This window comes from Agelaius phoeniceus, chromosome 9, assembly GCF_051311805.1.
Source record: "Agelaius phoeniceus isolate bAgePho1 chromosome 9, bAgePho1.hap1, whole genome shotgun sequence".
In the NCBI taxonomy this organism is placed as follows: domain Eukaryota; kingdom Metazoa; phylum Chordata; class Aves; order Passeriformes; family Icteridae; genus Agelaius; species Agelaius phoeniceus.
In genome coordinates, this window is record NC_135273.1 from 5,974,481 (window position 1) to 6,118,659 (window position 144,179).

Genomic DNA, 144,179 nt, shown 5'->3' on the forward strand with positions numbered 1-144,179 from the left:
AAATCTGTACTCTGGAAGTAAAATCTGTACATTGGCCATTGCATCTGCTGTCCCCTGATTTGCAGAAGCAAGCCCTCAGCTTAGGGCAAGAGTAATTTTACTGCTCTCTCACCACTGTTTCAAATTCTGCCCCATTTCCTAAATTCCTAATTCCCCCATTCCACTTGCAAGCAGTAAGCTGGATGAAAATCCCTCCTAAACAGAATGGGCAATGTTGCAGGTGCTGGAATTTGCCTAGTAGTCTGTTGTATAATTTGACTTTCTTCCTGGTATTTTATTCATGGCTGCATTTCTTCCTTTTAGGCAAGCTGCAGATGAGAGGAAGAATGAACAAGATGGTTGAGTTAAATATAGCACTGGGGCTGGAGCATAACAGACTGTCCAGGGCTCCAGTCATAAAAGAAGAAAGAAATTACTTCAGAGAGCATTAAGCACTCACTTGCTATAGAAGTTGTACATGATGTCAAAGAGTGGAGAGTACTGAACAGCATGCTAGGAAAAGGAAAATCCTGGGATGCTGACCCAGAACATTAACACGCTGCTCAGTGGTTAGCTCAAAATGGAAGAGGAGTTTCACTGCTCTTTTCCCTGAACTGGTGACAGCTGTGACAAAGCCATGCCATGGAGCTACAGCTCCAGCCTCATCCTCAGTGTGTACGTGTGTGTCTGTGGGTAAGGAAAAGTCAGAGTGGTTTTGTACAGCTGCAGTGGTGCCCTGGAGTGAGCGAGCTGCAGGCTGGGCACACTGAGGACTGCACCACAGCAAGAAACTTGGCCAGGTCCCCTCCCACCCTGTGAATCTCTGCTCACACTTCCAGGATTAACCCTCTCATGCCAGCTCTGTATCTCCTGATGTTAGGAGGCATGAGAAAATGAATACTGGAAGTACAGGATTCAACATGACCCCCATGGCAGGGAGAAATGACGAGGAGGACTCCATGGATATCAGAAGGCTAATTAATTACTTTATTATGCTATATTATTCTATACTATATTACACTACATCTAAAATGAAACTGCACAAGCACCCAGCTCAACTCAAGTGCCCAGAATCTGGTGGCTGTCAGCCAATAGTCCTGACACACACCTGGATTCAATTGGTCAGTGAATCAAAACACTCACTCCAGAATCCAATCACCAATTCCCTTCAGGTAAACCATCTTCCATGATGCATTCCACTTGTGAACAGCACAGGAGCAGTAAATGAGATAAGAATTGGTTTTCTTTTTCTGAGGTTCAGAGAATGTGAATCCCAGAGATATTCATGGGAAGCTGTGCCTTGCTTTTCTCTGTGGAGAGAAATGTGGCTACACTGGAAGTACAAATGTAACCCTGAACTGGAGGGAATGTGTCTGGATGCTGTCCCTGAGCCTCTCTGGAGGCAGAGGTGTGCAGACAGCCTGGACACAGTCTGTCCATTGGCTATGGACAATCTGTGTGCCCACCTCAGCTTGTGCTGCTCAAAGAGCTGGCTCACCACTCCCTAGCCATGGTGGCAATATTCCACCTTCCAAACACAAAAACAACAGCAGGACTGCCCCAGAGCTCCTTCCAGGGCAAAGGAGGCAGGGCTGGGTTTGGAGCTGGCACTGGGAGGTGCAGTGGCTGTGTGTGGGAGGTGCCACATCTCTGTCCCCTGAGCATCCCCTCCCTTGCCTCAGCAGCACTGAGGCTGCCTTCAGGACTTTGGTGTGGGATGTGGGACCCTGCAGCTTTGCAAAAACCTGCTGTTGAGCAAGTGCTTTGTCTCCTGAAACTGTGGGTAGAAAAAGACACAAACCAGGGGTGTCATTGCTTCTGCTGGGAGTTGTGCAGCCACGAGGGACGGGATGTGATGGGGGCAGGAGGTGCTCAGGATTCCTGGGTTAGTGCTGGAGATCTTCCTCAGTGGCCAACTGTGAGAAAAGAGTGGAAATAGTTTCCAAACCCTTGCAAATGAAACAACCCTGGGTTTTGGAGAGGTGACAGGAACTCAGTCACCTTTTTTTGGTTGAACAAAGGGTGTGAGCTGAAGCAGGAGAGGAGTGAGTTCTCTTTTCCTACATAGTGGGAAGCTTTGCCTTGTTTTTAGTATCACAGTTAAATTGTGCTCTGATGGATGCAAGAGGGCCCCTGTGGTGAAAATCAAACTGTCCCCTCCCCACCATGCTGACAGGTGCTGTGTAAAGGCTTAGAATTTTATATTGCAGAGACATTCTGGGAATTGGGTAGCTGCAGAGAAGAAAATGTTAGATCAGCAAGGAATCTGCTCACTCTGCTGCCTCCCCCTCTCTCGACATGAATACAAGAGCCCCTTCTGTGAAGAGAGGATTTAAAGAAAACTGGGCATCCAAAGCAGAACAATTCACCTGCTATCACTTGTTTATTAAACAACCTCATAATAGTGATGATTAGGAAAATATTTCATTGAAATTCATTCAATACCTTTATCTGTAAAGAAATTGCTATAGTAAAATGCTACTTATGCTGAACAAATAACAAAATCATCACAGGACCTATTGAACAATTTACCCCACACATCCACTAACTCCTAGAAAAAAATTCCCATTCAATATCTGCCTTTTATAAGGAGAAAAAAATGCTGGACACTGGTTTAATTTCAGTTTGTATATCTCCAGATCTACACAAAAGGCATTTGCCCAACGAGTTTTGTGCCTTTTATTAGGAATGACTTACTGAAAAAGAATGTGTTTCACTTTTAGTCGCCCTGAGCACCTGGAATGGATGAAGAATTGATTTTTTGGTTTGCTGAGTGAACTAGGAATTTGTGAGGAAAATGCTTGTGGGTTGATCCCCCCAACTTTTTTCATCTTCCCACAGAAGTGTAAAATAAAAAAGCAAAAAAGGATTGCGTTGGCCCAAGCATTTCTTTGACATAGAACACAATATTTTGTTCAGAAAATGTAAAAATGAAAGGCCTGGAATGCTTTTAGCAATAAAATAAAAACATGTCAGCTTCTGCTGCTGGGAATGAGTAAGGTCAGATCCCCTACTCACATCATCCTGAACCTCTTGTGTTGAAGCAAACCAGCAGTACCTTCAAACAAAACAAGAAACTACTTTATAGTGCAATAAAGAGAGTTGCTTGTGCTTGTCTGTAGTGATTCACCTGAATTTTACAAAGGAGCAGTAGTGTCAGCAACAACAAAACCCCTTTGCCAGAATTTGGCAATGGCAAAAGCTTTGACAAAAATGGAAATTGCACCAATAATACCTTTTTTTTTCAGATTGCTTCAGTATTTATTTGAGAAAAAAAACAACATGGAAAAAGTGTTTTGCAGCTACTAAACCCTAGGCTTTTGTGTTTTAAATTAAGGGAAAAAAATCAATCTTTGAGTTTTTCAGTGCAACTTCAAAAATGCTCAAACATTTTTAAACAGAGAAGGGAAAAAGGTTTGACTTGTTCTCAAGATCTTCTCTAAACCAAGTCACATCTCTGCAGCTTCTTAAATGCACTGTGGTCACAGACCCCAGCTTCTTGTGGGCTTGTACTCACAGAATTAATCACAAGGCTTTTATTTGCTTTCAGCTTAGAGAGGGTGATATAACTGCACATGAAGCTTTTGTACCCACTCTCAGACAAGCTGGAACATTTTATAACACATTCTGGTCTATTTTCCAGCCCTGTAACAAATAAATAAACTCTTTGATGTTACCAGCTGAAAGCCTATTTGTTCCTATAATGATTCTTTGTTAAGTTACCTCTTTGCTCCTTGCCTGTGAAGGTGTTTTCCACTGCCTGGGTTCAGGATGTTCTCTGAAAGGCCATTACGTGATCCAATTATGTGACACATTACAGGAGATTTTTCATAAAAGACTTTGGAAATTTTGAATCTTGGTTATTAAAAGATGAGGTGTTGCAAAGGAATATCTTGAAAGCCAAGCAAGATAGATTTGGGAGTGTCACTGGAATGAAGCTGCTCTATTTTAAGAGCTGTCCATTCTGGTAATTCTGGGGAGGGGGATGCTGTTAATTGGTGAGGTATGAATAGAGAATGGCTTCCTTTAAAGAGCAAACCACCCAAAAGGGGAAGCCTTGTTTGATCTTTTACATAATCCAGGATGTTTCTGGCTGGGCCCTACCCAGCTCCTGAACCTTGGTCCTTCTCCTACAGAATCAGACAACCCTAAAAGCTCTGGCTTGCTTGGCATCAAGACATGACCTCCTCATGTTCATTTTCCCTCTGCAGAGCACAGGAGGTGTAACTTCCCACCTCTAATTCACAGGGATTATTCACTGAGTTCTGCCATGTTATTCCAACAACAAAAAAAAATTGCCACCTTGGCTCTTTCCAACAATTTAATTTCTTTTTCTCAAGTCTTCCTTCTTCCCCAAAGCTGGTTCTCCAGCTGCGTTTGTTTAGCCCAATAAATACAGCTTTGAAACAGAAGTGGCCATTGTATGATATTGTTAATGCTGTTCCATTTGCAGGGAGATTCGTTTCATACTCATAGGTCAAATTTTCTAGTTCCTCTTTATTTATTTATTACATGGAAAGCTGCAATATTCAGCTCTGGGCTATTCTCTACCTTTTGCCCCACCCTTTCATAATTGATTAAAGCTATATGATTCTTCCTATTGCTCCTTGATGCGTTCTCCTGTGTTAATGTTGGAGCATGAAGGAACACAATGAAACACTAAATAATATGAGGTCAATGGAATTGTAAGAAGGTAAGCAGAGAAAATGAGCATAAACCAGCTGCAAAAGGACCAGAGCCTGGGAACTGACAGAGCTTTCAGGCATTGGGGGAGTGTGGCCTTGCAACAGATGCAACAGGCTTAATTAGTTTAAGGAGAGAGTTTGATCAGTTTATGTGCCATTTTTCACAGAAGAGCTGTATGTGATGGCAGGAGTGAGTCTTAGCAAGCTGGAAGGCCTCTTCCAACCCCAACAGTTTTTCCAGTTCCCTGTCTGCTCTACTCCTGCTTGCTTCCCTTGCCTCAGTGGATTAGAAAATTCTCTTTCCATGCTGGGGGAGCAGGGGTCAGCAGCATAGGTGGCCATGTCCCTCTTTGAGGAGGCATTTTTGGGCCAGGGAGAGGTGACAGCTTGGCAGGATGGTCTGCAGAGCTGCTCGAAGTACCAAGAGGTTCCTGTTCTGGGGGAAAGTGCCAGAGAATGCTGGCTGTTCTGGAAAAAAGTCTCTCAAATAGGAATCAGAGTGGGCAGGTTGAGTTACAACCTTTTCAGGTTTAGGATCTGTGCTGAACAATAGACCAGGCTGCTAATGAAAACGAGCCATTCCCTCCAGGTTAGGCTTTGCAAGCAAACATTCAGCTTGATTTGTTAACAGCTCACAGTGCCTAAGGGAGTGCAGAGCAGCTCAGTTCTCTGAAGGCAAGGAAGAGCAGGATGGAGTACAGGACATATATCATCCAGCTTAGATGTAGAGTACCATGAGTGAGAAGGGAGTAAATGCCAAGGGGTTAGTAAATTCTGGGGAGGCAATCTCCAGGCTGTTCAGCTGCCTGAGGTGCATCAAGTAAAGGTCTGATAGCACTTGCTCCTCCTGCACACAACAGCTCCTCTGGCTGCTGGGAGAGCTGAGCCAATTCCAGAGTGTCTCCAGAGGGGCTGTGCCTCTTGCCCCCTTCTGGCATCCCCACTCATGTTCTTGTTCCTTGGCTTTGTGCTGGCTGTGCCATTGGAAGCTTCTCTTGGTTTTGCCCCCCAGATTTGATATCTGCCTGCTTAGAGCATGGAATCAGCTGGAGGGAGGTTGGGGGTTAATCTAAGGGCCAGCCCCAAGAAAAAGGGGCAGAAGGTACAGATCTAAACTGGGGAGGAGGGGTGGAAGGAGGAGCAGGGCAGCCTGGATTTGCAGGCAGGCAACTGCTGGATCAGCTCAGCTGACTGTGCCCTCAGCCCATGTGCAGCAATTGCACCTCAGGTTTGTGGGGGTCATGCTGGGGAGGGAGCCCCTGGCACTGGGTGCCAGATGCCCCTGGCACTGCCCAGCTGTGCCCTTTGTTAGGATGCTAAAAGCATTTCAGCTGAAGAAGAAAGTGGTGAGGCAAGACAAAGATGTAATCCATCGTGAAGGAGAGACCCTGCCATCTCATAGAGCACCCGTGGCATCACATGCTCTGGCAGACACCTCAGGCTGGCCTAATTTAATCAAATATTCATGTTGTGGTTCTCCCAGCTCCGACTGTGAGAGCAGCTGACATCGATCACCAAAAGCCTTTGACAGAGATAATTGCCCTTGTTGAGCTTTGCTTCTCTTTCAACATCCCCTTGGCAGCATCTTTTCACACCTTCAAGGATGTGCACATTCACTGCCATTATTTGGTTCCAGGAGCTGCTGAATTCAGGTGTCTCTCAAGAAGCCTGTGCAGGCAGATGTGGATCTGGAAACAGAGCACATCCCCACAGAGCCAGCATCCTTTGACAATTTGGATATGACATGCATTAACATGTCATGGCATCTTTTGCACCACTGACAAGTGTGGCACTTTTTAAGAGCTAAAAAAGGCATTCATGAAATCCTGCATCATATTGCTGGCTCTCTGCTATCTTGTCAGTATTGTCCTCCCTTGTTATGCAGAATCAAATTGTGTGCCTGCAAAATTTGATAAACTCTAGCACTTCACACATCTGCAACAGGCTAACTTGATTACAATAGTTTAATTCTTCTTGATATCAATGAACTCCATACGGAGTAAGATTAATTATTGCTGTCACTTTGTCAGCTCTGTAATAAGAAAACACAGCTTCTGAATGACAGATGCAAATCTGTTGGGAAGAGTCAGTTTGCCTCACCTGCTCCCCAGGGAGGGAAAAATCTGCAAAAGGTGAGCTGGCCTGGCAAGGGATGTGCAGGCTGGAGCTGGGATTATCACCTGCTCTTAGATGTGCCATGGCTGTGCATGTTAGTACCTAAACCATCCCCACCAGAGCATCCCACAATTACATTTGCCCAGACAGCCTAATTTTATTTTCAAGTGTGTGGTGGTGAGGATGGAGACTAGGTGCTGCCAAATGTTTGTCTTCAGGAGACTGTGCTATGTATTTGTCTCTCCTTATAGTGATCTTCTCTGGTCAGAGTGGGTGTAAAATGCCACCAGATAGAGCAGCAATGATTCCCACCTGCTCTGTGCTGCTATAAATGAGTACCCAGGAAAGCTGGACTGAAAAGCTGCCTGCTGCTGCAGAGGTGACAGACATAGCTGTTATTTTTGCTTTGTTTTTGTGCACTGGCAGTCTTCTGCAGAAGCTATGTTGAGTTATAGATTGGTATTTAATACTTCACACTCACACTGCTGTGGAGGCCTTCATTTCTCTTACTGGAAAGGTAATGCTGGATGCTGGAGCATCCAAAAGCTGCTCCAACCAGTCCAGGGTATGGAAGGCTCTGAATCAGGGAGCAGTGGCCACCTCTTTACTCTCCCAGCTTCATCCTTGGAAAAGGGAATGGAGCAGAGCTTGGAGCAGGGAGGAAATGTGCTTGTTTTGGGGGGTGAGTTTGGTAAAGTGAATCTTCTGGGAGCACAGCTGGGAAAGGCACATGCTGGTATTAAATCATATGAAGTGTGCTTTTCTGAATGGATCTGGTCTCTCTAGGTTAGGGTCTCCTCATTTCCTGGGTCTGCTGCACCTGCACAAACTTGGCCCAGATGATCATTGCAGGTCCCTTCCAACTGAAATGTTCTATTCCATACCAATGAAGCACTAAGGATCCTTTTTTATCTTGAAGCAACAGGGTGCTGCAGTCTTCCTGCCCAATGACAGCAGCAGGAGAAATGATGCATTGTGCATAATTCCTGTTTCATTTCCTCAATACACAGTGCATACATCACTGTGGTGGCAGCTGGGCCATTAAGAACTACCCAAGAGCTGCCTCCAATATATCACATACATGAAAGGATGATATTATGAGGACTTTAATGTCATCTGATGATCCCCTGGAATTGTTTGTCAGATTCCTGTTTTGGATTGGTCTGAGGTTAAAACCTGGCTGCCACACAATGTAATTCACACTGTCTTTCTCTTCAGTTTACTACCTGAAGTCATGCATTTAGGGAAAGTGAATGATGATAAAGTACAGGAATATATTTAACCTTAACTGTTATTAAATGATAGCTCTTCTCACTGCTTCAGCTGTCAGTGATCAAATAGATACTTGCTAATGACTTCTGCTTTTAAATTATGTGTTGAAACTTCTGAAATTCATCAGAGGCAGTCATGCTAACATTTTTATAGCAGTAAAAAAGGACAGCTAGGGCTGGAGGAGGGGAACAGGCACTTGCAAATAATTTAGCAGAACAAGTCACTAAAAACCCAACATTCCTGCCCAAGGACTGTGCTTTGGGCCATGGACCCCAGAGCTCAAGGAGGGGGTTTTAGTGAGTTGTGCCATTAGAACGAGCAGGAAGGACTGTCCTGCCACAAGATCAGTGCCAGCCAGGGTAACCTGAGCTCAGCACAAGCAGTTCCTCAGGTTTACAAGGGCTTTTTCCTCCTCCTGTACCTATGCAGCCTTTGAGCAGCGCACTCAGGGCACACGGACTGGGTCTCAGCAATGTCTCCCTGCTGCCTCCTCTTTAAAGACAAATGATCTTGTGTGGGGGACAGGCAAGACTTGAACTGGCAGCACTGCCCTGCTTGAGACATCAGGGCATTAGGTATGCTGAAGGACAGGGGTTAAATCTTTCTTGGTATTCCTCAATTGTTTCATTTTATTCTGGCATTGATGACTCTCCTATAATCCTGTTTGTCTGCAAGCCCCAGAGCAAGTTGTCCTTCCCTGGAGCTGGCACAGGAGAGCAGGAGATGGCACTTCTGCTGGTGGCTGACAATCCTGTGCAGCTGAGACTCTCACCATGGGGTTTTTTGGAAGCTCACAGCTCTCAGACATTGCCTGAGCTTTGGCCTTGCTCCTATTCATTCATAAACCAGGAGCTAACAAACACCATTTGCACTTCTTTTTTTTCTGTGTTTTTTTGGTGAGGTGGAAAAAAAAGTTCTTCTGGTGGTGGTGTTTATTCAAAAATTAGCCTAATATTTTTGTTTCAAATAATTGGAATTACCAAACCTACAAGCTTGCCCTGTCCTTTGCTAAAATTGACAGCAGCTGATTTTGCAATGGGGCTGTCTTTCAAATGAAAACCCAGTAGAGAGACCCCTCATCTCATTTCTCCAAAGCTACAGAAGACTCATTTTCACTTTTGATTCAACCTGTACTTGAATAGGTGACCTGTCTGAATGGGAAGGACTTTTCCAGTTGCTTCAATTGCTCACTTTACAGTAATTTTGATCTTGCTTCCTTTGATGTATTTCTACTGCTAACCTTTTTTTTTTAATGACACACAATTCAGTGTTTTTCTCAAATGTCTTGCCTTTACTGAGAAGCTCCTTGATACAAATCAGCCATTGTTGTATTAGGGAGAGGTTCAAAGCTATGTTTGATACTGCAGGGCAAGCTAATGGCTCAAAACCAGAATCACTACAAAGTGTAGGTGTCTTTTTCTTTTTTCATCCTTTTATTTTTTTCCTCTCTGCTCAAAAAAAAGGCACAAAATGTATTCTCAGTAGTCAAGCATGCAGCAGGGGGAGGAGGTATTTATCACAGCAGCCTGAGTGCTGGAAAGGGACCATTTCAAAAGGACAGAGGATAAAAAGCCATGAATCAATATTGCTATGTGCCTTCTGCTGCTGTTTATTTGAATCCATTTGTTTTGCTGACATATTTCCCATGTGGCTGGCAATGCTATTTCCTTTGATAGCATCAGCAATTGATGTGTTGCGTTTGCTGTACAGCGAGGTGCATCACAGGCAGAGGGATGTCACTCTGCCTCTGCTCTCAGCAAAAAAGGCATGTTTCACCTTTATCTCCCAGCCCTGCATGGTGGGCACGGGGTCCTTGCAGGGAAGGAGCTGACAGACAGAGAACAAATTGCTGCTGACCAAGGGCACGCCGTTATTTTTGTCGCACAAGAGCGCCGGGGTTCCCTGCGATACAAGCTCTCCTGGGATGAACCCACTGAGGTCTGGCAGGTCTGCTGGTGACACTGGGCACCAGGCAGTGGTGGGGAGGTGATCCCTGGAGGGAACTTCTGCGAGGTTTTAAAGCTGGGAAGGACAACTGCATGAGAAGCCAGGCTGCTTCACTGGGTGGTGATGCTCCCTTCGCTGGCCACGTCTCCTTCCTGTTGAAACAAATCCCTTAAACCTAACACAGCTTTCCATTTGCTGATGGAAGTGCTGTAACAAATGGTGTGTGTTTATTCAAAAGTTGTCTAAATCCACAAACTTAGAATGCAAAGTGTCACAGACATATTTTATGAAAAATCCCTTTGCCAGGATTTTTTTCTCCTGAGAAGCTGAGAAGCCTCAGAGGAAAAGAAAAACAATAATTATCTGCTGCTGTGGAATGCAACAGGTGCATCTGGGATTGGTCTCATGTGGTTGTTTTTAATTATGGCCAATCTCAGTCCAGCTGTCTCAGACTCTCTGAGTCACGAGCTTTTGTTATCATTCCATTCCTTTCCTTTCAAGCCTTCTGATGAAATCCTTTCTTCTATTCTTTTAGTATAGTTTTAATATAATATATATATATATCATAAAATAATAAATCAGCCTTTTGAAACATGGAGTCAGGATTCTCGTCTCTTCTCTCGTCCTGGGACCCCTGTGAATTCCACCACAGCAAAGAACTATAAAAGATGAAATATTTCACTAGGAACAGATTTGGTCACACTTTGAATAACAGAATTATTTTTTTAACATCAGCTTTGGCCTGGTGTTTTAACAAACCCACAGCTCCTATGAGAACATGCAGACAGGTTTTGCTAAGCTGCAAACTAGGCTGATGTGTTGTGCAAAAGTAAGAAGAGAAAACTTCTATTTGTCTGATTTCCTTTCAATGCATGTTCTGAGAAGATGACATTTCTGCTGAAAACTTCCCACTCAGGCATTAGTAATTTTAATGAATGACATACCATTTTATGTCAAAAAGGCATCTTGCTCCCTGTCATCATTACTGGTGTATGGAAAAAGCAATTATAGTCTCTTTCAGATTCAGCAAGGGAAGAACAGCTTTGCAATGAATCACAGAACTATTTATGTTTGTGGGGAGCACAGGGGAGAGTGGAGTGGCAATAGAAAACACTTTCTGTGTTTTGCCTGCTTTCAGTGACCTAGAAAAATGTTGGGTTTTTTTTGGCCTCTCCATAGTTACCAGAATATCCATTTTTCTTTTTTTTGTTTTGTTTTGTTCTCAAAGCCTGGCACCTGCAGGAGGTGTTTTCTGAGCTCTTTGAGCATTGGATCAGTAAATGGAGAAGAGCACATCCTCTCTTTGTAAAAATGTGCAGTCTCCTATAGTTTTTCCTATTCAGGGGCTGCTCAAAGGGACATACCTTTCAAACATAATTCTTGCTATTCAGTGAACAAAGCTGAGGTTGGATACTGACCTCTTAAAGGGAATTCTTCCCTTTTCAACACAAAGCTGGTTGCATTCCAGCTCAGAATGGCTGCTGCTTCTGCATTTTGAAAGATGAAGAAGCAGGCACCAACATAAAGGGACTTGAACTGCCACATGCTATTTGCCATTTACTTGAGTCTTGCTGTGCACACTCATACAGGAATTGTGGACCTCTGTTTTCAGAGCAGTGAGGGTGTGGAAACACATAAATAAACTGGCACGGTGAGGTTCAGCTTCAGGACACTCCTCCTGTTGTCTGGATTGTTCTTTCTATTCTGTCCAACATCTGCTCAGTAAATTGTGCAGAGCAGAGATTTGTGCAGAGCAGAGCTGCCAGATTGCTCTCTTCTCTGGTGCTTGGTACAGCAGAGCCCTGGGACTGGGCATGTGTTTCCAATAGACTCCTGCAAGAGATGACAAATGGCCTGAGTGCTGTGGTCCCTTCTACCAGTGCTGTTCCTACTGGATCAGGCTAAATTCCATCAGGGCAATGTGGAAAGCCAGAGAGACTTTCTGGCAAGTTGCAGAGAAGGAAGAGCTTGTGCACAGCAGCCTGGGCACACTGGGATCTTGTACCCAGCTTTCCTGAAAGGAAGGATGTGCTGAATGGCAAACACAAGCTGTGGTACATCCCTCTCCTGACTGCCCAGAACTGCCACCTGCCCAAAGTGCCCTTGCTTTCCACCTGTGCAGCCAAGTTTTACTTCTGGTAAAAGCAGAGCATCAAGGGCAAGAAGGAGAGGGAAAAGGGCTTGTCATGCCTGAGCCTTATCTCCACAGAGCCAGCACGTGCAGGGGTTTCACAGCCTGACCTGTGAACCACGAAAAGTTCCAGGAGCTCCTGACTTATCTGAGGTAAGTGTCCCAGACTGTTGACAATGCAAAGTGTTTGGGAAGAGAATACAGAAGCTTTCAGCATTTATTTAGGTGGAAATTTTGAACGTTTGAGTCCAAGGCAGCTTCCAGTTTTATAAATTTAAAAATCACCAGCCAATTTGTCTCTGGCATCCAGCCCACGAGTTAGCAGCTTTAGTTCATTGCAATGAGTTGAAGTTCCTAAGCTTTTCAAGAGTTCACAAACACTGAATTCTGAGCTCTGAGTCTTGTGGATGTAGCATTTCTTAGCAGGATCTGAAGCGTGTTCTCCTAAACCACATTTGACAGGTGAATGCAAGAGAGAAAATGTGGTTCCAGTGTGTATATTGAAAGCAGATGCAGCAAACTGAGTTCAGTGGCTCAGAAGGGGGTAGATGCTGCAAAGCTTGACACAGAAGATAAATTATGAGGTGCTATTTCTGGCCTCTAGCAAAAAGAAAGGTGGGTGATAGAAGATTGACTTGAAAACAATCGCTTTAAATGATTTTGGAATTGTATGAGCTGGAGATGTGCTGCATTTCACTGATGGATGAGTTCAGAAGCTGACCTAATTCCCCTTATTATTGTCATATGGGCTTTTCTTTACCTGTTTCACTTACAGAAGAAACATTTAAAGAGAACTTAAAGTAATTTCTGTCTGTGAAAGTAACACATATGACAGGCTATTTGCAACCTCTTTTATTTAAGCTAGTTATTTAAGATTTCTAAGCATTTAATTTACTTTGTCTGATTCTGTTAGTTCCTCTACAGTGATTTATTTATTTAGGTTTTTGTGGGTTTTCTTTGCTTATTTTTTTTTTCACGTAGATTTTAACTTCTTCCATAAAGCAGCAGATAAATGTTCACCTATAATGTGTTAATTCTCATTGTACCTCATCAGAGAATGCACGAAGGAAAAGTCTATGAAAGGTGGTTAGATTCAGCTGAGACTTTTGCTGTAACTGTAGAGTAGCCCCTTCTCTGCTTTCATTAATGATGCACTGCAGCAGTGAGTTTTGCAGTGAAATTTCCACATGCCTTAAACCACACTAATGAATACACAGAAAAATAAGTGATATTATTGTTCTCCCTCCCTTTTATTTACTGTAAATAAAGCTGATTTTGTTTCTATTTCCTCCTGCATTGCTTTCCATTCACTGTGTTGTTTTGTAGCACCTCCACAATGATTTTGATCCTGCGTGACATTTTCAGCTGATATTTATTAAAGAAATTGCAGCAATGAATTAAGCTATTTAAAAGCTTAGTCCCTCTGTTCTAGACTTAAGCATATGTCAAACTGGTGGTGTTTGGAATTAGGAATGCTATGCTGGCTCTGCTGCCACTATAATTCTGCCAGCAAAAGTTCTCCTGGTAAAGATTTATGGCTTAAAAATTGTTGTCTAACAGCAAAACAGAATGGTTTTGACCACATGAATATAAAAGAGTATTTTCTTTGAATTCTGCTTTCACTTCAAGGAGACATGGATGAAGCCAAGTGGATATGTCTTTGATTTAGGGATAAAATCTGTCCTGGTGAATCAGGCTTGAAGCAGGGAAGGAGCAGCTTGCAAGAGGGCGTGGCAAGAGCAGAGAAACTGATTGACCTGAGGCATAATCTGTTAATGCTACTTATTACCGTGGAAAAACCAAAAAAACAGGATTGGATTAGATATTTGTAACATCAGAAGATGGCAATTAAAAGGTGCTTTAGTCCCAGACTCCTTTAAAAGCCCTCTTCTTGTATTCTTATCTCCTGATAAGTTCTACCAGTTCTACAAATAGTTGATAGAAGAAAAGGTGTGAATTTAAAGCATGGCACATATAAAAAACCTCCGAGGAATGCTTCTGCCTTTTCTTATCTTTTCTGCTGATATGCTGCCAGGAACTCCACGTTTATTTTTTCTTTCATTCTGGCATGAAGTCAGAATTAGTTTTCAATAATGCTCATCTATGTTCTTGCTAGTTCATTGCTTTCTTTTATTACGTAGTGTTATATGTGTCATTTGCATCTAAATTCCTCCAGTCCGTGGTGAATTTGGGACAAATCTGCTTCTAGAAATAAAATTTTTAAAAAAATGAAGCATAATTTTGATAGGAAAAGGCTGTGGATTGATTAATTCCCTTACTGTTGTAATACAGCAGCTGGTCAGGGATCAGGACCTCACTGAGGTGGGGGCTGTGGAAGAGAAAGGAGAAAGGAGATGTCTGTCCTTCTCAGACCTCACTATCGGACAATTAATGAATGGATACAGACAGGGAGGCAGGCAGAAGGACACATGAGCCACTCTGAGTCAGAGGGCTGCAGCAAACCCACAGCCGAGCACTTCAGGATGTTATTGACGTAATGCCACTGGAGAATTAGGAGGATAATGAGGATAGTTTCACAGACACTTAAGGCTGCCTGGGAAAAAGCACAAAGGTGCCTAAGTGAGTGTTTTAACAAGTGGGAGATAAGGGCTTTTATCCTGCATGGATTAGAGGACGGAGTTGGTTTCCTGACACTTAATGAAAGACAAGAACTGCATCATAAAGAACCTTGAAAGTGAAGCTTCTGTTTGATGCAATGGAGAAGAGGGTCCAGAAACCCAAGAGGGGTCTGAGATGGTTTAGGTTTGATGGATAAGGGTGGAACATAACCATGTCTTTTAGGGGAAGTGAAAAAAACCAGGCCACTGTAAGAGAGGGAAGAACCTGCTTGGGAGAGCTGCACCTTTGGGGGATGAAGAGAGGGTGGATGCCAAAATGTTTCCTGAAGCACTTCTCAAGAAGGGCCAGGCCAGGGCAGCAGCCAGGGGGGGTGATGGGACTGTGCCCAAGGAAGAGGAGGGAAGGAGATAAGGTTGTGGGTCCAGAGGGAGAGTTAAAGATGTCTTTGAGGTTTTTGATCTGCTGAGGTTGTATTGCTGCCAGAAAGGAAGGGAGGAGAGAAAGTTAAGCCAGGGACACAAACACAACATGGGTGGGGAAGGAGAGGCTGAAGGGAAGAAATAACTGAAGAAGTAGGGAGAAAATTAGAGAGTACTGAGCAAAGAAGCCAGACAAGACAAGATTGTGGGTGGTGGATGATGCCAGAGCTCTGGGCAGACTGAAGGGGATGAGGCTGAAGCGCTGATAGAGAAGTTTGATTAAGATAAGGCCACTTGCTGTGCTAGGAAGAGCAGTAATCATGAGGGCTAGAGGCTGGCATTTGTCTGCCTTTGATCCTTGAATAACAACACATGAAAATCCCTTGCATTTTTTAATTCTGTGTTTAACCTTGCCTCTAAAACTTCTTGCATTTGTGTAATTTCTTTCACTCTGAAGAATTTTACAGAGGGGACATTAGTTTGGCCAGCCGAGATTTTGGAGTGAACCAGAGCAGGTGTCAAATCTGGACAATGCAGAATAGAAAGTGGGAAGCAGCATCAGGTCCCACAGAATACATGGGTGAACCTTCCTTTGAGAGTATTTAATTGAAAGCAGATGACTAAACTGCTTAAAAAAATTAAAAATGAAAAATAATTCTGTTTAAAGCCTTCCCCACCGTGACAACTTAAGGGAAAAAAGTTTTAATGGACCAGTGTCTCCTCTCTTACAGCCCTGGAAAAAAACCAGTCAGGTTTAAAACTGAAGGCATGATGAATTCATGCATTATCTCCCAGCAGGAGGAACTATGGATGCTATTTTTCCATTTCCTGAGAAAATACAAATAATGAGGAAGTCGATATCCAGTATCTGATAAAAAACAAAGACTGGGCACTGACTCTTTTGTTGCTGCACAATGGTAGCTTATGCCAGCCCAGATAAGTCCTGTGCAAATTATTTTCCAGAATGCCTTAGATGTGAAAGCCAGTGAAAGATGTGAGGAAGAAAGCTTCCCTACTATCTGATTAAACAGTCCTAGAAAGGCCTGTTCTTGAAATAGCAAGAGAATTGCTGCTTGACACCTAAAAATTGTGCAAGACAGTAATCAGCAGCACGGCTCTGCATGGTAGGGCAGCAAAACATTGCTCTGTGAGGAAGGTGCTGCTTGTTCTCTTCTCCTTTATGTATGGTTTTCATTTGTGCAGAGATTCTTTCTCCCCCCCCAGGCTCCCTTCCCACATTTTCCCCTGAGAAATTCCATTGTGGCTATCACAGCTACATTCTAAACCTTCCAGTAATCTGCTGCTCACTATTGGTGAGGATGTATCACACCCACAGAGCCATTATTGAAGCAAATCCCTGCCTTACATTATTACTATTTCTGTTTTCCCGTGTTATTGCTCAGAGAACGTCTGCTGCTCTGTGTTGAGCCCTGCAGATGACTGGCTCCACCTCTAGGCCAATTACAGCTGGCTCTGCAGGGTGAGAGCTGTCCATGCTCAGGTTTTTATTTTCATTTAGGACAATTCAGAATTTAGGGAAACATGGGTGTAAGATTAAAGCTCAAAAACTTTGTGAGATTCTCTGAAAATGTCACTTAATGACTTAATGCATACACTAATGCACCTTATTTTACTGGACCCAAAGTTTTCATAGACTCTCACATACTCTCTGAATACATTCTGAGAAAGAAATTAAATACTTAATGTCAAAATAAACAAAATCTGCACTGGGAAGTCTAGAGTTTGTTTTTTGCTTTTGATAAATAGGTCGCTTTTAGAGATCTTACAAGAGATTGCACACCCGAGTGGAGGCAGAGGCTCAGCAGAAGATTATTGGGAGATAATGGAGCAAGTCAGATGAGAAAACATGATGAAACAGCAGAAAATTTACATGCTGTTTTGCTTCTTTCTTTTGCATTAATAAAACTGGAGCTTTTGTGTTTATTTCCAAATGCTGCCTGTTGCTGGATGTACCCACATGCTGGATGACCTTCCCATTCCTGTGGTGCCAGCTGTGGGGAGCTAATGCCAGCCTGGGCAGCTCCAGGTGCCTGGTTCTGTAAGGGACTGAGCACATTTTCAGAGAGTCCTTTCTGTTGCTTGCACTGGCCCAGTGTCATCCAGATTCACAGAATTCACAAAATTTCTGGGTTGGAAGAGACCTTCAAGATCATGGAGTCCAGCCCAGCCCCAACAGCTCAACTCAACCCTGGCACCCAGTGCCACATCCAGGCTTTGTTAAACACACCCAGGGATGGGGACTCCAGCACCTCCCTGGGCAGCCATTCCAGAGCTTTATCACCCTTTCTGTGAAAAACTTTTTCCTGATACCCAACCTGTATTTCCCTTGAGGCTGAGTGCTCTGGTTGTGTCAGTGCTGCTGGAGAAAGAGCCCAGCCCCAGCTGAGCACAGGCACCTTTCAGGAGCTGTGAGAGCGATGAGGGCAGCCCTGAGTCTCCTTTCCTCCAGGCTGAGCACCCCCAGCTCCCTCAGGGCTCCTCACAGGGTTTGTGTTCCCAGCCCCTCACCAGTCTTGCTGCCCTCATTGATAAATGAGACTGGCTGACCAAAGGCCCAGAAAACAGCCAAAATAAGGTTACTAATGAAGAGCAGGCAATAAATTTTATTATTTAACATGAAAGCCCTTTGATATTGACTAATGGGATAGAATAGTCTGGTCATGCCTGTAGTTAGAAGGATTGACACAAAGGTGCCACAAATGTGCGTGTAGTGCAATTGCACTAAAAGAATTGTGCTTTGTCTTGGTGCAAGAGCAAATATAGTCCTGTTTTACAGGGTACACACACCTCCCACCCTGCAGCCCTCAGGGCTGGGCTCAGGACACTGCTTTATGTGCCTGACTGACGTGACAGAGCATCCAGAGCTGCTCAGGGTGGCTGTGCCCCAGGGGACGTGGCTGGGCAGGGCTCTCGTCCTCTGCTCCCATGGGCCAAACACTGAGGTATTCCCAAATGCAGGAACTCGGTGACAGAGACCTTGAGATAATCCTGTTAAATAATTTATGAGGCAGGAACGTGTCTGGACTTGGCAGAAAAAGGTGACAGGGCATACACAGCATAGGGCAGGTATGGAGTGAGCCTTAAACTCTGAGCTTAAACAGGGCACTGGTTTTATGGGAATCTAAGTGAGGCTGGTCTTGTTAATTATGGCAAATTAGTGAGCCCTCACACCAGGGCTTAGTTACACCTCACACCACACCATAGTTAGTATGGCAAATTACTCAGAGCCCTCACACCAGGCACAGACGACGCAGGGAATGGGACCGCTAGTGGGGAAACTGGAAAAATTTCAGTGCACATTCTCCTGTAGTCATTGTGCTGGAGAGAGCATTCAGACAGAGAGAGGGGAACTGGTTTGAATACACATTTTCATTTTAAACATTTTCACACAGTTCTGGGTCCTATCCTCTTTGTTAGGCTGAGAAGTAGGAATACAGCCTTGCTGAAGGACAGAAGCAGGAACACATTGAGCTTTATTTAAAACTATCTCACATAGCCCAAGTGCAAATCATCAAGCTGAGTTTTTGCATATGCACCCAGGGTACCAGAAACAGACTATGGAGTGATTCTTTACCTTATTTCAGGGGAATATGATCTGATTTGGCTCTGCATTTTTTTCTGCCCTGCAAGGCAGCTGTGTGGGACAGTACAGGGAAAGGACAGACATCCCTGGAGTACCCATGTTAGCTTTGATCAGAGCTCACATCTACCCTGCTGTTCCCTGGCTGCTCCCTGGCTGTGTGCTTCTCTTCTCCACCAAAGGCACTCTGCTGGCACCTGGCATGAGCACACTCCTGCTGTCTTGGGGATTAGCTGGAATTTCCTTTGTTCACAATAGAACTTCTGCTTGTGGAAGATGGCAAGGATTATTCCTCTTCAGGCAGGTGATTTCTGCTGGTGTTCTGACACTTTGCATCGAGATCAGAAATCGATAGTGCTGGTCAAACATGTTACCAACCTTTATTTCCCAAGGATTTATCACATAAACTGTGTTTTTCCAATTATTCCCTGTTTAGGCAGAGACCAACTGAGACATCATGAAACTAGAGACTGTATATAGTCAGTGTTCACAAATTACATATAGTCAAGAAACACTAAGGATGATCTCTCCATCCCATAACTGGCACATTTTCAGGAAAACTTTGTACAGATCAGCTTGCCCAAAGTGGGAGTTGCTGTTGAAAGAGGTATGCCACAAATTGCCAGTCTCAATGGGACTTTCAGTCCCCTGTGCCTGAGAAAATCATCAATTGTCAAAATATGTCTCAAAAATAACGAGCACCTAAACTTCCTTGTAGGTTTATCTGCTCTCTGCCAGCACTCAGCAAGGGGCTCTCTTTTTAAGCATTGAAAGAGCTGTGTTGTATGCTCCTCCTGACACACTGCTATTTAAGGCTCTGCCTAGCACTATTTTTTCTTTCTGGTTGGAATTATTTTCTTTTTTTAATTTGGTTTTTAGAGCCAGAGCTATAAATCTGAAAAGCATTTTACACGCTGTGTTAGGGCTTGATTGAAATCCCATTGAAATCAATGAAAGCTTTCCTACTGACTGCAGTGGGATTGGTGCTTGGGAAATCAGGAAGAAATGTCTTTTAAAATAAGAATTGTATCCATGTCATAATGTTTATTACCAGTGGCAGGAAATAAACCAAAACACACACATCTTTTCCCAACATGCCTCATATATCATTTAACTGTTACCTATATATCATTTAACTGCTGCCTATATATACCCAGCTGGGACACAGAGTGCAGAAACAGCTCTTCTGGGCTACCTAATAATTCTGTTTTATAAACACAAATAGATGCGAAAGAAAATTCCCTTATCTGATTGATACAAATGTTCATAAAATTACACAAGAGGAAACATCCAGCAAGTGTCCCAGTCTGCTTCTGAGAACCTGGAAGGAAAAGCTTCCTTGTGGTCTCATTTCTGTGAAGTTCTGTGTAGATAATATTTCTTTAATGCCTCACACTTTCCATGGACAGGTACTGTTAGGAAATTTAAATTTGTAGCAAAGCTTGTGGCTGTGACCTGGTTATCAGAAGTTGTGAGCCAAAAAGAAAAAAAAAAAAAAAAAAGAAAAAAAAAGAGAAAAAAGATATGATGAAGATGTAAAAACCACTTGTGATACTTGTCTGGGTAATTACATGCAGATCCTGGAGACTGAAATGAAAGTGTGACATCTGCATGTTACTTTGTCATCAAAATTGCTGCAGTCTACTGACGAGCCAGTTACAATAGAGACAAGCCTGAGTCTCCGGGGATGTTACAGAGACGTGAGGATCCTCAGGTCTTGTCAGAACTGAATTTTTATGTGGTATTCTCAGCTAACAGAGAAAATAATTATAGTTATGGTATTTCAAAACCCAACTTTGCCAAGGCAGTATTTAAAGCCTGAGTCGAATTTTCACATGCTGACGAGGAAAAAAGGAAGCTGTGCAGAGAAGTCTCTGTGCAAAAACAAGTGCTGCTGCAGTAATGAGCCCTTTGATAGTGCCTTTATCAGCGTGCAGGCGTGTTTGGAATAGTGTGTGAGCCATGGATGGCTGCTGCTGCTTGTTCTTTGCCTTATGGGAGGCAAGAAAGGGCTTCTTGTTTGATTGGTAAGATGAGCTGCCTGGTTGCACAAGGCTGTGAAGTATTTCCTAAGCTTTCCTGGATTCCTGCCACAAGGAAGTGCAGTGAGTGTAGTCACAGTGAATGGAACGTTGTGAGAAGGAATTAGAAGGGCAAGGTGCCTTCAAAGTTTGTGGCAAAAACCCCCAACCAAACCAACCCAAACCAAACCAAACCAAACCAAACCAAACCAAACCAAACCAACCAAACCAAACCAAACCAACCCAAACCAAACCAAACCAAACCACCCCAACCCAACCCAACCCAACCCAAACCAAACCAAACCAAACCAAACCAAACCAAACCAAACCAACCCAAACCAACCCAACCCAAACCAAACCAAACCAAACCAAACCAAACCAAACCAAACCAAACCAAACCAAACCAAACCAAACCAACCCAAACCAAACCAACCCAAACCAACCCAACCCAACCCAACCCAAACCAAACCAACGCAACCCAACCCAACCCAAACCAACCAATCCAACCCAACCCAAACCCCAGCTGTTCAATAAATTACAGAGATGGCAGCAGAAATAGGCGTGGGCAGCAAGAGAGCATGAAAGAAAAAAGACATTTTAGAACTGAAAATGAAAAGCAGTAATTCTAGAACTGAAAAATGCTGTGTTTGTCCACTGCTCTTAGATGTTAGTATAAGCACTTTTGAAATTGGTAAAACAAAGATAAAACTCTGCTGATAAGAGTAAGTTTCTGATTCCTCCTCAGTTTGTGATGTTTTTAAACACTGGCAAACAATCAAAGCCCCACTCCTGAGATCAGCAAGAGCAAATGAGTGGGAGGCTACAGTGGAGTTGCTCTGAGGGCTGAGAACACAAACATGCCTTCCTCGAAGCAGTGAAGATATGCAAACTCCATGTACTTTTCTGTGTGGTTATCAGAGTTGTGGTTATGAACACTTAGCTAAGCTGGAAATGATTTGCTGCTTTAGCTTTCCAAGTTTAACATCCAGTATAAATAACTCTACTGATACCTGCATTACACTGCACATCCAAGTCACTAAACACAAATTGCAGCAGAGTGAACAGAAATGTCCTGTCTGTTCTCTTTCCAGGTGTGGGAAAGGTGTGGATAGAAACAAACCAGCAGCCAGAGAAGGCCTGTGAATTTGCTGAAGCTGTAATCTGAGATCTATGCATGATGTGCCAAGTCAGCTTTTGGACTCTGAGACCAAATTGTGACTGGTTGGGGTTTACCAAAATGGAAAATGGAGAGAAATGTCTGCTGGTTTGAGCAGAGCATTGATGTTCAAGGTGTGATTTTATATCTAAGGAAAACACTCTCAGTTCAAAAATGTACAAATGTACACCCCATGCAATAGGGACAAACTGTTTTCAGCACTTGCCTTTATCAAAGCAACTTGAGTTGGTTCCACACTGCTGTGAAATCAGCAGCATCTTCTGCTTTTATAAAACAAAACAATTTTGTTTCATGCTAAAATAGAACCTGCTGTTTCTACTAGGAAGAAAGATGACACGCTTTTCACTTTTTATGAGACATTTTGGAAAGAAGGCCCACCTTTGATTTTATCTACATTTTTCACTTTTTCTTGTTTTTGTTTTGTTTGCTAAGCAAGATCAAAAACCCACACAGTGGAAATCTATTTTCAGTAAAAACCCACTGCTCATTTCCATTCTTCCATCACAGTGCCCAGGTCAAAATAAAAATAAAACATAAAGTAAGTGTACTTGAAGGCAACTAGGCAATATTATCACAGGATCATGGAATGTGAAGGGGTTGGGAGGGACCTTAAGGACTATCTTAGTCCCAACCCTGCTGCCATGGACAGGGACATCTTCCACTAGACCAGGCTGCTCAAGGCTCTTCCAAAGTGTCCCTGGACACTGCCAGGGATGGGGAATCCATGACTTCTGTGGGCAACCTGTTCCAGTGTCTCACAGTTATGAATTTCTTCCTAATATCTGACCTAAATTTCCCCTCTTTCAATTTGTATCCATTACTCCTTGTCTTATAAGTACAGTTCTTGGCAAAGAGCATATTAAAAAATACTTTTGAATTGTTACATTGTTTATTGCAAGACAAACGGGTTTATACATTATTTGTGCAAGTCATTTCCCCTATTAACAGGAGAATGGAAGGGAGCAGCACTTCACAGAACAGGTTGGGCTGGAAGGGATTTTTAAGGATGGTTTGTTTCCAAGCCCCCCATGGGCAGGGACACCTCGCAGGGTGGCGGTGGTGCCGAGGAGCGGGGACAGGGTGTGACAAGCGACATCCCGATCGCGCTCGGCCCTTTTTCCTGAGAGCGGGCCCCTCACGGCCGCCACGCTCCCGCCAGGGGGCGCTGTGGGCACGGGGCCCGCTCTCCGCGCGGGCCCTGCCGGAGCCTCCCCGCTCCAGACAAACCCTCCCTGCCCTCGGGGAACCGGGAAGAGCGAACCCCGGGCGCGGCCGGCGACGGAGCCCGCGCCGGCCGCGCCTCTTTCCGCGCCCCGCCAGTCGCTCCGCCCCGCAGGACTACATCCCCCAGCATGCCCTACGGCGGTGCCGCCCGGCGCGGCTGCCGCCTTCCGCCCGGCGCGAAGTGTCGCGCGGCGCGGCCGGAGCTGGGCTGGGGCCCGGGCCGAGCCCGCCGAGCCCCGCCGGGCCTGAGGCGGCGGCGATGGGCGGCGGGCGCTGATCCCGCCCCGCTCCCGCAGCCAGGCGCCCGCCATGGAGGAGGAGAGCATGGAAGAGGAAGGCGGCGGCGAGGCTATGATGGACGACCAGAACCACAACAATTGGGGCGCGGGCGGTTACGGGCGGCACCTGCTCGGCGAGCGGCTGCTGCCGCCGGCCGGGCCGCCGCGCCCCGCGGGGCCCGAGCACAACGGAGCGGGGCTGCGGGGCTGCGAGCCGGGGGCTGCCGCCGGCAGAGTGGGGGCGGCCGGGGCCATCGCCGCCATCAACATCAGCGCCTCGACCTCCAAGTTCCGTGAGTGAGCCGGGCCTGGGCACGGGGGGGCCCGCCTGCTGCTGCTGCCGCTGTGCTGAACCCGCTGCCCCGCTCCCCTCTGGGGCTCCGCTCGTTCCTGCCCAGACCTGGGGCTCGCCTCGAGAGATTCTCGGAGCGAAGTCAGATGGGTTAAGGCGCCTTGGAAGGCGAAAATAGCCTTTGCTCGCATAGCGCCCCAACTTCTGCTTTGCTGTCACGGTGGCTGTGGCTGTAGAGCTGGGAGAGTGAGCGTGGGCAGGGCTCTGTGCCACTGCTGGTTCTGAAACCTTTTAGCTCAGACCTTTCCTATACACTTTATCCGTCAGCCTAGGAAAACCTAGAGATGAATTGGTGGAAGCCTGTTTGGGATTGCTGCAGGCAGCTGTGAGCAGAGCCCCTGCAAGGGTCATGCTGTCCCGGAAGGGACGAGTGTCTGCAAAGGTGGGATGAGAACGACAGAGGGTAAATTTACCCAAGGTAGCCCCAAAAATAGAATTATAACATCAGAAAACGGTTTGGGTTGGAATGGACCTTAAAGACCATATTGTTCAAAGCCCCCTGCTTAAGCAGGGACACCTTTCTCTAGACCAGGTTGTTCAGAGCTTAATCCATCCTGGCTTTGGGGGTTCCAAAATGGCTTTTGCATGTAGCTTCTAACAAAAATGGCATTTTCTCCCTATTTTTTTTCTGTGTTAAGATCGAGGGAGTGGAAGATTTTTTGCTGTACATTTCAGTTCTACTTTTTTTCCAAAAGTCACCTTTCTGGGCAAAATAGACCATTTTTTTCTCATGGACTGTTGGAAAACTTGGATTTGGATAGTTAAAGCATTCCTGGAAGTGCAGCTGTGATTGCCACAATAAAATTTAGATGGGAAATGCACTTCGTGTGTCCTCCCTGCTTTCCCCAGTGCTCTCTCACCTGTCCATGTCCAGAGGTGGTCAAAAGCTCAAAGTTCAGGCTTCTGGATTCCTGCTTCTCGGGTAAGCCTGGCTTTTGTGGCACATGGCCAAGGCTGGCTGCTTTGAAGTTAAGACTCCCAGGCTCTGTGAGCTCCCTGGCACTTTGCCTGCCTTGCTTGTCAGGTCTCCAGGTACCTTGGGGTGGCTTCTAAACCCTGGAGACAGCTGAGATGAGATGTCGTTCAACCTTGCTAAACTAGGCTCTTGAAGTCTTAGTCCAGACATTCAGAATCTCAGTTTTTCCTTCTGTTTCAGAATGAAAATGGTTTTCAAGCTGGACCTCCAGCAAGTGGGAAGGTGATTTTCCAGCTAATCCACAATTTATGTCTGAGGGGGAGAAGCAGCAGCATGATTTTGCTTAGGGTGTGGTTTTGGAGTTCTTGTTTTCACTTCTCCAGCACTGGTATCCCAATGTAATATTTTACTGATTTATTTTTTTTAAATTATTTTCCTGGTAAACAGGAAATTCCCTAAGTGAAGTTCATTAGAACTTTTCCACACCCTTGTGTAGTGGACAGCTGTGATGGTACATGTAAGTGAACAGAACAAGTCAGTGAAGTGGTATTGACTGAGAACCTCAAGGAGCTGAGGTGAGCTCCTGCCTCTTCTTATCCTGGCTCTCACAGAGGATCCCTCAATCACCTTTGTTTAATTTGCACCCATAGAAAAAGGGAGAAGGGTCTCTTTGGATATAAGTGTTCCCTAAGAGGGAATCAGTGTGTGCTGGATCCCTCCTGCCTGCTCTGTCCCACTAATGGCAGAACATGCCTGGAGAAGTTTGCCAGCCCTAAGCTTGATGGAAAAGTTGTCTGTTCTCTGCTGCATAAGGCATTTCTGCAGCTGGATCAGCAACAACTTGAAGCCTTGCTGTCCTGGACAGAGTATCCTTTCTGTCTTTCAAAGAGGCTAAATCCAGTTCTCCTTGCTTGAGATTTTGGTAAAAGCTAAAATTAGAATAATGCATAGTTCATTTAATAGTTTTTCTTTAATAGTTTACCTTCTACTTAAAGCAACTTAAGAAACACTTCTATGTTGTAGTAAACTTAAAACTAAATATTTACAGTTGATCAGCTTCAGTCATAGCTGTGGATTGATAAAGCAGTAGTGTTGGGAAAAGTATTTTTCAAAGTTCAGGAGGGAGAAAAGAAGGTGAAGAACTTTTAATACTTTAAGAAGAACTCTTCTGTAATAGTAATTGCAGCATAACCCGATTGAGGTGAACAATGAAGAGTTTCCATTTTGTTTCTTTTCTCCTTTTCAAGAAGGGGTGGTTATAAGTGTTGTTGATGCCAGTGCCACTTGGGACAGGCACATGTGGCTGTGTGCACTGGCATATCCACAAATCTGCTGCCTTCCCTGTTGCATAACATTGCTCGGTGCAGTGTGTGTGCATTGCCGCGTGGGCACATGGTCTGGTGAAGAAAAAGTTACTTTTACTAACCAGCCTTCATGCAGGCTGAGAAACAGGTTACAAAAATAGAATAGAATTGGAAGCCAACCACGGGGCAAACTCATAAACTTGCTAATGTATGCTGGGACGTGTCAGGCAGGGGGGCAGAGCAAAATCTATTGTGAAAACATGCACATGGGGGCTGAGAAACAGGAAAGCACAGGGCCACAGTCTGTACGTGACTCTTGGACAGCTGCCTGAAGAGTTTGTACACTTTAGCAAAATACTGAGGATTGTAGGGTGCAGTGCTATGTGAGCAGTAAAGTTTCATGTACCTCACTTGGTGAGATGAAATACAGCTTCTGGAAGATGCTTAGTTGCTTGCTTTTATTTTTATTGCCAGAATAAATGACAGATAGTTGTCAGACTGCTGTCTGCATACTTGGCAGTAGGTTGGATCAGCCATCCTGCTCTGTCTCTTGCTTTTTAGCTACAGATTTGAAAAAGTGAGTGTGTGTAAGGTTTTATTACCAGTTTCATGGGAGATGTATACCTACTCTTGATGGGCTATATTTTTTGTGGTTTTTTTTTTAGTCTTAATGGGTTTTGCCATTCTTTTCATTGAAGTTGATATCAAAGAATTTGGTGGGTTGAAGCAGGCTGTGTTTCCATTATGACTGTAATACTGATATATCTAGGTTATGATAGCTCATGCATATTCTGTTTTACTGAAATGGTTTCACTGCTGCATTTCACCTAAAGTTTTCTTTTTGAACTTTTTTTTTTTTGTATGGAAAAGCAGCAGTTGTTGCTCAAGATTTACTTGTGAAGTCTTTAATAATTTTCTAGAAAATGCTGAATTCTCTGGAAAATACTGACTTCTTTCGATTCTATTGGACTGACTTCTCTCCCAGCCCCACCTCCCCATCCTTGCTGGGGTTGGATAAAGTCCAGCATTCTAGCATGCTTTCTTACAAAATATCAGTGTCACTTCCCAGAAACCAACTAAATTGCAGTTTGGGAGTGGAAGCTATTGGGCAAATCCTTTTAAATCTTGAACACCTATTGTAGGGATAAGCATTTAAGCATGACATCCTATAAAGAGAGAAAAATAAAAAAATTAAAGGGCAATCTGTCTTTCCTTGCTAAAGATCTGATTCCTTCCTTGCTGGTCTTGACCTTGTTCTTGCAGAGTTTGTAGTTGGAGGGTCTTCAGCCACCCTTCACTTCTGTGTGTGTAAGAGCTGCCAGGAGAAGAAGGCCATTACTAACTTGTGATAATTATTAAAATTTTCAAGTACTTTGTTTTCTGGATTAGAGGAATAAAAATAGTGATTGTTCAGTTTGTAGTCTTGGACTTTTAGCTATGTAAATATTGTGGTTGGCTTAGTTTCAGAACTGAAGTGTGGAAATCAAATTACATAGTACTTGTAAGAGACTTTTGAATGAGAATGAAGCTTTTCTGGAATGTTACTGTGAAATTATCAGTAAATTTTCTATGCAGACTTTTCTGGGCAAGTCTCATGGGGCTTTTTGTAAAAGCGTTTTGTCCTTTACCTGTGCAGCGTGTCTAATGGGCAGACCTTCCTCTCTGCTGCTGCTTGCTTTTTCCATATTGTAAAAAAATGTAAAAAATTAACATCTCAACAGCCTGTTAAAATTATTTTGCAGTGTTCCCAAATTTTACTTGACTAGTTTCTTTCAAATTAATAGGGCTCATTTAATATATTAAACCAGATGTGGGTGTGATTATACGTTGAAATCTTAAAAGCAAGACTTGGTCTAATGTTTATGCTGACTTCACCTTAATATTTTCTGTGGAACAGAGTGGTTCTGTGGAGGCCCATCTTTTTTAGCAAAGTAAAAAAAGCTCAGATTTTGCTGCAGAGTGTAAGCAGGAATAGTAAAGCTGCTGTGTGGAGCTGCTACTGAGAACATCTGCTTGGAGTGTGGGTTCTGTAAGGGATGAGAGCTCAAACAAGGCATTGCAAGGCAAGGAACAGGGGCTGAGTGTACTGCCAGGGAGGTGCTCTGCTGTTGCTGACTGCATGGGTGATCTTTGATGGGGAAGCTGACTTGTTGGACTTGTCAACTGAAATCCTGCTGGTTGTGTAGCCAGCCCTGTGACCTTGACTCTCTCGTTGGCAAACAGTGATGTCCTTTCAGATTGCAGCCTGGGCTCCTGGGGCAGTGTCCTGCAGCCCAGGTGGTGGGGACCTGGTCGCTGCTCAGACACTTTCAGGTTAACTAGATCTGATTCTGTAGCAGCTGTGAAGCAAGAGGGCACCAATGGCTGCAGCTGGATGAAGAGGAGCCAGGGGTGCTGCACTAACATCCTCCTCTAAGCCAAATTTCAGGCTGAAATACCCTAACACGGCACACAGATCTGTAATACTTGCTCCTACAGATAGAGTTCCAACACCTCCTTGTCTCACACCTCTCTCCATTCCATGTTCTCTTTACAATCTTTTATTTTCCTCATGATACTCATAACTGTTTTGCCAATTTCCTTACAATTGTTCCTTATAATGGTGCCAAAAGTGACTCATTCACTCAGCTCCTTTCAACCCCTTTGAAAATACCTTTCAAAAATACTGCTTCTCAAACCCATCAGTGAATCTACATTTAAATGTATATTTAAAATTCATTGCTAACCAAAATATTTCTTTCCAGTATTGTCTAAAATGTTCTGTGTGGGGTGAGAAGTATCTTTATTCTCTATTCCATTTACTCCAGACCCGCATGTGGAGTTCAAATGAAGAAATTATTCTAGATTTCCTAGGCTGGATAGTTTTCATACGTTTTTGTTTTGATAGATTTGCTTTGATTTCATTGCTTGGATTCAAATCACAGATTTGACTGAGGTGCTGTTGGTTGCTGAGGGCTTTTTTGAGTGGGTGCTGTGAAGCTGTGGTGGTGTGACAAGGCAGCGAGGAAGTGCTGCGAGTAAGGCCCTGAAGGGAGGGTGTGAACATGCTGGAACTGAGCCACGAGTGGTTGGTTCAGAAATCCTCCCTGAAAAGAGAGAGATCCAAACCCTCCTGTGGCTGGGAAGGTGCCCTGAGTCACTGGGGCAGGAGGGTGCAGTTGGGAAGCTCAGGAGGAAGGCCAGGGAGCAGTGGGGAGCCCTAATTTAAACACCTCCTGTTCTTCCCTCTGGTGATCTTTATCTGCAGAAGGAGTGTAATTGTCCCTGCTAGAGGGAAACTGGAATGCAGATTCAGAAAAGTTGCCTGGAAGCCTAACTGCAGTTGAAGGCAGAGGGAACTGCATCATCTTTTAGACCAAGGAAGCTGCTGGTCCCACCTGAGACTTGTGAAATGAATACATCTGCTGGGAAGGAATATTCAAAACCTACCAGTTTTGGCCAGAGCTTGTCCTCCTGAACGTGAAGATGCTGTGTTAATAGTTGGTTCTGAACTGCTACAAAGTTACATAATTTATTAGTCTGAACTAATCTTTTTATAAATTTGTATCATTATATTTTCATGTTAGAACTTCCAGGGGTTTGCTTTTCCACGTTACTTAGGCCCCAGAGAAATACCAATGCACTGATTTGGTAGTTTTTCTGGTTTTATTTTTGTAAATACAGAGGTACAAATTCAAGTCTGGGCTTTAGTTTTAGATTAGGTTATTTTGGTGGAAGTGAGCTGTTCCCAGTTATTTGGCCTTGTTATTGGTGTGATCTGAAATCACAGAGTGTTCACTTGTTTCTAGTCTTTTAGGTGAAGTTACTAAATCTGTTCTTGTCTTTTTCTTGCAGTAATGAATGTTATAACAATTGAAGACTATAAGAGCACATATTGGCCAAAGTTGGACAGTGCCATAGATCAGCTTTTAACTCAGAGTCCTGGTGACTACATCCCTATCTCCTATGAACAAATATACAGGTAAGGAAATACTTTAAATGCTCCATAAATTATTTTCTCTTTAAAAGGAAATGTTTATTTGATTTTGTTGTTTAAATATATGTCATATTTTGTACCTTTGTGGAGACAGATGGGAAAGTCATGTGAAATACAGTATTGTTTAAATGGTTAGAGTGAATAATAGATACATATCTTGACATACCATGTTAAGAGGAATAAATGCTAAAGAATTAAAATGAAGAAGTGCTGAAAACGCTAACATTAAAATAAACCCCATCACAGTTGCTTAGTGTAATGTCCTAGGAAATGTATTAAAGACTCAACATCCTTTTCTCCAAAGAAATTGGCATGGTAAGCAGTGACTTAATGTATCAAAAGGGTTCTTTGTGGTAGCTAAAGGGACCAATTTGGTGTGGTTGATGTGCAGAAGGAAATTGAAGCACCTGGTGCCAAGGTGCTTTGATGTAGATTGTCATTTGTGTGTTTTGCCTGAGGTGTTTTGGTGTGTTCTCCCCTTGCCAAGTGCCAGGCAGTTTGAAGGACACTCCTTTGCATCTCCATTCTTGTCTGGAGGAGCTTGGGCTGTAGCTGTCTTGGAGCTGCAGTTTGGTTTGAAAGGGATCTAATCACACAGCAGAACTGCCTTCAGGCCAAACCAGTGCTCAGTACTGGGGATGGGGGGGGTTTGCTTTCCCATCACACTGCTGCTCCAAACCAAAATGCTAAATGCTCTAGAGACCTGGCAGTTTCTTATGAGATGAGCTAAAATGGAGATGTTTGTTCTGTAGGTGGCAGGTATTCAGGGTGTTGGTGAACAGGATGGAAAGTGGGTGACTGCTCTGGATTTACTGCCCAAGATGCTGTTAAAACCCCTGGCCCTTGCACAACTGTGGCACTGCTGTCTTGATTTTCTTCACCATAGTGTTGCCCTCTGTGGAATAATGCTGCCAGCTCCAGTCACTGATGGCTGGTTTTAAAGACTTTCAGCTCTGTCACCTCATGGCCACTTCCTTTTAGCCACTTTGTCTCTGCAGTTTAAAACTTTGGATTAAGAAAGGCAGGTGTTCAGTTTTGCCCCTTAGTTCCCATTGAAAACTTCAAGAAACTTCCTCTTTCCTCTGCAAACTTTTGGAACTACTTTTATCAGGTCTCAGAGATCAATCATCATGAATATAAGTAATTGAGATGGCTGTTTGAATTAAGAGAGCCAGCTTTAGTGTAAGTAATCAGAATCCTTTCCCAGCTTGAAACCCCCAATGTGCAAACAGTCTGCAGTAAGAGATCTCTCAGAAGTGATCTCTGATAATGAGTAGGTGTGCAAAGTTAATGGTTTAATTAAATCTAGTTATGGTTTGCAGATAACTGGACTTCATCCTTGTCATCTTTCTACTCCTCAAAAGTTTTATTTACTGAAGGAATACTGGATTTTGAGTCTCTCCTGGATAACCCCTGTACATCTGGGGCACTTGGTGCAGGACTGTAACGATGCATGGATATCTGTTGGATATATTTTACTATTTACAAAGCTAAAGATTTTCCATAGTTTAGTGTTACTGGTAAAGCTGGTGTGTCAGTTTTCCTTTAAAAATTATGTCTGGGGCTGTAATTACTCTGCCACAGCCTCTTCCAACCAGGAGATTGATTTTGGTTTTTTAAATATTTTTAGACTGTTCCTTTGACTGACAATCTTGACAAGATAGATTGACAAGGGAAGGATAATTGATATTTTAAAAAAATTGAATTTAATAAGGATGTTTGCTTGGAGTATTTTTGAGAATCTGTAGCAGACTTGGAGTTTAGATCTCTGCTTCTAAGCCAATTCTTTAGTCTGAAAAGTGGAATGTTTCTTGAAGTGATTCAAACAGCTACCTATATATTTTTTTCTTTATAATGAAACTGACATGAAAATCCAGTAGTATTCTTGGTCATCTTTGTGCTGACTAAAGAATTGAGTTTTCCATAATGCAAAATCAAATACATTTTTAGATACCCAAATATTTGGGTATTTGCTATATTTGACATGGTCAGTGATAGCTGTAGGTGTTTACTCCCCAGCAGGGAGAGCTGGGAGATAACTTCCAAGGTGTGTATGCAGATATTTACCATGGAGCAGTTTATCTGTAAAGTATCAGAGTGTCAATAGTGTCTGTTTCAGCTGAGTCCAAAGCCTGCCTGTGCATAGTCACTTCCAGTTATAAAAGGGTTGGATAAATTGGCAGAGAGGTGTGAAGGAAGGTTTGAGATGAGGAAAACATGAGCAGCTAGGTTGTATTTCTGGAAGCCTCCACTGCCTCCCAGGTGCAGTGCAGCTTTCTGTTCCTGAGGAGAGCTTGGATATTCATCCACTGCTTGCCCTCTTCATGTCCTTTTTGGGATTTCCTTTTCCTAAGGTGTTTGGTTATGTTAAAGAACTAACAAGCTTGTGACTTCTTTTGGGTAATATCAGGGCAAGGATGATTCACAGAATTAGCCCACAATCAGGAACTGAAAACAGGATCTCAGAATGGAGAAGGAACCTCTAAGTAGAAGTGTTCAAATCAAATGTAAACACACCCTGTGTGTACATGAGAACACTGGTGTTTGACTACAGAGCATGTTGCAGAAATAGAGGCAGCAATAGTGTGTGTAACACTAAGGAGAAGTGTTCTTTAAATATCAGTTTAGTTGCATACAAATAAAGCAGTCAGCTTGTGGAAGTGGCTGTGTACTGGTTAGCTGTGCAGCAAACAAATGTGTGGCCATCTGCTGGGGTTACCCAGCTGGCTGATTTTGTAAGAGATCACAAAAATCAGTCTCACTTTTCTGATCAGTGTTTCTCTCTTTATCCAAACCAAACTGATATTTTTGCTCTTAGCAAAAAGCATTATATACCAAAATATCTTTTGCAGTTGCATGTTTCAATATAGGATCTGCTGTTGGTAGACTTGATATGAAAGAAAAACAATGACCTTGACTGATAATATATAAATAATAGCAAACCAGAGATACTCAGTATTTTTAAAATATAATAATATGAGAGGTGGTAGGGTGTCTTCTGGTTTTTAACAAATAACATAGTTCACCAAATAAGCAGACTTTTGCCATCTTCTCAGTGGAGAATTGGAGAGTCATAGTTCCCCTACAGAAATACAGTGTTGCTGTCCCATAGCCCCATTTGGGCTTTTGGGGCCGTTTAAAGCCTGCAGAATTCAAGGCTGGGGTCTGGATCTCCCTGGAAATCAGTTGTCCTAAGAGTAGTCTCTGGCCTAAATTGCTTGCTTGGTACAGTTCTTGGTACAGAGGAGAGGAGAAGGGAGCAGAACAGAGATGTGACTTGCCCAGGACACCAGGTGAAGTCTCCCTGGGCCTCTTGGATTTCACAGCTACATTTTGAAATGCTGACTGAGGAGTAAAAGCTGCTTGGTACAGATGAATGTTGGTGTTAATCCTGACAGTGATGACTACTCCAATAACTTCTTGCTGAAAATAATAAATGTATTTGTTTTACAACTTCTGTAAATATGTCTTCAATGAATAGCCTTGTTTTGCATATGTTATATTGCAATATGAAAGCAATAAAGTATTGTTAAGAATCAAAGGTGGCACTGAAGACCAGACATAACACAGCAAAGCCATAGAATGCAGAATTAGTTTTATGGTCCTTTTTCTGCATCTTTCTTTATTATGAAATTGTAGAATTTTCTTAGAATTTAAGAAAGAAATGAAGAAAGAATGGAGAAGCATGGTTGGGTCTGTAATTGTAGAACTTTTGCCATTTCTTTTTAACACTTCCGTGGTTTTCATGCTACTTCTATGATACTTGTCAGCATTCCCCTTCTTTTAGTGAGGGTTTTGCCCTAGAATATTCACAGAATTGTTAAACCTGCTTATTTTAATGGGGACTTCATTCACAAAGGAGAGACAAAAGCAGGAGTGTGCTGTTGACAGAATTGTCCTGGCTGTTTGCAAGTGCACTGTAAGAGAACTCATTGTAAGTTAAAATGAAATTGGGGAGGGGGAGTGGGATGGACACCCTGGAGCCTCCAGGGAGCCCTGAGAGCCTGCTGGAACTCATTCCAACCTTAGAACTGTATTTCAAAGTTCAACAATCATTCTATTAACTCTACAATCCTCTAAAACTTGAACAAAATGTTTTGAAGTGTGTTACCCTTCACTGCAAACTGTTGTAAGTTCATTGTTTGTTCCTGTATTTGTTTCTGCAGTTGTGTGTATAAGTGTGTATGCCAGCAGCATTCGGAACAGATGTATAGTGACCTAATAAAAAAGATAACTAACCACTTAGAGAGAGTCTCAAAGGAGCTGCAGGTAAGAAGCTGCACAATCTCATTCTCTCTTTGCTGGGATCTGTGGTTATATCAGAACAGTATGTAGGTGGCCTGTGGAGGGGATTGCTATTATGACTAACTTACAAAATTGTCACCTACTTCACTCACTACTGGGCTGTCAGACTGCAAACCAACTACTAGATGCAAAGGTTTGGCTCTGCCAGACCTTGGAGATCTCAACCACGTGGAGAGCACTGGCTAAACCTAAATATATGATATAGAATGAAAGAATGGAGAAAGGGAAATCTTAAGTATCATCTGGGATGTAAATACCTCAGTCAAAGTGATCTGAGCACATGAGATAAATGTCTGCCATTCCTGTGTAAATGTGTATAAACTGTTTATGGTTCTTGTGCAACAAAAAGCAGCACAAGTGAAAATCTAAATGAAAAAATTTAAGTGAATTAAATATAGATTGTGAAGTATGAGTTAGGAATTAATGCATGTGGAGTTCCATTACAGCTTATTCTGCATTTTTCTTGCCTATCTGTAGATGTCAGTGGTTTACAGCAGTCCTAATATATATAGCTTGTAAATCCCTATGCTTCTCTGCATCTTACCTGTGCATCCATGGTTGTTTTCACATGTGTACCTTGTTGAATATTCCTTTTAGACTAGAATCTCCAAGATATGTAGTTGAAATTGTCATTGTTGTAGCAGCAACACTGCTTGATTTTTTTCCCTGAAGCTTTTTTCACTTCCATAGCTGATGTTTGAGTTCTCTACTGATTTGCAGTGCATGAAGTAGAGAAGCCAGATACCAAGAAGCCTTAAACTACAGCAGATTTTCAGTGCTTCTAACACATTGATAACTAATTTAGATCAGCCCAAAACAGTCTTAATGCTTTAAATGCATCAGATATTTCTGGGTAAATGTGCATTCCCAAAATATATAGCACTGTGATCTCTCTGATGTCCTTTTTGCATGTTGCACTGTTTTCCTCTTGTGGCTTTCCTTATAAAGAAATTTAATAGGCATGGTATTTGCTAGGTTCTTTCTTCTTTTCTCTTTTATGGTCTCTTTATTCCTCATGGAGTGACAGCCTCAGTGTTCTGTAAAAATTGCTTGGAGCTGGTGAATGTAGTATTTAAAATAAAGCCTTCCCTTGGTTCTGCTGAGCTGGTACAGCCTTTTTTCTTCTGTTTGTGAGAACTATGAATCATTTCAGCTATACAGGTTTGGCCAGTTCTTCTGATATATCTCATAGTAATGCATGGCTTTAGTTTGATTTGAATTTGGGAATACCCCAAATTCTTCACTTGCTAATGCCTGACTATTTTCTCTTAAGTCCCAAAACTGAGGCAGCTGATTTTAAAATTTGTTTTAGCACATATGAGCCTAAATACTTCTGTGTAAAAACAAGGCTGCCTTCTGAAAATCAGCTTGTTTAAAGAATAATTGAGACAACTGTTTAATGCAATCTGAGCCTTGCAAAAGCTTCCTTATGTGGGTTAGACACACCTGTAATATAACACAATACCATCCTTGAGTGCATCATGTGGGTTTTGTCTGACGTGTGAGCATGACTTGGCTTTTGGATGACAAATGGATCTTTTTGAGCTGCTGGAGGTAAAACTCTCACATGCCTCAAAAAATTATTCTATAAAGAAGCTGTTTTAGCTGTGGGTTGTGAAATTTAAGAAACTACCACAGTATGTTTTATTATGCTGATACTTCTTTGATCTTAGTACATTTTGGTGACATTCAGTCACCTGGAATTTATGTTGAAAATGCAGTTCTAGATCTTTACCCTGGCATCAATAGCAAATTACTTTGTAAATGTTGGTTGCTTGGAAGTTTCTGGTTCCCACAGGCAAACAATGAAAAAACCTGTATATGTGAATCCTTTATATGTATGAGAATCCTTTTAATGCACAATTTGTGGTTTTTTGCTTTTTGACATAATCTCATTCACCTGCCAACAATATTTAAGAGTTCTGTTTATTTGGCAAGCTATGACTTGATTCAAGTTGTTGGTTTTTACTGTTCAGAGATACAAAAGTAGCCCAGTGGAAGCAGGAATGTTGGTGTGTGTAAGAAAACAGATGGTTATAGAAACAGAAATGGCAGACGAATGAAATGTCCTTGTCTGGACAGGGCAGCACTTCCTTTGCATAGCAATGTAACAGTTAAATGGCAAGTGGGCTGCAGAGTGTCTGCATGTAACCAACATGCCAGAGCAAGCTGTCTCCTACAGGAGCCACTCATCAACAGCCAAACCAGTAAAACCCAGATACCAAACAGTAAAGTGGGAGCACCTCAGGGGACTGGTCAGACTTGCTCTTGCATGGATTTAGTCTTAATGGAGTTTGGTTTCTCTCTTCGGGGCATTCACTGCAGAAACTCCTTATATATATATATATTTATTGCCCCCCTCCCTGTGTGTGTAGCCCTGTGCTTGCCTGGCCACAGCTGGAGTCAGCAGAGTGATGGACTCTGATGTGTCCTGAGCTGGGACACTCAGAACAAACCCTGGTCATCCTGTGTGACATTTGCTTTTCCACACTGCAGGACAGCTTGTGTGGTGCTGGTGTTTGTTGCCCTGTGTGTTCCTGAGGGATTGTTTCACAGCTTTTTGGCTTGAGAGAGTTACTGTCAGTGGTGGCAGAGGCCACAGGAAAATGTGGCTGGGCTGGTGTATTTCTGCCTGTTGGACATTGGGTGAAGAGCAGTGGGCAGTGACCTGTTGAGTAATGGTACATTTAGATGAGATGAATTGCTTGTCACCAGGCTGATTTGGGACCTTCTGTGTGCCAAGCCATTTCCAGCTCCCTCATTAGTGTATCAGTCAGTTAATGATCCCCTCTTCAGGCTGCTATGGAGAGACTCACAGCAAGGATTGCTTTCCTTTCCTGCAGCTGATGTCTGACCAGCTTCTCCGCATTAGTTAAGACAGAGTTTTACCATGTGGACTTTCAGTAATTGAGAATTTAATCTCCATAATTCCTGAGCTGATTGGAATTTTGGATTTTGTCAGTTCAAAAAAAATAACGTGTCGCTGCAGAAAACACAAATTAACTTGTTTCCTGTTGTGTTGAAGTGTGTGAAGCCTGTAGCATGCAGGTGATTTTTCTAAGATGCTTTATTTGGAAACATTTCACTGGTAATGGGCATGGTTCATTATGTTGTGGTTTAAAATAATGTCATCTGTTTTTGTGGGTAATTGCTGAGTCATTCAGATGTATGAGGTAGGGTGGATACACAAACATATGCTTTCAAATTAAATACATCTCTTTAAAATGAGTAAAACTGTATTTGCATTAGGCACTGGTGTTTCTGGCTTAATTTATTCTTATGCACTCTGATAAAGTAATTTAAAATCAAGCACTTTACCCATTTGCACTTCAGCAAAAGATGCTGGAAAGTACTCAAAGCATTGACAATCAAAATGCACTGTGGCTTTGAGCCTGCCTTTTACAAATGTAGCTTTTTTGTGCAGGTGCAGAGCAATATTTTCCTTTTAGTTAGAATAAACTCAGTGCTTCCTTTTTGAAATGATTGAGGGCTGAAAACCATTTATTTGTTATGTGGCACCTTTTATTTATCTAGAGGAGAGAGAAAAGGGGATCTGTTGTTTTCTGTTTGTGGTGGGGTTTTTTATGATGATGGATTATATTTTTTTTAATAATGAACATGACTGCACTGAGGAGTCACTGGTGTTGGTAGATGATTTGCATGTCTCCTGTTTGGCCCCCAGGACCTGCAGGTTTATAGTCTTTGTTGTGCAATGCCAGAAAGGTTTCCTGCCTGATATTAATCATTACAACTTCTCAGCCTTTTGTCTTGGCTCTCAAACCAGTCAGTGCAGTGTATGAAAGTATTGTCCCACTTGCTGTTTCCTTGGGAGAATGTGTGTGGGATTCAGGTGTCCTGAGTGAGGGCTTTAAGGTGCTCAAAGAGCCCTGGTAAAGGTATCAGCAAAAGCAGATTTAATATTAAAGTGAATTTATTGCTGTGAGTTTCACTGAACTGAATCAGCTCACATGGATGATTTGAACTCAGATGGTAGAAACCAGAAGTATTATAAATGTTTCTATCTCTGTGTGTGGACATCAAAAAGATGGCTTTTGACTTGAAGTAGTAGGGGTGACCATATTGCCAGAATTGCCATTAAAAATGACACAACCATCAGCAAGTTAAGCTGAGAGGAGCATTCTTGTCTGCAGCTTTTTGGAAAGGCTTGTTTAGCTCTGCAGCTCTGTTTATCTGGTTTGTCACACTACACTGGGGCTGCAGACCTTGATGCAATTACAGAAAGATACAAGTGCAGCACAAATGAATCTGTGTTTGATAGATAGAAAAGCTTCTGAAGGTTTCTTACTGCTACACAGTTTTGATGGTCTTTAGATACAATGTCTTTTTGTTTTACTAGCATGTAGAATGGGAATGGAACAGGGCCCACACCTGCTAACCTGCTGTGAGACAGTTACATGAGAAAATGTCATGAGGCTTTGAGCAGGTTTGAGTGCAGGCTTGACTAGGAAGACAGAGTCTTTGAATCAGTTGTGCTTTGGTTTAATGTCTGTTTTTTGTAAAAGGTTTTAATAATTCTAATGTCTAGTGAGGTAGACCTGGGCATCACGTACATTGCAAGGCAAGGTAAACAAATTATATTTTCTTGAGAAAGAACAAAGAGTGGTTTAGAAGATTCAGACCACTTACATGAATAACAGGTTAATTTGTGTAGTCATAGCCCTTCTCCCTTTTCACTTGGCAGGCGTGGGAGGGATGCTGCAGCATATGTGCTGGCATTTTGGCAGGGAGCATATTCCCAGGAAAATGGAGCTGCCCATTCACCATAGGAATGTAAGCTCTACTATACATGCTGCTGGTTGTGCCAGAAAACTCTTCAGAAACAGATTAACTTTGTGTTCCTCAAGCACAGAACTGTTGTCTCTCTTTCTTTCTTGTGAGCTGTTTGTGGGTTGTTTTGAGGCAGCAGCTGCCTTCTGATTTCATATGTTCAGTTTAAGAATGATATTGAGACTGGTTTTCAAGCTCAAAAAACTCGTATCTTTTTCAGATGCATAGTTTCTTGCCCACAAGTGCCTTGAAATGCCTAGATATTAGATTTCAAATAAGGGAAGGGTAATTTACTACACAGGATCTCCAGCTGCTTGTTTTGTTTGACTGTGTCTTTATGTAATCCTTTCCCAAATGTGTTTTCTTGTTACTTCTCATTTCTGTTGGTGCTGAGATGTCCACTGTGTTGTGTAAGGAGATGAAATTGTGTCTTGAACATCTGCTTTTAAACAGCAGCCATAGTATTTTATTCTAAGAAGCAGCTGACTCACAGCCAAGCTGAAGATGTTAAGCAAATGCATCAGTTGGAGAAATCCAAGCAAACATTCAGTGCTCCTGTGAACAGACACACAATACAATTGTTGCTGGAAAACTGTTTTTAACCCTACAAGTGGTAGATAAGAGAAATGTGGGAGAGGATTTAAACTGTCTGCCTGTATTGAGTGTTTTAAAAAAACCCAAACAATCCAAAAACCCAACAAATTTACAAAAAAATACCATCCCCAACCCCCTGAATTGACAATTTGATGGGATTCAGGATGAGGAGTGAAGGAATGAGGGATTCTCTTCTTTCCTGGAAAACCTTAAGCTAGGAGTGTGTATTTTGTATATTTGAATACCTTCTGTAATACATCCCTCAGGTAAGATAGGAGTGGGTTTAAACACTTTATAGTTGCTGGGGAGTAGTAAGAAGTAAATGTCAGGCTTAATTCTGCCCCATCCCTTGTAATTTAAACAGCTGAATGTATGCATTCTCTTTTTCTGGACTAGGACCAGGAGTAAAAAGTGTCAGCCAAAGCAGTTTTTTTGGGGTTTTTTTCTTGTAATAGCTAGATCTGAATAAGCGTAGATTTTAAATTCAAGCTGGGCTGTAATGATGGCCACTTAATATAAAAATCTTAGCAACTTCTATTTACTCATGAATTTGTTGCTGCTTTTTAGTTTACAAAATTCAAATAGTTTTACATAAAACTATTCCAGCTCCAGTTACTGTCCTATAAATGTGAATGTAGAGACGTGGAGAAAGATCCTGTGCTGAAGCAAATAATTGATTTCAGTCTGGCAGTTTGGAGCAGCTGTACAGTGACACTGTGATGAACAGAAAACAGATGGTTCTGTTTTCCCCACACAGATTACAGTAATTCATAGATGAGCTGTGAAAATACTATTATTGATTTCCCTTTGGCTTGGGTATTTTGGTAGTTTACAAGTCAAGCTTTAGTTGAGCCGAGTTTGGTTGTCAATCTTGCTTTTTTTTTTGTTGTTGTCCATTGCTGTTACTGTCTTGGCTGCTTGGGCTTGACATGAAACACTATCAGGAGAATAAAATTGAAAAGTGACATGCCATGCTGATAAAGCAGACACCACCATAATTTCTGCATTGCAGAGGTTAAAACCAAGGCCTGATACTTGCCTGACACCAGTGAGGCACTTCCTCTGAAGCCATCAGCCTCTCTTAGCTTTTTTTGTCTTTACCCAGAGCATTTGCTTTCCTCTTGATTGCAAGGCAAAGTGGTGGTGACAGCTCCCAGGTACCCTTCCATGAGAGGCTCCTGAGGTCATTCTCATGAACAGCCTCCCTTAGTGTGACACCTTTGGGAGCTGAGCTAGCAGAGTTCTCATCTGCAGAGGGGGAAAAGGTATCAGTGCTTATATCCCCTGTCAAAAGTGTGGCAGACTGGCTGCACACATTGCCTGGGATTAAATCTCCACTGCCCAGTTTCTGACTGTGGGGTTTGGTTTTTTTTGGGGTTTTTTTTTTGTTGGCTTTATTGTTTTGTTTTTTTAATGAAAATGGCAATCTATCAGTGAGAGAAGAGTGGTGCCCTGTGTCAGGCTATGGTCTCCTTTTGTCTGACGTGTTCTTTCAAGTAGAATTTTCCTTTTTCTTTAATCTTAGAAGCTGTATACAAATCAGAGGGTATAACCATATTTAAAGTTGAGGTTGAAAAGGAGTGAAGCAGGAATACATACTGCTTAGAATGCAGATTTCATTGCATGTTATTTGCAACAAATTGTATATGTAGCTATATATGAAAGGGAGTCCTTGGAGCTCATAGCCACTTTTATTTTATGTTGCTGGCATTTTTGAACTAAAATTTGTTTGGCCACCCCTGAGAACTGCATTTGCAATAAGATTAAAACCTTATGATCAAAATGAGGAATAACCATACATAGCCTTTGGCAACTGCATATGGAATAACACTCTTTCTTCCTTTGCCAGTTTTGCTTTCCTTTCTGAACTGTCTGCTCTGCATTGGTGTTTGCTGTGAAAATTATCCACGTGTTCATTAAGCATATTAAGAAGGGAGGCAAAAGAAGCTATTTTAAGGGGGAAAAAAAGTCATAAATTTAGAATACTTCATAGAGCAAAATAGCAACATAAATTTTAACTTTTCTCTTAGGGCTGCTGGTGAATGTCCATACAAAAGGTTGAAAAATGTTTGTGAAGATAGCTTTAAGTTCTGATAAAGGTGGTCAAGGTGCAGCTAAGCCTTGAGTGTTTCTTGTGCCATAGATGCTTTGGCTTTAGGGAAATCTTTGAACTTATTTTCTTGCAAGGTCCCAGTTATTGCTGTATTCTCCATCTTCTTTTGGCTTGGTGCTGTCAGAGGGGAAAACAGTGCAGGGGAAGAGAAGTTTTGTTTCTCATTCACAAGCAGCACTTTGCCCTTGGGTGTGTATAGGTGTATCTGTATATGTGAGCAGTAGGAGCTCAGGCAGCCACCCAGCCCCTCTGGAGAGACCAAAGCAGGAGTTGGGCCAGAGGTAGGGCAGTGTAAGGGGGAGGATTGGGGTGGAGAAGTGGATAGTGGAGGAGGACATTGCTGTAGCTCCACTTCCAGCTGTGGGTGTCTAAGTGCTCTTCTGAATGCTCCAGTGCAGCTCCCCTGCAGGCCTTCAAATGGGTATTGTAACAGAAACTGTGCTTACTGCTTCCTGTTCTTCTGGTTCTCCTCTCAATTTAACTTTGCCTGCTGCTGAACAGATCTTTTAAGTTCCTTATCTCCTTCTTTGGGAAATAGGGTATTGTAGCCAGAAAATAGCACATTTAGGTTTTGTGTAGCCAAGTTTAGGCGGGAGCACAGCTGGATTTCCACAGGCCTAACCTGGAGCATGAGACATGAATGCAGAATTCTCTCTGAAGATGTTGCTTCTTTGTGAAGCTGAAGCCCCTGAACACTTGCCTTGCCTGAGGTGTCCCAGCAGTAACTTGGAATAGTTTTCTGTGGAGGGCAGCATTCCCTGGAGCAGGAGGATGTGCCACTTGCCAGCTCAGCTGCAAAGCTTAATGCCACCCTGCTCTGGTGGAGGGAAAGCTCAGGGGGGTGGGAGCACACACTGCAGCACTTGTGCACATTTGGTTATGGATTCTAGGCATGACAGCTGGTGCTTTCAAAACAAACCTCTGGTCTTTAAAAAGGAGTGTTTTTATTTGCATATGCTAAATGTCAGCTTGTTACAGGCTCACTGTGTTTCTTATTGAATGGACCTTGTGCTGGGCACTGATGTATAGTCCTGGAAAACCTCGTTACTGAAGGGAGATTGGTTTTGCTGCAGGGAGTTAGAGCAGAAACTCTGGAATGATGTGTGGCTTGCTTTGTGTGATCCTAGTGTATCAAATCCTTTGGAGTTGTTTGAGTTTGCTATGAAAGCATAGCCCATGCTGTTCCAGATCTTTCTCTTGTTCAAATTACAACCTGACTTTTACGGTTTCTTGCAGGCCAGCCCTCCAGATCTCTATATTGAAAGATTTAACGTAGCTCTTGGACAGTATATGGGAGCATTGCAGAGCATTGTGCCTCTTTTCATATATATGGTAAGTTTTAGAAAATTCTTTTCAAATAAATGTGTCCATACATGAGATACTGACTGAAAATGAAAAGAATAAAATGCAGCTATAATAACTTCTGACATGTAAAACTTAAGATTTGTGCCTAGTTTTGGTGCCTAACAATACTGATCAAATTGGATGGGGAGAGGAAGGGGAAGCCATGCTTTTTAAATGTAGTTTTGCAGTTGGTTTCTGCCCTAATACTTCTTTCCTGGGAGTGGGGAGAATGGTTTTGATTTTAATGGGAAAAAAAGCCATCTCAAATAGTTCATTATTTATATCTTTTTGTACAGAGATCATTTATTGACTTGTTAAATTTTGGCTTTTTAGTTTGGGCAGGTTGTGGAGATGACTATTTTTTGCTTTCAGATAGTACAGATTCAAAAAAGACAGGAAGAAATGTGGCTTGGAAATGCCTTCATCATTTGATAAAGCAATTCAGAGTGTTGGATGGAGGAAGCCAAAATAATGTTCATAGCACTGTCAGGTGTACTTGGAATGGTTCAGAAACTAATAATTTGCATCCTTTTTGACAAAGTACCAAAACTTTTATTTTTGTGGTAATGAATAACTTAAGCTTAAAATTTGTCCTTTTCCCAGAAACTGTCGTTGTTTTGGCATCACTTAGAACTGAAAAAAAGAAAAAAAACCAAAAAGGATTAAATAAACCTCAAATTCTTCAAAGTTTTTCTCATTGGTAGTTTCACAGAATTTGGGAAACCTTTAGGAGGCTCTCCTGTGTCTCAGTGAATTTCAGTAACTTGCTACAGTATTTTGGCATTGTCTTACCATACAGATTTGTTGCATTAAAAGAGGAATTTGCCTTTCTTGAGATTGGTGTCTTCTAATCTGCCCTTCTATCTGGTTCTGTTACCTGGCAGTTCCTCTTGCTGCCAAAAGCAATGCTGACTTGGTTTACAAGGTTTACAAGGCTAATGGCAAATTAGCTGTCAAACTTTTTCACTGAAATAATTTCAGTGTTGAGCATGATGTGGGAAATATGTCTAAAGAAGTCAGGGTGAAAAATGTGTTTCTTAGTTTTTTTGTGTGCATTTGGAAGTACTTTTATGTACAGGTACTCTTAAAGTCTTACTTTGTAGTGTCTAACCAAGTTTTCTCATACAGCAACAACAGTTTCCTCTCTCTGGTCCAACAGTACAATTGAAAAACAACTGCAGGAGGTGAAAGCCTAATTACAGTCTAAATTACAGCTCTGCAGTTCCTTTAATAGATACTTTTCAAAGCATTTTGAAGTGGACCAAGTTGTTAAACTCTGCCTTTATGTCAGAGGTGAGGTTTCCATTTCTGTGATTGCTTTAATCAGGGGTTTCCAAGGCTGTTGAGTTGCTCTTGAGGACTTTGTTCTGAAAGGATAATTATATTGCTGCTTAGGAAAACTTTTAATATGCATTCAAAGATTTTTAAAATCTGTGAAGCTGAGGAAAAACTAAAAGTTTTTATGTAGAACTGGAATATGGCATAATACTTTGTCTTAGTCCTGTGTGTCTTAAAAGCAGCAGCAGCACTTTGCTTTCCTGCTACATGCCAAAGCAGGAAAGGTGATTTCTTACCTTGGGTGTGTATGGTGACCAAGGGGTGGTTCCAAGCTTATCAGGAGGGGTGGCTTAGAGGAATGACCTTGCAACTGAGGGAGTTTTCTTTTTCCTTCTTTTCCTGGGACCATTTTGGGGTTTTTTTCACACGGTGATGGATTTTTTCAGTCTTAGGCTGCTGCAGCAGATTTGTCAGAAAAGCACAGAGACCAAATGACCCTCTGAGATTCTGTGGGTTAGCCTCCTTCAGAAGTTCAGGGATGTAACTGAAGGTGAAGCAAACGAAACTGGAAGTCAGCTTCATACACAGTGCTTTGTTCCTTGCAGGAAACTGTTTTGTAAATTTAAGTGAGATTTTTCTAGGTGCTTACAGATTGTACACATCACAGTCTGCTACACACATGATTGAAAAAATATTTCCACTTGAATAAAATATAAAATTTAGAGGATATATTTTTCTTATAGAATCTCATTTTTTCATTTTACTTTGAGATATAGCTGAAAATCTCTTATCATATGAGCCTAACATTTGTGAACACTGTGCTTTTGGGATGGTTAAAATTTTTTCATTGCCTCTAAAATATTGTTATCCCTACTGAGTGGTATTGCATTTTGTTGCTTATCAGCTAGAGGGCATTTTGTGTGTGTCTATACACAAATATATGAGAGCATGATGTGATAAGCACACCTATATACTGTGTTTTCTTCTTTCAAGTACTTACTGATCTCCTCTTACTATTAACTGAGTTTTATCTTGTCAGATTTGCCAGATTGCTTTATCATAAGGTGTTTTGTAGAATTAATGTTAATATCATACCTGACTTTCTCAGTTACTCACATCTGCTTATCTTTTTACATGTCAGTTAGACCTTTATGTGACTTATTTTTCAAGAAATACTGGCATAGTGTAAAACTTATCACTGGTAGTGACAACTTACCCAGAAAATCTTCCTGATTTACCCCTAACAAGAATGAGGGAGGTGCCAGTTCTTCTGCTCTCTCCTTTCAGCACTGTGGGTTGGAAATGAAGAACTTCAGTTAGATGCTTTTTCACTGTCTATTTAAGCTCACAAAAGTGGTACATCTTTTTGGAAAGGTGTTTCCAAGTAAGCAAATGTGAAGAGTATTTTACATTTTTTCTGTGTTTGTACTGTCTGGTAACTGCTGGGTTGTGGGGTTTTTTGTTGCTTTTCTAGTAATGAAATTACTAGAATTAAAAGTTTAGGCTTTCCAGCCCCTGAGCAAAACGAAGCATCATAATTTGCACATCTTGTGCAAACTGGTTTAGGAAAATGTTCTGGTGGAAGGCTCTAGTGTGGTGTGTACCTTAACATTTCCTTGAAGTGTATCTTTAGTTGCTGTGGGTTTCTGTTGCAATGGAAATTCACCATTGACCAAAAGCATTACCAATAAGTGAGTCTGTTTCTAATTAGGATATTCTGTCTGCAGAGCCTTTCCCTCAATCTCTGTTCACAGGCCCAGGTGAGGGAAAACAACTGAGTCCTAGTCCTTGATTAAACTTCTACAGTCAGGATAAATTCAGGGTGGCAGAGGGAACCACCAGCAGCAAATTTTGTAAATTTAATAAAAACATCTTTTAAACCTGTTGTCCATCACTGCAACAAACTTAAGATACAATAGGGACATATATTCAGCCCTCAGATTGCCTTTGTTCTGCCAGGCAATCTTTATTAAAGGTGAATAACTGCTGGTGAATGTTCTCTCACAGGTTTAAGGGGTTTCTGTCTGGACAGATTGTTATGGTGTGTTTGTGGTTTTGGTAATGGCTCAGAGAGTGGGTTTCACACAAAAACGTGAAGATTGCTCTGTGTTATGAGAGTTCTGGTTTTGTTAAATGCTTTAGTGAATAGGAGAAAAACTTGATTTAAAAGCACAGAAAAACCTTCTCCCTTAAGATATCACTTCTTGTAGTAAATCTCTCAGATAAGTATTCCTGTGGATTATTTTTGAGTTGATTTTCTGTTAGATTGTCTGTTTAATTCTTTTACACCATTTGTCCAAATTAGTTAATTCAGCTGTTCTACTTCCAAGTTAGCTTTTTAATGTTAGGAGATTTATCTTGAAGCAAATTTTCCCCCCCAGCTTTTAAAACACCTCTATGAATAAGACACACACAAGAAAGCTTGCAACTAATTGCAGGAAATGGAGCATTGATACCAAATAGACCATTAGGTATTGGGACCCTTGAGGAACTCATGAATAGAATTATCTTTGAATTTCCCTCAAAGAGATTAATTCTTCATTAATGCTGAATTGGTCAAAGTAATGGTATCCAAAAAATTTTAAGGTAGTTCACTTTTGTGTAGTTTTGTATGCATCACTTATTTCCACAGCTGATTCATTCTGAGTAGCTATCCTCTGAGATTGTCAATGAACCACAGAAGTGGATAGTTGTGCTGATATTTTATTATTGTAAGCCATCTATTTTAATGGTTAGTCATTGGGAAAAAATACTTTTTTTTTTGTTGCAAACATGATGTCCAGCTGTATTTTGGTGCTAAGAGAATTTACAAAATTTCTTAAAGTTCTAAAATGAAATGTTTTGCGTACAAGCTCTCCAGTCTGGATCAGTATGGGGGTACAGCTGTAGATACAGAAAATAAAATACTTAAGTATGGCTGTATGTAAGTAGGTTTGTCACCCATGTTTTTTTTTTGTTGTATAGGAATGTTCTATTTAGTTTAAGTGCAGTCACCAAGGAAACACTTTACAGGCAAAATATTCTACAGCTTTAATATTCTGAACTGGTTTTATTCAGGGAGAAAAAAATAAGTTTCCTTTATTTGCTGTTATGAGAAACAAACTTGAAAACTTCTGTCTTGTTTTCCAGAATAAATTTTACATAGAAACCAAGCTTAACAGAGACTTAAAAGATGACCTTATAAAGCTGTTTACGGAACACGTTGCAGAAAAGCACATTTACAACCTAATGCGTAAGTACAGCTGCTGAATTTTTCTTACAGTGGGAGCCTGGAGAGCCAGGCTTCAGATACTGTGGAGATCCACAGCAAAAAGGAATAAAATGCCAAATATTAGCAAACTTCAATACTTTGAGGCATGAGGAAATGTGACACACCTCAGCTTATTTATTTCAGAAATCTGACTTTGTATGAAGTAAAGTTTGGCTTGAGATCTGGAGATCCAATATTTATTTTCCCTTGTGATTATGGCAGAATGAGTGTTTTATTGTTCTGTTGTTTATGCTGCTACTTTTCAGCTTCATTATCAAAATACTGACAGGTGTCATTAAGAAGGTGGAGTGGTCAGAGAGCTGTGCAAACTCTGTGGTTATTGCCATGATGTGCTGGAGTACTGCTGTGGGTGGTGAGCTGCAGGATGTTGCCAGCAGTTTGTCTCTCGGGTTAATGGGTTAATGCAAGTGGAATGTGCTGCAAGTGACAGCCACAGGAGCACTGAAGGGGAAGTGTGAGTCCTGTGGTGAGCCACAGAGTTTGTGTGAAACCTGCCACCCCTGGGAGGGTTTGTGTGAGCACAGGGAGCTGCTGCTGGCGTGCTTGGCCCCCCAGAAGGGCAGCCAGCCAAGCACTGGAGCAGTGGCAGTGGAATTCACTGCTCCTGTTGTCTTTGCTTGGGTAGCAATGCCCTGCTCTGTCCAGGCAAGGGCTGGGGGAAAGGAGCTTGGCTGTTTCAGGCTCACTGAGAGGTGAATTCCTGGGTGAGGGGTGGGTGACCAGGGTGGCTACAAGGTCAGGGAGCCTGGCACCCTACAGGGATGGGAGATCATCAGCTCTGATCAAGTCTTGTTCTTGCCATCTGGAAAAGTGACACTAGGAGCAGATCACTTCTCCTTAAAAATAGCAGAACAATGAGAAATGCCCAGCCATGGGCCTGATGTTTTATTTTGTGCTAAAGAGAATTACTGGTAGGAAACGTGGTAAGATGATTGCTGCGATAAGATCATGGACATTTGGTTGATAATTGCCTTAAAATGTTTGCATTTTTCAGGCAAAGAATTTTTTTTCCAGTGGCAAGGCAAAGGTGTAACAGTGGATAAACCTCTGACAAAGGTGATGTCAGATGTGTTGTTGCTAGGTAATTAACTTTCTGCAGTGATAATAGCAGAATCACACAGAAATTGCAGATGAACTGTTGAAAGGAAAAGACCTGTGATGTTGTGTGTGTGTGTGTGGAATCAGAAATACTTTTCCCCAGCTCTGTTAAATGCAGAAGTAAAATGGAAAAAAAAAAAAAGAAAAAGAAAGGTAAGCTGTTTGTGTTGCTGTGTATGAAGTCTCTTGTTTAATGGGCAAGAGGTTCATTTCCTTGGGTTCATTTCAGTCTGACCATCAGTTTATTAAAGCTAAGTTATTTGGGTTTTATCTCCCTCCTAAGTAAGATGATAAATACTGACAGGCATGAACTCCTAGCTGTGATCTGATTTAATTAAATCTTGGATAAGAGAATCTATAAATTGAGATAAAGTATGCCTAAATAAAATTTTAAATTTGCTAACAGGTTCTTGGGAAATAATTGAAGATACGTTGCGCATGATGTAGTACTACAGATGTGCTGAAAAACTTCTAGTATTGTATTTTTTTTCTGCCTTTCTCAGCTGTTTTTTCTAGCTTCCTGGAATTCAAACCAAAATAGATGAGTAGTACCTTGCTTTTTGGAAATGTAAGGGCTCTATGAAAATCGAATGCAAGTCAGTGTTTGTTACTTTGCTTCTCAATGTCAGTATGTGGTGCTCTTTGCTGATATTTGATACAGATTTGGTTCAGCAAAAAATGTTTCTCTATTGTGAGGGGAAAAAGTACAGATGTGAAGGGGGATACTTTGGAAATTAAAGTAAAGGAAGTTGTGATTGGTATGGAGAAATGGAATCTGGGGCTGTTTTTTTAAAGAGATGCTGCAACTGCCACTTCAGTGAGAGGAAGCTTGCCTTCCCTCTGTTTGAAAATAAAATCAAATTACAAAATTGGTTTAATCCATTTGTGATCTAGACTTGGAGGGTCAGAGTAACATCTGCTCTCTCTCCTGAAATTTGTTGCTATGTTTGTACAAAGTGGGTTTTGTTTATGGTACCTTGTCATTCTCTCAGAGCCTGGCATTTCTATTTGAAGCTGTGTTCAGGAAGGACTGTAAGTACATTTCAGGTTCATTTGATTTTTGAAAAAAATCCTGCTCTACTTCAGAAAGAGAGGGGGGAGAAGCCAGAAGAGCAGTGCAGGCCCAGTCTCTTCCTTGGCCTTGGATCTCACCCAGATTCCCGCAGGCTGAGTCCCCTCATTCCTGCTCTGCCTGCTGGGAGGCAGGAAGGTGCAAGATCAACACTTGTCTCTGTGCTAGGAGCACTTCTCTGAGCACTTGGTTGCAAAAATTGGAGTGATCAAGGTGTCAATTCATTACTTACAGAGGAAATACTGCCTAAGTGAACATTACTTTGGGAAATTTTTCCTGTACCACTTTGTTTCCATTTGGGGTTTGATACATGATTTTTTTTTAAAGCACTTGACTATCTGGAGGACTTTTCATTAGTTAAAGTATATACATAATAAAAACCGACAATACACAGATCCATGAACACAGCTGTTTGTGAAACACTTTTACACTCACACATTTATCAAGTCGGTGCTCTTCAAATTAAAGTGGGTGCATTTGAGCTAAGTGAATATAACCTGATTATTTTCTTTACAAAGCCAAAGCTGGCTCTTGCTGATAAGACTGCTGCATTCAATGGCTTGGGAGAAGTTGCTGTGTGCAGAACTGCTTAACTGAATGTAAAAAGCAAAGATACAGCATCTTATTTACAGGCAGCTTCAGAAATGAATGTGGGAGGGGGAGAAGGTGCAGATAATATGCCCATGTCACTAGGGAAAGGGGTGGTGGAGAAAGTCGTTTTTGTTCCTGCTACAGTCCTGCATGAGGTGACTTGTAAGCAGAAAAACTCAGAAATAGATTTATTTTCTCCTTATGCAGCTACTGTCTCTTCTGATAGTCCTGCAGTGTAATGTCTGTGCCCTGGAAACATCCTGCCTGTTTATTCTTGTCTAGAAAACTGGCAATTACTGTGTGAAAGTGAATAGCAGCTCCTGAAACTCTCTACTTCTGGTACTTGCAGTAGGTAAAATTCAATGGCAGAGTATTTGTGAGCAACTGCCATTCTTCTCCTTTTGGATATTGGCAATTTAGTGCCCAAACCAAGCTTGCTTTTGAATCTAACAAAAGAGGAAAAGCCATTAAGAACATAGTGTTGTGTCTCCTTGGTGGAGAGATCACTTGGGTTTAAATTACAAGAGTTTGCAAGTATTCTGTTCTCTTCCTGAAAACTGAAGAAAGGAAGGCGAATGCCAGACTGTAATCCTGCTCTGGGAGGTCGATGATGTTCCCATACTAAAAAAAAGGCAACAGAAAGGTAGGCTGGTCATAGAGGTGAAAGCTGTTTCAGAGGACAGTCCTTCCTCTCCTTCCTTCTCCTAATTCTTTGCTGTAGTACTTCAGCCATTGACATCTGTGTGTGTAGAGCTGTTTCTTGCCTTACACATTCCTGTTTTGAGTTCAAGAAGTGTTTCTTACTCTTGAAAGAGCAATGTGCTGGTACAGATCATTCAGTATAAGTTGGTTCTTCCCTAAAAAACCATCTGCCTGCACTTTTGTACAGTAGATATTCAACTGAGTAGTCAGGTGAATTTTATCAGAGGTAAAATAGCTTTGTGCTGCCCTTCTGGTTTTGTTCTTGTTGCCTGGGGTAATTACAGAATTAGCCTCTGAAGCCTGAGCACACAGAGTGGTTACTGTGTGTGGATTCTGAAGGTGTGTGGGCAGTTGCAGAATGTAAGTCTTTATGTCAGTGCCTGTGTGAGTTCAGAGCTAAAACCCAGTGTAAAAATACATCACATATGTTTGCCAAAGTAGAAGTTTTTCTCATGGTCTCCAAGAAAAAGTTATTTGAAAAAAGTCAGGAGGAGGGAGACCACTCACAGCCCACTTCATTGTGTTTTCAGTTTCTCGTTAGTTACAGAGGAAGTCTTTTCTCTGAAGATCTTTACATATGACAGCTTTGTTTCTTTCTAGTTAGGTTACTTGGAGTCAGATGAGGGGAAGAGATCTTGTTGTTCCATTTTCTTTTTTTTTTTTGGAGGTGTATTAAAGTTCAATAGAAGGGCTGTTTATGTTGGAAAAGCTTTTTTCTTTATAAAAGCAGAAAAGATATTTCCAATGCATTGCTACTTTGGAAAAAGTACCAGAAAAGTTAACTCGAACATTAACAGTTATTTAACAGTGAAATTGTCCAGCTTTTTGATTCAGCAGGTAGAAATGCAATGCAGAATTCTAGAGAATGGATCTGTTTCTATCTGTTAGAAGCTGATGAATGCAGCAGGGAGGATGTTGCCTGAGCAGGGATTCTCCTGTTGCTGTGCAGTGCCTCAGCAGGGGTGTTTGTTGCTCTGTGGGCACCCAGCCCTACGTATTTAGCAGCTGTGTTTTGCTGTGCTGACCTCCCAAAGCCTGTTGATGTCAGTGAAGCAAGGGATCCTCCTCATCTCTTCAGCTGTGTGCTGCTTTGACAGAATGCCTTTCATTAATAAGTGCCATGTCCAGCTTTTGTTTGTGAATACAGAGCTCTGTTTGAGAGGAGCAGTGCAAAAGGCTGAGAGAAGGATTGTGATGGATGCCAAGTTCATGGCCTGACTCTACAGCTACAACAGAGACCACAGGGCTTGTTTTGATGTGTGCTTTTATTCACTCCCCTTGCCTCACCCTTTGGCACAGATAGACAAGGAAAAGATGGATTGAATTGATGTTCACCCTTGTTTGAGGTGGCATTTCTTCCCTCCTCCTCAATTTTGTCACCTGTCTCAAACAATCTGCACATGAGAAGCAACCTGTTACTGCCTTGATGCACAAACTGCAGAGAAAACACCTGACAAGGGGAATAAACACTCTCATGGTGTCTCAGCTCCTTGCAGAGAGCATTGCCCCCAGCCTTTCTGTATGCTGCTGACATTGAAGAAGTTGTTCTTTGTGCTTCTCATTTCCTTGTCACATTTAATGACTGTTTCAGAAGGAAAATGATCTTGTTCTTGAGTGTCTGTCCCGAGCTGCTTTTGACAGCAGTGTCAGGTTTGCTGCAGCAGAACCACGAGCTTTTATCTGAAAGGGTTGGGCCCTGTAGGAAGAGCTGGGGTTTCATTGCATGGTTTAGGCTATGACTGCATCAATAAGTGGGGTGGTGTAAAGGGAGCAGATAGGAAATGCTGCCTCCCTGTTGGTCTTGAGGACCCAGTGATCACCTCTCCCTGCTTTTGGAGAATTTTATTTCCTCCTTGTTCATGTCAGACAGGGACAGGGAGTAGCAGTTTGAGCACATCTGGTTTAATCTTGCCCAAAAGGAATTAAAGTAATATGCTCCAAGACAGCTCTGTCATACCAACCAAGGAGCAGCAGTGTGGGGATGATCAGTGAATTTGCTTCAAAATCACATTTCTAATCTGAACTAAAGCTTTCATATAGAACCTGCCCTCAGGAGTTTGAAATCATTATTTTTGGTTTGGGATTCAGGGTGACTACTGTGATGACAGAAGCAATGTGTTTTAAAAATGTCTTTTTTTGATTACTGAGGCCCTTTCCTTCTGCAATATATTGGATGTTAGCCTCTAGACACTGCTTTGCTTTCTCCTTAAACTCTGAAAAGTTAGTATGAGAAGAAAATCTGCACAACTCTACTCTGCCATGTTCCTAAGCTGTATTTCTTGCTTTTAAGTTTAAGAATGGGACAGAAAAAAGGGAGATTTCTTTAAAAAAGAAATATTAAAAAAGGCAGAATGACTGGCCTATGGAGTGACTCTGTCCTTAGAATTAACATGTGTCAGGATAGGTTAAAATGAAATCAGATTTCTTCCTCAGTACCTTAAAAATGAGGAAACGTAGTGGAAGACTAAGAGAATATACCAGTTAATACCAGTGGGTTTGTGCCAGACTAAACCAGGGTAATTTCTGTTAGAATTCCTCTGAAACTAAAAGCTAATGTACTCTTTTCCTCAGCTGTGAAAGTGTTGAGGTTCCAGCCTCTGACAGTAATTGATTTGGGGGCAAGAGGGTTCTGTAGTGTAAAAAGTCCTTTTTTTGAGATGTAGGGAAGGGATGCAATTAATCTGAAGTTCTTAATTAAAAATAATTATAAAAAAATTTTATGCATGTACAGGATTGTGAATTTCAGTATTTAATTTCTAACTTATTTTATGTTGGCAAATAGTTTAATCACTTCAAGTTTCCAATTCTAACCTTCAGTGTTCTCCTTTCTTCTTTTCTTCCAAATATTGATAGACACAGATAAAGGATAGTGAAAACCAGCTGCAGTATTGTTCCACTTCTTTTCCAGCCATGGGGAGTGTGCTGGGATACTGCTGTTGCAGGAAACTCCTTCAAAACTCTTGTCACATGAATGTCACCTTTTCTTAGACCTCAGCAGACACCTTTACACTCTGCAGGAATAACTAAGAGAGCTTTTGTAGCTGTTAATGTTTTATACCCTCTGTGCTCTGTAGATCTGATGGAATAATCAATATTTACATGCTCAGCAGTTCAAGGGGCCCATCACTAATATTGAAGTCACAGCTGTAATTTGACAGCTAAGGACTAAGTAATTGTGTTGTAACAATACTGGAAGCAGTCTGGGTTGTTGCCAAGTATTGTAGAACATATTTAAATTCTTTAAAGAACAATCTACATGCAAATTTTGTCTCTGAACTAAACCTTTCATGAAAGAACTCTAGGCCATTTTAAAAACTTGCAACTGCATTTCTTATTTTCCTTGTTTCATGTTGATTGGGTTGTGGCACCTCAAATTAAGTTGGAAAGTACAGTCTCAGGTAATGCCCACCATGGTTAATCTAGCTCCTTGGCAAAGAAATAGGAATAATATTCCAGTTTCAATAAGACCTCATAAAATTATAAATGTGAAAATACCAGCCTATTTTCCAATTATACGAGTCCAAAAGCATATATCTCTACATTTATAGCTTTGTTTTTAATATTTTTTTTTTTACAGCACTGAATATTTTCCATCTGATTAAGATTTGAAATTTTTATTTTGTAGCATTTTTACTATGTGCTTAATAAAGCTTCTGGTCTGTGTAATGAGTATTTTTAAAGTAAGCTGTGGCTTTAATAAATGCCTAGTGGCAAGTGCATAGTAATAAAATTTTTCTGGTTTTTTTTCTGATCTACATTTTAATTCATTACAAACTTACACTGAATTTAAGTTGGTAAAAATTTATTTTTAGTTCTGTTTAAAGGAAGATAAAACCCCTGGATCATGAGGAGTTTGATATAACTGCAAATGTGAGGGTTAAGCCAAAGAGAAAGTCAGTTTTCATTCAAAAGGCTTTTGAAGTTCTAGATCAGTAGTTAACATAGAGGAACTGAAGAAGTGAAAAGGTAATATATGATCAAGTTGCATCAGACAATTTAATAGCAAAATAAGCAGCAGGTAAAAGCAAACAAACAAAAAACAAACCAGAAATGCCAAATAACAGCAATAAAAAACAAACACAAAAACCTGACCAACCTAGAGAAAGCCACAACCCAAAATGGCAACAGCAAAACCTTTCCAGCTGCATTTTGGCTGGCAGCTGTGGCAGTTCCCTCCCTGTTTAATTGCTGTTGGCATTGGGGTTCAATCCAGAGGTTTGCATGGAATGGGATAAAGGAACCATCTTCAGGGTGAATGGGATTTTATCACAGTGAAGTGGAAATGTTTGTGTGGTCAGATGGACCCTGAATTGTTTGGCTGAGGGAAAGATAATTTATCCTGCTACAGATTGGACTCCATGGGACCTGCAGGCCTTCCCATGAAGGCAGAAATGCTCTGCACTTTTGTAGGGGCTCAATTCCCTGGGAGTATTGAGGTTGTCATTCTGCACAATAACACAGACATTGCATACACAGTGGAATTAAGTCCTGAAAAGCCCAGTTTGTACAGCAGGACAAAGATCTCCAGCATCTATTTATGTTAAGCAATGGCTTCTGCTGCTGTTGGAGACTGGAGAGCACAGCTGCCTAATGCCTTGGTGTGGAAGCTGCTGGGGCTGCTTTTAGTGGGAATATGGTTTCTAATTTTTTTTTAAGTTGCATTGTTGAATAGTGACAACTTTGAACACATCTTCCTAAGTCACACTTAGCTTTGATATGTTGAAATAGCTCACTTAGAAATTCTGTTAGATTACTACAGAGGGAGGAAAAAAGCCCAGAACATTTCACTGTTCTGCCAGAAAAGTTCCATCTTCAGCAAGTAAAATAAATCTATTTTCAAGGGAATGTTGAAGGATAGACAAAGCTTTTTAGAACAGCTAAACCCTAGTTTCTGCAAGTCAGTCTTGAGGTATGAACAAGTGAATTTCAACTTGTTGAGATATCATCTGCTACTCCTGGAATTACTGGGCTCCTGGTTCTTGCCCCAAGTGCCTCACTTGAATTAGGAGTGGCTTCAATGTTCATCAAGGGCCATGGTTCTCCAGTGCTGCTGTGCAGCATTGGGGTAACTTGGGTACTGCAGAGTACCTGAAGTGTTGCAGGTTCACACCTCACTTACTCCAATACTGTTCATTCACTGTTTCTAAGAATCCTTGAGGCCATTTTGAGTATTGTGTTCAAGAATATTTCAAAGTATTTTGTATCTTTTTGCATTTAATATTTTGCATCACGGCAACCTACACTTCTCTTCTTTGATTCTGCCAGTTCTTATTTTCCAGACTCTTTCCAGGTTAATTAACTTGTTTGCATGCTAGTTATGTAGTCTGTAGAATGTGGTATTAATTTGTGAGTGCTATGGAGGTGGTCAGATGGTATCATGGTGCCATTACCACTCTCATTCAGCTGAGGTTCAGCTTTATTTTGCCTCTCCCTCCTCTGTGTTTGTAAATGCTGCAGGTGCAGTTCTGGGAGCGGGTACAAGGTGTCTGTGCAATTTCTGTGTTGTAGACTCTGACTAATTATTCTAATACAGCAAGAGTCAAAGCCTTAGTATTTGTTAGTGTTTTGTAAGATTGTAAAATAACAACAGAGGTAATTTCAGCACGTCTGGCAGAGCTGTTTCTTTTCTTGAGTGAGCCTCCCAAGAAGTAATACATGATTGAATGAATGTCTGAGTTTGTTTCACTGCAAAACTGAAGATGAATTCATGTGCAAAGAAGTTTCACATCTTCACATATTAGTTTACAACTTTGTCTTTAAATTTACATTGAGATCTTTTGCTTCTATCCAGAGAGGAGTCTTGTTTGCTCTTATGGAAATCACTCTAAAAACACAAATCCTACAGCAAGTGCCATTCATTTTTTGAGGCTTGATGTTCAGCTTTTGGACAAGCTGGGTTAGTTCCTACTGTTCATACTGCTTATTGAACTGGATATTCTTTAATTTTCTTTAATGAGAATCAGGAAATACATGCCATTACTTTTTTATCTTGTTGAACATAATACTGTCATGCTTGTATTTATTGCCTGTAAATCAGGAGTGAGTGATTTAAATCTGCTTTGCAGCAGGTGATGTGTGCATTTGTAGAAAGCAAGATTAGAAATGTTAATTTCTGAAGCTGCAATAATGAAGATTTTTTGTTTTAATTAATTTGTTTTGCATAATTTAATGTCTACATATGAAGGACAAATTCACAGTTCTTTGGATACTCTGCAAATCTATTGGTGATGCTTAGGCTGAAGTGGCCACAGTCTAATTAAAGATATAAATATTTGAATGTGCACACACATTGTTTGGACTGTTCATTACTGTCACATAAAGCACTATGCCCATTTTAATTCTGTGATTTCCAACTTTCTTGGCTGTCAAGAGGCTGTTTGACAAACCTTTAGGAAAGGGGCTGTAAATATGTCATTACAGAACAAATCACAGGCTCTCATACCCTCAAGGCTTCTGCTGAAATGAGCAAGAACTTTTAAGATGTCTCTTTGTAAAACAATTCATCCATAACAGTTAAATATAACAACTTTGATTACTTGAAGGTTAGAAAAAGTACTTTGTTTTCATTTCCCTATGACATGAGCCACTTAAAGAGTTTCAGAAAGAGAAGGAAAAACATGCTACTGAAGATTTTTCTTTCTATTTAAGTGTTCTAGTGGCAGATGCTGAAGTCAGAACTGGAGATGCTCTGAAGCTTACAAAGCAGAGCTTCTCCAGTGGAGGCCCAAGAGACATGTCCCTTGGGTAGAATTGTAAGAGTCACCTCCTGGGGTGGGCACAGAAAGGTGCTCCACTGCTTGGTAGAGAAATAAAAATCAAGATGTAGCAGTTGGTTTACTCTTTCTTAATTTCTTTCTTTTGTGTGTGTCTGTGTTTTTGTAATTCAGATGTATGTACAAAGCTCATATAAATACAACCAAGGACAAATCCTGTACATCACAACATAAACACTGAATGTGCTATTGGCAGGTTTTCCCTCAAGAGGAAGATGCAGTTATTAACTTGTGTTTAAAAGAACAACTTTTCTTCTTGGACTTTTACAGTTTTTGCACTACAAGTGCATAGACTTTCAATCCATCTTAGTTTTGTGTGCAGGATTCTAAATGCTGTAAAGTTAGGATTTGTGGATCTTCAGTTGTTTGACACACTTGGTATGAGTTTGCTTCAGTTCTGTGTCTGAATACTTAAAGCCATCACGTGCTTGGTTTTGCTGAACCTCTGCTACCTCCAATGAATGAAAAAGAAGTTATAACACATTTTTACTATACATAATTTGAGCAGGATACTTCTATCTAAAGGCGATGTTTTATTACTTCTGAGAATAAGTTTGAAATCAGATATGTGGTTGTTTTCTTTGTGAGGACATCAGGTGCCAAAAAAAGCACCATTAATATATTTTTTGATTAAAATAATCTATGTGTAAGAGCCTGTATTTCTTGGTTGGACAAGTTGTTGATTGTGTTAATTTTGTTTCAGCTTTACTTTTGGAAGCTCAGTCAACACCGTTTCAAATAACTCCTTCAACCATGGCAAATATTGTGAAAGGCCTGTATACACTACGACCAGGTAAAAAGGAAAAATGTTTGTGCTGATCTCATCCTGTGATTGCCATTTGTTTGCCAAAATGTGTCTGCTCTCTAACTAATGCACAGTTAACAATCAAAGTCTGTTGTGTTTTGTGCATCATAATGCTCAGTTCCACCCTGGAACCCTCTTGTTGCCTATCTATCATCTGGGCAAGGTACTGTGTGAATACCAAATACTTAAAAAAAAAAACAACCCAGCCCTCTGCTCTGGAGACAAAGGGAAGATGGATTCCTTTTCTGTAGAAATTAGGAAAGAAGGATGTTAATGGGTCAGTCATGGTATTGAAATGGTGATAGTTGTATTGAGAGTTACTCTTCAAACAACCAGATCTTGGCATGAGGTGAATGATTGACTGTTTCTTTTATGAAGCCATTGTTTTGTTGGTATTATTTCACTTAATTTAACTTGTGAATACATTGTGGCATCTTATGCTATAACAATTGTATTGCAAGGAAAATGGTGTTGCAGACTTTAATCAATTTTGTACAAGAATCTTCTGAATTTTGGAGAACTGAGGAGAGCCTTACCCCGTATTTCGGAAGTTACTAGAATCAGGAAGTGTTCACAATATCCATAAATAAATGGTACCTGTTTCTCTTCCTTTTATAGTACTGAAAGTTTCTTACTGTGGCATGCCTGAGAGGATTGTTCCTGAGCTTTTTTTTGCAGTCCCCATTTATTGAAATAGAAATGAGAATGGAAATCCCTTAAAAAGAGCCTTAGTGCAATATTTAGCATGTGTACAAAGCAGAAATATAGTGGACTCTACATGTACAAAATGCACTTTCTGTAAACAAATATTATTTTTACATCAGCAGAATGAACATACTTCCATCAGTTTTAAGGCAATGCTAATTTCAGTTTTAGAAAATGTTCAGGACCAAAGATAGGAAGGGTGTATGCATAAGTATAAAAGTATTACTCTTTTAAAAGCAATTCAGGGTGGCTGTTCTTTGACCACACTTCATATTGTAGGTGATGGACTTGTGATTTCACAGTTTTCCATTTCAGATGATCCCTGTCTTGCTGTCCACAGCACAGCAGACACTGCTTTGGCTTGGTACCATGGGACCAACCAGATTTTGAGTAGTTGAAGAGCCCAGGATAGGCTTCTTGGTGTATAAGGCTGTTCTTTGGTGATCCTAGTTCTTGGGGATGGATTCTGAATCAGTCAGAGCAAGGGTTTCTCTGAGGCAGTGCTGGAGCGGCCATTGGTCAGGAGCTGTCCAGAGGGGCCCCACGTTGGGCGCCAGAACTGGAGCGGTGTGGCCGATGGAGGACACGCCCAGGCTAGAATGACCAGCCCGTCTCCAGCCAAAGGGGGCGCTTCCCCAACACGAAGCTGGGTATTGCGCCTAAAGCAATGATCTGCCTTCCGGACGTTGGCCGCTGTAAAACTCCGAGCCGCAGGATGAAGAGGCGTCTCTCAGTCTCTTTAATATGATCGGGTTTATTAGGTCCCGGGGGACCAAACACTCCCAATGGGGCTAGGGGATGAGGGTCGGGAGCAGAGAGCTGAGAGCCAGGCAAACAGAGAACTGAGAGCCCCGAGGTGTGGATAACCCCGGGTTTTAAAGGAGATGGGAGGGGTGAGGGGTAACAAATCAGGAGAGGGAAGGGAAAGATACATTGGGGATTGACACAACAACAGAACCAATCATGTACAACGGAGGGAGGGGCCCCGGTCCTGGGCCAATCACCCGACACCCTGGCCAGAAGCTTCTGGAAAAGGAGGCAGGGGTGCCGAGTGACAGGCAGGCAACCGGGGTGGAGAACATAAAGGATACATATGATAACCATAGCAACTGGGGAGGGGTTTGGGGATTGGCAGTTAACTGGGATTGGGGCAGGACCTTTTAACATGAACAATGGGGGTGAACAGAACAACCGAAAAACGAACCACAACACAGTGCTGCTCACTTTCCCTGTGGAGTGGCTCCATGGGTGTCTGGTGGGGCTGCTGAGCAGGTAACTGGGACCAGGGGAAGGTGCTGTGGGATTAGAGCAGCCTGTGGGTGTCTGAGTGCCCTGGCCCGCAGCCAGGGCCTTCCCCTTCTCATTCTCTTCCTTAGTTTCCTCCTCAGGCTGAAAGTTCCTAACAGCTCTCACACTTCCAAACTCTCTTTTAATCCCAGCTCAGTACTGGGGCCAGTCCTTTTTAAAGCCTCTACCACTGCTCTGGGTGAGGGGGTCAAGTGCTCCCTCAGTTGGTTTGCAGGACTGTGGGAATTGTATAAAAACTCGTGACGTTCCTCAGTGAATTTAAAAACGTCCCTTTTTTCTAAGTAAAGATCCAATTTCAGGTAACTCCTACAGCCTGTGGAAAGTCTGGCTGCAGAAATAGTTGAGGGCTATTTATTTTTCTCAGAACTTGCTATATAGTTGCTGTAAACCCAATTTTAATCCCTTGCTTAGTCTTTAAGCCTTGAAGCAACTTCAAGGTAAATTGTCTTGCTCCTGTAAAACAGTGTTCAGGGTAGTGAAATTAAATCACATTTCTGTCTTGAAGCTGAACTAGTACAGGTTAGACTTATTTTATGAACTGGCCATTTATTAAAGAAGTGTTTGTCTAAGCTTTGGAAGATCAGTGAGAGAAATGCATGAATTCCTTTGAACTGGGGATGGAGGAGTAGGGTTGTATGATGATACTACTGTGGTTTTTAGAAATAAGGCTCAGGAGAGAGAAGGGTACATTTTGGGGATAGATTTCCTGGAGTGCAGTGTTGCAATCATTATCTAATTATCCAAGTGAGTTTGCTGATCATCAGTTGCCTGTCCTTAAGAGTGTCCAGGGACTCAGTAGGTCCTGTGAGATGCAGCAACAACTAAATTTCAGTTTGATGATGAGGCTGAGAAAAATAGTAATTCTTCTATCTACATGTAAACATCTGATTTCAACAGTCTCATTATTTGTTCTGCTTTAAGGCATGGTTCCTGTGGATTTGGGGGGTTTTTCTTCTTCCTTTTTTTTTAAAAATTCAAGATCCTAATATGTATTCAAAATGAAGTTACATTTGTCAAACAGTAAAAATGTCACAAAATATCTCTTCCATGTATTTTGTTATTGCTTTCTCTCTTCTTACAGAATGGGTACAGATGGCACCAGCTTTATTTTCTAAATTCATCCCAAATATTCTACCCCCTGCTGTGGAATCTGAGCTTCAGGAATATGCTGCTCAAGACCAGAAACTTCAAAGAGAGCTTATTCAGAATGGATTTACTAGGTAATAATTATTAATCTTTAGTAGTGATTGTGCAGGACAGTGCTGAAATGATAACAATGGATACACCTAAAAATACTGACAAAATAATTTAAAAGTTAATGCAGAACCTTCACAATTTTCAATATCTGAAATATGACCTTGTTTTCAATGTCTTTTGGTCACTAACAGCCCTGCAAATGGTACCTAATAAATACATAATTGTAAGGCTTGACATTTTTTGATCAGGTTGCTTGCAGTTCATGCATCCCTGGGTTTTGGTTGTGCTTCTACTGCATAGTCATGCTTCTGCTCAACTTCAACCTTTACTTTGGCTGTTTATTTTCTATAAGCTCTCTTTTATTCATGGTGCTTCTGGAAATGTCACTTTGCTCCTTACTCCACTTTCAGAGTTATTTATACAGGCAAGGTGTTTATTTTAAATAGACATTTCCCATCTGAGTATTGAATCAGGGAGAGGGAAAAGAGGGAGGAACAAACAGTAAAAAAACACAGCAGAAAATGTTCAAGTGTAAATTGTTCCCTCTGGGCAGTGCCTGTTGCTCTGTGGTGTTCTATTTTTCTGCCCAGACAAAGGCACAGCACTTTTCACCATTTCTGCAGTACTCTCACAATGTAAGATCAGGCTGGGGAAGCCTCGTGCTCTATTCCCAAGAAGTTCATTTCTTCATAAAGAGAAAATGTCTTTATTTTTCCTGTTACCTGTGCAATGCTGAGAGTCTGGCCCTGTAGATTGAGCATCCCCTGGATGTGGGTATGTTTAGTGCTGGGTGTATTTCTTGATTTCATACCCCAAGGTTTTCCTCAAAGGTCATCTCTCTCTTCACAGCTTGGTAAATTATTGAGCTGCAGAGCTGTACCATTGACCCAAATGCAAATGATGTGGTGCAGATTCCTTCCTTGTAAAGGCTGGCTGTTGAGGAAAAGAATTTTTTGAGAGATAAGCATAATAATAAAACCATCAGACCCTGGGCTGAGAAAAGCAGTGCATTTGGCCCAAGAAATAGAAGTGTGAGACTGTGTAACTGAGTATGCTGAAAAAAGAATGTAATGTACAGAACAAAACAGAAAAGGGAACAATTTGGTGTTGTCAGACTTTCAGTCTTACTAATTCTGTAGGTGGCTGATAATAGTTCTGCTTACAAGTGCATTTCACCAGTTTCATACTGCTTAGAGAACTAAATGTGACATTTCAAGTCTATATCCACAAAACCAACTGGTTTTTTGAAATGCATTTTGCCTTGCAATGGTCAGTGTCCCTTACTACCCTTCCCAGCCTTTCCTACAGTGTCTCATCCTTCCAGAACCAGCCAAAGAACTTGACAGCCAAATCTCTCATTTTCAGGTAACTAAAGAAAAACATTTTTCAAACCAGTTGGGTTTGTGGATATAGACTGTTAGTACTTGAAATGTCATGTTTAGTTCTCTAAGCAATGTGAAACTGGTGAAATGCACTTGTAAGCAGAGCTATTATCAGCCACCTACAGAATTAGTAAGACTGAAAGCAATAACCATGAGGAACACAGCACAGTGAGGTCTATTCAACAGCAGTAATTGCACATCAGCTTCTAGTTGAAGAACAGCAGCTTATCAACACCATTAAGTGCTAAAATCTTCTGCTTAAAGAGCAAGTGTTGTCAGCTCAAACTTGCTTAGAGTCTGTAAGATTCAGGAGCATCTTTTCAGACTGACAGATGCAGAGTTTTTTCACATAGTTCTGTAAAGTTTGGTTGAGGAGTTCAAAGTGAGGAAACCAATTTGATGCATGTTTTAAGCTCCAGTTGCATATGAACATTTTTTCCGCATCTTCATTTTGTAAAAAATTATCCTCTGAGATCAAGCCTACTGTCTGTATCAAAAGGATGAGCTGATTAAATCTATGAAATATAGCTTATACTTCCAGTAAATTGAGTAGTAGTATTACTATGTTTGCATTTTTTTTTCTAATTCTCTAGAAGCTGCTGATTGTGCTAAGGTGTTTCACTGTTGTTTTGAAGATCACAGGATGTTTGGGGTTGATAGGGCCCTTTGAAGGTCCAGAGGAGCAGGGAAATCTTTACTTGAGGTTATCTTGAAAACATCTTTCTTTGCCTTCTCCCACAGAGGTGACCAGTCACGCAAGAGAGCTGGAGAAGAGTTAACTTACAGTAAGTACAGACCCAGCCCTGCCCTCACAGCTTGGCCAGACAGCTCCTGGTGGAATTCTGGGTTCTCAGGGTGGGGAGAGCTGTCAGAGGCTGCATCTCCACATGGAACAGCTGCCTGCAATGTAACCCTTCCCAGAGAAGAAATAATACAAACTGCTTGGATATGGAGCTCTTGGGGAATGGAATCTGTTCTGGTACTGTTGTTAACTTCTGCTCATTTTATAGCATTCTTACCACCAAGTTACCTCATGTGCTTTCAGCTGAGTATGTTCACTTTATTCCCTACCATAAAATGTCACTGTTTCATGATGAACTCTTACTGCAGGCTGAAATGACTGAGTGGACATTTCTCTGTGAATGTTTTGCAGACACTGCTGTGTTTTAGGGGACGTAATGCAGAAGTTTAACATGAGAGAATTTCTTAACTTTTTCTATAATTTCAGATGGCTCATCAGCTTGTGCAAGCTCCAGGGGATACAGATAGTGAATATACTGGATCAGCTTCTATTCCTAGCAGAACAGACACTGGAGGAGCACAGGTGATATCTGGAGCCTCCTTTGGCAACTGCTGATACTCAAGCTCTGACACAAACTATGCCTCAAAGAAGAGTTTTGGACTTTCTTCTTTATATATTAAAATGTCAGTTGCTGCTACAGTTGGAATGACTTTGAAAGACAAATTCCTTGGTCTGGTCTATCAACAAGCTCTTCTGTGACCTTTGTGAGGAATGCACCTTGAAAAACAATCCTTTCAAAGTGGGAATGGGCAGCCAAAATCAGCAGCTTCCAAAAGCATTAGAATGGAAGAATCCTTTTTGCACTCTTTTCTTAATATTAAGGACATTCTTAAAACTAGTTAACATGTCAGTGTATTAGATTTTAAACTTCAAGTTATTTTCTGGAGCTTCTACTTAAATAATAAGAATAAAGTTTCATTATTTTGCAGTATTTGTTTGTTAGTTTAAAACCTGTCACCTTTCAAGAGTTGGTCCCATATAAATGTATCTTCTGTCAGGGAGTTTTGAATTTCAGATTTTTCTTTTATCTCTTTTTTTGTTACTTGGTATTTTGAAATCTGTTTTCCTATGTGTTTGTACTCTGTGCCTTCAGCTTGTGCACTTTGCGACTTTATAGACCATATTTTGTTACTGCAAAATGTGTTCTTGAGGAAAAACTTGATGTGAACAAACATGCTGCAAAGTTGCACTTTTCTCTTGCATTAATAGGAAGTGAAAATGAGGAGGAAGGAAGGAAAGTTGAACCTATCACCATCACTAATAGTGACTTGGAAGATTGTCCCCAATTATTTTTCACATGTATTGAGTGTTTAATGCAGGGACCAACTCTTGTAGAATCTCCCTCACTGATATTTCCTTGGCCTCAGGAGTTGGACTGGATGATCCTCATCCCTTCCAACTCAGACTATTCTGTGATTCTGTGATTCCATAATTGCAATAGATGAAGATGAGAATTCCAGACTGAACAAAATAGGAGGATGTGGTTTGTTTTGTGCTCTGTAAGACCATTGTGGGCAAAACTCTCCAGTCTGGTAGCTCTGCAAAGTGCATCTCCATCAGCACAAGATTTGCACTGGGCAGAGCAACGGTACCTGTCCAACATCACTGTGTGGCTCCTGTGCCATTTCTCCTGCTGGGGGGATGTGATGGAGCTGTGACAGTGGGTGTAGTCAGAATCAGGGATTTCAGGAGTGATGTCAAGTGTGCATGTGCCCATCTGCCTCCTGCCTCCAGTTTTGTGTCCTGGAGATCCAGCTGAGCCCATCTCCAGGGCATCTGGGCCTAGGGGCTGAGTCTGCTCATTGTGATGTGGGTTTTAATCAGCAGTATGGCTAATGCAGCTCTTTCATGAGGGGAGAAACATACTTGAAAAAGCAGTTTGATTACAGGGTTTGGGGTTTTTTTTCATTACTATGGATTTATTTTTTATCACCTTTAGTTATAAAGAGAAATAAGTTGGTGATATAAAAAAAAATCTTTCTGAAGTGAAATAAAAGTTTGTTCAGTTTTGTCTGGCACAACTCTTACGCCTATTTTAAAAAACAAGACAAAATACCAACACAACTCCTTTCATGCTTGTATGGGTTCATTACAAAATGCAAGAAAAAAAGAAAAAAAAATAGATGCGGCAGGGACAAAGTTTCTTTTTGTTTTGTATTCAGGCTTTATGTCAGAGGATTTAACTCCATCAGTTTGGTGATGGATTTAACTCCATCACCAGCCACTTTGGCAATGTGATTTAGTTGGAGGGTGGGGAGGGAGAATGAGTTTGACACTGCTGGGTTTGAGAGATTCAAATATGATTTTCCTATGTCTTTCTTTGCATATTTGCAAAGCCTGTTGAATTTTGAGGAAGTGTTTTTTTTCCAAGTAAGACCTAATGCTTCAGTGTTTTGTGTTCAGTGTAGAGCAATGCCAGCAACCTGAACTCATCCCCAGTGGTGTAAACCAAGCCTCTCTGAAAGGGATTTTCAGGTGTTGGTAATGTCTGCTTCAACTTTGCTACCAGCTGCTTAAGTTGGAGCAGAATTAGATAAAATCATGGGGTTTGAAAATTTTGTTGAAGTGTGCTGTGGAGAAGTTAATGAAGGCTAATAAGGAACAAAAATAATTTGCCATCTTCCAGGTTTTTAAAGTCTTGGCTTTAAACAAAAATAAAACCTCTGATAGTGTCCTTAGCTTTAAAAATCACTGTCTGCTGAAATGGCAATATTCTCGAGTTAAGAATAGATGCATTAACCTAATTTGGTTAAATTTGTTTACAATTTCATTACCATCCTGGTTCACACAGTACAGTAACCAAGCTCTGCCATCTCTGTCAAGTGGTCACAGTTTTTCTCTGGTCTTAAAGTGGTTTTACTGCTTCAGGTTTGTAAATAACATGTAGTGCTTTTGCTTCAAGTCTGAGGCAAGGGTTTAACATTCCTTTTCCATTGCATTATGTTTGGGACACGAACTCCTAGAGTGACAATTCCATCAAAAGGTAAAGCATTCCTGTCAGTGTGGTCCACTGTGTATGCACTGAGTAGGGCTTGGATGCTTCTAGTCCTGTTTAGCATTGTCACCACTGCCCCCATGCCTGAGGAATCTGTTTGTTAAGCACTGTATTATGTTGTAAATTTGGCATTACAATTCCTGTATGTTTTGGCATTATTTACATAATGCTGAAATGTTGTTTATCTGTTGAAGACATTATCATTGTGACTGAGCATGGAACAGAATACAGGATACTATGATAAATTATTTTGTTTCTCTGTAAACTTGCATTTTACTTACAGTCAAACTAACTCAGCCAACTTGAGCATTGGTACTGTAAAACCAGAATTACCAACAGCATGATTCTAACTTCAGTATTTAATTTAACCAAATAACTTGTGGTGAATCTGTTGCATCTGTAGCTTACTCTGTTAAGCAGTGAAGTTGGTTATACAATGGGTGTCCTCTTTATGTTGCACTGGTTCTATAGCCAAGCTTGCTACATTAAAATATTTTTAGATTAATTTCATTTCTTTATTTGAGAAGTTGAAATATTTGAATTCAGCATGCTGACTAATGGTTGACATTAGTTGCTGATCCATGGTTAAGATGGTCTTTGGTATAAATGATGGGGTTGGGGGTTTAACCAAGTAAGTACCCAACTCTTCTTCAGCTGCATCTCCTTCCTGCAGTTGTTGGGGAAATGTTTACAGATTAATGCATTGAAGTTTTTGACTCCTGTCATTTGATAGAAATGTGATCAGCCAAACTCATCCCTTTTAATTTGTCCCTGACATGATTATTCACTTTCTAAAAATTACAAAAACCAAACAAAACCCCCAAGAACTACAAAGGGCATGTTTTGAGTGACTGAAAAATGTTTCTCATGTACACTGTGACAACCCTAGTGAAAGGAGTATTGTGTAGAACTATGGAATAAAAAACAACCACTTGAATTTGACTCCTGTCATCAACCCAGCTCCAGCAGAGAGAAAACAAAGAATTTCGGTTTTGTTGTGTTTTTTATTTTTGTGTGAAGTGAAGCCTTGACATGCACAAGGTGCCCAGAGGGCACTTAGTGCAGCTCACAGTGTGGGCCTTTTGGGTCAGTTGACAGCAACCATCCTGGATTCATCTGGGATAAACGAGGATATTTTTGGTTGCTTACAAACTTCAGGTATGGGTAATCATGGCAGGCATGAACCAGGTGTGGACTTATTCTGGCAGGTGTCATTCCAGTAGTTATAAGCCACAGGAATTTACTTTGTAAATTTAGCACAAGTCAGTGTGATACTGGCCCAACGAGATACTTTAATGTCCCTAGTGTCTATTAAAAAGGCTGGAGAATCTAAATTTCACCCTTGTAGCACTGAAATAGAGTGGCTTGAAATGGGGCCCAGAGTCACCTGTGAGGGGAAGTTGTCCCCTGTCCATCAGGAAGGACAGAAAATCAGCATTTACTGCATGAGCAAAACAGGGCAAACTTGCTGATTTGGCCTCAGCTGAAAACTCCTTGATGGAATGCTTTGTGCTTTGCTAGAGAGAGTGAGGGGAAGGATTAAACCAATGTATCTTGATCTAGCTGGAATGACTTGCTAAGGGGATTCCAAAATTCCATAGGCAATGAGTACTCAGAATTCCCTTCTGGCTGTCTCTGGAATGCTCCAGATACACTTGGTTAATGTTCATCTTTCTGAGCTTCTGCTATCTGACCTAATTAGCACAGAACAGGAATGTTGACTTGCCTAACGATGGCAACAGAGTGGATTTAGTAATGGCACTTATTGCCTCATTAGTATTGTTTTTCAATTAGTGTTCCTTACCAGGAGCTGTTCCAGTTTCAGTGATGACCTGGGTCTCTGTTACAGAGCAGTGGATAATTTATTTGTTATTACCCATGGTTTGCACCACTGGCCGTTTATCAAAGACTGGATGGCTTTGTACAGAGATCAGTTCATTAATTAATATCTCAGGCTGGTTGGGAGATGCTGCCCTAAGCATGAGGTGCATTGCCAGGATGAGAGCTCCTGTTCAATTCGGGGATAGGTCTGAGGGCTCTGCTGAGGTGATCCCTGGGTGAGTGTGACACTGCTGTCCTGTGGAAACATCCAGTGACCATGGAGTGAATTGCACTGCCAGCAAACACCCCAAATGCCTCTACACAGTCACTGTGGGAGAGCTGATGGACTGTAAGCTCACCTCCTAGCTCTGCAGCTGCCTGTTCCTCTGGCAGGAGTGGCTGAGCAGTGACACTCAGTTTGAAACAGGTCAGGGCTTGAAATCTAATAATTATCTATTCCTGACTCTATATAATAATTATCTATTCCCTGTGTGGTCAATGTTAAAAAAAAAGGCTTCTCCAGCAGGTACCACCCATCAGTAGATGGATGTGCTCCCAGATTGCTGGTTTGAGGTCTCAGTTACTGGCCATGGGCTGCTGGTACTTGAACCCACCTCGTGGAAGGAGCTGGAAGCAGAGCTTGGCAGCCAGGATCAGTCCTACCTGTGCAAGAGCTGAAGGAAAACAGGCCTGCTTGGTTCTTTTTCTTAATTGCTTCTGTATTAAGTCTTTATTGAGCAGGCACCTGCTGTTCCCAGTTGCTTAGGCAGCCTCAGTTGTTTCAGGTACACAGTTTGGATGTCTGTTGGAATGGATCTGAGGCAGAATTCCATCCAAGCTGTAAAATAATCATTGCCCTTAAAATGCAGAGATGCGTCATACCTGGTGATTATCCACTTGTTTTGGAAATAATCTCATTATCCTATTTGTTCCCTCAGTTACAACTTCTGAATACATATTCAAGTGAAATGTGCTTGCCAGCTATGCCTCTGATCTGCTTCAGAGAGTGCCATAGTTACAGATATACAGGGGAGAGACACCCATGAAGTGAAATCCTGCCATACTTGTTTCCCTCTGGGAATGTGACATGGAATGAAAAACTGCATCTTCAGTTTGTTCACGCTCTGGCATAATTATGTTTTATTATTTCTTTCTTAATAGTTCCCAGCATTGAATTTGCCTTTTCTTCCTAGCTGCTGTATATCAAGCAAACCCTTCTTACAGCTGTTACAGTGCCAGGATGCCATTTGTGGGTAGCAGCAGCTCCTCCTTGTGAAAGCAGAATTAGGATCACATTTTCCCAGTGCCTCTCTTTGTAAGTCACTGCAATCAGATGTGTTTGGAGCTCTCACCTCCTTGCTGAGTGAAATGAGCTCCTGTAGCTCTTTGTAGCCAATGCTCTGCACTTCCCTGGGTGATGATGGCACATGAACTTCATGTTTCACTGTTCACCTCCTTGGCAGCTTATTGTGAGCACTGCAATGAGCAGGACCCCAGTGCTGTGGGAATGTGCTGCTGACCTCTCTCTGCTGGGAGCACAGTCAGTTCCTGCTGTGCAGCTTCCCATTTATGTGGAAAAGCTTCTCCAATATAGGAATTGCCGGGCAGACCTAAGGGTCTGAACTCTCACATCACAGGTGACAAAAGTTCATGTGGAAATTTGTGGTGTCACACTCTGCCCCTGCTGATGAATTGGGGATTTCCTTGGGTAAAAGGAAACAAGAAAAATTTTAGTGTGATATTTCATCTGCTCTGTTTAGCAAAGAGTTTCTGCAAATGTGCTGCAAACTCTCTGCACTTGGACTGATAAGTTTATAACTTGCCAGCTCCTCTTGTCAGCACAGCTGCTCATCCTGGGAGAATCTCCTGGCATCTGAAGGTCCAAGCTGAGAGAAGGACTCTGAGCAGAGCAGTGCAGCAGCCCCAGTGGCTCTGGCTGAGGTCTCACATCCACACCTGCTGCTGTTTCATCTACAGGGCCCTTCAGTGCCTCATTGTCACACTTGCTTCTCTGATTGTTACTTTAAAGAAGCCACAGTCAGTGATCTGCAAATGTCAGGAATCACCTTTGAGGCACATTGACCAAAGCCCCTCCTGAGCTAAATCATCTCTGGGCTCTGTAAGAAATCAAAATTGTGGCTTCCTGTTTCCAAATCCTGGAAAAATCCAAGTCCTGGGTGGGATGGGCATGGAGGGTCTGTGCTCAGCTGCTCAAGGCTGGGTGCACAGTGGTCCCTGGGCCACATGTGCTGCAGGAAGGTTTTTAATTACAGGTGTAATGACAGTGTGGGCATGCCCGGGGCTGACCTTCAGGGATGGGAGGTGGTTTGCCTAATAAAGGGGAAACAAAAGATTATCCTTTGCTCTGTATTTATGTAAGTGAGCAGAAACTGGCTTTAAGCTGTAAGAGAGCAGGTTAGATATTAGAAATTCTTTACTCAGGGTGGGCAGGCCCTGGCACAGGTGCCCAGAGCAGCTGTGGCTGCCCCTGGATCCCTGGCAGTGCCCAAGGCCAGGGTTTGGAGCAGCCTGGGGCAGTGGAAGGTGTCCCTGCCATGGCTGGGGTGGCTCTGGATGGGCTTTCAGGTCCCTTCCAACCCAAACCAGCCTGTGATTCCATGAAAAAACCACTCTCCCGTGGGCTTTGGGGAAGAAAGGAGCAGAAAGCTGAATCAAGCTGGGCAAACTACAAAGCCTTGTCCTGCCAGAGCAGCAGGGCCTGCCCCTGGCTGGTTGAGGGCATTTTTCACGTGTTGCAGAGGTTAGAGCTGTGTGCTGATAGAAGTGCTCTGGGGAGAGAGGGATTGCCCAGCCTGGCTGGGAGCTGTGTGCTGGGGAGGGCAGGGTGTCACTGTAGCACCAAATGGTGCCTGTGCTCCTTTCAGCCATTCCCAGGGCAGGACAAACCACCCTGCAGCTGATTCAGCTGCTTTGAAGCCAGTTGTTGGTTGGATATAAAGTTGTTGGTTGGATATAAAGTATTTCAAGGGCTCTATTGATTTTTAAAAGCATCCTGAAATCACAGTACATTTGAAGTTAGTTCCTAGGGGAGCTAATTTAACTTTCTGCTGGTTTGCATCCTCAGAGTGACTTAGCTCAAGATCGCTTTAGTCAGATGAATTCTTCTTCTGTTGAATACAAACAAATGCTTTGGCCATTATTATATTATTCTCTTTGTTTGTGGGCTACATATGCACAGGAAAAAGCCCAACATGTCTGGCTGCTTTTAATTGAACCATGTGACTTATTTGATTTTTCATCAGTCAAATTAAGGCTAATAAACTGAATTTAAAGCAAAATAAGAATATTGATACAGAAGAAATAATTATTCTCTTGGCTGGATAAATTTCAAACAACAGCCTTGGTTCTTAATATTAATCTCTGAGAATGTTCAGAGTCGTAAAGAGCTAATAAAAAAAGCCCTGGGTCTTGTTGAATATGTCAACCCATGAGCAGAATGGAGGGAGCACTTCAGCACTTGGGAGAGCTTATCTCTGACCAAAAACTGACTCTGCAGAACATGTGTGTGCCCCAATATGCACAATTTCAGCATTTTTTAGCTTTGCAGTGTGTTGCCTTTGTTGTGTCTGAAATTTGTAACTTTTCATGTGGTTTTCACATCTTGTCTCTATTTCAGCTGTCCAGTGTCTTCTGGCTGCATCATGCTGGACACCTGCAAATCCCCATCTTCCCCCCAGCCAGGGCACAGTCTGGGCTACTTTGTGTGTCTCCAAAAACAGATGCTTGAAGGAGAAAGGCAGGGACAGGACAGGACTGCTTAGCTCAGGAGAACAGCAGTGCACCTAGACAGTCTCTGCCTTTTTCTGAGGAGAAACACCATGACCTGAAATCCTCTGGGTTTACTAATCCTAATCTGTACTTCTGGCTGTCCAGACATGCTCTGGAGAGCCTTTACCCCATGTCAGAGGTATCTGCATCCTTTTCTCTCCACACTCCTGTCCTTGAGTGCTGCTCTGGAGTGGGCAGCACTGCTGCTGCAGTGGGGTGAGGCTGCAGCTGTCAAGGCAGCTTTAATCTCTCTCCTGTGTGCACGATGTACTGGCAATCCTTGAGCAATGTTGCATTTTAATTCCCCTTAATGGTTATTTGCAAAATGGAAGAAAATATTGACAGCTTGATATTTCAAAACAGATTGAAATCTTAGGTACTTCTAGCGTCAACATAATTGCTTTCTCGGGAATGGGGGAATTAATTTAAATATATTTAAATTTTCTACCAGCAATTCTAGTCTGTTATTCTCTAGTTGTTGCTGTGCTGTCAGTCAGGTTCTCCTGATTTGTAGGTTCCAACATGGTATGATTTTCTTTTGCTGTCACTTTTTTTTGTAGCCTACTTCAATATGTATGAAGTTGCAGATGTGTTCTCTCTGGTTTTATTCTCAAGTCATAGAAACCTGTCACTTTTTCTGCCTTTCACTCTGACTCAGAGCTGTCAGACAGGCTTGTTCCCACTTGGTGGAGAATTCCTGGAAGTTGAAGAGATAAAAACACCCAACTTTCAGTAATCTGCCCGATTACTGTAAAACACTGAGTGGGGCTCTTTGGGGACATTTATGCTGAGGATGGATGTGTCTGGCCAGGCAGCAGTGCTGGCCATTGCTTCAGCATGTCAGGGGTTAGTTTCTTGTCCATATTTTAGTAAGAAAATATACTTTAAGTTCCTCTAAACCATAGAACAAACCTGGCAGCACAAAATGAAGTGGTGGTTGTAAGGAAAACAGTGAAAGGAGATGACAAAAACCAGTGGTGAAGGATTCCAGGGGTGCAGATACAGACTGAAGCTCTGCCTCTGCTGAACTTGGCAGGGACTTCCCTGCAAAATACCAAATGCTGCAGTTTTGAGCTGTTTGTGCAGGGAAGTGCTCAGACATGTGGCTGCATCCAGTCTTGCACAAGGAAGGAAACAGCACTCAGATGTTCTTTAAATTATGCACAAACCAAACAGGGATGTTCTGTAAAACTGGGACATGTGAAAGATCCATACAGAGACTGCTTAGGCAATAAATTACACAATTTATTAGAGTCTGCTGAGGCCTCAGAGAGTCCATTGCAGATCATTTCCTTCACCAAGGAATGGTAGAGGAGATGCTGTGGGCTCAGTTTGCCTGCAGTGTTGTCTGAGCCTTGGTGGTGGAGGGCTGGAAAGGCTTTCCCTGAGGAAATAGCTCTGCTCACAGCTCCTGAGGGATGGCAGTACCAAAAGAGCTGAGGAAAACACATCAGTGGCCATACAAGTGCTTAGCCTGAAATATCTGCCAAACACAGATATTGCCTGGTGCTCTTTGGGCCATTCCTTGGATGGGTGGATGGATGGATGGATGGATGGATGGATAGATAGATATAGATAGATAGATATAGATAGATGATAGATATAGATAGATGATAGATAGAGATAGATTAGATAGATAGATATAGATAGATGATAGATATAGATAGATGATAGATAGAGCTAGATTAGATAGATAGATATAGATAGATGATAGAGATATAGAGATATAGATAGAGATAGATTAGATAGATAGATATAGATAGATGATAGAGATACAGAGATATAGATAGAGATAGATTAGATAGATATATAAATAGAGATAAAGATAGAGATAAAGATAGATAGATAGATAGATAGATAGATATAGATAGATAGATAGATAGATAGATATAGATAGATAGATAGATAGATAGATAGATAGATATAGATGATAGATAGATTTCTCCATGAGTTAACAGAGCTGCTTGGCCTCTGGTAAATATAGGGAAACCTGTGGGTTCCAGTAGCAACATAATGTTACACAAAAATGCCATTAGAAAGACCAGGACTTCCCTACTCAACCACTCCAGAAGGATTTGTTTTGCAAGGGCCTGTCAGACCAGTAACTTGTGTGAGGAAAAGCAAGTAGTTACTTGGGTTCTTTTCAAACTCATAATTATGTCCTAATTGTAAGTGCTGAATGCTTTTTTGAATTGTCCATAAATTGCATTACTCTAGCATTGAGATTAATTTTGATGTTAGTGAATAGATCTGCTTAGTAGAGGTCATTGAGTTACACCAGGAGAAATCTCATTTTAAGGGAAGGCAAGGAGACCTTGGGACTGGAACAAAAGGTCCCCTTATGGTAATGCCATAAAGTCACTTATCAAAACTCACTGGGGGTGTTCCCACAAAGGTACACATTTCCTGATGCTGAAAGACACAAAACCAGGCAAGGGAGAGGATTCCTGCTGTGTGCCCTCCCTGCACCAGCTTCCTGCAGGATCAGGCAGACACCAGCTCGTGGCTCTTGGCAGTGTTAGTGCTGATATCAGCATAGTAAAGAAGACCCCCTCAACTGCTTCAAAAATTTCATTTTCGGGCTCCTGAGGGGTTCCTCCATTTTGGGTGGCCATGGCCACTGTTGCTTTTGTGAACAGGGAGGTAACAGCCCATGGGGTGGCTGCTGCTCCGAGGCCTCTGTGCAAATCCATCCTCTGCCACCCCAAAATTACCCACGAGGGTAAGAGCACAGTTTTCTCTCTGTGGTAGGTCAAGGTATTTTATGACTGAAAAGCAGACTATATAAAGATTTGTTCTGCAGGCATCTTTTCACAAAAAATAAAGAAAAAAGGTTAATCCTTCAATTCCCTCCTGTATAAGACTTTTTGCATGTCTCTGCCTTGGTAACCATTCACAGGAACTTAAAAACTGTCTAGTTGGATAATTAGAAATCAAGCTCAGAAATGCTCTTTTTTTTGTTAAAGATTTGATTTTCATGAAGCCACTTTGATATTTATTTTTAATGAATTGATTATTTTGAGTTCCTTTTACCAACTCTCTGCTCATGTTGCTCTCTTGAGATGAAAAGGTGGTGTAAAGTGACTTGCTGCAAAATTCTGGCCTCAGTAAACTTAATGTTTTTGATTAGAATAAAGGTGAGCAACAGAGCCTAAAGGCTTTTTGATTTGCATTCAGAAGTTCTTGATGGATTGGTTTCTAGGGGATTACCCAGCATGAGATGGCATCTGTGCTCCAATTTTGTTCATGAAATAGTCTAACTTTTTATCTAAATGCCTGAATCAAAAATATTTATAAAACACATTGCATTTCTGTTATTGATAAATGCAAGACTTTATTTTGGACCCTTGGCTATGATCTTGCACAAACAGAGGCAGAGGAGAGTCGCAGACAGACATTTGATCAAAGGCACTGCAGTGAGAACTGGATGATTTCACCTGCTGTTGAGCAGTGTCCAAGTGTGCACCTGAAGTGACACCTTCAATAAACACAGGGAGTAACCAAGGGCCATGAAGTTCTTTGAGATTCAGAAATGTGTTGGTCTGCTTTAGAGATTTTACCCTGAGCACTCATTAGGAATTTCCCTGGACTGTCTTTGGGGCAAGCATTGTTCCAGTTCAGTGCTCCTTGTTTTGTAGAGCTGACTACAAATTCTTCCTTTTTATTTTGGGCATTTATTTAGTATTAACAAACTTCCTGGTCCCATGCCTCTCACTAAAGGTGTTCTTTAAAAGAGTGACACAAATTACTGTTAGTTTCCCATTGGCCATGAATTTGGACTTTTCATCAGGACCTGCCTCAAAAGCAGCGCTTGCTTTAATCAGCCCTTGTCTGCTTGTTTGGAAAGCCTTGCAAGGTTGACTGCCTTTCTCAACTTGATCTGTGCTCACAGTAATGAGGTATCAGGCTAATGAGACCACTGCCATTACAATTACCAGCTTATTAAATCCTAATTAGGGGCCCAATGCTGCCGGGTGCTGAGTGCTGGCTGTAGGCAGCTGGATGCTTTCCTGTGCCCGTTTTTGATCTCCAGTTGAAAGCAGCACTTGAAGAGCATTGAGGCTCCCCGTGCACGTATCGGGTCTGTTTCGGTGCTAATGGGGTAATTGACTCTAATGATGTTGGCTGGTGTGTAATGGTCAGAGCAGCCCAGCATCCATGGCATTGTTAAATGGGCTGTGATTCACATGGCAGAAGGCTGCAGGATGCTGAAGGACAGCATTTCCTCTGTAATGTTCTGTGGCAGGTTGTTTTCTGCACATTCATGCACTGGTGAAAGGAGTTTGCAACTTTATTGTTCATCAGTGCCAATTAAATGCAAACTCAATGTTAGCCAGACATGCTTCCTCCTGAATAAACAACTCAATTCTGTCCTCCCGAGGCTGGAGAATTTTAAATGTGCACTGTCTCTTTTGGAATCTAATTTCCACCTGACCTTCCCCTGCCTGCTCTGTGTTCTGAGGCAGTTATTGAGCTGGGCAGGTAGTGTCAGTACCACTGCAGGGCACTTTCCAGGAGTGCATTACAGAGCCTCTCTCCTGCCTGCCAAGGGCTGCTTGTTTTGCTGCTGTTTCTGCCAGGGCAAGATTGTATGAGCTCCTGTTAATTTTTCATCTCGTGGGGATGAAGTTTTAGGCTCACCTTTGCCAGCCTGTGGAGTTCTGCTGTTCCTGGCAGGTGAGGCTGTGCAGGATGTGAAGCCTTCCAGCTCAGTCTGAAAGCAGTGGCTGCTGCCAGGTTTGGAGAGCCTGGACTGTGCTCCCTTCTCACCCATCAGCCCCAAATTCTGAGCTTAGGGAGCACCTTAAAACTGAAACATGAAGGAACAAATGCATCTTGCAACACATTCTCTGACTAGCAGCCAGGTGGATACCTCCAGGACTCCAGGCATGCTCTCTGTGGAAACTGCCCAGATGGCACAGAACCCACATCCTGCTTTCTACTGCTTCTTTTAGTGGGTATTGGTCAATCTGTTGTCCCTGGGAGGAAAATGCTCACGTTTATCTCAATCCCATTTCTCATTAGCAGCCCTGCTAATGAAATCCCAGTAATGATGTGGACTGCTAAAAGTTGTGCCTCATCCAGCCTGGCCTGGAACGTTTCAGGGATGGAGCATCTATCACCTCTCTGGTTCCCTGCTGGGCACTTGTGTAAAGGCAGCAGGGGAAAAACTGGGCTTTAAGTGCTCCAGCTTAGTCCCAAAGATCCTGTATGCTTGGCCAAGAGCTTGCCTTGCTTCTCTTCTGGGGCATCTCTTCTTTTTGCTCTTTAGATGGACTTGGGCTTGTGATAGAGACTGATCCAGAAAGAATCAATTCTGAGTCTGGGGTGCCAGCCCCACATGTCAGCCTGTTCTCACCTCACCTGTTCCATAAGGAAAATCACTGTCCCAAAGAAGGAGCCGTAGAGCCATGAGACAGCAGTTGATTAAGAGAGTATTTGCTGGTTTTTCAAGCAGGAATATGATCTGCAGATGCTGTGGGTTTTGTCTGCTTTGCTCCTAAACACCCTTCTCAGAACACCCCGGGTATGAAATGGGCTGAGCACTAAAGGAAAGAGCTGATTCTGGCAGGGCTGGGGCATGAAATTGTTACCCAGCTCTGCTTGAGGCTGTCACAGGGCCAGCTCTGCAGCTGAAGGCACAGATGTGATTGATCACCTGGGCAATGCTGCCTCTGCTCCCCACCAGGAGCTCAGACCCTCAATTATGTCAAATTTGTCCATTCCTCACATAACTCCTCTGCCACTACCCCTGAACACAGACCTTCCTTTCCCTGCTGTCTCATCAGCTCCTCACAATCCTATCTATCACCTCCAGCCATTTCTGGTTTCACATCCAGAAGCTTTTTTACACCTTCTCCACTTTCCTTAATCCCAGGCAAGGCCCTCGTAGCAGTCACCAGGAAACACAAAGATACAGGTGTGATGAAGTCTTTTGCTGCCACAAGTGAACAAAACAGGTTCCTTTTTGCTGTAGAGAGAAGCAGCACCCTGTGGTGGTGTTCACAGGGGTCCCAGGACAAGAGAAGAGATGAGAATCTTCACTCCATGTTTCAGAAGGCTGATTTATTATTTTATGATATATATTATATTAAAGGAAAATGCTATACTAAGACTATACTAAAAGAATAGAGAAAGGATTTCATCAGAAGGCAAGCAAGGAAAGGAATGGAATGATAATAAAATCTTGTGACTGACCAGAGAGTCTGAGACAGCTGGACTGTGATTGGCCATTAATTTGAAATAATCACATGAGCCCAATCCCAGATTCACCTGTTGCATTCCACAGCAACAGATAATCATTGTTACATTTTGTTCCTGAGGCCTCTCAGCTTCTCAGGAGCAAAATCCTGGCAAAGGGATTTTTCAGAAAATATCATGGCTACAGCACCCCATGCTAGAGCTTTTCATGGCATCTCTTTGTGGGTCACTGTGGGAATTTGAATGTCTGCAGGAGAAGCAAAAGTAAAACTCCAAACAAAAAGTCCACAAGAAAGAAGATTATCATGTTTGTATCTGGGGTGCTGTTGTTCACCCAGGAGTTTTAAAGAAATGGCTGGAGCCTTCCAGTACCTGGGTTTAGTGATTAGACCCAGAAGAAATGATCAGCTGGATTTTGAAGCCTTCAGCCTCATGGAGACATGTACTCATTTGTGAGACATGCACTTATTTGTGAGACATGCACTTATTTGTGTTGCTCTGAATCCCAGAGAAAAGCTGAGGAGTCAGAGTTAGGCCCTGCACAAAGCTCAGGAAGATGTGGGTCTGTGATATCAATCTCTTAATTACAACGGTTGAATTTCCTGAAACCTTTATTCTCTACATAACTTCATTGAAAGATCCTGGTTGCAATTAACCTTTAAATGCTTAGGCAATTGCAAGGGCTGCTGAATCCCTTAATGCATTAAGAGATTAGGGATGCCTTTTGATGGCAGGAATTCAGTTTCTGGGCTGTCTGGGAATGGCTCATTTCCCTTGTCTCTCCTCTATTTAGATGCTGTGCTGCACCAGCTCTCTTGTTTGTGCTCATTTCCCCCAGGTCTGCACTGTCCCACCTTCATCCCTGCCCTCGGGGTTCTTGCTGCAGCCCGGCTAAAACCATCTAAAGCCGTGCCTAAGTGCCTGCTGCTCAGGACAGGCTTCAGGGAAACCTGTGGGCTTTGCTTTTTGCTGTTGGCAAGTGTTTCTCTGCAAGGACAGACTCCAGAATCCCAGAAAGGCCCTGGAGCACGGACTGCTGAGGGTGCTGCATCCCTGCCCTGGGAACAGCAGATGCTGCAGACCTCACCTTCACCCTGCCTAAAAGTTCTTAAAATACTTCATTTTTTGCTTGAGGGAAGGCTATTTACAGCTTGGCATCTTACACTGGCTTGTTCAGGATTACATTCACGAAAATAAATATTCCTGAACTTCTCCAATTTTCCAGCAATTTGGCTGCAGCAGTTATTTGTGGAACACTGTTTCTGCCTGGCCAGGGTATTCTGTTCAAGCCTTTAATTGAAAGCAGGAGTCCTTGGAGATACCTGTTGCTGTGTGAATGGCATGTGAATGGCTTTTACACCTCTTTGTGCATCTATTCAAGTGGAAAACAATAATTTTCACTGGCTTGCACGTAAGATATGAAGTTTAATTTATCACTGGAGTCACTCTGAGGTGATTGATTCTGGGACCGGGAAAAAAAATGTGATTTTGCTGCGTGTTTAGGAAATTGGTAGCTCTGATTTACAGATCCTTAACAGGCTCTCTGAATAAAAGAAAATTTTTCATGTTGGTGGTGGAGATGCCTCTGGGATAACAGAGCAGAAAGAGAAAAGGGTAATGAGAACTTGTAGTGATTGATAACTGCAGGAATTTTTGATCAGATTAAGGCAATTACTGGTGGGATGATGGTCATTAGTACTTTGTTTTTAATACTGAGATGAATTGCTAGAAAGCTGAGAAGTGTGCTGAGATGAACGGGAACCATTCAGCACTTATTTTTTTTTGCTGGTGTCTTTCTTTTTTTTGTCTTGCTAATCATGATGCAAAGTAGATGGCAAAACAGGCTGGCAGAGGTGGGTGAGTGAGCAGGGAGCAGTGTGTGGGAGCAGGGAGGGATGTGCAGAAACCTGCTGGGAGCACCCCTGGGCAGGGTCAGCCTCCAGGTGCTTAAAATGAAGGAGAAAATGTCAAGTGTGGGCAGAAAAGAACACAAGGAAACAGCCTGGAAGAGTCAAGCAGACATGCCCGTTTATCTAATGGAAATACTGACTTCATTAGAGCAAGCTAAACCCTTGGAGATGATTACTGGTGATAAAAGGGCTTTTTTTTTATACAGCAACGGAAGTGAGAGAGAGGGGAGCTGATTAGAAGTGAAGCTGGGCAAATTAGGAACAATTTCTTTTCACAATATGAACTGCAGGAAGAAGCTCCTGGGAGGGTCACAGGTGACATAGCCAGATGTCTCCGTGTCTAGATTGGCTCATTGTTAAGAATTCCATCTTTTGCCAAGTCGTACCTCAGTCAGCTGCAGACTTTGCAGGCTGGAGCTGTACATGGGGATGTTCCAGGAACCTCTGTGTGCTCATCCCCTGCTCCACCATGGGTTCTGTGTAACCCTGCTTTATGGGCTGGCCTGGGGAGCAGATTTGCTGTGGCTTTAACACATCCCCCAGCCCAGTGGGCCAGAGCCAGGCAAGGCAGAGATCACCTACAGCTGGGCTTGGTCCTGCCCACAGATCCTAATGAAGAAAAACATTTGCAAGAGGAGCTAGAGATGCTTTAGTTAAAAATGCCTGTGAGAGCCCTTCAGTGAGCTATAGAGCTGGCAAGCTGCAGGTTTCTGCATAGGTTCACATGAGCAGTGACACTCCCACAGCCATCGTGTGAACCCTAATTAATGAGCTGTGTCACAGGGTGAGGCCTCTGAGGCTGCTGTGGAATCAGATGTTGATCCTTTATGGAGAACTTCCTGTTACTGATGCTGGTGCTGATAATTCTGTCCCTGAGGGGCAGGAGATGAGCTCAGCCCGTTGCAGCTGGCTGGGAATGCAGTGCTGAGGAGGAGGATGGATGCTCTGATATTTAAAGTGGCACTGCCCAGTGGATGTGCACAGACCCAGCATGGTGGCACTGAGGAAGTTAAGCTCTGGTACCACTGCCTTCAAAACAAACATCTTGGGGAATGAAATCAGTCATGGCATGAGCCCTGTGAGGCAGAGGAGCCAGCTCAGCTGTCCCTGTGCTGGGAATGGGATGTGAAGAGCCCTGGAGCCTGGGCAGGGTCTGTCTCCTGCCCTGAGGGGTTTCTCTGGGCTGTGGGACTTGGAGACAGATTTGCCATGGTTCATTTCTTTCAGTAGGAAGCCCTCTGCACTCTGTGAAGTCTGCACAGCTTTCCTGAGCTGGAGACCTGGGGCTGCTGCCCCTTCCCTGGGGGCAGCCCTGGTGGGGTGCTCAGCATCTGGGGAATGCTGGGGCCAGGGTGGTGCTCGTGCAGATCCAGGGGCTGCAGCAGGGGAAAGAGGCAATGCCAGCAGCAATCCTGTGACCACTGCCTGCCCTGGCTCTGCTGGGAGGAGTGGATTTATTCACCTTCATTTTAGGGAGGATTCCTCAAGAGAGGGGGAAACACGCAGAGCAACCAAAGAGCGAACAGTGAGCTCTGGGTGTGCAGGGGAATGAAATACATCAGGTTTGATTTGTGCTTTCCTTCCAGGCATCTGCTGTAAACTGCAGGGGGAAAACAAATGGGCAATGACTGCATCTGTCTCTCCCTCCCATCCAGGTCTGCACTGCTCCAGTGAGCTCTTGAGCAACTGCAAAAAGTGCATTCAAGATGTGCTGTTTGCTGAGCTGGGGAATGCAACCAGGCTCAAAGCAAAGCCCCAGGTTAGCCCCCAGGTGTCATGGGCTTGTTCTTTGGATTTGAGAAGATCACCTTCTCACCCTCAATATGAGAACATCAGCTTGTGCCAAAGAGATGCAATGTCTCAGAAACCAAAGTCTGGCCTAATATTGGTGTTGTCTTCTTCTCCCTAGGAAAGCAAGCCAAGAAAAACTGGAGTGTGGCATTCACATTTTCTGAAAAAATCCCTTTGCCCAGGATTTTTCTCCTGGGAAGTTGAGAAGCCTCAGAGAAAAGGAAAACAATTCTTATCTCATTTGCTTCTCCTGTGTTGTGCTCACATGTGGAATGTGTTTGGAGATTGTTTACCCACAGGTGATTGTTTCATTGGATTCTGGTGTGAGTTGTTTGGATTCTTTGGCCAATCAGAGCCAAGCTGTTCTGGGACTCTGGAAAGAGTCACAAGTTTTCATTATAATCTTTTTAGCATTCTCTAAGTATCCTTTCTGTATTATTTAGTATAGTATTCTTTAATATAGTACTATAAGGTAATAAATTAGCCTTCTGAGAACTTGAAGTCAGATTCATCGTTCCTTCCTTCATTTGGAGACAGCACAAATACAATACTGGAGGAGCCCCTGATTGGGGGGTCCAAATCCAAGCCGTGGGTTTGACTGCTGCCCTTCATGAGTCAGGGGAAACATTTCCAAGCAGGAAAACTTGAGATAGTGAGCTGCTCCCTGATTCTGAGGTGATGGTCCAGGTTCACAAAATGTTGGGAACATATCTTGCATTAAAATGTGTGTCTGGATTTGTAGGCATTAAAAAAAACCCTGGTCTTATTAAAAACAAACAAGAAAAGGCCACGGCCTCTGGCAGTAAGAAATATCTTAGTCTGAAAGCAAAAACAAATTGGTATTTCTGTAAATCCCACCAGGAGAAGTTGTACAGATTTATTCTTTTGCTTTGCATCTTATTTCAGTCTCATCCCTTCTGTGTTTCTTTTGGACTGTTCCAGTTGCTTGGCTGTCCTGGCTGCTCTCTTGTCTTACCTGTACACACACCTGGGGAATCTTGCATGCAAAGAGCTTTTTTCCCTAATTTGACCCCACAGCCACGTAGGTTATGGAAATGAGGTGGTGCAACTGTGCATAAATCATCACCCAGGCTTGCCTGTGATGTGCCAGCGGCTGATCTGACACTGTACCAACACAGAGCATCTGATGGTGGCACCAAACTGCTCTGGGAGGAGCAGTTCCTCCCTGGGGCCATGGGGATGGGTGGGAGCTGGGTGGGGGGAATGGGGCTCCCCATCCCTGCAGGGGCTCTGGCACAACCCCTCCGTTCTGGAGTGCTCCAAGGAGCTGTGCCTGCACTGTGAGACCCATCCTCTCCTCCTGCACAGGAATAACCCAGAAACCTGGGGGAGCTTCTGCTGCCTCTTGACTCTTCATCTGTCCAAAAGAGACACCTCCAACTCCTTCTTCTCCTCTGGAATTGTTGAAGTGGCACCATGGCATCACATTTCCAGTCCTGGCTAACACCACCCACCTGCTGCTTGGGGTCTGACTGGGGATTTTGTTCCTTGGCTTTGTGGTGATGTGAGCAAGCCCTTCTCTCTGGACCATGCTGCAGAGTGGAGTTAGCTCCTAAAAAAGGGGGTGAACAACAGAGAAGAGGGAGGGATTTGTGCTGCTGGCTTGTGCCTATGGGCTTGTCCTTGTGGAAGCAGAAAGCAGCTCACCTTTTTGGTGACAACAGGCACAGTCACCTCCATGGTGACAGCAGCTCTTGTATTTACAGGGCTCCCAGACAAAGGAAGGAAATGATGAATCTGAGTCCATGTTCTTAGAAGGCTAGTTTATTATTTTATGATATTAGAATATATTAAAGAATACTAGACTAAACTATACTAAATAATACAGAAAGGATACTTACAGAAGGCTAAAAAGATAATAATAAAAACTCATGACTCCTTCCAGAGTCCTGACACAGCTTGACTGTGATTGGTCATTAAGTTAAAACAATTCACATGAAACCAATCAAACAACCACCTGTTGAATAAACAATCTCCAAACCACATTCTAAAGCAGCAAAACACAGGCGGAGCAAATGAGATAATTATTGTTTTCCTTTTTCTCTGAGGCTTCTCAGCTTCCCAGGAGAGAAATCCTGGGCAAGGGGATTTTTCCAGAAAATATGACAGTGACAACAGCTTACCTTGTTGGTGACAACAGTCACAGTCCCCTCTGTGGTGACAGCAGCTGCTCCTGTGCAGGGTGGGGCTGGTGCACAGCCCCTGCTGGATCCAGCATCCCTCCATCCAAGGGAGAGGGCCGGTGAATGCCTGCAGGGACATGAATGGCCCCCAGTTTTGGCACGCAGGCTCCTGCTGGAGAGGCAGATAAGGTGATTTGGAAATCACCAGGCAATGCTGGTCAGCCACATTTGCTTTCCAGACACTGCTTTGCTCCTAATCCTGAGTGGTTTTTGGATGGCACTGGTGATGGGGAGTCTTGTCTTAACTGGAATTTACATGGAATCTTGCTTCTTGGAACAGGCTGAAAATCCCCAACCCCCAAATTACAGAATTTCACTGCAAGATTTGCTTTCATTTTTACTTTAAATCATCATTACTTGTAAATGGCCTTCCCTGACTTTGGGTTGTCACAAGGAGAAAATACATTTTCACCAGGCATGTAGATATGGAGTCAATTTCCACAACAGCAGGAAATCAGCCAGGGCTTGTTTAGCTGCTGAAAACTTGCTTCATCTGGAAACAGGAGGGTGAGCATCAGCCTCAAGTCAGGCACAAACCAGTTCTTGGAATGCTGTACAGCTGCATTTGCTCTGAGATCTGCACTCTGTCTTGCTCTTGGCTGATGAGATGATTTGGGATGATGAATTTTCCTGTGGGACAGCAGCTCTGCTCCTGTCCAGTCTGAGCTAAGAAGGTAATACATCTAGGTACTAATGCATTTAGGTTGAAAATGTGATTCCAGAGGATTTTTTGCTAAGTGCAGTCCCATTCTATGATTTCTACTATCTCCTCCCATAAAAGTGTATATATCAGTGCAGTGAATGTCTCCCATATATATATATATATATATATATATATATATATATATATATATATTTGTTAAGTCATTCTAAATATATTCATTTATTTTCATGAATGCTTGTCATTGCCCAAAGTCTGCTCAGCCAGGAGTGCACCCCTGTTAGGTTACCTCTGTAACAACCCCACTGAGCAGCAGATGAATATTTTAATAATCAGTTTAATGGTTGCAGGAGACTCCACTGGCTTGCCAGGTTTTAACTTGATCTGGTGAAAGGTTCAGCAGAGGGAATTGACCCCAAAAAATCAATGTGCACTGAATTTGGAGAAAGGTTAGTAAATTGCTTCAGTTAGGGGGAAAAAGTAATCACTTCATTATTTGGAAGCACTGACTGCTTTTTTATTTGAAATGTAGACTTTTATTGAACAGTTTCCCTTATTTAAACTTTGATCCAACAGCAAATGTTAGTAAATGGGTTTTAACAACCTTTCAAGTCAAACAATTTTGCAGGCAGACTCCAAGCAGAATGCTCTTGTTTGCTTGTCTCAGTGATGACTGGAAAACAAAACTGTCTTGTTTTATTTGTTTGGACATGAACTGTTTTCCAAAGTTCACCCCCAAACCCTGAAAAAATCATTATTTATCAAGTTTTGGTCACTAGTTGAAAAACAACATCATGTACTTTGGCTAAAGCAAATTTATTGCAAGTGCAATTTAAGAACAGAAGTATTCATTTTACAATTAACCCTAGGTAGTTTTTACATTTCAAACTAATATATAGGGATACTTTGGTCACGACAAAATAGTTTCCTTTAAGGTTACCTTAGAGCCTTGAAACTGAACCTATGTATTTTTTTTTTTTTCCTAGATTTTAATATAGTTGATGAATTTGCCAACATCTTTCAATGACCTTTAGAACTTGGATCTTTCCAGAACTGACTTAATTAAAGATGAGATGGAACCAAAGTGAATGCTTTATTGTTCCCTATTAAAATTCTCCTGAATTATTCAGCTGTCAGAGATGGAATGGAATTTATCATTAAGTTATTCACTTAGACAATTAAAGGAACCTGCAGCTTCAGTAGAAATGAAAGTAGAAAAAGGCAGCAGGGTGCTGCATGTGACAAGTTCACTCCCTGGCAGAATTCTTGGGATTATTTAATTGTCCACCCATAGGTTGAGAAGGGTCCATTGAGTTTCTGCTTTTGATTTTTAAATCTATAATAGAGTATGATTTTTAAATCTATAATAGAGTATGCAAATTGAAGAGCCCCCAACAAAGCCCAGCTCAGCTCTCCATGTGCCGAGCCTGAAGGTTATTAAAAATACAGGTTACAAGATCCAGTCCTTGGTGCTTCTGTTATTCCAAGTGCACCCTGAAACAGCTCCCTGCCCTCATCATCACACTGAAAATCAATTACAGGGAAATAAAAGAACATCTGTAAAGAAGAACACTGTGTGATATGTGTGGGTGCCTGCCTTGCTGGGCACCAAGGACATCCTGGGCCAGGCTGTTTAATTCCTGTTGCTGTGGCTCACAGTAACTGGGCTGGAAGAAGGTTTCTCCAGGCTGGGTTCAATCTGCTCTGGCCATTGAGGGAGCCAAATTGGTTCCATGAAGCCATTTGCTATTCGTAATTATTTTCACAACACCTGCTGGATTAATTAAAAAATAAATATCCTGAAATGCGAGGAAAGCCTGACTATAGAAAATTCGGACTAATGGGGGAAGGAGAAGCTTGCAGTGCCCAGCCTGGACCTAGGCATGTTTTTTTGTCCATTAGTGATTTAGAAAATTCTGTAAGAAAGACAATGGAGATGGTGGAAATTGGGTGTTGAAGGGGATGTGATGGTGAAAGCTTTGGTTAAAACCCCAAACCTACAGCCCTCAGCATTCCCTGCAGTCACTCCTAAACTTCCAGTGTTTTGGCTTTCACAGTTGGCTGCAAATTAGATACCATGTCATAAATCCTGATCTGTTTATCATAGAGCATTTCCAAACTATGTGATCTTCATGTTAATGAACAGCTCCTATGAAAACAGAAACTTATAAATTCAGTGCTCTCTTTGGGTTCCAGTGAGTGAATGCAGCACTAATTTCAAACTTCAGTGGCTTTTCTATTGCACCTGCAATTCTTAGATATTTATTTTCCTCTCTGGCTGTGTTATTGTTCTGCCAGTGAGTGCTGGCAGTGACAAGATTGAATTAAAAGGATATATAATGCAAAAAAAGGGTTATGCCACTGGCTGTCACAACTGCCTGGAAGGAGTCTGCAGTGAGGTGCAGGTCAGTCTCAATTGACTGGACAAGAAATGGCCTCAAGTTGTGACAAGGGAGGTTTAGATTGGGTAGCAGGAAAAGTTTCTTCACTGAAAGGGTTGTCAAGCACTGGAACAGGGCATTAAAGCAGTCACCATCCCTGAGGGGATCTCAAAGATGTCTGGATTTGTCTGGGACCTCTCTGAAAGGTTTCAGAACCTTGCTGAAACATTTCCCAGCTCTTCCTCTGAGGCAGCTTTTTCCAAGCCTAAAACCAAGTCTCTGGATTTCTCCAAGGAATTCTACTACCTCCTCCCATAAAAATGTCTTAGTTCTTAATGCTATCAAGGTGAAAATAGCATTCTCTTGGATGGTGTTTGCAGTCACAGACTTCATTTCTGGGTGTCTCCCCAACTGCTTGGTCAAACAAGATTGATGCAACATCAGAAAGCAAATTGTGCTTTTACCTCCTGTGCTCTCAGAAGAGAGAGAAAACTCCTATTCAAGGTGCAGAAGTGAATTCATTTCTTGCAGTCCAATGCCAGATTTTGTTACTATTCTCTTTACAGGGAGTGGGCAAGCCCTGTGGGACAGCAGTGCATTCCTGAACAGCAGCAAAGCTTTGTGGGACTTGTGTTCTTCCCTGAGGATCTGAGCAGCAGAAAATGCAAAGATTGAACCCATTCTAGAGGTGACTTCCACACTCCTGCTCCTGCCCTGGGAGCAAGGCTGGGCTGTGGCTCCCTTGGCCCTTGGACAGCAGGAGTGCTGCAGGCTGGTGAGGGCATCACACACCCCCTGAAGGGGTCACTGAGCCCTCTGGCAGCACCTGAGACTCGCTCCATGGACAAGGATTTGCATTTCTCAGAATGATGGACTGGTTTGCAAGAGAATTTAATCTCATAAGCACACTTGGGTTTGCTTTTCAATTAAACTTTATTTTTATTACAGGAAACTGAGGGTTTACTGGAAAAGCATGTGATGGAGAAACTGATCTGCCCACTTTAAACCAACCCCAGGGAATTTGATCCAAGGCAGGCAGGAGATTTGCTTGCCTACAGGTGACAGCCTTCCTCAAAAATCCCATATAATTTAGCCTATATCTAAACTCATTTCATACCTACACATAGTGCTATATGATTTTTGAGGCTATCTTAATTAATTTTCCATTGTTATTATTATTATTTTCTCATTAAATGTTTTATTTAAGGGTTTTACTGTGCACTGAGGAAACCAAGAGATTTGTGGGAAGAGGTTTGCTGTGGAGTAACATCTGAAATCAGAGTGGAGTTTAAATAAATAACAATAAAGGAAATGAATTAATAAAGAGCATGAGTGTTTATGGAGAGCTCAAGGGACAAGGAAATGATGCTGATGGATCTTTTCTTCCAGCTTGCTCTAGGAAATGCATATCTGTGTCTGGAGTGCAAGTCATGGGCTGTGCTGGCTAAAGAAGGATGTTTGTGTGGTTACTGCTGTAGTGCTCATTTTTAAACTCTCCTTCTTGGAAAAGGTGATTGTGTCTGTCCCTTTGTCCCCCACCTGCCCTCTGTCCCTCATCTGAAGGTGCAGCATCCACAGCCTGGGATGAAGATGCAGGGCCTGCACATCCTGATTTTCCGAGCAGCAGAAACATTTCAGGGGGTGAGCTGCCCTTTGTCCTCTGCAGATAGAGAAGTTTACTGCACAGAGCTGTCCTGGCTATCCCCCCTCTCAGCCAGAGCTGTTGCTGATCTCTGCTGTTGTCACCTGAACTCTCAGAGTGCTGATTTCTCCCTTGAGAGTGCTCTTGACCCCCTGCTGGATGACAATCCCAGCCTGACAGGCTCACATGCACCCAGGGGACGATGGAACTGCTCAGCTGGATAAAAAGAAACCACCTGAAAATACTCCAGTCCTCTCTGTGTGCTCCAAAAATCACCAGGATTGCTGGTGACACACAGCAAGAGATGAGTGTACCTGGTAGTTATTCAGATAAATATCTCTGCCCTTTGAAAGGGCAGCAATCCCTTAGGAAAATGATGTTTTTAATGACTGATAAGGTTTGTCCTCCCCCTTTATGTGTGCCAGAGTGACTTTTGGTTTTTTTTAATAGGTGCAAACTGGGTTTTGTGACTATTGAAGGAGTTCTCCAGGTTTGAGAAAGAGGGAATGAAGTTGTGGGAGCTGTGATGCAGAGAATGGGAATGAGTTTGGTGGCAGTGTGATCTGTCTGCTGTGCCTGGCAATCTGTGCCTTTGGACTTGCTTAAGAAATGTAAGGATATGGACTCAAGCTGTTCTATTCTGCACAGCCACGTGGCTTAGTGGAACAGGCTGGAAGCTGGATTTTCTCTTTAATGGGTAACTCACAGTTTGGCCAAAATGTGACAGTTTCAAGCAGAACAAAATTCTGAAAACAAATTTCAAACTAATGGAAACTTTCTAATAAAATTGGCAGCTTCAGTTGATTTTTAATGGTGGAAACCTTGGAAATTTCTGGATGAAAAATCTTCTAGAGAGAAAAACAAAAGTTCTCTGAGGGCAGAAAAAGGGTCCATGGTTGCTTTTTTTCATGTTAGTAAAGTGAATCTGCCATTAAATTCCATTTTTGAAGGTGAATTGTGGATATTTACATATGGAACAAAGGCCAGACCAATCCCTGATCTTGCAATTTTATAGAAGAAGACATTAATATTTTCCATGGGCTTGCAGTGGGAACTGTATTTTTTTTTTACTTGCTTCTGCCATGAGGAATAGATCTTTTAATTAAAATGACAAAAGTCAGACTAGTCAGACTCCTATTATCATATTTAAGGAGGGCTTTGGGGAGCTGTAAACATGACAAGGAGATTTAACAGAAAAGTGCCTGACTTGCTAAGCTGTTCCTTTAGGTGTTCCAACATGCCTCTTGGGGTATTTAATATCTCCTTTGCTGCAGGACCAAAAGGATGTGCTTTGTTCTGATATTTGTACAGCCCTCTGTATCCTGATAGTTTGTTCATTATCCTCTTTTAATTCCTACCTCACTCACCCTCCTCCTTACAATTTGTGCTCTTCTGTGCTCCCCAAACCTCAGCAAACCCCAATCTTCCTTGAGCTGAAGTGTTTTTAGGAAGAAATAGGAGCAGGACAAGTTTTTAGAGTCCTGCAGTGAGGATTATGGTTGTTATGGTTACTGCATTAACCATGTTGCTGCCACATCTGAATTCATCCAGAGTCTGAGCCCCACTGGAGGATGTGAGGTCCCACCCTACAAGATAAACCTTGGCAAACCAGTCCAACCATTTGTCACATTTATTCAGAAATAATGAAAAGCCACAATGATCCCTCTTGCTGTGGTACTTCAGGCTCTGTAGCTGCATCCATGGGCTCCAAGTGTGTTGGGTGGGACAGGTGATTGAAAGGACTCAGAAATGACTCTTAGAACATTTATTATTCCTTAATAAATCCAATCCACCTAATAAAGTGCAGAATATAAAAATCCAATCCACTTCATAAAGTGCAGAATATAAAAGAATATAAATATACAAATTCTACATAAGTATTCCCTTAGGAAATTTTTTTGTTTTGTTTTTATAAAGAAACTTAGTGCATTTCTGACCTGCACTCTTGCCAGCATGGTTAAATGTGAGGCTTAGAGACAAACATGTTTGAGCAAGGATGATCCCCAGAGAAACATGCTTTTGGCAAAAGGATTCTTTTAATTTTCAGCTGGGACTAAAACAAGTTGGCTGCACAAGAACTGCCTGTGAAAAGCTGTGTGGAGAACAGGAGATCCTGAACTGCAAATCCCAAAATGCTTGAAAACAGTGAGGAATTTAGGCAGAGAAATGCAAACATAACTTCTACTGCTGTCTCTTTTCTCTGACTTACCTGACTCAGGAAAATCCTCCTGTTGTGTCTGTAAGGACTGATCTGGGAGAAGGATCAGTGTCCTTTGATCTCTGGATCAAGCCTTGTTAATACAGCCCTGGTATGCAAGGCTGGCTTGGATTTTTCTACCTGCATTTATGTTTTCTTATCTGGAGTATTTTATTTTCAGGATATTGTTTTCCCTTCTAGTGATTGCTTTGCCTGCAGTGATTTATGCACAATTTCAGTGGTTTCAATGCTGCACTATCTTGATGTGATTCCACCACCTTGAATCCCTGGGCCTAAAAATCAACCTTGCTGGTTCTTGTGAGCCACTCTAGTACCTGCCTGTAAGTGTTCAGTGAAGCTTTTATTGATTATATATAAAATTATTATTATAAAATTATAAAAAATAGATTTATATTTTATAATAATAAATTAAATTTATAATTTTAATATTATTTAATAGTTAATAGTGTAAATAAATAAATATTCTAATATTTAAAACAATCAATTTAATATTTAATGATATTAATTTAATAATAAATTAGATTTATAAAATTATAAGACACAATTAGAATGTTATGATTATATAGTAATAATTATGATAGTGATAATTAAAATTATTAAAATTATTATTGCATCTTATAATTACTTATAGTTAATAATTATTAAATATAATAATATATTATTATATGATAACTATATTATATATTATATAATATTATATAATATAATTATCATATAATGAATATATTATCATACAATAATATATAATATATAATATATAATATATAATATATAATATATAATATATAATACATATAATATATATTATATAATATATAGATAATATTATATAATATATAATATATATTAGATGAGGATGATGATGATGATGATGATGATGATGATGATGATGATGATGATGATGATGATTATTATTATTATTATTATTATTATTATTATTATTATTATATGGTATAAAATGATGGATGGTACATGACTTGTGAAGAGCTGTCTCCTGATTTGTTTGGATCAGCTCCTGTTTGCACTGCTGGCTGCACCCACACCCCTGTGCTGAAAGCTGTTGGTTGGAATCCCAGCTTGTGCCATCAGCTGAGGGAAATCTGGGGCTACAACATTTTGAGAGGTGTAACAATTGACCTGAGGGATCAACTGCTTGTGTCAAGAAAATCTTCTGCAGATCAGGGAGCAAAGTTCAGCACCTGGTCCTCTGCTTGTGTTGGACCAACAGGATCTTAAAGATCACCTGGTTCCACCTCCTGCCATGGGAGGGATATAATAATAATAATAATAATATAATAATAATAATAATAACCCTGGGCAGGCTCCTCCAGCCTGGCCTTCCACACTCCCAGGGATGGGACCTCCACAGCCTCTCTGGGTGATGATGAGCAGCCAATGGTTCCACTCTTCATTTAAAAAAGCATCATCTTCATTCAAAAGCTTCATCATCCTCCTCATGTCCAGAGGCACAGGGGCTCTCTGGACATCATTAGAAACCACTGGGCTTTTCCCTGCTGCAGAAGTCAGGTGGATGTCTCCACTGGTAATTTGGTTTTTTTGTGATTTCCTTGGGGCAGCAGGATTAGGAAACCAGAGTAAGAACAAATTAGAGAAAAGGGGCATTGGAGATGAGATTCTGCTTTTTTCAGCTTCTAATTCTTAAAATTCTTGCCCTTCTTGCCCTTGCTTCAGTGCCAAATGGAATCTGAGGGAGGAAAACACAACCAAGGAGCCAAAGGGTGGATGTTGCAAGGAATTAAATGGCCCTACAGTGGACTACAGGGAGGCACGTGGGTGTTCAGCATCCTGCAAATCAGGCCCTGGAGTGTCCCAAACATGCAGCCTCAGAAAGCTGGTTTGTGTTCCAAGAGGGGTGTAAAGTGCAGAAATGCCTCTGCAGGTATTATTCAAACAATCTGGTTACATCCCTCTGTTATAAATAATGTTCAATATCTCTGGGATGTTGTTGTTACAGAACCACTGTCATTACAGGTGTTTACTTGTGATTGCTACAGTAGGTAAAATATTAAAGTTAGACGTGTTCCAATGATTGTTAACATTTCTGCAGTGTCAGGGTTTCAAATTGTGCAATAAAAGTTCATGTCTAGGGCATCTTTTAATGTATCAGATTAACTTAAAGAATCTGCTGAAGTCCTAGTGATTTCTCTTGTTGATTTAATTTCTGAACTCCTGACAGCCTGGATTTTATAACAGATCAGCATGGTGCCTTTAAATTATCTGTGTAAATCTCCTTGGCTGTACCCAGTGCTGTGGGAACTTGATTACCTGAGTTTCTGAGATTAACTTGAACAACAAACAACCTCCAGCTCCTGCATCAGACAGGTGAAGACTTGCAAGTGGGATTTAAAAAACAGAAGAAGGTGAATTACTCTGCTACTTCAAATAGAATTTTAAAAGGTTATTATTGAATATTGGCTGATTTTAAAAATAGCTCCATCCCCAAAGCTGTAATTTACACTAGCAGCTAAGCACTGTGAGTAGAGCAATTAATTACAAATTAAAAGCTGCTAAAAGCTGGTGTCATCGGGGATAGGACTTTGTGCACCCCAAGGTTGAGTCAGGGAGCCAGAGGAATGCACAATACACAGTTTGACCTCAGCATGGGATCTCTAAGGCTGGAAAATGCAGCGTTTCCCAAGAAAACATGTTAAGCAAATGATTTGGGAAACAATTGTACAAGGACTGTAAAGTCAAACTCTTGAGGCTGGTATTAGAAAAGATTTTTGGTGAGTCAATCTACTTCCTCCACCCAGAATCTGCAATGATGTGTTGGAAAGAGTTTCTTTCTATATCTGGAGCTGCTATCTATATCTATACCATCTATATCTATCTTATCTATCTTATCTATCTATCTATCTAACTATCTATCTTTATCTGTCTTTGTATCTATATCTATATAATCTATATCTATATAATCTATATCTATATAATCTATAGATATATATCTACATCTAAATATATAATTTCTTATCTATATCAATCTCTATGTACATCAGTGTATTTCTATATATTCTTCTCCCACCCTGGCTGGTTTCTAATGCTCCTCTGCAATGCCTGAGCTTGTGCTGGCTTTGTTAATGACCAAATGACCAATGTTAATGTTTTCTCCATTCCAAAGGCTGTAATAGCCTGGCTATGAAATATCCCTGAAGCTGCTGCAGGTGTCAGTTTAGAAATGTGTTCCCCTGTGCAGGGGAAGAACTCTGCCTGCATTAGGAATAAGGAATGATCAGAATTAGGAATTTCTGCATAAAACTGAAGGGCAGAATTTCTCATTTTGTTTGGTTCACAGGCCCCTGGGCTGTGCCAGGAGTGACTCCATGGGTAAACATCAATAAATTTGACTCTCAACCCCCACATGGTGCTGCACCAAGCTCGTAATTCACTGGACCTGTGCTAGTTCTTCAAAGCAAGGCAGACTCCTGGCACAGGGAAAGGCTAATCCCTTCCCTTCCCAACTGCAGGAATAAATGTTTGGCTCAAATGTGTAGATTATAACTGATTTTGGAAAGAGTTATTTACAGTCCTGGTGTTTTCTGTAGTTCTGTGTTCTGTACAGAGCATGTGGTGATCTGTGTGATGGTGTCAGAGGCTGCTCCCAGTTCAGGCAAACCTGAAGCTGATAAACTCTAACCTCCAGGAGAATCATTTTACAGATTTATGGCATTGATTGGCAGCTTCAATAATTCAGATTGAGCCACCTGATCCACCAGGACAGTTTTAACATCTCAGGCAGCAGACACAGAGATTCGCAGTCTCAGTGTGGCACATCTGTTCCCAGGTGTGCCGGTGAGACAACTGCTAAAAACAAGTGCACATAATGTGAAATTGTAAATTTTTTTTTTTCTTTCTGCTTATTAGGTACTAACAATGTGGTGATGTTTATTCAATCCAAGAGGCACAACCAATTACAGTTCCTGCTCTCAAAATCATGGTCATGCTCTGTTCTATCCCTGAGTTTTCTACCACTGTTCACTACATATATATATACCAAAACATATCACTCTGGTGTATTTTGTCATAAAGCCACAAGTGAGATCAGTACTGAGGAAAGTTCTCACGAAGAACACCCCTATAACACTTCAACTGTTGAATTTTCCCCACTCAGCCGTGGTCAGTCTATTACAGCTTTAAATAATTTCGGCAGCACCTCTTTGGAATCCCAATCTCCTTGCAGGTGTCACTTCTCTCACCTCTGCAAGGAAATGGGGTCTTCTGCTCCAGTGGTCCCTCACCCTCCACACAAAGCCTCCGTGGGGAGACCCCTGCAATTTATGGACCCATTCTCAGGGCTTGGGCCATGGACATTCAGCACAGATTTGTGCCAGTAGAGGCAACAGAGCCCTGAGCTTTTTGCAGTATTCAAAATCCAGCCATTCACATCTTAATCAAAACAATGGCATGAACTTCTTCTTGATTGCTCTGAAAGATTCTTGGCCAGAAGTCTCAGGGCTCCAAGGAGTCAAAAATCACACATTATTTATTCATGTGTCTTCTCCTCACATTCCAGGAACCCTTTCTGCTGTTGGCTTCTTTTTTTTGCCTCTGCTGTGGATACAGCAAAAAGAACTTATTCTTCATTCCCTGAACTCTGCTTTTTTTCTGAAATCCCTACCAAGTGCCTGTGCTGCTGCACTTGTTTTCCCCACAGCTATTTTCACTCTATCAAGGAGGGGTGAGTTTACTTCAACAGACAAGAAAAATTACAGAAAACAAATTTTTCCCTGAATTGCCCAAAGTTGCTCTCCCAGGCAGGTTTAATTGCTGATTGTCACAGAGGGACCCTGCAGCTTGGATGGGTTTGCTCAGATATCTGGGTATCTGTTCATGTAATCCAAGTCCCACATTTAAAGTCAGCTCTACAATTAAAAGTGAATTAGCATGTCTTTTATACAAGGCTGCTCGTTAGAATAAGGGTTTGGTTTTTCCTCAAAGCTGCTTCCCAAAGCTCTCACAGAGCATCTGAAATGGGAGCAGAGAGAGCCCTGAGGGGCACAGGGCCCAGAGGCAGCTCCTGCTCTGTTCTGCTGGGGCTCACAGCAGCCCAATCTCCAGAGACACAATTCCCCTGCACTTCCCAGGACTTTGGTTCCACTGGTTTTGCCCAAAATCTACTTCTTTGGTTCCTTTTTTTTTTTTTGTTTGCTTGCTTGTTTGATTTTTTTTTTTTTATTCCTTTCACAGGTATCCTGGTTCTTCAGGTCTGGTTACAGCACCAGGATCACATTCCTTTACCTGCAGGTTTTTCCAGGTCTGGCTGCTGCTTTTTCTAATAGGAGGTTGGAAGTGTAAAGAAGCCAAGGTTCCATTCCCATAAACCACCAAAGTAACATTTTTTTAAATATTAAACTATTTCAGTTCCCTCCTGAAATTACTGTTGAAAAGAAATCTACCACCTGCAGAACATTTTGATGAGACATTATTTTACCTCAGTTGCAGGAAAAAGAGAACACATTTCCAGTTGGCTTTGGACAGCAAAGCTAACAGAAAATCCTCAGACTATTTTGAGGTCCAGAGATGATTTTTTCAGGTATTTTGTCTCTTAGTAGCAGTAGTAGTAACTTCATTTATTTTTAACTGATACTTTAATAAATGCTGTATTTCAAAGCTCTCATTTCTATCCCTCTGTGAGTAAGACAACTCTTGGTCCCTCTCTTCTTTCCCCAGCAGCCTCCCAGACAGTGAGGATCAGCTTTAAGACCACTTGAAGTCAATGGAGAGATTTGGATCCATTTTACAGGGCTTTGAGGCAGAGCCATAAAAACTAGCTGAAACAACTGCTAGCATTTCAGGAAAAGCACAGCTGAATTTGGCAGAATGTAATTAATTACTGAAATTCAATATTGTGTTGCACAATGCTTGGCTCCTCACAGAAGCAAGCACATTTCTAACATTTCTATACCCCAGTGCAAGGCACAGTTTAAAAGTCACTGCCATGAACAAGAAGAGTGTCTTTCATTATGCTTAAAATTGAGTGTGATCGGTTTCTATCCCCATCAGAGGATAATGAAAACATCCAGAGCCTAATTATTATAATTCAGAAATATTCACTGTCATATTCCTCTTTCAATGTGCTCTGTCTCATGGATGTGAGTTGTGTGGAGTGGAGAAGATCAGGAGCAATCTCCTGACTTTGGAGATGGAAAATTTCTGTCTCCTCTAGCTGAGCACCTGCAAAGCATACAGTCCCCTATTTGATACAGTGTTTAGCTCATCAAACCACAAATATTTCCAGAAAAGGTTACCTGTTACCCAAAACTCTGAGCAGTCAGCAGATTGACAGGGTATCTGTTTGATAATCTCTCCAACAAGCATGAAAAAGCTGCAACAGCTTCAAGTCCCTGACAAATTGTTGTGTAGTGGATTTAGCAACAGGGTTGGCTGGAGGACAGCACATGAGAGGAGCAGCAAATCTGGCTTGTGGTTTGCAAAATACAGAGCTGTAAAACACTTTGGAGAGCTGCCTCCCTCTCTGCTAAATCTCAGTGGCTCAGTAAATCTTTAGTGACTCAGCCAGCAATGTTTTCAGTCTCATGTAGAATAGAACTATCTTCTCCCAAAAGTTTTCTTTGCTTTACTTTTACATTTGTATTCTTGCAGTTGTATGAATCTCATTTAAAAAAATGGCTTTGCTGTTCACCATCATGATGCTTGTCTGCTGAACACAGGATAATAAAACCATTTGTAATTTCTGTTTTAATGAGACAGAAAAGGAGGAAAGGGAGGAAAACTGCTGTGATTTTATATCTCCCTAGACATCTACTTTTATCTTTTAATTTTTTACTTTAGAGCAGACCCAGAACGATGCTTTTTATTTAATCTGTTGCCAAGTATTGAATGAATCATAGTTTCCCCTTATTGATCGGTTGTAATCTTATAAAATGAATAGTCATCCTTCCTTCTCAGAGTGAAAAAATTAATTAATATGAGAGAAGAAAGCAGGATATGAAACCTTATTGCTAGAGCAGCTTCCTGCCTGTGCTGTGGCCTTGCAGGTCCTGCTCCTGCCCCTGAGGTCCAGCTCTAACACCTCTATTTTCACCTTTGGGCTTGTTTACCTTGTGCCAAAGCACAGTGAGCCTGGGAGATGAGCTTTGTCAGGATCCCAAACAAATGGAAAGCCTGTTGTCCCCAAAAGGGGGGTGAGCTCAGGCTGGGATCAGAGTCTGGCTGTGCCCAGTGTGGGGAAAGGCAGTGTCAGTGTCCTGAGAGCCTCTGTGCTGCTGTCACCTGTTTGTATTTCTGTGTCAGCCTCCCTCTGCATCAGGCCAGCTTCTAACATGCCAGAGGAAGCAAAGTGCTGTGTAGAGCATGGCTGCAGATGAGAAAATTGCTTCTTACCATGTGTCTGACACACCTCAGTAAGCAAGGTGTCTAATTAAAATCCTGCTTGAACTTTGATCTCCTGTTCTTGCTCTCTTACCAGACATGAAGGTTGGAAAGGATGTTTTTACCAGTACTTTGCAATGTGATTAATGCTTTCCTGAGCTGCTTTTCATGTGTACCAGTACCACATCTCACCCTCAGTCCAGCAGAGAATTACTGTCTTTCCTGAGAATGTAGAAATCTGGATTGGTTCATTGTTTCACCGAAAAAAATCACAAAGAATAATTTCACATTCCTCCTTAACGCAGCGTAATCCTTGTTCAGTCTGACCTTTTTATTATCTTACACCTTCCTCAACCTGTTTACCAACATTTCAGCCTCTTCACTGAAAGGGAAGAATTGTGCAACTGCTGAGGAAAGGCCATGAATATTGGCAAACACTGGGAATGACAGATCTGCTTCAAGGAGGAACTGGGACTGGTTTGCAGGCTCTGAGAATGGTGTGGGCTGGCAGAGCACATCCTACTCTCACTTTAGGTTATCATGTCAAATTCCCAGCTGCTGAAATCTCATCACAAGGTGGTGGCTTGGAAAACAGGAGACAAACTTTTCTCTCGTCAAAGAGCCAGTGTTTTGTTTGCTTTATGTCCTTTCCTCCTGAAAGCTACGAAGAAATACAATGTTTGGCTATTGAAGTGTGCATTTGTGAAACAGCTTAAAAGGAATTATGGAAAGAAACAGGGAAAAAAAAGAAAGAAAATAACAGGAGAAAGCAGAGGGAAGCAAGTAAAACAAATCCAGGATGGAAGTGCAAGGATCTCCCCTTCTACTCACATTCCTCATAGCAAATTGACTGGGAATTGCCCAGGAATGGGGTAAAATACACCTGGAAAAATACCACACTCACAAAAAGTGCTACTGTGACATCAGGGCATCAGAGCATGCTACAGCTCCTGCAGAAACAAACACCACTCTCTGTGTGCCCATTTGCAAATGAACAGGCCAAATTAACAAAGAACAAGAGGGTTAATAGAGGGTGGAGAAATAGAAATAGGAAAGCAGCATGGAAGAGAGAATAAGAGGCTTGGTTCCATGCTGGCTGTGAGTCAGGAGCTGCCCTAAACATGCTGAACTGGAAGCTGAGGAGTCTGAACAGGATATACAAAGATTTAGGTTTGTTTAAAAATTAAATCAAGCAAGAGTAATGTCAGGTCTGTGAGGTGGATGTGTTCCGTGGTGCTGTTACAAGGCACTTTTACATTTCAAGGAAAAATGATGCCAATGCACATTAATGCACAGGGAAAAAAAAAAAAAGAGCAGAGAGCTCAGCACTTGGAAAGTGCCACTTGACAGGAGTGACATGGTGAACAGTTTAAAAGCCTCTGAGTGGTTCTTGGAACCAGGAGCCCTACGCAACAAAGACACAGAAATTCTGTAAATATTTTATTCCAGAACATCTTGTTCTTCTCCTGACATTAATAAATATATGGAAAATGCACTTATTAAAGGTTAGGTTATTCTGAGAAAGTGTTCTTTGCAAATGTCATCCAGCCCTGTTGCATTTCCAATTTGGGTAGAAGGTTTTTGCGTCGTTTCGGCAGCAGCATAAAAATACAGATGATTCATGTATAGAGAGTTATTTAAGAAAAATGCAGATGGCATTTTAGTCAGGAAAAGGTATTTTGATTATTTGTAATTCTGGGGAAAATTGAGTTGAAAAATCAGCGCCAAACAAAGGGGTTGGAGCCTACATTTAAGTTCTGTGGCTTCGCTTGGAAAAAAAAAGATTTTATCTGATGAAATATGAAAAGCTCAGAAGTTCCTAACAAAATTAAACCATGAAGCAGTTGATTCATAGCCATTAATGAGAACCATTACAGTTTATTGCTTGACTTTTCTCTCCCTCCTTTTGTCTCTTGAATCTTTTAAAGAAAACTTCTTTGAACATGGTGCATTGAAATCAATTGATTCAATCTGATTGTCCTTTTGCTCCATTGGTTGCCAGTGGAAACTGAGCACATTTAAAAAGAGCCTCCACTCACTCTTTGCAGTCTGTCTGACAAAGGAATTCAGAAGCAAAATTGGCCAGCTGTTGTCATTTTGCTGATGAACACTTTCTCTATCACACTTCTTTCTGTCATAATCTTGGAAAACACCAGGTCATTCCAGCCAGATTTTAAATTGCAGGGGGGATTTATTTTGTAATTGTCCCACAAATTAGAAACCCAGGTTGTGGGGAAGACCCAGGTGCTTTGCAAATGATTTATGGAACTGGATTGCAGATGAAACAATCAAGGATTTTCACAACTTTTCCTTTGAAATCTTGTCATAGCAGCCAAATACTGACAAAACAAATATTTTCCCAAATCCTCTGTATCCTTTACTTTGTTTTAAAATGGTTAGAATAATTCTTTAGACCCTGAATTATTTCCCATTGCAGATGGGGTTCTGCATGGACACCCTTGACTCAAGTTGAATTCCTGTGTAACCCTGTGTTCAGCTCCCAGAGTAGAAAATTAACAGGTTTGAGAACTTGAGGAGGAACAGGAGGACTCTGGACTCCTGTGGTGTTCCCCTAATGCCACTGAGCCTTCCCTTTTTAACTTGTGTAAGGCCTGGACACCCAGAGCCACCAAAGCACATCCATTATTTTAGGTCTCATTGCTGAGCCTTCCCCCCTGCTGGAGGACAGGACCATGTTATCATTAAATTGCCACCAGGCTTATTCAATTGCAAGTTGGTGAGGCTCCTGTTGAAGCTGTTGAATCTGAACCAGAGCCTCTGGAAGAGGGACATGGGCAGAAATTGTACATGTTCTTAATATTTAGCTGAATCTATTTATTGAAGGGGCCTCTATTAATTAGCTGGGGGAAGTACCTTAGATTTCCCTTTAAGTTTTAAACTTAAACTGGCAGGGAGTAGCCTGGAAGAATATCTCAGATTTGTGTGGCTTTCATCTTTTAGTCAGAATAAAATTTCTTTATGGACTACAGATACTTTGTATTACAATTACTGTTTAGGTGAGAGCCAGATTTCTGGCATCATTGCTCTGAAAAATGTCAACAAGCACTTTTTACCCCTCTAGAAGTCTAAAGCCCTCCCCAAGGTCACTCCTTGCCACATCAGTTGGACTTGGAAGAGAATTTGATTTAGTCTCTTTTATGAAATAAAACTATCAGTCAACGATTAGGGGCCAGCTGGGCTTTTTGCTGCTTGTGTTTGCCACCTGGCATTGGGCACTGCAAACCCCAGTGTGGCCCAGCTGCTGCTTTAGTGTGGTCTGGGCAGCATTGCTGCCTTCAGAGAAGAGCAGCAGTCTGGACAGGATGAATCCATTTAATTTCAGAATTTACTGTGCTCCTTGATTGAAAATACCAATTTTTAATTTTTTTTTGCAGGTGGCTATATGGCATTTCTTCTCCTTACTCGGCATTGCTGGTGTGATTTTCTTGCTCCTTTCAGAGGCTTGCAGTGACCTGTTTGAGATGTGGGTTCATGATGGGAGGGATCTGCTCACCAGTGAAACACTTGGCAGCTGTCTGAGGGTTCAGCCCTTGATCTGATGAACTGCAGGCACAGAACTGCAAGCAGGGGATGAGATCCTCAGCCCAGCTCTGCTGACCTTTGTCAGGCTGCCCCAGGCAGTGGCTGGCCTGGGGTTTGGTCAGCAGGAGCATGGAGCAGTTGCTCTCAGAGGAGCAGAGTCCTTGTCCCAGTGGCGCCGTGGCTCTGCAGGCATGGCAGCCCCAGGGAATAATGAAGTGAATTCAGGAACATGAACTCAGAGATTAAACTCAGTGTCCCAGCTCCTGGATCAGCATGATTTACTCCTTATGGGCGATAGATCTGTTTGTATGGATGGGCATAGAGCATACCTGATGGCCATCATCTTGAGAGGAAGTTGCCAGCAGGGTGAGGAGGTGTAGCTGTGAGGATGAAGGAGCCACTTCCCTGCACCACCCCTTTTCTGGTGTTGCACATGTCCTTTCTTTTGTAACACTGAAAAAATGTAGGGAGTAATGGGAAAAGGAGAGGATGTTCCACCTTAATCCTTTGTTCCATGAGACCATCCAACAAAACACAGTTGGAAACCCCTGGCTGAGGGCTCAAACCCCACCAGGAGAACACTTGGGCTTTTATTTGGATCACTGCATTGAGGAGATCCTAGTCATGACAGAATCTCAAAGGTCATCTTGTTCCACCCCCTGCCGTGGGCAGGGACATCTTCCACTATCCCAAGTTGCTCCAAGCCCCACCCTGTTGGGTCTGTCTGTCTGTCTCTGCCCCAACACGGGCAGGGTGGTTCTTGGGTGCCCCGCGTTTCAAAGGACGAGTCTGGACTCTTCAGCTTTTCGATCTTCACATTGTTTATTGTTCCTTATCTACAAAATTTTCTGTCTGCCCAACAGAGGTCTGACCTGCAAGGCAGCCACGGGCACTCTGACCACCCACGGGGCGGTCATGTCTTTTTATACTAAAATCTACGTACATGATATTTACTTTTATTTTCCAATACTTTTCACCCATGTTAGCAAGTGCACCTTCACCATAAACCAATCCCCAAGTGCCAACATCACCACAGGAGATGGAAGACAAGAAGAAGAAAGAAGAAGAACGAGACACGCCCTGATCCCTCCATCTTGTCTCCATAACCCCCCTGTACCAAAAACCTTAAAGTTTATATTTCACCCTCTAAATGTGTCCCTTTTACACCCTTCACTCTAAAGTGATTCTCATGTCCTCAAACTCCTGTTACTTCTGTGGATGGATCAAAATCAAGCCACCAAACACTCTTGGCAACATTCCAGGATTTCCGAGACCCCCAAGGGTTCTCCTGGCATCTCTGGACATCGGGAACGATGTGCTGAGTTCCCACACCACCCAGCCTGATCTGGAACACTTCCAGGGATGAGGCATCCACAGCTTCCCTGGGCAACCTGTCCCAGTGCTTCACTACTCTCTGAGTAAAGAATTTCCTCCCAACATCTAAATCTCTCCTCTTTTAGCTAAAAAATGCTCCACCTTTTCAGATGATTACCTGACCATGGGAAAAATAATTTTCCTTTTTTTTTGGAACTTCTTCCTGTTTATGTTATTTCAGCTCTGAACAGCAGCAACTCCTACACATTTTAAGTCTTTCAAGTCTGTTTTGTGAGTAGCAGTTTCACAAGACTGGAGGGTTTCTTGAGAACGTGGGGAGGAGAGAAATTACTTGTGAATTTCAATTGAATTTAGGAAACAGATTCTGCCAGAGGGGAAGAGAAAGAGAAGGAATGTTAAAAACCTGCCTTTCCTCAGTATTTTGAAAAAGCTTCACTCCAAAGTTGTTCACATAGGTAATTTTCATGTTGCTGTGGTTTTTTCCTCAAAAGGCAATCTCGGCTTTTCATACTGACATGTTATATTTAGATGTTGGATGAAAAGCTCAAGTAACCCCAGATGGGCAAAACACAGCCCAAAATGAATTTTTGTAGATTCCTTTCTGTTTTACTCCAACTGTACCCCTTTTATTCTTTTCTTTTTTGTTTTTTTTTTTCCTTATGAAATTCATCCTAGGCCAAGTTTTCAGAAGATTTTGTTTATTTCCTTCCTCAAAACTGACTATGGATCCCTTTGGGAAGGTTCAGGAGCTGGGATTTGAGTAGGTATGTGGTAGACAGAAAGCAAAAATTATTTTGTAATACTAATAAAAACACTGCACAGGTTTTATGTACAGAGCATTTTTTTTTTTTTTTTGCTAACTATGGATCCGTTTCAGGCTTTCACACAGTTCTAACTCCCCTCTGGGATGGCATTCAAGAAATAAATTCAATGGGTCGGAAAAATCATGTGTTTTTTTAACAACTGGTGCTGAGATAAAACAAAAACCAAACTGGAGTGCTAAACTGAACTTGTGTAATTTTCATTGCTGTTTCAGATATGTTGCATTGGTTAAAATAATGGTTCTGAGGTATAGGTCAGACACACAGTGTGCTGTCAGCAGCAGGAGCATTTCCATGATCATTGCTCAGTGAGGGAGCAGATCCCTTGTTTAGCTCATATGGAGCTGGAATTCTCACCTTCCCTCACCTTAAAACAAAATCTGCATCATTCCCTGCTGTGTGGCAATTTCTCTTTATGCTGGGAAAAGTTACAGATGGAGCAGAAGCAGAGGCACACGGAGAAGAGACAGTCTGGTGGGAGAAGTGTGTCTTAATTCTGTGTACTGCTGCCTGATTAAAATAGCATGAGGAGTGAGGCATGCCTTCAGCAAGTACAATGAACACACTCAGTGCTCTTGGATCCCTTCTGTCTGGCTTTTAAAAATGTCAATATTTGCTCCAACAGCAGCTTTTTGTTTAGGAAATGCTCAGCTGCTGTCCCTGTAGTTTAAATTAATCTCACTCCTAAATTTTTGTCATCACAGATGCTTTTATTCCAATCTGCAATTCGTGTCCCTGTAACCCAGGGATGTAGCATGTGGCTCATGAGCATCTCTGCCCATGGCTTTAAATAGAAGTAAAAGTTCTTTAGCAAGATGCACAATCAAATCCCAGGCAAGGAAGAAGGGCATGTGCATCAGACAGCAATGCAGGGTTTAACTCTTAATGCATGAATTTATCTTCCCCTCACTTCCACAGGAGTGCATTTTCCTTAGGAAAGGGGAACTTTCTCTGCATAATTGGATGCTGTGTATGGCACAAGGAGCCTCAGTCATAACTTAAAGGCTGTAAGCCATTAGTGAGGAGCACAATTTCTTCTAGAAAGTCAACCAGCCCTTAAAATCATTTTTAGGAAGACTTCAAGCAACAAAAACCCCATATTCTCAGAAAATTTCTCCAATGTCCAATAAACATCATACCTGATGTTTTGTGCCTTACTTTTAGCTTCAATTTATCCAGCTCCAGCTTTGGCCTTCAGGTCTCATTATGCTATTTTTGCTGATTAATAGTCCCTCCATTACCAGATGTTCCCATCATGTCTGCATGAATTAGAACATCTTCACCTTTTAACCTCCCTTTGCATGCACTCATATTGAGGTCCCTTGAGGCTTTCCTGGTAACAGTGAATTCTAGGAAAAGCAACTACAGAGTATTTTATTTTCTGATATTTTTAGAGGGTATGGAGAAACTGGGAGAGAGCAAATAGCCCCACAAATATCCAGCACCCAGCCATGGTGCTATAAATGTCAGGAGTGGGGCAGGCACAGCCAGCAGCCTGGTGCATCAGGGTTTTCCTGGCTATTTGAGGGAAATGGGTGCTGTGGGAAGGCTTGGGAGCTGACTGTGCACCTCAGGAAATGGGATGGTTTAGGTCTGAGCAGTGGGGCCACACAGAAGGTGTGGAAAAACATTGGTGTCAAGAACTGCAGCTGATCCATCAACAAGACCCATGAGAGCTGTCACTAAACTGAGCTGTGGCTCTGCTGCTGCTGGGGCTGGATCATCTGCACCAAACATTCCTCTCCCTCAGCAGGATATTGCTCTGCTTTGATCCCAGAGGCTCCTGTTTGACCTCCAGCAGCTGGGAGCCACCAGAGCCCTCTCTGTGCCTGCCCACAGCCTTGCTTGGTGACTGGGACACAATTCTCTCTCTCTCTCAGCCTCCTCCAAGTGCTACTCATTCATACCACAAAGTTAAAGCTGGTCCACAAGGCAGTTTTGTGTTTGACAAGTGGTAATCTGGGATCTGTGGCCATTTCTGCCCCCATACTCTTAGCCAAGCCTGGCATGTGTGCAGGGGTATCTGCTGTTTTTGTGTCTCTGGGGTGCAAGTCATTGCTTCATTCTCTGCTGCTGCTCTGTTGGTACAAACTTATCCCTTCAGACTTTTATAAAGCAAAATTTTATTTAATGAAACAAGTGAATAAACCTTTCCCCAGAGATGCTGTGATAACCTCTTACTGTCTCAAGTATGTGTCATCTACATCTGAGCTCACTTTCTACTATATATTGCTTTTGTGTATATTCTGTTTTTTTAATCCAAGTGCCATATGCCATTAAATGCTTTACAAAACCTTATACACATTACACATTCTTCCCTCATTTCTTCATCAACCACATTTGTAACTCATGAAAAACATCAGATGTATTTGTGTGTGAATGCTCATAACTGTAAATATTTCTGTTCAAGATGGGATGATTAGAAAAGCCAGACTCAAGGGCTTCTGGACAAAGCAGATATAATGTGTTAGAAAGCAGATATAATGTGTATCTGCTTCTGGACAAAGCAGATATAATGTGTTAGAAAGAGTTAACATGCCTTCTTGGAAAATACTCCCAGGCCTTGTGATTGCATTGGATCTACATTTGCATAACAATCACCTTGTCTAACTGCTTTCCAATAATTTGTGTAGATGAAAGGGTAATTTTCATTTCAGTGTTCTCCATTTGATTTAATTTCTATGGACATCAATAGGATTGTATTTTTTAAGTGCAAATGGTTTTCAGTGTAATCATTTCTTCTTTTTTTTACTTTTCTGTTGGTTTTTTTTTTTAATTTTTACTCAAGGACACTTTAAATCCTTAGTGATATTTTTGTGGAAATGAACATCCTTTTTATACCTGATTGTACCCATTAAATCAGATTGTTACACAGGGCAGCCAGGGCTTAAAGAAATAATGATGACAGGCTAATGTGTAAAGTATTAGAAAAATAAATCATCCAGTGCAATCATTGAACTTCAGATCAAACTGTTCAAAGGATTTCTATTGATTGTTCATGGCTGCATATTGGTAAATCTGATTCCTTCCTTATGGGACAAGACTTTTTCAATGGGACACTGCTGTGTGCCCTTTGATGTCTGCTCTGTGCTGATTCTCTGCAAACTGTGGGCTGCCCCATCAGCCTTTGTGAAGGCCCCTTTGTGTGATCAAAGGTGGGTGCAGAGTGTGGCTGGTGCAGAGCCCAGCACGGCTCAGTGCTGTCCGTGACCAGTGGGAGGACAGAAATTCTGCATGGCTGATTATTCCCTCTGCAATTACAACCAATTCCTGCTATCCTGCACAGCCTTGGGGAAGACAATGCCTTGGAGAAAAAAAAAGAAATATTTGTTGTCTGACAAAAGGGTCTGAAAAACCTTCCTAGAAGTTCCTCTTATTTCTGGGTGCTGATGAGCTGGGAGGAGAGGGGGAGAAAGAAGAATTAGAAATTATTTTGTGTCATGCACACACAAAAAAGGTTTTCCTGTTTCTTTTCTCATTAACAGGCAGAACTCTACTCCCTGCAGACATAGTAGCTCTGTATTACCTCTATTTTTCAGAATGCTTCCTCTGGGAAGCTTATAAGATCATATTTATTTACCTATACTGTGATTTAGTCACGTGGAACCAGATGAATATTGCTGTGGCCTCGCTGAATCTCTGCTGAAGACAGCATCGAGCCTGTGCTGAATCCTTAACACAGCCCTCATCTCCTTCTCCATTCCCACGTGTGGAGAGGGAAAGAAGCAGAGTGTCAATAAGCTCAGCCAAGAGGCAGAAACACTCTGCTCACAGCTGGGAATTGTGCATTAAAGGCTCTTTCTCCTTCACCACTAATTGCCACGTGTATGACTGAAGCAACCACTCACCAGAGGGATCAACAACGGGGCTGGTTGTTAGGAGACGGCTGGAATTTTGTACCCTTGGAGCTTTGTAGGAAAAGATAATTTCTGAGCATGAGTCATGTGGATCTGGCTGCCACTTACTGAAAAATACGTGTGCATGTGGGATGGTGCAAAAATTAGCTGGACCCATTGGGTAGCGATAGGATACGTGCAGGGAGAAGATAAATATGTGAACACTGAAACGTGGGCAGTGGGGGCAAATAATCTGGTTAAATAAGCTCTTCATGGGAGCCAGTGAGCTGTTAATAGAATCTTCTGAATTTCAGTCTGGAGACCTCTGGGTTTTTGTGGCAAACACCCACATGTTTTCTGCCACTACCAGAAAGGCACAAGGGATGGTGTCAGGGTCATGGTCTGTCCACCTGCAGCCCCTCTGGAATGAGTCAGAGATGCAGTGCTTTGAGAACAGCCTGTGAACCAGCCCCACTAAGTAATAATTTTGTTTTTCACACTGTTATTTTTCAATGAGACCAGTTGCCCAACCCAGCTCACTGGACAGGTGCCCAAACATTTCCAGCAAGAGACCTGAGGGGCAGGAATATTGCTGGAACTGGGAGCTACCTCAGCTGGATCTGTTATTTAGGGGAATTCTGCATTTCCAAGGAAAATAACTTCTGAGCTCTAATGGCAGCTGTGACATTACAACTGGTTGGATGGTTAGCTCAGCACAGTCTTTTGGAAATTTGGGTCAGGACATGATCATAACGTCAAAAGAGAAAAATTCTCCCCTGCTTCTAACACAGAGCTGAGCACAGGACCAGAGTTGGGAGGCTTTGAAGGATGGGAATGTTGACACCAAGTTGGGTGGGACACTGGTCAGCCTGGTCAGGTGGAAGGTGCTCCTGGTTCCTGCCCATGGCAGGGGGTTGGAACAAGGTGATCTTTATGTCCCTTTCACCATAAACCATTATTCCACTGTTCCATCAAGCTGTACACTTGTCATGCAGTCACCATGAGCTGGCAGGGGGATTGAAAGTAAAAAAGGAAGGTGATTTTCAAATATTTGGAATTCAAGCGCTGAGTCAGTCAAATTCCTCTCCACTGACAGGCCTGGGAAGGTCAGAATATGTAACCTTTAGCAAAGCACACATATTTGAAAGGTCAGATGCTGTTTGGGTGGGTTTGTGAGAGGATCTGGAGTGCTGGCTTCCCAAGCAAAGTCACTCCTATATATCCTCAGGATAAAGTACTAATAAATCCTTGTTCATTTAGTACTTCAGAACAGAGTATTCTGTGATTAATGGTTGCAGGGGTAAGTGTCTGAGGCACTCTGTATGTTTAAAAGACCTTACAAGACAGCTTTCTCTCTTTAGGTTCAAGCAAAGTTATTATAAGGACAACACAGGAATTTCTGACTCCTAATGCTGCTCTCCCCAATTGGCCTCAATCTGATGTTTACCTGATATCACAAATAAATTCTCTCTAACAGAGATGTTGGAGAATGTACCTCTGTCTGGGGTTGTGAATTTTACTTACACATATTTTAAGACAGTTATATTCAGGCTTTTGCAGCATGATTATTATTCTGGAAACAGTTTGAGAAAATCATCATTGCAGTATTAACTTTCCAGTCATCCAGTAAATAAAATAATCCTAATGCTGTTATGAATAGTTTTAAATTACAAATTAGTTTAAATTCCAATAAATTGCCTAATTTTAAAGCAGTGGCTCTGCTGGGAAATGTGTGAATCTCATGTAGATAGCACTTGAACAAAAAGGTCAATGATGCAGTTTATTACTTGGAAAAGGAAGAAATGTTTTTAAGCTTATTTTGTGTTTTCCCAGTAGTATTTATTGCTATTAACACTAACCAGGCTAACTAAATCAATATTGTTTCCAGATCATATGCCTGGAGTTCTCAAAAATATTAAGTTTCTTTTCATCTGAGATTTAGCATCTGATCTTTTTAAGATGAATAATAGATGCAAGATGCTCTTAATTACTGAACCATGACTTAATAAATTTACTGGAGGAAAAATGATGAGTGATCATTTTATGAAGAAATGAACACTGCCATTGATTTTGGATGAGACTCCTGGTAATTCATTGCAGGGCTAACATTGGTGAGTAACTTTCCAGCTCAACATGGTTGCAGGGCTGCCTTCTACTGGTTTTTGCAGAGGGAGAGAAATCACAAGTCAAAAATGCTGAGCTTATTCACATCTTTGGTATCTGACTGATCAGGAGAAGCTCTGACTCTCTGGTTAATGTGTTTATTCTGTGGCATTCAGCTGCTTTGGAGAACTCTCTGCAGCAACCTGAGACTGAAAGTGTTTACAAGAAGTTCACCTGGAAGGACCCCAGCAGCAGAGTGTGAGACTCCTACAGGAATTTACAGCAAGAATTTTCAAAGTAAAAAAAAGGCAAAATTTGTAGGTTAGCATGAGTGAACAAATGATCAAAGCTTCTGAGGGTCTCTTGAGTTACTGGTTTTCTGTTTTTTTCTTAAGCATCAGAAGCTTACTGCTTCAGGCAGAATGAATTAAAAAATGAAGGCAGGAGAAAATTGCTGAGGAAGGGATGGAGAACAAAAACTTGTTAAAATTTAACTACTAGATATCTGTATTTCATGTTATAGCTGTTATGCTGATCAATTTTCAACATCAAAACATTATTTTTTTCTAATTCTGCAGAAATGCCTGGTATGTAGGTCTATACTCTCCTGTTTAGAAGTTAACACTGCATCTTTAGCAGTACTCAAGAATTAATTTTTTTGGCTTTTTCTGTAGGTGAAAGAAGGCAGGAATTTAGAGAGGAAACCTGCCAAAAAAGTGCCAAATTTTAATTGCATGGCTTTGGTTTTAAGCCTATGGCCTAGTGGATAACTTTGTGGGTTCAGTGTAGCAAACAAACAAACTATGTGTTAGATCTCGAGGAAGCAGAAACCAGGAAACAAACCATAAAGTTATCCATCAGGTGGTCAGCTTAAAACCCAAAGTTGCAAAGTGAAAATGTGGCATGTTTTTGGTAGTTTTTGGCATGTTTTTGGATATGGATGAAAAAAACCCAGAGAAATCTGTGGGAGAAAACCCCATGGAACAAATCTCTGGGTTAAACCATTGCCTTAGAGGAATGTGGAATGTTGATCACTGGAAGGTTTTTTACAGGGAAGTTATCAACATATCCTTTTTCTCTTCTCCTTTTCCTTCTCCCAAAAGTCACTACCAGAAATGGGCTGCTGGAGTAGATACATCATTCTAGTGCTGCAATTCTTCTATTACAAAATCAAAATTAATTTAATCACAAATGTAGTTTGTGACTCCAAAAACACAGCATTATTAAAGGGGAAAGAACAGGAAGGTTTGGTCAGTGGTGGCTTGTCATTTCCTTGCCACACCTCATTTGATAGTCACAATTTGCTCCTTCAACCTGCTGTTATGAGACTATTTCTCTCCTCCCATATTAAAATCTTTGAAGCCTCATTTATATACCTGAATCATATTCCTAATGAGACATGAGCTCAAATTATGAAAGTATTGAAAGCATGTGTGAGTCATGCTTTATATATGGCATATGAATAATAATTTATATATTCCATTAACTGCATTATTCTTCATGATCCTTCTCATAGACCTTTTTTGACTCACCAGTGTGCCTCTTTGCCACCCAAAATTATCTATGTCACTTATTTTTTAGTTACTTGCATTTTTTCCTCTTTTCAAAGTGTGTGGATATTGTAACTCTGTATGTGTAGTAACCATGTACACATATTAGATAATAGGTAATAGATAATAGATAATGTCTGTATAAAATAATTAGGCATCATTATTTTGGGCAGAAATATCAAGTTTTCAACACCAAACTTTTATTGACTTGTAAATTTTAGCAGCTGTTTGTGTAATGGAGTTGAAGGGGGTTCCTGTGACAGATTGTGTTACGTTGGGATTAGAAAACCTGGCAAACACCTGGTTAACAAATGAATTCCTTAGCAGAGTTTGTTATTCAGTGTCTTTTCATCTCCATCACTAATATTAACTTTACTGAGAGATTCCCAGTGCCAGGGAGTCCTCACCAGTTGGAGGTTTTAATGGGGAGCCAAAACAATGTGGTGAGAAGGTCATCAAGAACATGAGTTTTGAGACAGCAGCTGTGATGTGAGAAATTGAAGAGATCTGTGTATGTGAGCAGGATTTGGTAATTCTGTTTTTCATGGAACAACTTATTAGATGTCTGTGATAATGAGGACCCTAAGTTGTTTAAGTGACAGAAGATCACTAAAAAGGAAGACTCCAAGCGCCTCAACATGTGTGGGGACAGTACAGACCACATTGTGCCTGCCTGGTGCCAAAAATACCCTGCAAGCAGCTTGAGCCTCACCTCAGGAGCCTTACAGCAGGAGAACTCTTTCTTTGGCTCAAGTTCATGTCTTGTGCTTCCAGCTGAATAATTTTAGACTCCCCAGTTGGATAATTGCCACACATTCAGGCTCTGGGAGCCACTGAGCTGAAGCCCTCTGTGGCAGCTGATTCAGGCTGTTTCCAGCTATGCTCTCAGGGGTGATGGTGGCTACAAGACTGTGGCTCTGGTAGGTGACTTGGAAAATTTTATCTGTCTGGTGTAGTGAAAATTAAGGGAATCTACACATCTTCTTCTGCCCCCTCCTTTGCACCAAACACACTCCTCTGCAGAGCCTTCTAGACCTCCCTCTTCTTTTCGTGGACAAGGTGTTTGATAACCTGGTGCCTACAAATCCCTCACCCAGCTTGGATGTGCCTTGTCCCATGGCAAGGACGTGCAGCTGTCCCAGGCTTTGCATTTCAGGCTCTCAGAGCTTTGCTCCCCTCTCACATTTAACAAATGCCTGTGAATGTCTCCTGCAAGCCCCAGTGACATGAAGCATGCTTTTCAGCTGGTCTCTGCTCCTGTCATCTCTTGCTAATCGTGCTTCTTCCTCCCTGCTCCTGCAGCATTTTGGTAGCCTTTGAGCACTGTGCAATTTCAGTGCTGTGAAATAAGTCTGTGCACAACAACTAAGCTGCTAGACTGGATAGAGGCAACTCATGCCGAATGGGGAGAAAGAAAAGAATAACTAAGTGCAAAAAGCGTTTCAAGTGGGTCAAAAATGGCTTTATTATGAATTATAGACTACTTTTGCTGATAATGGGGCACTGTCTACTGTGATTCATCGTAGTCAAGCAGCATTAATTTCAGAGAGAAATGGGACAGAAGGGAAACTACTCCATTGGTAATGGGGTGTTTTGTGTGGGCAGGCACTGTGGCTGTACTAAATTATTGTGCTCTGCTCATTCAGATCTGACCTTCTCTAGCCTTTTGAGGTTGAAGTTACATGGTGTACAGTATAAAGTGTGTTAAAGAGTGTCTGAGTAATTGAATCAAGCGTGTTAATCAGAGAATAGAACCACGAAACTTATTAAGTTTTAAAGAAATTACTTTTAACAGGATAAAAAAAAAAACAACCCAGAACTAACAAAAACCTATTTGATATGGGACTGATAAATCCGGGTTCCAAACACATCAATAGATGAATTTTGCTTCTTTTTAACTACCTTCTCTCAATGTCACATTTGACAAACCCCAGGGAGATATAGCTCACTGGAATAAATTCAGCCCTTGTGAACCTCTGCCACAATATCATAGTGTATTAGTGGACATCTATTTTAGCAGAAAACTCTCTTATTATGACTCATGAACACTGAGAGGCATTACAGATTATAATTTCTTTTTGGGTATGTGTGTGTGTTCAAATTCAATCAGGTTGATATGCCACAATGCACCATTTAATTGAAATTTAATTAATCAATAGTCTCCTCATTTTAATATTGTCTTGGTAAAATCCTTGGCCTGTAGAACCCAAGAACAAGACTCCTTGACATGGTGGCAAAATCAGCTCTTTTACAAAATTAATGCAGCAAAATAAATTACTTCTATCTTCCCCTCTCATTCTACCGGTTTTGAACTGCTGCCATTTGGACAAACATCCTCCATATTCTGTTTTCTTTTATGGGGCAAAGATATTGCAGAGATTTGTAATGGGGGGTTGAGAGTCCTCCCTAATTATTTCTGTAAGAAATGGTGAGAGCTGTTAGTGTTTTGCAATGCCCAGATCTAGAGTATTGTGGTTTTACTTGGAAATTTCATTTTGTTTCAAGGGAAAAGATGCTATTTTCTTGATGTGGCTGGGAATTTCAAAGATGTGGCCAAGTCTCAAAGCTCTTTTTCCTCAAATGTGCATTTTTATTTTCAGTTAACTGGTTAGTTATTATGATGGATGATGAGGAAAGACTTGGGCTCATGGAGGGCAATTCTAAGCTTGATGGAGCTGGAGTTTACCATTTCTTGGTAAATTAATAGACAGAACCTTGTGTAATGACCTGAACAAGTATATTAAGAGAACTGGATGGGAACAAGGGATCTTGGGAAAACTGAATTCAGCTTCACTTATCCATAGGGCTTCATTTCAATCATGGAGGGGTCTTGATTGAACAATTTAGACATCCCATGGCCTTTTATCTATGGGGTCTGTAGGGTCTATTATATTATCTTATAATTTCCATTCTGCCTCGGGTCAAGTGCAGATTTCTATAGTGCTTGGATAACTAAGAGTGGGAAAGATTTGTCTCCAGATTAACCAGAGCTGGTCCCACGCTAGAGATTGTTGTTTTATATATGTGAAACCAAGCCTGTAGAATTTTTTCATTTTCACTTTTCAGTGTGCTTTAGTTATTTATGATTTTGTGCCTGAAATTTTGCTACACTTTTGTAAATCACCAAAGAAATATTTGAAAGGTTACTTTTCCCATTGAGTAAAAGCAGTCATAACTAAAATGTTTATTTAGTTTTTTTTACATCTGGATTCTTTTTATCAGCCTTTTGTACAATTTTCATTTCATTCTGTCAGTGCTTGCTGTATAGTCTACAGATCCAAAGGGTTATAGCTGGGCATTCTGTAAACAATACATTTCTTTTAATGAGAACATATTATTTTTTAAATATGCTTTTGGAGATAAAAGGAAAATTCTCTGAATGTAAATTTGGCTCTGCTCAATAGTAATTTAAAAAGAATGACTGGAAAGTGACATGTGTACCCTTTTTAACTTGTATAACATTGAAAGCCTTAGAAATTTTACCATCATTCACTTAACACATCAAAGTATTGCTGGTTGAACTCAAATCTCTCTGAAATGCTAATCCACACCCTTCACTGTAGTGAAATGAACATACAGATGGTTCTTCTAATTACTTGGGGAAAGAAAAGGGGATGATTTCCTTTAATGATTTCCCCTTCTTTCCTGACTGAAAGCAGTTCCAGCTCTTCCCTCCAGCTAATTTGACGATTAAAAGATGCCTTTGTCTTGCTTTCAGCTATTGAGGTTTCATTTAATTTGTTAAAACTTTCTGTCATGAAGTGAGGTGTGAACCCAGGGCTGTGTAGGTTTGGTTCAGAGGTCATGTGAAGGGGAATTACAGCCTTGAATTTTTAAAGCCAGGGTGCAGGGGGGTTATTATTGCACCTATGGCAAAGATGGAGTTTTCGGTTTAAAAAGGGATCTTGAGTCTGAGACGTAGGAAGTTATTGGCTGAGGAATACACCCAGGTATTCATACTCCAGACTCATGGCAGCTCCATTTTCCCAAGGATACAAATGAAGAGATTTGAAGCACATTCCTTTGAGCTGTTGACTTCATTGGAGCTTTGTGGGGTAATGTGCTTCAGGGGAAGTGGAGAAAAAATGACTTAAGAATGATTTCAAGGCCCTTAATTTTCACTACAAATTAGAACAAAGGTTGAGATTTTACAAACTCTGAAATTTACCCAGAGAAATGAGATCTTCACACTAGGAACAGCTGGTGTGAGCACTGATGTATTGGTCCACTATCTCTCTTGGTTTCTTCTGGCTCGAGATCTGGATGCAAGGAGTAGCACTTTCACTCTGTTTCAAAAGTTGTGACCTATGGCCTTGCAAAAAACCTCCATGTCAATGGCAGTGTCATCCCACAACTCCTCCAAGTGGTTCCCTTCCTTCGACATGGAATCAGACTGCTGCTGTTCCTTCAGGATTCCACAGAATGAAAAATGTTACCATTTGATAGCATGTTTTCCTGAATATTCTAGAAGCTCTTGTGTATTTTTCAATTAAAATACTCAATGGGAACAACAACACAGAAAGAAAGAAAAGAAAAAATAAATACAGGTGCTTCAGTCCTTCTGAGCTTTTAACTATACATCTTATATAATCACCCCCCCATCAACAATGCTTTCTTTACTGTTTTTGAGGTACACCACTTCTCTCCAAGCTTTCAAAAGAATAGGAATAGTATTTCAGTGCTCCAAAAGAATAATTGAGAGGCAAGAATTCAGTGGGTTTTTTTTCCTTCTTCATTTTCTATTAGACAGAATACTGTATAATAGTTTTGCTGAGTAAAACTCTAACCAGGCTTAAAAGCTCTTTTTCCTACTAGAACAAAAATAGGAACCATTATTGCTATAGAAAAGAGTTTTGGCCTTTTTGAAAGTACAATAATGTGGGCATCTTCAGAAGAGGCTTTGGAGTAGTTTGTTGCCTAGAGCTGTGTATTTTGATTTCGTCTGCTCAAATCTGGCTTTAGAATGTTGGAAAAGAAACAGGAGAAAGGGAGAATGGTTCATTAGAAATTTTTGTCTTCTTGTTCCTCTTGAGTGATGACACCTCACATAGTAGTAGGGAAAGGTGGTTTGCCTACATAAGACATCAGCAGATCTAGATTCCCTTGTCAGTTCTACCAGGAATTTCTATCCTGCTCCAGGGTAAAAATTACCCAGCCTCAGATTCATCCTCCCTGGAGAGGAGTTGACAGTGATCTTTGCTTGATGTCAGAAAGACCTGTTCATTATGGTGTTTAAAATGCTGTGAGCTTCTGGGCTTGTTCCATTTGCAGTGATTAAGTTGTCTTCTGTTTGGGCACGTCTTGCCTTGTCCTATTGCAAGTCCCTCTGCACACCTGGAGAACTGCTTGAGCAATAGGGTTAAAATAATAAATGAGTCCTATGTAACAAGTATCAGCTCACTTTCATGGGGCTTTTTTAGATTAATTAGGATATGGCTCTCATGAGTCACTACTACTGGGAATGAAATATCTGGAACAACACTTACGTTTCTTAATAGGAAAGATTTATTTTGCTGCCATGATGAAACAAAATATATGTAAAGTGATGTAAGAATTGTAAACACCTGGGGCATGCTGGACCTCACAGATTTCAGCCAAGCTCTCATCCATTTGTTATTTTGACATTACAGTGCTTATCTGCAAGTTTTTGGTAAAAAATTTTCCAGGTTAAGTCTCCCAACTGCTTTGTTTGATGAGTATGATTTCACTATAATTCATCATCGTCGGAGGGTGGTCACATCCAGCCCTGAAGTGAGTGACCATGGATAACAAACACTTAGAAATCTTGCAAAGTAAAACAAAGTTGTTCCTTGGAATAAAAATACCTGTGGAAAGATGGATACATTATGGGATAGGTATATATTTATAGCAGCAACTGCATGTAGAAATCTTCTAATTGATGGGGGTTCAACCAGTGCATTCAGTTGAAACAAGAGTGCTCATAAAATTAGAGCTAAACCATGACTCTTGTGCACTTGACAGAGCCCATGGGTAGGAACAATTCTCCCATCACAAATGCTGTCACAAAATAAAAAAACCCCACAATTCTTTAAGAAAAACATTAGGGAAAAGCTACTATGAGATTAAACTCTTAATCTAAGAGCAATCAGGTAATGGGAGAGCATCCATGAGAATAACAGCACTTACAAACATGAGCTGAGGAACTCTGCAGATGAGGCTGGATTCCTTTTTGGTAAGACTCAGTAAGACTCATTAAAGAGTGGAAGAGTATCCAAAGGAGAGGATGACAAAGGTGAGACAGAAGGAGTCACAGTAAAGGAAATCTGATGGTCTTTGTGGTTTCAAACTTCTTGTGTTCAATAAAAAATGGGGGAAGCTGACAGAGCTGGAGAGAAACATTTTAAAGCAAATAGGTTAAATAAAGGGGCATGGGAGAAACTGGACATTTTTGAAATCTGCAGCAAAATTCACATTGATTTTCACAGGAAGAGAATCTTTAGTGAGTAATATTGCCATTTTTAACCAGCTACTCATATCAGAATAGCAAGAAAGAATAAACAGCAAAAGTGGTGTGTGGGGGCAAGTAATGGAAGTAGGAGTCATCATGGAGTGATCATTCATCTTCTGTGTTCCTCTAATTCCTTCCGCATTTATCCTTCTTGACTTCTTTTACTCATCTGACAGTCGATGCCTTTAATGGCTGCTGTGAGCAGAGAAAAATAAAAAACCAAATTCAACTGTGGAAGAGAAGTGCAGACAAAGAAAGAGAATAAACCCAGGTGCTGAAGTGTAGGTAGGAAGGATCAATACACATACACACAGAGTGAGGGAATATTCCTGAGAGCAAATATAGATCTCTACATTTTGAAGGGAGATGATCATAAACCAGTCTGGCTGTGAAGATGCTATAAAAAGTTTTATTTTATTGTTTAAAACATCCCTTCCTTATAATTAATGTAACCATACTGAAAACATGCATAAAGCTTCATTAAAAGTTCTGTTAAATTTTATTCTGATGATGTAGGTTATATAAGTCCAATCTCTCTTATCCTCTCTTTTTTTTTTCTATAAACAGGAATTTGCATGAGAGAGCAGAACAACTCAATTCTAAATAGTGTTCTTATCTCTACATAATATTATTATGCAAACTATAATCAAACTAGATGACAGTCCTCCAGAAAAACCTTTAGTATTAAGAGCTTTTAAAGCTCCCAGGCAGATTGTTGTTAGTGGGATAGTTAATTAAATGGAAGTTGGATTTTATTACTTTTTATAAACAACTAAGGGTAGCTGGAATGATGTTGGTCCTCTGGGTTTTTTTCATTTCTGTTTGACAAATATTAATTGAACTCATTGTTCCATGAAATCAGCAAGTTTGCTCATGGCAACATGGTTGCTAAAGAACATCAGGTAGCTGTTGATCTCTTCTGTCCTTTACCCATCACCAGGGTAAATGGAAATTTTGGGATGGGGCAGTGTGCTGGGTTTTGCTGGGATAGAGCTGTTTTTCCTCACAGTACCTGATAGGGGCTGTTGGATTTGAGCTGGAAGCAGTGCTGATAAAATGAGCCTTTCAGGGGTGCTCTGGGCTGTCCTGCCTTGTCACACGCAGAGGGACATGAGGTGTCTCACTGTGGGGGTACCAGTTGTTGGTTTTTCTGGGTTTCGATTGAAGGCACTTGAGACAGTAATTCTTGTTTGGACTCAGGTGTTTATTATTTCTTATCAGTAAAACAGTCTCACTACTGTGAGTTTGGCAGCTTTTCATTAGAAGGCACAAAATGGCAACAATCTCTTGTTACAAGGTCTTTTAAGACTAAACTATCCAATTAAGGACTGACACCCAGTTTATTTTCCCTTTTAACCCAATAACTGATCCCACAGAGCCCACAATGGGGACTTTTCTGCCCAATTACAGTGTGACACCCAAACCCAAGAAGAAGAAGGAAGAAGCATGAAGAAGAAACTTAGGACGACACCCTGTGCCTTCCATCTTGCTTCCATCCACAACATACTAAAAATCCCAAAACTTAAATTTCTCACCAAGTGATACACCTACCCTACTTTCTATAATCTCTTTCACCCTTTTGTGGATTCTAGTTTATCTTGAAGTCTGGGAAACTTTCTCCAAGAATGAGGGTCCAAGTCAGTGCTCCCCTGGGGGTCAGGGCACCCCAGAGCAGACAGAGAAATATTCCCGGTGCCCTGGTTTCCACAACGGCGGGGTGAAGCTGCGGCTCAGGTGTCGCTGTCCGTGGTGCTGGAGGTGCCGCTGTCCGTGGTGCTGGAGTTCCGCTGTCCGTGGTGCTGCAGGCGCCGGGAAACCTCCTGGAGATGTTCGAGCCCCTCTCCACCGATACCCAGGGCGCTGCAGAGGGGCAGGTGTTTCTCCGCGGTGCTGCAGAGCAGTGTCGTGGGCAGGGCTGCATTTTGTCCCCTCAAGCCTCAGCTGCTGGGGTTTTTTGGTAGCCCTTGGCTGCCCCAGGCTGTACTGCTACAAGACCCTGGGGTGGGTGTGCAGGGACCCTGACTCCCGGCTCTTCAGGGATGCAGGGAACAGCTGGAACATGAAATTTCTCCATAGCTCAGTATCCAATCTGCAGATGTTTATGGTAGCCAATTCCCATGGTCTGCTCTGGCTCAGGGCACATGTTTGCATTGATCTCTGCATCCCTTCAGGACCTGGGAGCAGAGCAGAAATGCCAGTTTTTCTGGAGTGGTAGGAATTGAATCTGATGGGTATGCAAATCTGCCTGCATACTTTTCCATTTTTATCCTTCCTTGTAACAGCCTTTAGATCAGAGACATGCAGATACCTTTTCCCAGGTGAGTTCTGACTGAGCTCTAAAAACAAAAGAGCATTTTACCACAATGTGTCAGCAGTATTGCCTAAAATTACAGTTATAGATGAAGAAGAAAACTTCTAGCTCTGATATTCCTAAAGATTTTGCCCCAGGGGTTTGTCTGTTTGCTTGTTTGCTTGTTTCCTAGTTCTGTCCATGGGAATGCTGAAGACAGCAGCTGTCTCTTACTGTAACATGATATGGGTCTATTTCCATCATGGGTTGACAGAAGAATCTGTAGTAAAAATCTGAAATTCTATTGCTGTCTGTCCAGTCAACTCAGAGATGGTCACACTTGTTAGCCAGACCCTATTTTTCAGCAAAATTGTACTTTAGCATGCTCAAGCACATATTAAACACAAATACCTCTTTAGTCATCATAATGTTCAACCTATGTCTCCTGTGCTTACCTAGAAATTAAAAAATACCAACTCCCTCCTCCCCCAACAACAGCACAAACACACAGAGAAACAACAAATCAGCCTTTCTTGGTCATTAATTCCTGTGTGGGTTTGGCTGAGAAAGAAAATATTAAGGGTTTGGGGATGTGGGGGAATCAGGCTTGCTTGTATCAAGTCTCTCAGCAGTAATTTTGTAGGAAGGCAGATCAGATAAAGAAGAATCAGTGATTGCACTGGTTGAAGCTCCTTGTGGCTGAAACGATTTTACAGAGTGACTGTGCTGACCCTGCCTTTCTTCCTGATTTATAAATCAGCTGCTCTGAGCAGGTGCTGAGACCAGCAACAGGAAAAGTCTGTCTGGCAAATATTTAAGTGCTGTTGTAGTAAATCTTCACAGGCACTAGTGCAACAAGCTCCCCATTGAAAAATGACAAAGAATACTACAAACATAATAAGACTGAGTGTGAGCTGTGCCCATGCGTGTGGGTGTGCAGGTATATAAATTTTAATTCTATCTTTTGAATTCCATCTTCCTATTATCAATGGGATCACTACTGAAAACGGTGATAGTGGAGTTATTTTCAAGTAGGAGTGAGTACAGTCTGAAGACTGTGTTGATGAAGAATGGAAAGGAACCTCCTGAAACCAAGCAAGAAATCAGTCCACATGGATGTTTTTATCTCCTATAATAATACACTGGTTGCTCAAAAGGCAAGCAATTACAAGGGGCAATTTGTTGCCCTCCAACCTAGAAATGTTCTACTTTCCATCCTAAATTTGCCCAAAGTGAATTTGTTCTTTCATTATTCCTTTCTCTAAGTATGTGTTTTCCTGCCCTGGAGTTTACTATCCTCCCCAGTGCTTTTAAAGAATACAGAGCAATTCTGCTCTGGTGAATAGACACTTATAGCAACAAAATTGTCCAGAGGTTGTAGAAAGTAGAGGTGAATTCAGCCTGAGAACTCTCACAGAGCAGTAGATTTTCTTTTGTTTGCATTTCAAATGCACTGCCTGCTCCTTTCTATAGACCCACAACACAATTTGCTATGTCCTAAGCCACAGTGAAAATTATTGTTATGGTGACCTTGATTTTGTCTTTTATGACAGGTTTTTCTTTTTGTCTTTTATGACAGGTTTTTCTTTTATTCTCCCTTAGGCTTTCAAAGTTTCACTGCTTAATTGTGCAGTCATCTGCTATGTCATCTCTGATTCCAAACCTGGTGTTTCTACCAAATTTACTTGGTGCAGTCCTGCTTTTTGTGTTAACATGGTAAAATTAAAAGAGTTGCCAAGGCTGGTCAATCCTAAATAAGGTTCTTGAGCACCACAAATAGTTGCTGTCTTCTGGTCCAATTTCTTTGTAGGTGCTGCTGTTCTTTTCCTGCCTCACAGTTTCTTAGGATATTTCCTCTGGTATAGATGATGGTTTCTCATAAGTTACACAAACCCAAACTGAAAGCTGCTACATATTCTATGCTGAGAAAATCATATGTTTTAACAACATAGATGGAAAGGTAATTTCACGAAATGTTCCTTTGGTGTCCTATTCTGTCTACTCTCTCTCTTCTATGCTTTCTTCTGTCCTTAAATCCAGTCTAAAATGTCCTATAAATCTGCTATCAGACTACAGGAATTTCACTTTATGTACTCTTTTTCATCTATAGCTAATTGTTTTAAACTAAATCCTGTGTTTATCAAAGTTTGATGCCTTGAAATTGAGAAAAGCAGCAGCAACAACCAAATAACTCCTAACCAGCAAAAAAAAATCCCCAAAACAACAAATAACTCCCCCCCCCCCAAGTTGTAAACATGGTTCTAGAGTTTAGGGACTGTGATGTCTCACAGGGACAAACAGGATGCATTTATATGCTTAAATGTGTGAAGGACAAGCTTCCCTGACTTGAAATTGTTGTGTGAAATAAAATCTTGTTCCCTGGCTGGCCAAATGAAGAATTTGGTAAAGGAACCCCCAGCCTGACATCATTCAAAATATGCAAATCATCTGGTTTTATTATAGGCTCTGCAAGTATTACCTGAGCTGTTCTGCACAGAACATTCCTGGAAGAATATGAGAGAATTGTTAAAGTAGATCTGTGATGCATAAAAAAGTTGTGGTTTATGGGAAAAAAAGACAAATAAACAAGAACATGGAAAAGTAACAGCTGAAACTGTGAGACTTCAATGACAGAAGAAAATGCTTTGATCTGTAAAGCTTTAAAGCAACTTCCAATGTCTGTACTCAGTTTCTGTGTGGGGCTGGACAGGTTACCATAAGAGATTATGAAAGCTCAGCTGTTAAACATTTCTGTGAAGTGTTGGTCTGGCTCTACATATAACATAACATCAAGGACAACCAGGGCTTCAACCAGACACTCATCATCATTCCTGTGCGTGACACCCTGATACACTTGGAATGTCAAAATATGACAGTAATGCAGTTTCTGTGACCTTTTCTCTTTTAATGAGGAAATTCTGCATGTGAAAAGGACTTATAGTCTGTTCAGGAAGGACTCTGTCAGATAGCCTTGGAAATTCTCAGCAAAATTAATATTTGTCCTTTTTGAAGGAGAAAAGATTTCCTTGGGATAAATAGCTGGAATACCTTTTCTATTCAAGCCCTTATTAAATATTATCTTTCCAGACCTTGACTGTGGCATAGAGCAGAACTGAAGACATTTTCTGCCTGAAGCCAAAACAAACAGAAAATCACTAAGAGAAATAAGTGGGAGCCTTCAAACAAAAGGTGTATTGGTTACTGGTTTCAGAGGTGAAAAAAATAAATTTAAAGACATGGGAAAATGCAGGAACATTGCCTGGTACAGCATAAAATAAAAGAATATATAGGGTTTGTTTTGTGACCCGAGCATTAAGGTGACCTTGAAGGCTTCTTGAGATGATATTGTGTTTGATTTTTCTCACAAAGTGAAGAATTAACCTTTTTCTCATAGGAATACAATGAGGATATTTACAGGATCTACTCTGCAGCTCTTGGGAATGAAACAAAAAATTCACTGAGTTAAAAATGAAATTTTCAATTATTTCATTTACAATTATATTACTGTGAGGCTTCTTTCCTTGCACAAGCCTTGTCATTCCAGTAGGATGTGGGCAGTATGAAGGGATGTGGGCAGTATGAAAGGATGTGGGCAGTATCAAAGCCTTTTACATGTGCCCCCCTTCATTTTTCTAAGTTTTGTCTTCTACAAGGGGCCATGTACAAAGCCTACTGCAATCCTACTTTAAACCAGGCCATGCTTTTCTCCCCCATTAAATGGAGCAATTGAATTGATGGGTGTTAGGAATTCTGCAGCATGCTGCTTATCACCAAGCAGTGTGCTTGCACCGTAAGGTGACAGCAGTAGGGATTTCCTAGTTCCTCTTTGCAACCTCTCCCCTCAGGTGTCTCATATTCTGGATTTGGGTATGTAGAGACAAACAGGTACTGAATTCCCCTGGGTCCCATATGGCTCAGAGAGGTGAGATTGGACTCTGAAGTGGGGTATAATATCCTATTTTTAGTCTGGGTCATGGCTAGGTGACTATAGGCATGCAGTGAAGGATGACACTCGTGAGCAATGGAGTTACATACTCATTCTCCCCTCAGGCTGGAATTGCAGCCATATTCCAGTCCATGGCATAATCTAACCCTGGATGCTGCAGCACAGAGCCAGCACTTGCCATACTTGAATTTCCCATCCTTCACAAGCATAATGTCTCTGATCAGAACAAGGGATACACGAGATTAATTTCTGTTTTAGGATTAGAGAAAGGAGTAGGACAAAGTTAAGTCTATTTAAGCTTCTGATTTACATCAAATGACATCAAATCAAAAGGGTATGGTTCTGCCCATAGCCTCCCAGGAAATGATGGGTTAATATTTCCTTAGTCTGACTAGGACATAAACTGTCATTTAAAATTGTGTCTAAATCCCCTGAGTGCCTTGCAGAATCTTACAATATTTTCTGCTCTGAAGCATTCAGCAGTTAGGCTGCTCCATGGATATTTTTTAGTTAGTCTAGCTGGTACAAATGGATGCAGTGGATTTTCACTGTTTCTCACCAGATGAGATCCTGGTCCTGGGTTGAAATGGAGAAGAGTTAAGGGAGAATTAGAACAATAGACAGGAGCTGGATGGGGATTTATAATTAAATGTTCTGTAAGCACTTATCCTGATTTTTCTGCTATCTGAACAAAACAAAACCACTATAGATTGTTTTACAGACTGGTTAGCATTTGTCTGGTATAGAAAAGGTTAGCAAATCTAACACAGGAATGAAGAAACACCCCAAATATTTTTGGGTAGCTGAAATACTAGTAGAAGTTTGCTGCAGTTATCTGCAGGTAAACCCTTACATCTAACTTATTGGGATGCTAAAATTTCCTTTGAGATGCTCACACATGTTTGTTTACTTTTTAAAATGTGTAAATCCTACTGAAAATAGCCATAGTGGGTGAGTAAAAATTGGAGCACCAGTGGAAAATAAATTTAAGTAAAATAAGATCCTTTGTGCTACAAGCTAAATGCACATTTCTAATCCTAACTTCATTCGCAGGTACATAGCTGAGACCCTCTAGTGGCATAAACATTTATTTGCCTTCAGCGTGTGATTAAAATTCTATTTTACCGTCACATTATAGCAACGAAATTACAGGTAGTATTTTTGGACACTCCGGGGGCTCTGGAAATGCTAATCTAGGATTAGATACTGTGCAGGTTCATGTTAATGAAAGTAAATTGATTTTTAGATGTGAAGGGCAATTATAGATGCACTGGAAGGAGAGGGGAATTTTTGAAAGGATATTCTGGAACTAATTACTACCAGTAAAAAACACACAAAGACCAACGTAATACCCAGGGCAGCCAATGGGGATAAAAGCTTCTACATAAATCTGTCATGACCTAGTAGTGAAGACTGTTTAAAAACAGTGATCTCCACTTAGCTTGTAAATGCACATCGCCCTCTTTCTCACTCATATATTCTCTCTCTCTCTCTGACACACACACACAGACACACGCTCCTGGATTTGCAGAAGACAGACATCTAGGGCACTTCTTGGCATCCACAGGAAAATCATATGGGATTAAAAACCCCCAGCAGTAAGTACTCACTGTATTAAATGTTTATTAAGTGGCATGCTGTCAAAAGCTAGATTTAATAGTAAATACAGGAGGACTTTAATGGAAATTGGTTTTATTTGATTTTTCTTAGGATTTGCTGAAAGCTGCCTCTCAAGGGTTACAAGTTCACCTTTTGCTTTTCCAGCTGCTTGTTTACTACCCATGTGGCAACCTCTGGACAGGCAGTGATCCATCTGTTATCCCCCCTGATTGAGTGCAGGAGCAGCACAGTGCTAACTACTCCACTCAGCTGACGGCGGACAACAAAAGGAGGAAAATGATGAATTCGGACAATTTAACCTCCCAAAGCTTCCTCTCTGCGATTCACAGCAACACCAGCAATTTATTCTCAGGGCTCCAGTTTGTTCAGTCCTTCAAGCCACTCATCATCCCCTGCTACTCGCTGGTGGTTTTTATTGGTGTCATCGGGAATTACCTTCTCATCTATGTCATCTGCAAGACAAAAAAAATGCACAATGTCACCAACTTTCTGGTAGGCAATCTGGCTTTCTCAGACATGCTTATGTGTGCCACCTGTGTGCCCCTGACCCTGGCCTATGCCTTTGAGCCCCGGGGATGGGTTTACGGGCGTTTCATGTGCTACTTTGTTTTCCTGATGCAACCTGTCACGGTGTTTGTGTCTGTGTTCACCCTGACTGTCATAGCTGTGGACAGGTACTGTGCCACGGTGTACCCCTTCCGCAGGAGGCTCACCATCCCCATCTGTGCTTACATCCTGGCTGCTATTTGGCTGCTGAGCTGCACTTTGGCTGCCCCAGCCTTGGTGCACACCTACCACGCAGAGTTCCCGGAGCTGGACTTCTCCATCTGCGAGGAGTTTTGGTTCCACATGAAAAGAGATCGCTTGGCTTACGCCTACAGCACCCTCATCATCACCTATGTATTGCCTCTGGCTGTCATCTCCCTGTCCTACCTGAGGATCTCAGTCAAGCTGAAGAACCGTGTAGTCCCAGGCAATGTCACCCAGGGCCAAGCTGAGTGGGACAGAGCCAGGAGGAGAAAGACTTTTCGCTTGCTGGTCTTAGTGGTGGCAGCCTTTGGAGTCTGTTGGCTGCCCCTGCACATCTTCAACATGATAAAGGACATTGACATCAGCTTGATTGACAAGCAGTACTTCAACTTCATCCAGCTGCTATGCCACTGGTTTGCAATGATGTCTGCTTGTACCAATGCCTTCCTCTATGCCTGGCTCCATGACAGCTTCAGGGGAGAGCTGAAAAAAATGTTTGCCTGGAGGAAGAAGAAAATTGGACCCGCTACAAACTGCATTATGGCCAGTGTGGTGCTGTAAATGAGAGCTGGTGGGAGTGCACCTCCTTTGTACATGAACATTGTAAGTCTTTTCCGCTTTTAATTAGTCCTCATTCCTGACATTTGCCCTTAGGGCTCAATTATAACAACACAAGTCCCATGTGCACCTCCACTTCTAATGGAGAATGACAGGCAGATGTCATGCCTCAATAATATCTTTATTGCTTTGATTGGAGTTAGATGCCAAGGTGATCTAAGCACAATAAAATACAGGGGTCCTTTCTATCTGTGTTAGATATTACTGTCAGTACAAACATGGGTTTTGGGGACAAAGAGAAGCAAGGATGAATAGGAAACCTAAATATCTCAAAGAGGGAGTGTTTTGGATTGGGTAAAAATTAAATCTGTGTGTCTACCCAGAGTCCATTCCTTAGCACAGGCTCTAGGGTGGAGAACTCACAGCGTTCCTGTAGCCCTTTTTGGGATAGGGCCAAAATTTTTCCTCATGCAGCCCCAATTTGCTGACCCTACTGCAAGTCAGCTGTGTTGTCCTCACAGCCTTGACAGCACCAAGGTGAATTCCATCATTCCCTGAGGAGCTGATTTTGACATGTGTCAATGCTGCCCTCAGCTTTGATCTCCAGAGAGAGCCAGAGGCTTTGGCACTGCCCTTCTAGAGGTGCCCCAAGGGACAGAAGGGGCTGTGGATATTGAGCCAAGCATGAGCATTGCATGGCCAGTCCAAGAAAGAGCTGCCAAACACAGAGGATGAGCAGGTGCTCTCCTTTGGATGAGTCTTTTGGGAAGAAACAATTTCCTTTGACATTCACCTTTCAAAGGGAGTTAGAAGCTATAATCAGCCTAATGGTTTCTAGTTTCTTCCTCCCTGAAAATATCTGGTATAACAGTTAAGTGCAGAGGACAAATTTCTGAGAGGTTTCTTCCAGCCTGCTCAGCTGCAATCTGGGATAGCATGAGAAAGTTGCTGGCACTGAACTGCCATCAGGCAAAAAAGCAGCACAATCCAGGGGCAGCTCTGGCCATGGTCAGCAAGGGAATCTCTCTGACCACACCTGCACAGAGACTTCTCTGCTGGGAGCAATGCAAATGGACAGGAGGGGACGGGGAGAGAGAGGATGGCTGCTTTAGTTTGTAAATCTAATCCTACTGTGAATCTGTGAAAATCATTTTGCTCGTCGTTTTTCTGTAAAATTAATCTGATAAAAAACGCCCCAGATCTGAATGCACATCCTGTGAAAAGTGTTGGGAAAACGTTTGAAATCCCATTTCACAAACTTGCTACAATTTCAAGTTGTTTTAGTGCTGCTAATGAGGACATTAAAAGCTGATTACAGAGGCACTGAATGAAGAAGGTCCATTTAAATTGTGTATTACTTGCATTCACTCTGTGATTATGTGTGTCTGCCTTTCCTACCTCTATTTAAAGATTTGAGTGACCTTCTAAAGAGTGTTTTGCTTTTGCTGAATTTCAGGAAATGGTTTTTCCTTGAAGCTCAAAATAGTAAATTATTGGAATAACTGGCCACTTTGAAAAGGCAAAAAGCCCACTTCCGAACAAACCAACCTAATTTTAAAAGCTTTTCAATCTTATTTTCAGGACTCTTTTAAAGAGTACAGAGAGCAGGACACCAAGGGAGCACTGAAACAACAAAGCAAAAAGCAGCTTCAAATAACAAAAAATCCTGATTTTTAGAGATTTTTCTTCTGTGAAATTAAGTAAATTCAAACTGCTATTTTTTCAGTTTGTAGAAGTCAATTAAGATTGACCTGTACAAACTGAAACTGTCTACAACCTCCTGTGCTAAATACAGACAGTGCTGTCACCCAGAGGGATCCAAAGCCCAGTGGAGTCTTCCCAGAATTCTAAACCACAGCAGTCCTGGGATTTTTTCCTCCTTACACATCATATTCTCCCCTCATTTGCCATCACTGCAGTTTGACTTATTCGTGTTCTCTTGAACGATAATGACTGGGGATGGTGACTGCCAAGAGCTGCATGAAGCAAACAAGGATTTCTCTCTCTATTTGCTTTTCCTTGAGACAGAAATGAAGGGTTGCTCAGTGCACAGATTGTTCCCACAGTGACAAATGCAATCTCTCTTCAGACTGCCTCTGGAGCTGCTCTCAGAGCAGTGCCAAAGTCTGGCAGCTCCTGGAGATGCCCAGCACAGCTGGCACCCTCATCTAAGTGCTGGTTTAACCTGTACATGCCCTGATTCTGTCAGGATGTGAATTTGCAGCAGAAAGCTCAGAGCCTGCCCCCATTTCAGGCCTTCCTCACAAGCAGGTTTTCAGATGCACCCTGGAATTATCTGCATTCCCCAGCTCCTGAAGCTCCTTCTCTGTCCTCCACAGCCTCCTTGGTCCACCTCAGTGGTCCTGTAATGCCATTTTTTCAGGCTTTCTGCACAAAGGAGGTCCAGTCCTGAGCTAGAGGTCTGGGGGTTCCATAGGGCAGAGAACAAAGCACAGCCACATTCACTGTGCCCCAATTCTGTTAACTGAGCCCCAAGAATCTCTGCCCAATTTAATTATTGTTCTGTCTGATATCCAGAGCAATAAACAGTAATGAGATTTAGAGGCATGTTGATGCACTTCTGTAATCCAGTTATTCAAATAAATATATTGAAAGCTGTCATGTGAAATGCTCTTGCTAATCTCCACCCCTCTCCAGGGAACTTCTGCAGTTCTTGGAAGGACCAGGGCTCATCACTGAGGCATTTTTGGTGGAATATTTTTTAATTGCTGTTTAAGAAATCATGGCACGCTTTTATTTTGTAGAGTAGCTTGGTTCAAAACTTGATAAACCTATTAACTATTGTAGTGCTTGATCAAACATTAACTACTCCCTGTGGCCTAGAGTGGGGCTGGCATTAAAACTCAATGCACTCATAAAACACATAGAAAAATAAGGCAGTGTTTGATCAGGAATTAGATTAGAAAGTGACCAAAGCTCACTAAAGCTGAGTTCAGGCAACCGAAGGAAAATGATAAAACCTCAGTTAGGATCAGATAGAGTTGGTCTTTCCCTCACTTCAGGGATATCTACTCAGAACAGTCACCAAAAACCAACGTGGTGATTTATTTAAAGCAAATGCATTGCTTTAAATAAATGTTCCTCGGTCTTGGCTGAAGAAAACTCAGAGTTGTATTTGCACCAGGTCTGGGGAAGGTCAGTTTATCTGGGGGGCAAAAGCAGCTCCTGCCATAAGGGCATCCCTCACAGGAGCAGGGTGAGCCTTTCACAGCTGACAGATGCACTGGGGAGAGCTGGGGGCTTTCCAACCTGCTGGACAACAGGTATAGTTGTACCAGAACAAACTCTGTACAGTTCTAATTCAGCAAATTTTCCTTGTTGAGGTGTCAATGGTGAGTTGTAGTTAGTTGTTTAAGGTGACAGAAGCTGAAAATGGTGCCCCTGCATCTGGGGATAAAAAAAATGTGAAAGAGAACTGTACAATGCATCAATCAATCTCCCCAGCAGATGAGAAGAGGGTAAAGACAAAAACAACATTCTGTTGGTAAAGCCACTGCCATTTGGCCATTTCTGCATGAAGAAATGTAGTACAAGCTTTTACCTTCAGCCCTCCCCTCTCACTGCTCACAAACTTTTTCTTTTCTCAGGAAAAAAAATTCACATTACTCCTCCTTGCCCTGGAGAAAAGGCTGCTCAAGGATCAAAGCAAACATTTCTGCCTCATGGAAGGCATACAGAGAGGGAGAGATTTCTAAAGGGAAAAGGGCTTCTTAAAATGAAGAGTACCCTCTTCTCTCTTTCTGCAAGCCACACAGGCTCTGAACTGAGCCATTTGCTGTGTGGATTTCCAGCTGGCCTGGCCTGATACTTACAGCTCTGGCTTTTGTGTTTACCTCAAGTAAATACTCTCCCCATGCCCAGTGACCTCATTTTGGGTCACAACCATCACTAACTCTGATCCTTTGCACCTGATTTCCCTCCACAGCAACAAGATGCTTCACTGAAAGTCCCAGAGAGGAGCTGCAGATGCATCTGAGGTATCCATGGGACTTTTCCTTTGGAAATAATTTTCACAATCCCTGTCTCAAGAGAAGGTTTGAAGTCTATTAATGTGTAGTGACAACCAGATGGGACAGGCTTCTCCAGATTGATTTCAATAAAATTTTCTATTATTTTTTTCTCTGCTCCCTGCTCCCCTAACTCTCCCCCAGACTTTTGAAGCCATTGAGCAGCTACTCAGTGGAAGCAGGACCCTCAAGGCTGTTGCCACCTGAAATCAGGAATATTGGAATTTTCTTATTGTTTTATTATTTTCTTGCTCCCTGGGGAAGAAAAAGACATCTGAGTGCTCTCTCTTTTAGGAACCCACACAGGATTACACAGGGATTGGATATTAGGAAAATTTTCTTCTCCAAATGGCTGGTCAGGCATTGGAACAGGCTGTCCAGGGGAATGGGGGACTCACCATCCTTGGAGGGATTTAAAAGATGTGGCACCTGGGGACATGGTTTAGTGGGGGGTTTGACAGTGCTGGGTTAACAGTTGGACTTGATGATCTTAGAGGTGTTTTCCAACCTAAATGATCCAGGAATAACTACTTGATAGTCAGGCTGCCTCCCTAGAGGGCAAAAAGTGAGAGGTAAAGGGCATGAAGCTCAAATGTATCTCATCGGGAGTTATGTCCCTTTAGGATCTATAAATGTACTTTCTTCACCAAGAAGTAGACAGGATTGACTTTCCCTCTCTACAGCTTGCTTTGTCAAATTAAGTCAATGGAGTTAGTAATCTATACAAATGATAAAGCACACACTCAAGAACTCCCCAGTTCGTGTCTTCAGCCCATTGGAAATCAATTTGAGATCTCTGCTACCTATTTGAAACTGACTGGGCTCTCCATCCTTTGCATCTTGTTTATGTTAATTATCACATTGTAATTTACCTGTGTTTTTTGTTTGTTTGTTTTTGTCGGTTTTGTTTGTTTGCTTGGGTTTTGGTTGTTGTTTTGGTTTTGGTTTTTTTTGTTTGTTTTTGTTTTGTTGTTGTTTTTTTTTTTTTTTTTTAATTTCTGCAGGGAACATCCAGAAGGAGATGATGCCAAAAATCTCTACACCTGCATTTCCTACAATTCCTACATTTCCATGAGGCGCAGGAGCCAAGCAGCAGCAGGAGGACTGCAAAGAGAAGCCTGCATCTTTCAGTGTGGAGATGGGCTCTGCCTCTCCTTCTGAGCACAGCTCTGGACCTCCAGAAAACATGCTGGAAAGGCAGCTGGTGGCTCCCAGCAGCAGGAGGGGTTTTAATGCTGTGCTTTGTGAGAAGCTGGCACTGGGGGTGGGCTGGGCATCACTCAGTGCAGCTCAGCTTCTCCCCAGCAGCATCAGCACAAAGGTGGCTGCTCAGCCCAGGGCAGCTCTGCTCTGGGGAGGATGATCAGTTCGAGGTGTTGTCTCTCTTTCTAGAGCTTCCCAGCCACTGGAGATGTGTTTATTTACTCCATCACACCCATGAGACAGGTGAAAACGAGAGAGCAAATGACATGGGAGCCACGGTGCACTGTCCCAGGCTGCCACCACCCACAGCTGAGTTTGTGACCTGCTGTGCTCAGGAGTGGGAAGGAGAAGCAACAGGTTGTGCTGTGAACCAACCTCAACTTGAGCTCCTGGAGGCAGGGCAAGGAAGAAAGCAAAAAACCAAATTTCTGATCTTCAAGCTATCAATAACCAGCCAAAGGGTGAATCTGTAATCACCCCAAGGCTGTTCCTGTACCAATGGAGGAGCCACTCAATCCTTCTGAGAGCGGGGTCCCTCACCTGTGGCGTGTCAGCTCAGTGTATTTGCTTTGTGGTGTCCTTCTTCCCTCCCCTCACCCCCTCAGTGCAACAGGGGCAAGCCAGGCAAAAGCAGGAACATCCCATTTCTGTGCAGTCCAGAGGCACAGGAGATGAGGGCAGATGCACTTGTGAAAGGGTTTTGTTAATAAAAGGAATTGAAAGGTTAGGGATGGAGTTCCAAGGCAAGTGTTCGGCCAACCCACTCCTCAGCAACTGGAGGAAACTCTGGAGGAAGCAAGATGACAAAAAATATCATGTGTAAGAGCTAGCTATGAGCTAAATAACCAATATATAAGACATACAAAGAATTTCAAATAATTACACGACAAAATTAACACTCAGCTTTGGAACGATTTCCCCTTGATTATTGAATCATTTTAAAATTCAACATCTGTTGTTAATATGCATAGATTAAAAAAAAAAAAAATCTGAAACCATCTGAAGCACTCGACAGCATATGGCAGACCTGTTAAATCTTAACAAGTCAATAATATTATCATTGTGAATCACTCCTTCATTAAAACATGTATTAATGTCTGTTGCATAAAATAATGTCTATTTGTAAAAGCCTTTTGTGCCACCCATGCAATTGTCACTTGTCACAGCTAATTCTAAATTGCTTTGAAACTACCTCCTCTTGGAAAACTGTCACAGACTGAGGACAGAGGAAATGCAAATCATCACCTGTCAAAGTTCTGACAACAACATAGAAAACGTGAAAGGAAGATTTTGAAGACCTGTGTTTTGCTGTAGTGACAAAAATGTGGGTTTCTTTGCTTTTAAGGCATTGTGGAAAGTACTGTTCCAAACATTTCTTACCCCCCCAAAAACCTTGTGTACAGTGTCTGACAAAATTTGCATTATTTCACAGTCCTTAACATTCTTTGCTTATTGCTAAATGAAGAAACTGTTCACATGATCAGCTTAATTTACAGTATTGAAAATAGGCATAATTAGGCAAGCACTTTCTCTTCCAGCTCTCACATGAAGTATTTAAAAACAGGGATGGAAGGTGGGTTTGGAGAAGGCTGGATTGACACAAGAATGGTGTTAAAATTTTTAACAGTTGTGAATGAAAACTAAATGAAGAGTGTCAGTACAGCTTTCTAAATCTGAAGCTATTTACATTCAAATATTGAGACTCAATGAGGTCGATAAAAGGTAATGTGGAGTTTTACAATTTCACTGAGTTTCACAATTTACCTATTTAAAAATAGTTGCAGAAATGACAAACCCTACAGATTACTCTAAACTACATTAGCAGAAGGACAATAGAATACAAGGGAAGTTCCAACCTGTTTTCTGTTATACAATATTCCCAAGTTCCCTTTTGGGAATTAGAAAAACTTTGTTTTGTTCCCCCTCTAGATCAGAGGCCCTCAGGGATGCAGCAGTTTCTCCCTCCACACATTTTGTACAGTTTCTAGGAAGAATCCCAGATCTGAGATATCTCCTGCTAACAGCTCTGGGAGATTGGAGTCCATGTGGCACAAACCATGGGGCTAAGCACAAATACATGCAATTATCATCCTAACATACAGCTAAAACTAAATTCTTAACTGGAGCTAGTAGGTTTATCAAGCATCACCTCCTCACAAGAAATTAATATCAGTTTCCCTTCAGCATTCAGCATTAAAACATTTCATAAAGTGGCTGGGTCTTTATTCACCAAAGTATTCTTGTAAATTATTCCTTGTTCCCTGGAACCTGCTAGTCAGCTGTTTTCTCACCAATTCTCTCCTCATTAGAGAAACAAAACCTGTTTTCCCTACCTCCAGCAACCCTTACATCCCATTTCCCAGCAGAACTCAGCCTCTGGTGAACACAGTGCCCTTCCATCACCATCAGTTGCCCCCCCAGCCCAGCAGGCAGAGCCTTTAAGCACACACAGGACCCCCCCTGCTGAAAAATGACAGTGCTGCTGCAGGCTGGGGTGGGTGGGAGTGCTTTAGAGAGGGTTCAGCTGATTAAACAACAAGTTCCCCAAGGCTGTGTCATCAGGAGGTGCAATTACATGAAGTCAGGCAGAGCCCACATATGCAAGACAGTGATTAAAATAAAATAAGTATCTGATACTCATAAAGCAGCCAATTAAAAAAGGCTGCTTTATTAGTAAAAAAGTATTTCCTAATCTCCATGGAAAATTAATACAGAAAAGAATTAATGAAATTTGATAAAAAATATTTGTGGGTGTATGAAGAATTTGATATTACCCTTATTCTAGACCTCCCATTTCTCTCAGAGTCCTAAAATGCTGTCCATAGTTGTTGTGTTGTTTCTAAAAATGGTTCAGATTTCATTCCCATGGATTTATTGTCCCCTTTTTTGGTTCCAAGTGGGTCTCTTGCTCCTACTGATATCACCTCACCTATTTCCTCTTGCCCTGGCCATCTGAACAGGCAGGTGAGGACTACACAAGCTTCAGGCCATGTCCTGTGTCTCCTGTTTGCAAACCTGGGATCTGCCTGAGCAAGGAGTCCAATCTATACTAATTACTTTTCTCCCTTGTGAATGAGAAGGTAGCAAAGCTCATTCTGTGACTTTAAATGGTTTCTATTGCTTCCCCTCTGTCCAGGCCAAGGCCCATTCATAATGAGAACTGTGTTTGTTCTGAGAGGATTTGCAGTTGAAAAATCCATTTTGACTCATTGCCTTGTTTTCTTTCATTGCTCACAGAGATTTTGTGCTTTCCAAGGTTTTTTTGGCAGTTGAAGGTAAGCTGATAGACAAATCCTCAATTAGTCTTTTCCTTCCATTCTTAGAAACAGAATATATTTGCTCCTTTCTAGTCTTCAGATGCTTATTTACACCCCACGACTTCCCTAAAATAACCCCAAGTGGTTCTGACATTAATCCTGTCATATTTTTCTGCAGTATTTTGGGATGAGATGCATCAGGCTCAGGCAGTGTGAAACTTTTCAGTTCTCCAATACCTCCTTGTGCATTTCTAGGGAGGCAGTTATCCCAGCATGAGGGCAGTTAAAAAGGGGACTAGAGGCTCATCAACAAATATGAACTTAAAGCATGATGTTGGCACTATTCTGTTTAGTTTGCTTCACTCTGAGAATCCTGTATGCTTTTTAGTCAGTTGCAGTGGACTTGACATGCAGATGTTTTACTCATTTGAGTAATTAAAATGATTAAAACTGCTTTGAAATCCAGTTCTTTGCAATTACACACAGCTTTTCTCCTCCTGGCTTTCAAGTGAACAAATTTCCTTACACATTTCCAGGCTATTAACTATGGAGCCACAGATTCTGGCACTTGGGGCATCCCAGATAGGGGTACCTCTTAAAACCCCCCAAACTGCAGCTGTTTGCTGTGCTGTGGGGTACAGCAGTCCCTGATTCTGCCCTTGGTGAGCTGTGAGCTCCCTGTGCTTGTGGAGTGATGGATGCTCTTCCACTGCCACCTCCTGGACACGACCAGGGGCACTTGAGAGATGTGGTAATGAAAACATTAAACAAACTTGAAAATATATCAAATCAAAGACAAAATATCTAATTTTGACCACAAACTTTGACATTTTAAGTCTTTCACTCGACCCTCTGAGTCTGACCCCAAAGCACAGCAGTGGGGGCTGCTTCAGAGACACCCTCAGCACCAAGAGGTGACTGAACTCTTCTGAGATTTGCCTATAAATTATAGATTTTAAACTGCGTTTAAATATTCAGATTGACACTAAAAAGAATACTCACAACCCACCAGGAGTGGGGGGAAGGCTGGGGGTGAGGGCTGCATAAACCTGAAGCACTCCCTTCACCACACAGAGCCCAGTGAGGTCTCTGAAGGCATCCCCCTCTGACTTGGCCACCTGGCCCTAAAGATGACTTACTTTTAATTAAAACTGCTTTCAAAAGAAGATGCTTGATTAATGGCCTGGAAGACCTTGAAAATAGAGTCATTCCTGCAAGAGGAAGGTAATTAACTTTTTTAATCAGTAGGGGCTGACCTCAAGGTCTAGTGAAGGGAGTCATCAGCAAACTCACTCCCACAGACACATAGCAGAGCTATGTACTGGAGACCCCAGGGAAAGGCCTGGGAACTGGACTTGGTACACCCCAACCTGCAGAGCTGCCTCATAATCTCATCTCATCTCATCATCTCATCATCTCCTCATCATCTCATCATCCCACTGCCTGGCTGGGAGCAGTCTGGGCACTCCCCTGGGGCAGAGGCTCCTTGTGCTTTTTCCTCCCTCACCTCTAACATGAGCAAAGCTCTGGCTCTTCTCATCTCACCCTGCCTCAAAAAAGATAAAAACACCCAACTTCCAATCAGAGTCAGCATCAGTCTCTGCAGTAACTCCTCAGCAGCCCAGACTCCCCTCACTGTCTCCCAGGGAAGACCCTGGCAAACAAGCTCAATCACCAGGGCTAAAGGCTTTCCCTTGGCAGATGCCAACTGTCCTGCAGCACAAACCTCAACTTCTGCTTTCATGTTCCTCAGCTGGCACAGGTGGGGATGCCTGCCAGGGACAGTAAATCAGGTCTTGTCTGAGATTACAGTGAGCTCCTCTTGCCTTTCACAGCCTGCATCCTCAACCTGCTCTCTAATTCCCTAAAGGAGAGGGATTTATGCTTTCAGTTTTATCTCCAGTTAGTTAATGGTCCATTACTGTCAAAAGGACAGCAAGAAGTAAAATCTTACAGGATTTATGTTAAGTAAAACCCAAAATCTGCAGAAGGGAATGTACCAGAGAGAGGGCACAGGGAGCACACGGAGGTGCTTGCTGTGACTCTTGTGACTGCACTGTGGCCTGGGGCCAGCTCCAGAGCCAGGCAGCACAGAGCAGCTCTGGGTCTGCAGCCATCAGGACAGCTCAGAGTCCCTCCCCAGCATGGTCCACACCTGCAGAAGGAGGACACATTAGGGCAGGAAGGACAATTCAGGACAGCTCCTAATTCTAAACCCCTCACTGCCTCACCACCAAACCCTGCTGGCCCTGGACAGTCTGGGAGTGGGAATGTGAACATTAAGGCTGCTGTGTGACTTTCCAGCCATGCTGCAATCCTCTCCCTGCCAGCAGCCCCCAGTGAAGTCTGCCTCACCCTCTGGATGCAATCACACATCTTCAAGGAGCCCATTGCACACACCATGCAAATCCCTGCCAGCACTCAGAAATTTTACTGCCATTGCTTGAAACTGTTTCATCTGCTGAGCTTCTAAGGGATCATCAGTTTTTATATTTTTCCCCACTCCCTCTTCCTGCACACCTAGGAGCACTCATCCCCAAGGAAATCCGTGCTTGTCCAGCACAACTCTGTCTGCTGGCATAGACACAAAAAAGAGCTGTGCAAATCAGGACAACACAAACCAATAAAGCTCACTTTTATCCTACATATTTACCCTACCAGAAAGACAATGTGAAACCCCCAAAACTGAAAGATCATTAAAATAGAAATAACAAACAAACAAACAAACAAACAAACAAACCCGATCAAAACTCCCCCTACCAATGGGCTGCATCCATGAACACAACAGGACTTGTGTACTCCACAATGTGTTCTGTGCTTGTGCAGGACCTGAGGATCCAGTGTGCTCCACCCCTCCAGCCTCACCATGGGAAACAGGAGCACCACACTGGTTCCCACCAGTGGTGCTCTGGTGTTTCCCAGCTCTCCAAAGCTGTTTTATTCCTGTTCTCCTGACTCTTTTCATCTGATTTTAGTGCAAATCCCTTTGTATATCTCCAAGGAAAACCAATTAATATTTAATATGTGATATTTACAGCAAAGGAGGAAGAAAGTAACTCTACCAACTCATTGCTTTTCATGAGCAGAACACATAGAGACTTCAGGGTGGTCTTTTTTGTCCCTTCACACTTGATAGATTCCTATTTACTACACTTTCTTTGGATTCTTTTTTGTGGTTTATTTCTAATATATTTTCAGAAATATAACCATGGTCTGCCAGCACAGACAGGAATTGCATTAACATAGGCTGTGATTTGTGCCCTAGCATTTATTTACTGTTTCTGTAGTAAATAACAGGTTACATTGCTTGTGATGGTTGATGTTTTTGCTAAGCCTGTGTTCTATGTAACTAGATAAGAGTAATGATGTTAAAATTCAGCAATCTTAGCTAGTGAAGGCAACTCTCACAAGCTATGGCAGAAAGTTTTGGGGTTTTTGTGCCCATGCTAAAAGGTTTGTGAAAGTGCTGAATCAATGTTGCACTGGCTTCATGTGCAGCTCAGAGGGAAGGTTCAATCTTGGCCAGTTATAGGGAAAGGAATTTTAGAATGTGTCAGGCCCTTCATTACTGATGTTCACGTAGTGGTTTCAGCTTTTGGGAAATGAGTCAGTGCCATTAGTGGAGGCAGCAGATCCCTTCTTTATCACAGTCCCTTCCAGCAGGGCTGGCTCTCACAGAACATTTGCTTTAATTGCTCTGTGGGAGGACAGGACATTAGGAAATGGATCATCATGCTCTGGCTCAAAGGGGTGTTTGAGTGTTGTGCTGCATGAATGTTCCTCCATTAAAGGCACATGTCATGGCTTTTGTTCAGAAAAGAGTATCCTGGATTGCAGGAAAATTGCTGCATTTTCATCAGTCCAGCATGTTTATTCAGCCTTTTGAGCCTGTGCCATGCCAGAGTCTGATGCAGAACCCACTTTTTTCCCTTTTGAATGAGAGGGTATCAAAGCTCATTCTGTGACTTTAGATGCTGTTTATTGTTTCCTCTCCATCCGGGCCCAGGGCCCATTCATAAAAAGAGATGAGTTTGCTGTGAGAGGATTTGCAGCTGAAAAATCCATTTTGACTTTCCTCATTGCCTTGCTCTCTTGCACTGCTCACAAAGATTTTGTGCTTTCCAGGATTTTCTGGCATTTGAAGGCAAGCTGACTGATAGACAAATCCCTGATTAATCTTTTCCTTCCATTCTTAGAAACTGAATACATTTGCTCCTCTCCAGTTTTCTGATGCTTATTTACACCCCATGACTTCCCTGAGATAACCCTAAGTGCTTTTGACATTAATTCTATCATATTCTTCTGCAGCATCTTGGGATGAAATGCATCAGGCTCAGGCAGTGTGAAACTTTCCAGTTCTCTGTGTGTGCTGTTGCCTCCCTGTGCTTTTCCATGTGGATTTCACCCTGCTCTGCTGCTGCTTCTTGAAGTCTTTGCACTTAGTCTTTTCTCCTTAAAAACACACAAAAAAAGACACAGAGAACTTTGGCCTTCCTGGCTTTTTTTATTTGCTGATGACCCCTTCTTTTATTTGCTGATGAACTAATAACCTGTGCAGTCTCTTTCCCTTTGTTTCTCAATGTATATTGAGAATTGTTTCTTGCTACTCCTGATTTCACTTGTAAAATCCTTTCCTGTCCCTTCACTTTTTAAAATTTTGACTCCTCTTGCTCCTGCTGTTCTTTGATAGTTGTGACAGAAGCCTCATTTAGTCACTGCATTCTGTAGGCAAATTCTCTGGTTTTAAATTGAAGAACTTGTGATTTTTTCCTCATATTTCAAAATCTTCTCCAGCATTTATTTTTTAATTGTGACCTGCTGAGAAGAGAACATGTCAGTGTCCCTGTGCTGCTCAAAGAAAGAGCTGGAGTCGAAGAGTTCTGCCCTGCTTCATACTACTCATTTACCCATGACACTTTTTTTCCTTCATTTCTACATCTACTTTTAAAAGCTGAATTGAATCGAGGACTTTGTAAGATTTTCACAACAATTCCCTGTCTTTTTCTTCCTTTTAAAGGGATTTTTTAGAAAGAAACTTCCATTTGAGCACTACTGTACAGAAAATTAAAGCAAACCCAAATATCCCTGAAACACACGAAATAGGAGGGTTTTTTAGTGTTTATTTATGAAAAGACATCAAGGTTGTCTTTAGCAGAAAATAAGCCACACTCAGTAGGGGACAGATCAGAACCCCTGGGCTGCATTTCCCTCTCTGGTACTGCTTTTCCCTGAGCCAGGCATGCTTTGTTCCATCAACTTCCATTTGAGCACTACTGAATAGAAAATTAAAGCAAACCCAAATATCCCTGAAACACATGAAATAGGAGGGGAATTTTAGTGTTTATTTATGAAAAGACATCAAGGTGATCCTGTTGTCTTTAGCATAAAATAAGCCACACTCGGTAGGGGACAAATCAGAGCCCCTGGGCTGCATTTCCCTCTCTGGTACTGCTTTTCCTGAGTGCATCCCTCTCTGGTACCCCTTTCCTGGTACTGCTTTGTTCCATCATTCAGGACCTGCCAAATGTGTCCAAGCTGCCCCAATCCCGACTCCCGAACCGTGAGCCCCGAGCCCGGCGTTCGTGGAGCGATGGATGCTCCTCCACTGCCACCTCCTGGATGCCACCAGGGCGACTTCAGCCACCAGGTAGTGAAAGCTTTACGTGAACTTGAAAAGATGCAAAGCCAAAAATTCAACCACCCTTCCATTCCTACCAGGAAAAAAAAAAAAAAAACAACCAAAAAACACCCACACCTTAGGTGGCCCCTGTTGGGCAGCACTCTAAATGCAATAATTATTTGTAGAGACCTCTAAGTTTTTTACTAATCTTCAGATTTCTACTGCTATGAGCTGGATGCTGTGAGACAACCCTGGAAAGGCATTTTCAGTTGCACACAGCTCTTAGTCTTTACAAAAGCACAAACAGTGATGTTAGTGGAAGTGAAGGAAAGGTTCAGCTCTATCAGACTGGCTCTGTTCCCTGGCTTGGCAGAGCAAGAACACTTTACACCAACATAAACAACATATTGTAAAAATTGTTATACATTTTCTAGTTTTTGAAGTTCTAGGACTGTGCCTATATTTTAGTGGTTTGTTTTTGTGGTTTGTTTTGTTTTTTTATTTTTTACTGTCATTTCCTATATTGCTTCAGATGTTGAGCAGAAATTTCTAACATGAAAAGAGTTAGGAGTCACCTTAAAAGGTATCTAGTTTCAACCCCCTGCCATGGGCAAGGACACCTTCCACTATCCCAGGCTGCTCCAAGCCCTGTCCAACCTGCCCTGGAACATTTCCAGGGATGGGGCACCCAGATATCCCTGGGCAACCTGTGCCAGGGCCTCACCAGTGTCCGAGGGAAGAAATTCTTAGCAAAGTCTAATCTAAACCTCTCTCTGTGAGTTAAAAGCTCTTCCCCCTTCTCCCATCACCGCAGGCCTTTGTACAAAGTCCCTCTCCAGCTCTCTACCTGTCCAGGCACTGGAAGGGGCTCCCAGGTCTCCCTGGAGTGTTCTCCAGGCTGAACACCCCCAGCTCTCCCAGCCTGTGCCCATGGCTGGGGTTCCAGCCCTCTGAACATCTCTGTGACCTCCTCTGGACTCACTCCAGCCCCTCCGTGTCCTCCCTGTTCCCGGGGCTGGACACGGCACTGCCCAGCCCTCTCGGCTGGAATTGGAATAACATGCGTGTCACAATAATTCTGTCTGGAGACAGAACTCAAACTGGGAGCGCCTGCCTCCAGCAGGTGTCAGTGGAAGCTACAGAATGGAGAAACTGCAGCAAAGCCAGGCTTTATTTACCTTTCATCCCTACAAGAAGCTCCGGAGACAGAGGGAATGCTCCATTCCGAGAAAAAATGTCATTGCCAGCCAGGTTACTTAATGATTTTTTTTTCCTGCTATGAAGGAGGGCTCAAAAATTTGCAAAGCGACTTCAGAAGGTGCCAGTGATTAAGCAGGTGTTAAATATTTATTGAAGGGACAGTAGATATGTTAGAAACATTTGAATTAGTGACCTAGTTCACTCATACTGCTACAGGGAGTTAAGGATCTCTGGCTTTACTCACTGGAGTAGTGCTTTACCCTGTACAGCACAAACACACAAAAGGGCAAATATAAAGTTCTCTCAGCAGCTTAAATCCTGACATTTCCTAACATTTGAGTGCTTTAGATGTGACTGATGGCCCTGCAGAGGATCATTCAGTAGGGATTTTGCTGGCAGTCCCCAAGCTCTTGGAGACAGGAATGGACAGCTTGGGTGGACTGTGAAGAAGGGCACGTAGGAGAAACTTTGCAAGGTTATGTGCAAGGTAATGGCAACTTCTTTCTGTTTCCCAGCATATAAATATATTTTCATCTTAGTGCTCTGCTGTTAATGAGTTCATACACTGTCCTGGTGACCTGTGATGTTCTCTGAGGCCTCAGTTGCCTCTGTGCATGAAAAATTTCCAGTTGAGATCCCGAAAGAATTAGAGCCTGCAGTGACAGAAAGCAACAGTGATGAATAACGACAGACCTACAGTGATGAGCTGTAGAATGCTGCAGAGCTGGGGCTCTGGAGCTTTGGTACAGCTGGAGGCAACACATCCAAAAATCTATGGCTCAATCTTGGCTTTACTGAAATATCCACCTCCTAGGCAGTGAATTCCAGCAGGGGCTGAGCTTCTGAATCCTTTTTGGAAGGGAGGTGCCTGAATTCCATAATGCTGCAGGATGGATTCAGTGCAACACAGCCCTGCTGCCCTGCTCACTGGATCCAACAAGGATACGTTGCTACAACACATTGACTGAGAGCTGTAGGCTCA

At 41.9% G+C, this 144,179-nt stretch overlaps 2 protein-coding genes across 3 annotated transcripts; both read left to right on the top strand.

The window, feature by feature from the left end:
* Window positions 1-23,283: 23,283 nt before the first annotated feature.
* Window positions 23,284-68,037, top strand: CACUL1 (CDK2 associated cullin domain 1). Its single transcript, XM_054637088.2, has 9 exons — window positions 23,284-23,722; window positions 29,836-29,962; window positions 34,144-34,246; window positions 43,014-43,109; window positions 47,529-47,631; window positions 58,610-58,699; window positions 61,806-61,944; window positions 64,045-64,088; window positions 64,532-68,037. Exons 1-9 carry the CDS (start codon window positions 23,461-23,463, stop codon window positions 64,570-64,572), a joined length of 1,005 nt encoding a protein of 334 aa, XP_054493063.1. The 5' UTR covers window positions 23,284-23,460; the 3' UTR covers window positions 64,573-68,037.
* A 58,328-nt stretch (window positions 68,038-126,365) lies between these two features.
* Window positions 126,366-136,319, top strand: PRLHR (prolactin releasing hormone receptor). Of its 2 annotated transcripts, none has more exons than XM_077182824.1 (3): window positions 126,366-126,559; window positions 126,672-127,934; window positions 132,922-136,319. In XM_077182824.1, exon 2 carries the CDS (start codon window positions 126,858-126,860, stop codon window positions 127,890-127,892), a length of 1,035 nt encoding a protein of 344 aa, XP_077038939.1. In that variant the 5' UTR covers window positions 126,366-126,559; window positions 126,672-126,857; the 3' UTR covers window positions 127,893-127,934; window positions 132,922-136,319. The 2 variants fall into 2 exon arrangements, with proteins under 2 accessions (XP_077038939.1, XP_054493730.1); XM_054637755.2 differs by having other exon boundaries at window positions 126,726-127,934.
* Window positions 136,320-144,179: the final 7,860 nt, after the last annotated feature.

What these genes read in the sequence shown, in the direction of transcription:
- CACUL1 (XM_054637088.2), top strand. Translation starts at nt 23,461, where the DNA reads ATGGAGGAGGAGAGCATGGAAGAGGAAGGCGGCGGCGAGGCTATGATG. An exon ending in TCCTATGAACAAATATACAG is followed by an intron (nt 29,963 to 34,143) that starts GTAAGGAAATAC and finishes TTGTTTCTGCAG; the next exon opens with TTGTGTGTATAAGTGTGTAT. An exon ending in CCTGTATACACTACGACCAG is followed by an intron (nt 58,700 to 61,805) that starts GTAAAAAGGAAA and finishes CTCTTCTTACAG; the next exon opens with AATGGGTACAGATGGCACCA.
- PRLHR (XM_077182824.1), top strand. Translation starts at nt 126,858, where the DNA reads ATGATGAATTCGGACAATTTAACCTCCCAAAGCTTCCTCTCTGCGATT.